The sequence below is a fragment of the Mustelus asterias genome, chromosome 27, assembly GCF_964213995.1.
Source record: "Mustelus asterias chromosome 27, sMusAst1.hap1.1, whole genome shotgun sequence".
In the NCBI taxonomy this organism is placed as follows: Eukaryota; Metazoa; Chordata; class Chondrichthyes; order Carcharhiniformes; family Triakidae; genus Mustelus; species Mustelus asterias.
Window position 1 is genome coordinate 36,693,178 of NC_135827.1, and position 139,386 is coordinate 36,832,563.

The window sequence follows — 139,386 nt, forward strand, 5'->3', positions numbered from 1 at the left end:
TACCTTCTGGATCTTCCTTCCCACATTCAGTATATCCTCTGGTACTAACCTCTGGGCTTCAGTTACCTGCTAAACCTGTCCCTGTACTTGCAGTAACTCTTTGATGCTTCATTCTGATTCCACCCTACCTACTATCACTTTATACCAGAATGAATGACCTTAACTCTCAACTCTGTCTATTGTCTCCTTTCCATTCTACTAAGATATATGTATCCTTGGGTTACAGGAAGATATAGACGAGATGGTCAAATGGGCGGATAAGTGACAGATGGAATTTAACCCTGAAAAGTGTGAGGTGATACACTTTGGAAGGAGTAATTTGACAAGTATACTGTGAAAGGTCTGACACTAGGAAGTTCCGAAGAACAAAGGGACCTTGATGTGTTTGTCCATAGATCTCTGAAAGTGGAAAGTCAGGTTAATAGGGTGGTGAAAAAGGCATATGGCACACTCGCCATTATCAATCGGGGTATAGATTACAAAAGCAGAGAGGTCATGTTGGAGTTGTATAGAACTTTGGTGAGGCCACAGCTGGAGTATTGTGTGCAGTTCTGGTCGCCACATTATAGGAAGGATGTGAACGCACTGGAGTGGGTGCAGAGGAGATTCACCAGGATGCTGCCTGGGATGGAACATTTAAGTTATAAAGAGAGGTTGGATAGGCTTGGGTTGTTTTCTCTGGGGCAGAGAAGACTGAGGGGTGATCTGATTGAGGTGTTTAAGATTATGAGGGGCATGGACAGGATGGATAGGGAACTGTTCCCCTTCGTTGAAGGGTCAGTTACAAGTGAACACAAGTTAAACGTGGGAGGTTTAGGGGGGATTTGAGGAAAAACCTTTTTAGCCAGAGGGTGGTGACAGTCTGGAATGCACTGCCTGGGAGAGTGGTGGACGTGGGCTGCCCCACATCCTTTAAGAAGTACCAGGATGAGTATTTGCTATGCCATAACATTCAAAGCTATGGACCAAGTGCTGGCAAGTAGGATGAGGTGGGCAGGTCAGGGTCTTTCATGCGTCGGTGCAGACTCGATGGGCCGAAGGGCCTTTTCTGCACTGTAGTATTCTGTGATTCTTATATTACTACATAACCAGGCCTATGAAACTTGAGTTTTCTTATGTCCATTTGCTTGCAGTTTTGGTGCTGCTCTGGACCCAAGCCAATCACCTTTATTCCATGTATTTTCCTTTTCCTTCCTCTTATTTACTTCTTTTCAATAGGCTCCTCTCTGCTGTCATCACGTTTCCTTCCATTCCTTTCCTTACAGATACTGTGCCCTGCCAAATTCCTGCCCTAATCCATCAGCATTTTGACACCCTCCAGTCACTTTGCCAGACTCGAGACTTTCTCAGATATGCCAACAGATGCAGCCATGCCCTCATTTAGCAGATTTCCTGACAAGGGAACTAACATCTCAGTGTCTAACCTGTCAATCTGCTTCAGGGGCTGGTCCAAAGATCTGCGGGTTAGGTTGATTGGCCATGCTAAAATTGCCCCTTAGTGTCCTGGGATGCGTAGATTAGAGGGATTAGCGGGTAAAATATGTAGGGATATGGGGGTAGGGCCTGGGTGGGATTGTGGTCGGTGCAGACTCGATGGGCCGAATGGCCTCTTTCTGTACTGTAGGGTTTCTATGATTTCTATGATTTTCTGGCCCTGTTGTGGTGGGAATCTGCCACAGGAGGTTTGGAGGTCCAGCCTAAAGTCCATTGACTTTTGGTGGGACTGGACGATCCCGGTGGTGAGCAGAGCTGGAAATCCTGCCCAGAATCTTGTATGTTTCCATGTCATCACCTCTCATTCTTCCAAACTCCAGAGAACGCAGGTCCAATTCACTCAAGTCTCTCATCACAGGATAACCCTATCATCCAGCTGACCACTGAGACCATCCAATCAGCTGCCTCCACTATTTCCCTCCCTTTCTCTAACCCACTGGGTCAAACTTGCTCTGAGCTTCCCAACTGCCATAGCCTTGCACTCACATTTCTCTAGTCTCTATACTATCTCCCTTCATGACCTCTTTGAATCCATCTTAATCAATGATATCCACCTTCGCTCCCTTGACCCCTTTCCCACTAACTTTTTGGCCACTTCTCTTTCCCATGTTCGCTGATATTGTTAAAGATTCTCTCACCTCCGATGCCTCTCTCTTTCAAATATGTTATCATCATCCCTTTGTTGATTAGAGCTCATCTTGCTGAGGAGACCTTGTGCATCCTCCGAGCTGCTAAATGCTAAACTACATTGACAGAAGGCTTGGGCCAGTCTTCTGCCAACTCTGAGCTACAAAGGTGTTTGTTACAAGTTAGGAATTCCTACTGTATTAATTTTAATGTAAATGAGGGCTGGAATTTTCCAGTATCGTACGCTACTGCTGACAGCAAGAACGGAGAATTTGGCGCTCAACCAAATCTCCAACCATTGCAGTGGGACTGGAGAATCCCAGGCACGGATGAGGTCGGAGAATCCAACCCATGAAATTTTCTTTGTGAGTTGAGAGGGTTGATTAAGGAGACTATGCCTGGAAGACATAGATGATTTTCCATCCAGTACGTCATTTTAGGTAAAGGTGCATTCACAGAAAGTGTTGAATGCAGAATATTTGCAACCATCCAAGATCTTTACCGAAATTCCAAATCTTAAATGTTTAAATATTCCAACAATGTAGATTGTGTGCAGTAGTCTCGTTTTAGACAACTGCAGGGTTCATTGTAGGCCTCTTATATTCAATAACCATTAATTTCTGTAATATTTCAATCTGAACTTTTAAGAATAAATGAAATTGTTTGTCTGTTTTCGCTGCATTTTTCAAGTGGAAAATCATGTTGCTGGCTGGAACTATTCCTAGAATACTTCCTTGTCGATTTTTTATTGCCTCTCCCATGACTTTGTCTTGATTTGTACTTAAAAAAATTAAAGGGGAAAGAAAATCAGATCCCTATGTTTGCTTGATCCACCATTTTGTCTAGCAAAACGCCTGGAAGATAAAAGTCATTGCGCCTTCTGCCTACGTTATACACGCTATATCCTTGCCGCTGATTTCATTGCGATGCCTGGTCATTGTGTTGGGCTGAACCAGACTGTTTGCAGTTTGGGTACCTCGAGCCGAGTGCCTGACTCCACTTGCCCTCCAAAGATTGCTGCTTTCCACTCCACAACATCACCTGCCTCAGACTATCTACCTCTGAAAACCTCATTCATGGCTGCTATCTCCAGTCACTATTGCGATGCTCCCATGGTCTACTCTTGATACATTTCAATTCATTGAAAATTGTGCTGACGATTTACTATCTTTCACCAAGTCTCACTCAATCCACTACCTCTGTCCTTGATAATCTACATCGGCTCTCACTTCCCCCAACATCTCATCCTCACGTTTAAATTCCTCACAGACTTTCCATCCACCCCCATCCATAGAAACATAAAAAAATAGAAGCAGGAGTAGGTTATTTGGCACTTTGAATCTGTTCCATCATTCAATATCATCATGGCTGATCCTTTATCTCAATCCCATACACCTGCTCTCTCCCCTACCCCTTAATGCCTTCAGAGTCTAGAAAACGATCTACTTCCTTCTGAAATATATTCAGTAACTTGGCCTCCACAGCCTTCTGTGAAAGAGAATTCCATAGGTTCACCTGTGGAAGTGGAGACTTTTCTCCTCATCTCAGTCCTTCATGACCTACCCTGCATCCTGAGACTGTGACCCCTTGTTCAAGATCATCCCCCCCAAAATGAGGGGGACCATCATCCCTACGTGCAGTCTGTCCAGCTCTGTCAGTTTTATGTATTTCAATGAGATCTTTCTAATCTTCTGCCTAATAATCTCCCCTCTCTCAACTTTATGTTCCTGACTCAGACCTTGTAAATATTTTCTATTTTCCTCATTATTTATCAGCCATGCATCTAGCCACATTGATCCTCCATTCTGTAATTTCCTCCCTGAATACCTCCAGCTCTCCAGGTCACTTTCCTCCTTTGAGACACACCTTCAATCTAATTGTTTTAATAAATTTTTGGTTCCTCAATATCCCCTTTTTTAGTTCAGCATCCATTTTTATGATTGTGTCTCTGTGACATGTTCTGTGTTTTCTGTCTACGTTAAAGGGTGATGTAAATACAAATTGCTGGTGTCCTTTGCTAGGACCAACATTTTCAAACTTAAGACTTATCTGCCATTAAATAGTTGCTACCAAGAAAACCGCATACCAAACCTATTTAATCATCTTTCCTCCCCATGTACCCAATCAAATGTTTGCTTTTTCTGCCATTGCCTTTTGGCCTTATCATAACTCCGCTCCCTAACCACGGACTCGATCCCATTTGGGTGGCACGGTGGCACAGTGGTTAGCACTGCTGCCTCACAGCACCAGGGACCCGGGTTCGATTCCCAGCTTGGGTCACTGTCTGTGTGGAGTTTGCACATTCTCCCTGTGTCTGCATGGGTTTCCTCCGGGTGCTCCAGTTTCCAACCATGCTCTAAAGATGTGTGGGTTAGGTAGACTGGCCATGCTAAATTGCTTCTTAGTGTCAAGGGACTAGCTAAGGTAAGTACATGGGGTTATGGTGATAGGGACTGGCTCGGAGTGTGGTTGGTGCAGACTTGATGGGCTGAATGGCTTCCTTCTACACTGTAGAATTCTATGATTCTATCCCACTCTCCAGCAACTTTGTGAAGTTAAGCCAGACTTTTTCTAACCGTGCTGTTACATATGACCCCAAGGTGAGCATTCTACCATATATTCACACCATTACTAAGACAACAGATATTAAGCAGCATAAATTTACCACTCTCAGCTTATACGTTGCTGAAACCCTCATTCATTCCCCAATTCGCTACCCCAAAGTGTGGTGGATGCTGGGACAGTGAGTAAATTTAAGGAGTTAGATTTTTAATTGGTAATGGGTTGAAGGGTTATGGGGAGAAGGCAGGAAGATGGGGATGAGGAGCATATCAGCCATAGCCGAATGGCGGAGCAGACTCGATGGGCCAAATGGCCTAATTCCGCTCCTATATCTTATGAACTTATGCCTTTGTTCCCTCCAGTTTGACTATTCTGTTGTACCTCTGGCCATCCTCCCTAGTTTTACCCTCTGGCCACCTGAGGTCATTCAAAATCCTTCTGCCTAACCTGCACCAAGTTCTTGCTCCCTCATCTCCCTGTACTTGCTGACCTACATTACCTCCCAGTTAAGCAGCAGTTAATTTTTAAATTCTCATCCTTGTTTTCAAATCCTACCCTGTCCTCGCCCCTCACTTTCAGTAATTGCCTCCAGCCACATAACCCTCCCAGATCTCCACACTCCCCAACTCCAGCCTCTCGGACATTCTCAATTTTAATTGCTCCACATCTCGGCGATGTGGCCAATCCCCACATCGCCCAGACCCTAAGCTCGGAAGTTCCATCCTTCAATCTCTCTGCCTTCCGACCTCTTTTTCCTCCTTTAACATGCACCTTAAAGCCTAGGCTTGCGATCAAGATCTTTTGTCATCCGGTCTGATATCTTGTCACGTGGCCTGGTGTCAAACTTTGGTCAAAAACTGTAAAATGCCTTGGGACGTGTGATCACTTTAAGGTGCTATATGAATGCAAATTCATTAGGTCAGATTAAAACTAGCCAACCTAGGGGTGACTTATTTCAAACTATATCTCCGAGTTTTTATTATTTATTGGTTCTTTATTTTAACGAATCGTCCAAAGCAGAAAAGATTCTGATCTTACGTAGCTTCACTTGTATCAAATTTCAATGCACCACAACTCACTCATTTGAAATGTGAACAGCATAGCCGCTGAAATAAAGAAGCAAAATCTTATAAGATATAATTTTATGAATAAAATTACTTAAGTGGTTGCGTTTTTAAAAAAAATCGACATGCATTTTAAGAAATAAATCATGCCTTGTTTACCTGGAACGTCCTTCAATGCCTTGGAAATAACACTGGTTAGGTCCTTGATGATAATCCAAAAAAACTGTAGCAATATTTTCCCCGTGACACGTAGAATATGCATCTGTGAAATATTTTACCAACAAACTTGGTCACTAGCTTCTATAATTTGTCAGATTTTTTGCTGCACCGATGGTACTGAACTACTCACTGCAACACAACAAACCAGCGGCTGTGACAAGCTTTTGCAATGGCAGTAAAAATACCAAAATAAAAGTCCCACATGTCGATGCATTTGCAGCCACTGAAAATCGCAGTGAGAAGTGCCAACTGGCACGGGGCCAACTTGATTCGGAAAGCGATTGTGTAAAGGAGAGGGTTCCATTTCACGCCAATACTGGATCAGGAAGGACCTCAATCGCTAGAATGTGAACACACTTGAATTGACATGCCCCCAAGATTCTAGTTGAAAGGATAAATTAGTGACGAGTAACTCACCTCCTGACTCCCGAAAACCTGTCCACTATCTCTGACACTCCAAAGATGTGGAGTGATGATAATCCAAAAAAACTGTAGCAATATTTTCCCCGTGACACGTAGAATATGCATCTGTGAAATATTTTACCAACAAACTTGGTCACTAGCTTCTATAGTTTGTCAGATTTTTTGCTGCACCGATGGTACTGAACTACTCACTGCAACACAACAAACCAGCCACATTGTCTGTACCTTTAAGACCTGGCTGGCTTTAGAGATTCGCATTCTAATTAGTATTCTGTAACTTGATTTCTGTGTCTGTGCACTGTGCACTCCATCTGACGAAGGAGCAGTGCTCCGAAAGCTTATGGTATTTGCTACCAAATAAACCTGTTGGACTTTAACCTGGTGTTGTGAGACTTCTTACTCCAAAGATGTGCAGGTTAGGTGGATTGGCCATGCCAAATTGCCCCTTAGTGTCAGGAAGACTAGCTAGGGTAAATACATGGGGTTATGGGGATAGGGTCTGGGTGGGATTGTGGTCGGTGTAGACTCGATGGGCCGAATGGCCTCCTTCTGCACTGTAGGATTCTATGGCACAAGTCAGGAGTGTGATGGAAGATTCTCCACTTGTCTGGATGAATGCAGCTCCAACAACACTCAGGAAGCTCAACCACACGAAGTGGTGGAAAAGATCCTCTCGTGGCAGGGGTGTTGGGGAAGAAAGGTGGGGGAGGGATGTTATAGCCATGGGGATCGTCAACAGACTCCCTATGTACCTCACAAAATAAGAGCTCCCTTGTTAGGTGAGTGGAGGCTCCCACAATCAGGAAGAAGCAGTGGGGGTTTAAAACCAGCTGGCTCCACTCAGGCTGGCAATCATTCGCCTCTGTAGCCACTGAGCAGCACTTTAAACAAATAAAGGGTGATGGTGACAGAAGACTATCCTCAGTATTATAAATTACATTCAAATGTAACAAACTTCTTTCTATTTTTTAAGTCACAGGTTAGTGGGAGCCAACGGTGTTGTTGTTCGATGTTACATTTGTATCTGATGATGTTATTGTAATACAGTTGGCAAAATTAAGAGGAAAATGGGTGCCGTGTATATTCGTAAAGACTTTGAAATATTCTGGGTTATCGACCAGTGGGAATGGTGTCTCTTTAAAAGAAGCTCCAAATCCCAAAACGTGAGCCTCTCTGTTGTCAGCAACATGAAATAGTAGATGATGTATTTCTTAACTGCAAGATATCATATCTCGACTTGTGGTCTCCACAATGTGTTACTCGTTCTGGCAGTACGGACTCACAATATTTATAATCTTGCATTCAGAGAAGAAGCAATTATTCAAACAAGCATGTTTCTGTGTATTAGCTTCGGGTCCTTCGGGGGGTGTAAGTTTTTCGGGCAACTCAGGCCTTTTTTTATGAGCTGGGAAAAGGACTTGAACCCTAAAGAACTGTGAAAGTGGCCACACTTGGCTGTAGGACTTGACCAAAAATGTCCCAGGGAGCCCAGCCAGCCTGTGTGTGTGTGTGTGTGAAGGGGCCCAGTCCAAAAATTGCAAGCAGCCAGAAACCAGACAGACTGCTGATTAGGTTATCAGCAGCACAAAAGGACCTGACGACATCACCAGACTAGGCCGGCAGCAAGACAATGCACCTGGTCTGGACTCAATACAGGTGATAATGGCCTTGTCCCAGAGCGAGGAGAAGCCCATTTCCCTAATGGGAAAACAATTAAACGATCTCCGATGGAACAATACAGGACAGCAAGAGACCTATCACCTGGGATGGGACCATCTGGTCTCTATGGACTGTAAGATCGCAGCTGCAGATAACGAGCAAGCCTTTGTCTGTGGAACTGCCGGCTGGAAGGGGGGCGGAGTTGGCAGGAAAATAATTCAAGTTTACAATATAAAAGGATGGTCAGGCCGGCCATTTCTTGCTCTTTTCTCTTCGGACCAGCATGACAGCACTCCTCTCCTGTTTCCTGCCTCTCGTTCGTCTTCAGCACGCAGCCCGAAGCCCACTGAGCAATTTAAACTAGGATTGTGAGTATCCCCTGGTAATTCGCGAAGTTCCCGAGATCATCATAGTGGATGAGGCTTTGGGGAAAGGGGGGGGCTTTTGCATGTACCTTTCATAGTTTAAGACGTGGTAAACTTGTATAAAGTAAGAATTCCGTGGCGTCCGTTTAGTATTCCTTCCATAGTTATAGTCTTGTAGAGCATAAGGCATGGTGTGTTGTTTTCCTGGTGTTTGGTGACCTTTGACCTTGATGTTTTAATATACATATATATATATATATCTTTGACTTCCATTGGAGTCCGTTTTGATCTTTTCAATTTCTCACCAATGATCTCTGACTAAGTCACAATATAAATATTCCTTACCATAATTCCGGAGTCTAGAACTGAGGGTACCCTGGGCGCTTCGAAACCGCCCACTCAGGAAAGGCTGCCAGGTAGTGGATAGGCAGCAGATTCCTTTTCTCTCTCTTGGGAGCGCTACTCTAGTGAAGTAGACGCAAGGTGGCCATTGTTCCATCGGCAAGAGAGAGAATCACTCGGGCATTGGTGGGGTTTGTGGGTGACGGAGAACCAAACCTAAAATAAGCCCAGTGGAGTTAAAAAGAGGGATCCCGCTACAGGGGGGAGGGAGGACGACCCAAAAATGAATCTGAGCACAGGGCCCAACCAACTGTAAATCTGCCACTGTAGGCAGCGCACAATATCCATGCTGCTTTAAAAAAATTATTTATTCATTTTTATAGGATGTGGGCATCGCTGGCTGTGCCCAGCATTTATTGCCCATCCCTAACTATCCTCCATTTCAGAGGGCATTTGAGAGTCATTGCTGTGGCTCTGGAGTCACATGTAGGCCTGATCAGGTAAGGACGGCAGATTTCCTTCCCTAAAGGACAGTGGTGACCAGATGGATTTTTCTGACAATCGACAATGATTTCATGGTATTGTTAGACTTTTAATTCCAGATTTCAGGTCTCTGGGTTCTAGTCTAGTGACAATACCACTGTGCCACAGTCTCCCCTGCTTGCTGATTACAAATTGCTGTTGGGACATGAGATGGCTACAATGTCAGCAAATACTGCTGACATGAGTGCAGACAGTTGACTTTGAGGTTTGTTGAAAGGGGAAGTGGCCTGACCGAAGAAGTTATACTTAAGGCCACTCGCTCACTAGACACTACTCCAGTGTAATTACTGGTACCAATCAACCAGCCTAGAGCTGTTCAAGTCCATTGGAAGTATCAATGGAAATAGTGCTGGTCACCTCAGAAACTGTGGTCTCCACAGAAACGCTTTGCAGGAGCTCCAAAATGATAAAACAAACACCCTGCACAGGTTTGCATATGGGCAATTAGTCATTTTTTTAATACTGATGTTTCTTTGACTTTCTTATGTCTGGATTTGGTGTTAGCATTCATCTTTGGAATGAAACAAGAACAAGACCAATAAATTGGGATTGAAGGAAGACAATTTGATAGTGACTGGAAGATAGCTGATAAGGATTATGGAACTTGGTGAATTCGGAGTACGAGGGCTGATATATTTGAAATGCTCTTTGAAGAGCTTTGACTTCAAGAAGTCAGGCAAATGGGGCCTCTGGTGGTTGTTACAGCTGATCTCCTCTCTTTGATCTCTGTATGTACTTCTTGTTGTGCAGGTGGAGATAAGGGTTGGTAAAAAGTGCCATCCTAAAGGGATAGACATGGGGTTTTCCCAGATACTGCTCACAAAATCCTGCACAATAGCCTTCTTGTCTACACATAATGATATGGTGCTTCATGGCCTTTTGACTGGTATCAAGTGTCGGTACAAGCCCAAGATGGGGTGCAATGCCTTATTTTGTCAGCTTGGGTATTGTTTGTCTCTTGTGGGGACCATGAATTGGATTTTGAATTTGGTTTTTGGAGCAAGCAATGAATGGATTTGGGTTTGCCTGGTCCACTCTAAGCATTAGATTTGTGGATTTAAGGACGGAGTAAAGCATTTAAAATATATATATATATGGTGCTTCACTTCTGCTTTCAGGATCCAGTACATTTCACCAGATGGGAGGGAAATCTGCAAGCTTGGATGTTACAACAGCCCAATAAAAGTGTCAATCATCCACGTTAAAGAGAGCAGGCTTGCTCAAAACACAGCCCAATGCCTGCAGATAGCCCCGGGGAAAGTTTTCAAAATTCTGGATAGTGGAACCAGCAGCAAATGTGTGGGAGGAAAGGAAGAGAAACACTGTGAATGGTGACTGTGCTCCAGAAGAAGAGGCACTTGTGTGGAAGAGAGTGATTGAAGGAGAAAGAGTGTGTGCGGGAGAGAGTGAGAGATAGTGAGTGAGGGAGAAAGAGAGTGTGTGTGGGGGAGCGGGCAAGCGTGGAAAAGACAGAGAGAGAAAGAGAATGTGGGGAGAGGGAGAGTGAGTGAGAAAGTATGAGTGAGTGTGGGAGAGAGTGAAGGTGGAAAGGGTGAGAATGAGTGAGGTAAAGAGAATGAGTGAGTGTGGGAGACAGCGAGAGTGAGTGAATGTGGGACAGAGTTAGTGTGGGAGAGAGTGAGAGTGAATGCTTTCCCTGGATGCAGCTTTTTTAATAAATATAAGCTGATGAGAGCCAGCCAGCATGGGCTTATTAAAGGCAAGCTTTGTCTGACTAATCTAAATGAGTCTTCTGAGGGTGTCACTGATTAGGTAGTTATCGATGTGCACTTCCAAAACATATTCAATATAATTCCATCCAAGAGAATATTAACAAAAATAAGTGCATAAAAAATTGGAAGCAGCCTTTCGATTACAAAAATTGTTAAGGCTGTAGGGGAGAAGAAGGGGGATAATGTGTGTGTAATCTGAATAGCAGAATGTGACAAGTGGCATTCCCTAAGGATCTGTTCTAGAGTCTCAGCTTTTCACTATACTTAATGATTTAGATGAAGGATGAAAGAATTGTATATCTAAGTTTTGAGATGGTACTAAGTAATGAGGGGTAGTGAGTTGGGAGCAAGGAGTTACAAATGGGGCATGGATAAAACGAGTAGACGAAATTATGGCAAGTGAAGTTCAATGTAAAGTCATCCATTTTGGGCCAAGAAAGAGAAATTGGAGCATTTTCTAAATAAAGCAAAGCTAGAAGAGTACATACTTGGAAGTTTAAGTACCCAAATTATTAAAAGCTAGTAGACGCATAAAAACAATCAAAAAGGTTAATTGAATATTGGGATTTATCTCAGCATGCCATTGTGGATACATGTGAGCCACTTAAACAGTATCAATGCTAAGCAAATCAATCATCCAGCTGAAAGGAGCACAGCTATTGGAGGAAATACTATCAGAGAAAAACATATTTTTTGTTTCCTGGACATGTTACACATCTCTAGCTGCCCTAATAATGCTTGGACCCTCCATTTGGAGTTTTTACAACTGAATTTCCTGCCAGTTCACTTTAGGTGACACTAAATGTTACCACACAGAATGGATTCGTCATGTATAATAGTTTTCCAATAGTGTCGCCAATAACCACAAGTTGCTCATTAGGAATCCTGATGTAGCTTATTTAATTCTGATTAGCAAATAACAAAGGAGCATCAGACACTCTATGGCCATGTGATGTTAACACTCAGAGATGCATGATTTATTAAATGCATTTTAAATTCTGCATGTTTGTCAATAAAATGGCAAAAGAGCAAGGTATGCAGACCTTTTTATCATCATTATCAGTTCTTTACTTCCTTGATCATTATTAAAATAGTAGGTAACTAGATTGTAAAAAAAAGACTTCACCATTGAAATAGGAGCAACATTGCATGAAAAATAGCTGTCATCATTAAAAAATGATGTGGAGGGCCGGCGTTGGACTGGGGTAGGCACAGTAAGAAGTCTCACAACTCTAGGTTAAAGTCCAACAGGTTTATTTGGTATCACGAGCTTTCGGAGTGCTGCCCCTTCATCAGGTGAGTGGAGGATTGGGTTCACAAGCAGGGTATATATAGACACAGACTCAATTTACAAGATCATGGTTGGAATGTGAGTCTTAACAGGTAATCAAGACAGGAGTGTTTCCTTCCTGTTGGGGAATGCTTCAGCAGTCAAGGGCATTCAGCCTCTGATCTTCGGGTAAGCGTTCTCCAAGGCGGCCTTCAAGACACATGACAACGCAGAATCGCCGAGCAGAAACTAATAGCCAAGTTCCACACACATGAGGACGGCCTCAACCGGGAACTTGGGTTCACTATCACACTATCTGTAACCCCCACGATTTGCCTGGGCTTGCAAAATCTCACCAACTGTCCTGGCTTGAGATAATTCACACTTCTTTAACTGTACTTAACCCTCTCTCCACTCGCATTGCCTGCACCTGAAAAGACTTGATTACCTGTTAAGACTCACATTCCAACCAATATCTTATAAATTGAGTCTGTGTCTATATATGCCCACTCCGATAGCTCATGCTACCAAATAAACTTGTTGGACTTTAACCTGGTGTTGTGAGACTTCTTACCATCATTAAAAAAGGCTTCTATGCATTAAGCATCTTTCACAACTTCTTGACAGAGTATTTTTGCAGTTTATTCATTGTTGTAATGTAGAAAACATTGCAACTAATTTAGATACACCAAGCTTCCACAAACAGCAATGTAAAGATAATCCATTTTAGTAAGGATGGTCAGAGCACAGGAAGAACTCTTGTTCAACATAGTACAAATGTTCAAAATACATCTATCTGAGGAGGTCTAAAGTCCCATTTGAAGTACAACAACCTCAGTATTGCTTTGAACACAAGAATTAGGAGCAGGAGCAGATTATTCAGGCCTTTGAGCCTGCTACGCTACTCGATAAAGCATGGTTGATCCATTTGTGCCCTCAACTCCATTTCCTGCATGTCCTCCATTAAACTTGACTCTGTTGTCAATCAAAAATCTCTCCAACTCAGCCACGAACATATTCATTGACCCAGCAATTGACTCCACCAATCTCTTTGGAATTCCAGACTAATAACCCTCTGTGAGACAAAAATTCTTCTATCTCTGTCTTAAATAACAGACCCCTAATTTTTAATGTGTTCCTGGTGGGGACAGTAAACTATGTCCTTTAGTTCTAGACTCTCCCACAAGGAGAAAAATCAGGTGAGATTCTCCCAAAAAAATTCTAAGTGTCGAATTCGTGTAAAAACTGGAGTAAATTCTGCTGGTTTTCTTCAGCGGGAATTTCAAAATGAATCTCCCACACTCAGTGCGTTACAGAGCGCAATATCATTAAAAATGCAGGGTTGGTGCCTATTCCTGTTGGAGAGGCCAGCAGCATAGCACTGAGCGGGCCGGGCCACTGTGCATGCAACAATCTGTCAGGGCCGAGATCGGCGCATGTGCAGTAGCCCTGTATTGTTAGTCACCTGATCGCTGGCCAGCTCTGCAACCTTGCAGCGCTGCCCCTCCGATCCCCCCCCCCGGTCTGATTGCTGGCCTCCCCCACGTGTCCAGGCCAGCCTCAACACAACCCCCAAACCGGCAGCCCCGACCCCCACCCCAACTCACCTTCCCCCCACCGGCGTCCAGCGTCGATCACTGGCCTCCCTCCCTCTGTCACCACTGAGTGCAGAGTGGCAGAGGACCCCTCCCCACCAATCTTCCCACCCCCCAGAGGCCACACCCCTATTACACCCCATCTCTCTGGCCCCATCCAGTTGGCACTGCCCGATGGGCAGGGCCAGAGGGCCAGGATGGCACTGCCAAGCTGGCAATGCCCAGGGGACATCCCCTCACCCCCCCAACCCTCTGGGGGGGGCCTTGATGGCCCCCTTCACTCCAGCGGAGTCGGGCCGCCAGCTCTCTGCAAGTGGGGAGCTATTGTAAACCCCGCTGGAGTGAACTACTCCTTGCGGGGTTGGGGGAGACTCTGGCAGGCCAGGAGGCTTCAGTCCCGGGCCCACTAATTAAATATAAATCTTCATTTTAATAATTTATTCAGCTCTGCGCCAATTTCTGGTGAGGAGCTGATGGCGCCAGAAATCTGGATGCCGGAGATTCACGAAGACCATGGCGCCCAGCGGGAAGCCTGCTAAACGGCCTCTACTTGCTGGGAGAATCATCCCCGTCCTTTCAGCATCCACTCTGTCAAGCCCCTCATGATCTTACATATTTCAATAGGATCACCTCCTATTCTTCTAAACTCAACCTTTTCTCAAAAGATAAACCCTTCATCCCAGGAGTTAGTCATGTGAACTGTCCCTAAACTGTTTCAAGTGGAATGTTAAATATTCATCTTTGATGCCGAATAAACCTTGTTAGTTTGCGTTCTAAATTACAGATTGTCCCTTTTGCCAACAAGGTTACGCCCAGACAAGAATTTTCCTATTCTGCAGTTTAGTATAAAATCCAAATCCCAACATAATAGAGGGAAGCCCAAATGATTAGCGTCTCCAACGAGTAATGAAAATTATTTCAACAAGAAGTATTAATTCTTCCATTGCGCTTGTATTGAATACTATTGAAGTTGAATAAGAGTAGGTAAATGTATTTTATTTAAAATTACATTAACTGTACATCTATTTTCTAAACAGAATGAAACGAAGGCTAGTGAAATTCTGGTTATTCTCTCATGGGAAAGACCATTCTCAAACTTGTCATTCTCACGCAAGAAACAATACTTTTCACTGAATGCCAGTAAATGTGATAATAATAAATCAAATTATGAATCATAGAACGGAATTCTCCAGTCTTGCATGCCCCACTGCCAGCGAGAATGGAGAATTTGGGGTGCAGCCAAAGCAACGAGACCAGAGAATCCCAGCTGCAAGCAAGGGCAGAGAATTCCAGCCATAGTTTCTCTTTTCTGAACAAACTGCATTATAGTCACTAAACCTGAGGGAAACACCTTTACTTCCATGTCACTTAACAATCTTATAACCTTAAAACAGTATATAAACACAAAATGATAAGTGAAAGAATGAAACATTATCAAATAAAATCTAAACACTGCTTCAGTTACTTCTTAAATCTCTCCAAAACTATAGAATTCTCTTGTTGTCAAAATGTAATCATTCTGTATGAAGGGCGTTAGCAATCATGGTAAGCTTATGTCTGAGACCTTCTTTCTTCTGTTTCAGATATCTTTCCATGGCCCTAGCTTCTTCCAGGATTGTGTTAAGTTGTTGCACATGTTTGGCATTCACCGCTGTTCTCTGACTTATATAAGCAGTAAGAAAGATTCCATTAGACTATAAACAATGTCAAATTGTGGCATGTTTAAATTAATTGAAAATATACCTTAAAGTTTCTGTATAAGCAGACAGTAGAATGTTAACTACTTCATTGACATCTGTTGAAAAATACAAGAGGTGAAATTGACAACAGAACTTTCAAAATATAACCGGATAATTATCAATAAGTCAGTATTTGACTATCCTAAAGTTTCTTAATAGTGGAATCACATTTCCTTATAAAAATGTATATTTTATATCCTGTGCAATATTTATGACTTGATTCAATCATGTAACTAATTCGAGAATAGACATTGAACTACTGGGCAGTAAATATGAATGTAAATATGAATATTGCTGAAAAATTATGCAAGCTAGTTGTTTTGGATAAATTAACCTCTGACTGATTTCTCCACAATGCATTTTTCAATATGCTTGACACATTTTCACACAGATATTAATTCCTTTGAATATCTAGTTATAGGAACACAATTTAAAATGTTTCCCTTTGATCAACCAGGGCAGATCAACTGGAGCATAATAAATCAGACCAAGATGTACATGTAAATAAATAAAACATTTCAGCAAATCAGACAAGGGTGCACACAAAAAGAGTGAGTTATTTGCTTTGAAGAAGCAGCTGAGTTCAATAAGTCAGCAGAGTGTGAAATTAAACTATAGGTGGAACCGTGAGCTCAGACTCTCCGTGCACGAGAATGGCGATGCACTCAAAATCCAGAGAGTTTTGAAAAGCATGATTCACGCTGGCGAGATGACGTTTTGCAATTTTGCAGCAGACCCTCTGGTGGAGTGATGCGGAACGTTCCACGGAATGTCGGCAACATTTTAGTACATTAGCATCTCACTATAGAGCACTCAGTCAGACATTGAGCCCACACCAAATATTCTGCAGGTGCCAGTTTGGCATCATATCAGCACCATTAACAACAGCTCTACGTAAATGTCAACCTGGCACCTTCACCTCTGAGGGAGATATCAGAGGTGAGCGCTCAGGCAGCCATTTCCCCTCAGCCCATCCAACATTTAATAGGCACCATGGAGAACATTGGGGGACACAGATAAGTGCAGCTCGGGACCGGGGGTCTCTTGTCATGGTGGAGGGTGGGGGCTGGGTGGATCAGAAGCCATGCTAAAATGGAGGCTCAGCGGTATTTACCCAGGTGGTTTATAGGGGAATTAATGTGGGGATTTGGCTGTTGTGGCAAAGGGGATGTTGGGAGGGAGAGCAGATATTAACTCAGAGAATGGGGAGACTTGGGTGGAAGTCACAGTGGCATTCAGGAATGAGGGTCAGGGTTGTGGCAGAATTCCTCATAGCTCTCTGTGATGTTCTCACTCTTTCAGTGCATGATTCCGGGTCCGGATGGAATGCATCCCAGGGTATTGAAAGAAATGTCAGAGGTAATAGTGGATGCGTTAGTGATTATTTATCAAAACTCGTTGCGTTCTGGGGTAGTGCCGGTTGATTGGAAAACGGCTAATGTTACGCCGCTGTTTAAAAAAGGAAGGAGACAAAAGGCGGGTAACTATAGGCCGGTCAGCTTAACGTCTGTAGTAGGGAAAATGCTGGAATCCATTATTAAAGAGGAGATAGCAGGGCATCTGGATAGAAATGGTTCGATCAATCAGACGCAGCATGGATTCATGAGGGGAAAGTCGTGCTTGACGAACATGTTGGATTTTTATGAAGATGTGACTAGGGCGGTTGATGGAGGAGAACCGGTGGATGCGGTGTTTTTGGATTTCCAAAAGGCGTTTGATAAGGTGCCCCATAAAAGGCTGCTGAAGAAGATTAGGGCACACGGAGTTGGGGGTAGTGTGTTAAAGTGGATTGGGGACTGGCTATCCGACAGGAAGCAAAGAGTCGGAATAAATGGGTGTTTTTCCGGTTGGAGGAAGGTAACTAGTGGCGTGCCGCAGGGATCGGTACTCGGGCCGCAACTGTTTACCATTTATATAGATGATCTGGAGGAGGGGACGGAGTGTAGGGTAACGAAGTTTGCAGACGACACAAAGATAAGTGGAAAAGTGAATCGTGTGGAGGACGGAGAAGATCTGCAGAGAGATTTGGACAGGCTGAGTGAGTGGGCGAGGATATGGCAAATGGAGTATAACGTTGAGAAATGCGAGGTTATACACTTTGGAGGAAATAATAACAAATGGGATTACTATCTCAATGGAAACAAATTAAAACATGCTACCGTGCAAAGGGACCTGGGGGTCCTTGTGCATGAGACGCAAAAGCCCAGTCTGCAGGTACAACAGGTGATCAAGAAGGCAAATGGGATGTTGGCCTATATTGCGAGGGGGATAGAATATAAAAGCAGGGATGTCTTGATGCACCTGTACAGGGCATTGGTGAGGCCGCAGCTGGAATACTGTGTGCAGTATTGGTCCCCTTATATGAGGAAGGATATATTGGCATTGGAGGGAGTGCAGAGAAGGTTCACCAGGTTGATACCGGAGATGAGGGGTTTGGATTATGAGGAGAGGCTGAGGAGATTGGGTTTGTACTCGTTGGAGTTTAGAAGGATGAGGGGGGATCTTATGGAGACTTATAAGATAATGCGGGGGCTGGATAGGGTGGAGGCGGAGAGATTCTTTCCACTTAGTAAGGAAGTTAAAACTAGAGGACACAGCCTCAAAATAAAGGGGGGTCGGTTTAAGACAGAGTTGAGGAGGAACTTCTTCTCCCAGAGGGTGGGGAATCTCTGGAATTCTCTGCCCACTGAGGTGGTGGAGGCTACCTCGCTGAATATGTTTAAAGCGCGGATGGATGGATTCCTGATCGGTAAGGGAATTAAGGGTTATGGGGATCAGGCGGGTAAGTGGTACTGATCCACGTCAGATCAGCCATGATCTTATTGAATGGCGGGGCAGGCTCGAGGGGCTAGATGGCCTACTCCTGCTCCTATTTCTTATGTTCTTATGATTCAGGAGAATCATGGAGCAGGTGGAGTTGGCCTATCTGCTAATCACGACTGACCAGCAGCGGAGACAAAGATGTGCATAGGACCAGAGGCCTGCAGCTGTCCAGGGAACAGGAGCACAGAATCAAACTCGGAGACAATACTAGCCTGGGATCTTCTGGTGAAGGTGCTCATACCTTCAGATGTCCAAACCGCAGTGCCAGAGAAGGCTGCATTTGTCCCAGGGGACAATGGATCTCCTCTGCCACATACTGCACAAACTGGCACCCCATGGAGCTGGAGGACACCCAATGCCTCTGGCCTTTAAAGTCACAGCCGCACTAAACTTTCTTGCCAGTGGCTCCTTCAAGGACAGTGTAGGGGACAGCTAGGGAATCTCCCAGTTTGCCATTCACAAATGCATCAGGGAGATCACAGATGCTCTGTATGCAAGGGCAGAGATGTTTATAAACTTTGACCAGGATTGGGTGAGTCAGGATGTCAGGGTCATGGGCTTTGCCCTTATTGCAGGGATGTTACAGGTGCAACGTATCACTGAAAGCACCCACATTGCTCTTAGGTCACTATCGCAACAGATGGTGCCATTCATGAACTGCAAGGGGTTCAACTCCCTCAACATGCAATTCGTCTGCAACCACACAAAGTGCATCATGCAGGTGTGTGCTACTATGTCTGAGGTCTGATGCTGAGGCCAGTAATAGGCCATGAGGTCAGTGACAGTAAACTAACTGGAACAGTTTATCAACACATCTTTCTCCTAGCACAGTCACCATAAGACTGGCTAGATGAGTTTTACCCAGGGTGGAGCTCAAGTCCCGACCCAATCTCTTAAAGGGCATGCCCCAACATACATAGCACTCCTCCCCTCTTTCTTCAAAAACCCTCAAATAACATATATACATTTTTAGTACAATTCTATAAATACACAATTCAACTATATACAAAAACATGAACATGAACTGTGAACAGCAATATCCATTAAAAAGTCTACATAGGTATAATCAATCTATCTGGAGGGCGCTGGTTTCTGGATGACTGTCTCGTTGCCACCTGGCTCCACTCAGGTGTTCTTCCCCACATTTCTGGAAGTTCTTGATCTTCCTTTCTAACCTGGTTACCGGCATCAGCAGCTTCTGTCGATGTTTCCTTTCTGGTTAGAACTCCCTCAGTTTCAGGAGCACAAGACTCAGTCGGTTCCTCAGACTCCTCTTAGAACAATTCTGTGTCAGGGAGAACTTCCCTGCTTTGATGTGGAGCAGCCACCAGCTGAACTGTGTGGCTTCTCCAGACCCAATCATCCTGGGTCTGAACAGTGTATGACACTGGCCTCGTCTGGGCCACCATTGTTGCAGGAAGTCCATTTTCTCCCACCATACAGATCTTCACGAACATGGTTTCTCCCTTCTTGGTTCTCCGTTACCTCCTCTGATCGCATCAGACCAAAAGTAGTCCTCAATCTGCAGCCAAACATAAATGATGTCGGAGAAACTTGGGTTGTTGCATGAGCTGTGTTGCATTATGCTTAAGAATTGACTTATTAGCCTTCCAAGGGACTCTTTCCTTTGGGAAACCTTCAGTGCCTGTTTTAAATCTGGACAAACCAGATTTCGGGTGGCCATTTGTGACAGGGTGGTATGGAGCCAACTTCACCTGCCAAACTCCTTGGTGATCGAGGTAGTCCACAAATTCCTTCACCACAAACTGTTGTCCATTATCGCTCACTATTTGATCAGGTCTTCTAAAATGAGTTGCTCTATAGTCCCTTTGCAAACACTGACTTCATAATTGCTACTTCTGGCCAATTTGAGTGGGCATTGACTATCACCAATAGCATTTTTATCTTCACTGGACCGGTGAAGTCTACATGGATTCTTTGCCATGGAGCTTCAGGCCATTCCCATGGGTGGAGGGGCAACAACGACGGTGCTTTCTACACTAGCGCACAGGATTCAAAGCATCTACCTTCTCTTTGATCTGGGAGTCAATGCCTGCCAGCAAAAATAGCTCCTGGCAATCTCTTTCAAAGGCACCACAAAGGCACCTTGGTGCACTTGATCTAGCACCTTCCTACGTAATGTGGGAGGAATGATCACTCTCATTCTCCACAAAAGACATTCGTTCGTTACGGACAACACTCACCTCCTTGTCAGGTAAGGACACAAATCACGCTGATTGCTATGAATAGTCTTCCATCGTAAGACTAAATCCATTACTTGACTTAAGACTGGGTCATTCCTTGTAGCATTTCAAACCTGCACCACTGATAAAAGTACTTTATCATTTAGGTGAAAATACATAATTTTCAAATGCCAAATCAGGAACATCCATTCCTCCAGGAAGAGGCAGCCTTGAAAGTGCATCAGAGTTACCATGCAGTTCAGATTCTCTATAACGTATGCTGTAGGAGCGTATTGCCAAAAGTAGTGCCCATTGATGTAACCATGATGCTGCCATAGATGGTATTCCTGTGTATGCCCAAAGATGGTGTTCAGTGGCACAAAATGCCAGCTGTATAGAAAATGGGAGAATTTCTTCACCTCAAATACAATACTTAACTTCTGCTTCTTGACCTGGGCGTTTCTTTCCTCTGTTTTTGTCAAGGGCCTTGACCAAATAGGAATGGGCCTTTCTTCGCCATTGGACAATATGTGTGACAATACAGTGCCAACCCATAAAGTAGGCATCGCAGGCTAATTGCAATAGCAACTTCGAATCTAAGTGTACCAACACTTCCGACCTTTGTTTTACCTCCCGGCAAGCATCTTCATACCCCTGGGTCTATCCCTATGGTTGACCTTTACCCAGCAGATGGTGTAAAGGTTTCAGTACGGTAGCCAAATCTGGCACAATTTTGCCATAATCATTTATCAATCCCAGGAATGATCGTAACTGCAATACATTCTCTGGTCTGGGAGCTTTCATGATGGCTTCCATTTTCTTGGGTACATTGTGCAGTCCCTTACTATCAATCAAATCTTTAAAGTATTTGCATTTCTTTCTTTGCTTGTAGGCCATGTTCCTGCAACCTTCTGAGGCTCTGCTCAAGGTTCTTCAAATGCTTTTCCTCAGTGGAGCCCATCACCAAAATATCATCCAGATAATATTAGATCCCCAAGTAACTCACTTAGAATTCGGTCCATTGCTCTTTGGAAAAGGGCTGGTGCCAACGTAATACCGAAAGGGAAACGCAGCATGGTTGCACAGTGGTTTGCAATGCTGCCTCACAGCGCCAGTAACCCAGGTTCAATTCTGGCCTCGGGTGACTATGTGTGTGAAGTTTGCACATTCTCCCAGTGTCTGCATGGGTTTCCTCCCACACTCCAAAGATGTGCGGATTAGGTTGACTGGCCTTGCTAATTTGCCCCTTAGTGTCAGGGGGATTAGCAGGGTAACTACATGGGTGGGATTGTTGTCAGTGCAGGCTCAATGGGCTGAATGGCCTCCTTCTGCATTGTAGGGATTCTATGATTATGGAAAAGCCCCCGATGAGTTCTATCGTCAGAGGTGGTTGGGACTCTTCTGCACAGCCACAAATAGTGAAATGGATTCACTTTCCAATTGCATTCCCTTATAAAATCGGAACAGTTCCGCTATTGTAAGTGGCTTCAGGCATAATGATTCCTTAGTGCTTCGCACAGCTCTGCTATGGGATGCTTTGCGGATTTCTCAGGTTGTATGAGGCTTCTTAACATCACAAACGTTTTACTCCCTACAGTAGTTAAGAAAACTGCTACTGCTAGTTCATCCTCTACCTTATTTCGCTTTAAATAAGAGTCAAAATACTCCATGCATAGTGTCTAGCTCTCCATATCTTTGTTTTTCACATTGCCCCAAACTGGCCTGCCATTTTCTGGTTCCTTTCGCGGGAGTTTTTCCTGCCTTCGCATTCTGTAGCCACTTTTCACACACTTTGCCACTCTTCGCATGCTTCCTGCCGCCACTCCCTCGCCGACTGTGCTTCCCTCATCTTTCTGTCAATTGCATCTTTGCCATTGATGTGATTGTCCCTCACGACCGCTTCCCTCCTGATAGTCTTGGTTCTCCCGATGGAGAGATTCCTCTCCTATACTCCACCTGTAGCCCGTTTCCCTTTATGACCACTGCCTTCAGCCTTCCCGGCAAGTATCTCTGCAGCGCCGAATACAGTCCAAGTGCCTTCGCGCAGCTGCCCTTCTCAATGCCTAGGCCTGCTCCCTGGAGTCTACCCCAGTATCTCGGTGATTCTTGCCATTTTCAGAGTATAGGACAATGAGGTCAACCTTCCTCCCTCTCCCAAAAATCAATGGTGACATGCAGCCCGTGGGCCGTGACTCCACCCCGGCACCAGTTATTATGTTTGAAGTCTGATATTAAGAGTAATAATAGTTGGAACTGGCATTCTGCCAAATTTTTGTAAGGTTCCAGCCCACATTATGTCATTCAAAAATGATAAATATTCATGCTTCATTGTACTACAAACCCTCATAGCCACCTCTGGAGATTTCATTCTGAGACATTTATTACTTGATGCCTTTGTAGAGTTCCTAGAAAGTCCACCATTCATTTTTTAAAACTGAGCTGTAACCAATTTTAAAGGATGTATTTTTGTCGACAATGGATTATTTACTGAATTCTTTTTAACTAGTCACAGATATAAAATTGATTACTGCTTGATGTCAACCTGATGTTCATCCCTCAAACACATACATGGCTGAAGATGGGTTTAAAATGCACAGTTTGATTACCGTCATTTTGGAAAGAGCACTGTATCATAGATCAATTGAAGTGTTTGGCACAAATCACCAGGTTAAGCCATTCTATTCAACTTAGACATCTTAGGCAATTCAGATCTTGGAGATTATATTAAAACAGTGAGCTGAATTTTCCATGGAGACAGTTGTGGTGGTTCACACACAAGCTGAAATGTCGGGGCTGAGCCAGCCTCCATCGGCTCATAAGCCACAACCAGATATAATGGTGGCCAGGCAGTTAACAACCAGGTCGTAATTTTTATACCCACATGGGAAGATGTGCCAGCAGTGCTACTGAAAACGGTGACTAAATTGCTGGAGCTTCATTCAGTTCCTGACAAAGAACAGTAATGAGGATCTGGTAATGAGTTAAGTGGAGCAGCCTTGCTGCTGCCAGTCAGACAAGCTGCAGCAAAGAAGTAGGTGATGGGAGATGGGGTGCTGTGGTTGTCGGGCTAGGAGGCAATTGGGAGGCCTGGATAGAGAGTTTAAGCAAGGCACTTAATTTGTTTGGGACATGTTAGGTACACCTTCCCAATCCAGAGTCCAGCTGCCAGAGTACCAGGCAGCCTCATCGTATGATACAGACATCCCCACCACTGGTTAAAAACCATTAGCTGAAGGAGGAGAGCCTGAAGTGGCCAATTAATTGACATAGGAAGGCTGTTGTGGCTTAGATCAGCAGCATTTTGCAAAATGGCTCCCTTTGCCACATTTATTACAGCGTTTACCAAATGCCAAACATGCTGTCCTTTTGCAAGGTTAATGGCCACTGCAGGGAAGGATGTGCCTGTACCGCAAAAACTTCTGTTTCTCATGTTAACGTCTTGCTGCTTTTTTCAGACTGCTGGTTAGCAGGCAGATGCTGATGGTTGATTGCAATGTTAAATCTTTCTCTCAAAGCAGCTGCTTGCTGACAAGATCACTGTGGATCTCAGAGACTACACGATCCCTGACTAACTCATCGGTAAGGGTACCAAATGCACGTGTTTACTAAACATTTTAAGATTCCAGACATGACTGTATTGATTCATCAAATCTTTGGTTTGTAGTGTTAAACATGTGCTTGTGGAGTATTATGCTCTTCACTGGCAAGCAAATGTTCTTAAACTTTAACAATGACTTGGGATCCACTTTCTGGTCTTCCATTTGAAAGACAAAGATTCAAACTTTTCAACAATCTTGGGCCTGCTAGATTTAATAAGGTGCTTGTGTCTTTTTGATTTGTCCGACACCACAGTAGATGCTTTACTTTTCAAACTTGGCCCAATTGTCTGCAATGTTTTCACTGAACACAAACAGGTTAACGTGACAAAGTCCTTGTGCCATACTGTCAACTCCTGACACCATGCAGAAGTGTTGGGTTCCAAACACTGGCGACCAAGGAATTATAACAATAATAGTTTATTAAGTACCATGAGCAGCTCTTACATGCTTCCATTTTGCCTGTGCTTTGGGGAGAATTCCCACACTTCTGACATGTGATCCTTTAAGTAGCTGTATCATCCCATGACCAGTCTACATCACCAACCTTTGGTTAAATTCTTCAATTAAAGCTTGCTCCCCATAGCTCTATTCCTGTTATGCGCCTGGTTTTCTGCTCCTCTAATTTTCCTTAACTGGGGCCTGCCTGGGTCCCTCTTTCCCTTTATGGACCTGTGCCTCTGTCCCCTGCCTGGGAAACTAATTTGCAATGACATCTGCTCACCTGACCTGAGGATTTGTGCTTTTTTATTATATACACTGGGTCCAAAAAAACATTAAAATGCTGATCTGCACATTTGCAGAAATTCTGAAGCCCATTGGGAGTTGAAATTCTCGACCACTGAGCTCAACAAGTGTGGTGAACCATCGTTGGTTCCCACTGGATAGTGCTGAGCCAGGGGCTGGCCAGGACTACAAGGATGTACATATGTTACTGTTGGATTGTGCTATTGTTGCTGTTGGGTTAGGGTGGGGTTGTTACACCTTTGTATGATAGTGTTGTGGCACATCCCAGTCGGGCTCCGCCTCCTGGGAGAGGTATAAGAGTCCCTGCTCTGGCCGGGACCCCTTCAGTCTGGGATAGTGTACATAAGTTCTGATAGCTTCATTAATAGTAAATAAAAGCCTTCATTTACTGAGCTTCGAGCCTCGTGTCTAAATTGATGTGCATCAACAAGGTAAGTATGGTCTTCGTAAAATGGTAATATCGTACCCAAGGTAACACAAAATTCCAAAATTGGCATTTAGAAGCTGTAAAATCATTTCAGAAACTGTTGTCCCAGGTTCAGAGATTTGCAACTTCCACTTCTCAATCAAATGTGACATATGCAAGTTACCTTATCTTTTTTACTCTTGCATCTCTATGACCATTCCAATAATCTGTAAGCACTTTGAACAATGCAGCAGTGAAGACATATTTGTGCTAAATTCTGCTCAGGCTTAAAAAAAAACCCTGCCCCTGAAGTTGAATCACTTCATTTTTTCAGGATACGCATGAAGAGAAACATGAGTTAGTCCAGTCACATCCAAAAAGAGATAGCATCAATAGGATTTATTTTGAAATAATTCAGTAAATATTTACAAAGATTGCTTTATTACCTTGCAGGACTTTTTCCACTGATCCTGGGTTAGAAGCAAACTCTCCTCCATCTGAAGCAGAAACCAAGGGCACATGTCTTTTGGTTTGAACAGGCGCTTCACAATATTCATTCTATGATACATAAGATGCAAAGACAAAGAACAGGATTGTACTCTTGAACTCTGCATCAGACATCACTTTGACTCAACAATGCAAACAAAACTGACTTTTTTTGTAAACATGTAATTTTGCAGCAGTTGACTCGATAGTACTGCTTAATGTGGAAATTTATCAGTTTGAAAGAACGTGAGTAGAATTGGGCTACTGGTTGTGAAAGACAATTCAAAGTGCTTGGGAATACTTTGATGTTTAAATTTATGTTTTTGGGTGAAGAAGAGGTATGCATGCAAAGAACAATAATTAGGGGTGCGCACCAAGCCATAGGTTCCCCACTTAAGTAGTCAAAAGAACACTGAAGCTTTAGTTAGTTTCTTACAATTTCCATTTGTTCATTCAAAATATCTAGTGAAGGATGCAGTAGCCTGGCTGAAAGACCAAATAAACAAGGCAGATAAAGTAGAATAACATCAGTATCTCCAGCTCTTGATCTGGTGCATCCATTCGTTAGTAATAAAGTCAGAGTGCACTCCAATTTGTGAAAGTGCGCCACAACTGACAGAGGAAGGGTTTACCTGGGCCACACAGTGAATCTGTTTAAATCTTTGAAATAATAATTTTTCCCCATGTTTAATGACAGGCTGCTAAAATCTAAACAGCATTCAGAGAGCTTTCCTTTTTAGAACCTATAACTCCAGGAGTCAGCTGTAAAGGAACAGTGTTTTATTGCACAAAATAAAATAAAACCACAAGCCTGTGATGAACACAAACAGGTCCCAACCAGGACAAATGCAATAATAGGCCTGCTTTATATAAGGCTCCATTTGGTCAGTTAATTACCAACCCCAGGGAGCTCATATTCAATGAGTCCTACAGGGAGATCAATCAGTGATTCTCCACGCAAGTCCTGGGGTTATCACAGAACCCTAACCATCTGGAATCTCTCTCTTAGATTCCATATACCATGGAACCTAATAACAACAGAATTTGAATTGCGTTCCAGCTTCAATGGCCAAGGAAAAAGAGGATCCTGGATAGGCAAATCCATCAACTAAGCTAGTTAACAAATGGAACATAATATTACCTCATTTCCTGGATAAGAGCCACCAGGACTCTTAACAACTGAAAGTTGAACTACCTGAAGGTTCTTTAGCCCTCAGTTTAAAAACAGGTTGTACTGGGAGCCCATTTTCCTTAGCAGGATCATTAAAAATAAGGCTATCTGATTGGATAGTTTCCCAATTTGGTAATCCTTTCTCTCATAGTCCTCTAGAGAGTATTATCTCATGTTCAAAAGATTACATCTCATTTCTGATGAATGAATGTGACCCCTTTAATCTCATTTTGATTTTATGTTTTAAGTTTCCTTTCTACGTTGTCCTTTGTTTCAGACGGTTCCCCTCCTTTTGGGAGCTGCCTATTTTAATTTGTCCCCTCGTTAATTTGATTTAGTTTATTTGGTTGGCTAAAAAGATTGGTACTGATGAATGAACAATGTAACTGATGATAGGTATCAAGAAAGATAATGTGTTGATATTAAGAAACAGTACTCACTGATAAAGTGTCTTAATAGGCAGTTCAAGGTACCACCAAAAGCTGCTGAGAGGACTAAGCTGATTGTTTGAATGATCCTCAAGCAGTCAGATACATAGTAGGTCAATTTTAAGGCTAATGGCCACTAATTAATTTGGTTTGCCAAACTTAGATTTCTCTTGAGAAATCAGTGATACAGGATCATCTGCCAGAGTTAGACATTCTGGGTTAACCAGTGGCAAGAATTGAAAACCAATGGACACAGATTCACATATATGCTCATGATGATACATGAAATATATTTAAAATGACTATCCAAGATTGAAAACTCTTACAAACATTTACCTCTCACTGTTAGCCTATTGACAACAACATTCAAACTCAAATTGGGAGTAACAAAACAACAGCAAAATAACAATGTGAAATGTGCAAAGAACAGATAACGAGCACATTACAACATCAGTGTCAAAAATCAGGTATTGCTCTTGTGATTTGCTCAAGTAGCATTTTGGGTTAGTGCTTGTACTAAGTAGAGCATGCCTGTCAGGAAGTAGAACATTAATACAGCAGAATAGCACGGAGGGGTCTAGCATAACACAGAGCTCAGAGTCCATCCTTTCCACAGTGGACCTTGCAGCCAGTTTCATGAAAGAACCACCAGACCCAGTGTCTGGTACCTAGTGTCTCTGCTGCTACTGTAACACAGGCAAAAGCCATCAAATGTGTCAAACCAGCCTCCCATCCATTGACTGTCTACACTTCCCGCTGCCTCAGCAAAGCAGCCAGCATAATTAAGGACCCCATGCACCCCGGACATTCTCTCTTCCATCTTCTTCCTTCGGGAAAAAGATACAAATGTCTGAAGTCACGTACCAACCGACTTCTTCCCTGCTGCTGTCAGACTTTTGAATGGACTTACCTTGCATTAAGTTGATCTTTCTCTACACCCTAGCTATGACTGTAACACTACATTCTGCACTCTCTCGTTTCCTTCTCTATGAACGGTATACTTTGTCTATATAGCGCGCAAAAAACAATACTTTTCACTGTATGTTAATATATGTGACAATAATAAATTAAATCAAATCAAATGTCCATTACTTTTGCCAAGGAATCACCTGAGATATCCAGGTTTTAGTTCTCAACAATATTTTACACAGTTTTACAAGTAAAAGAACTGTAAATTAGATTAAATACTGGAGCAGAGTATCTACCTGGAATTATCAATTGCCACAAAGCTGAACAGTAAAGAATTGAACTATGAATTTAAGCTATATGAATCTACTATACTGTGCAATATAGTATACTTTATAACCTGCTTTACTGCTTGTTGTCCACAAAAAGCAACACAAATCCAACCCAGTCAATTATTGCCCCATCACCTACATTTGCTCATCAGCTAAGTGATGGAAGATATCATCAACAGTGCACCGCTCTTGCTTTGCAACTTTTTAGTTGACTATTGGGCTTTCTCTTGAGTTTCACTTGAACTCCCTTCATTTAGTCAAGTGTCTCTTCAAATACACTCTTATATTTATCCAGAAGGTGCCATAGGTCTGTTTTGGCATCGACAAACTGTTGATAGCTCTCCAGTTAAGCTTTATCTTCTCCAACCATGATCTCCCAAATAGAGCTGAAAAGTTATAACAGACTACATGGAGAGCCAATTCCACTGTTTGTCAACTCAACTCTATGTTGACCATGATGTAACCTTTAAAGGCACAATCTTTTCCGTGACTGTCCTTAAAATCATATCAGCTGGTTTTAAAAGTAACTGTTTCATCTATTGTTGATAAGTAGTTTCAGGTATTAAAGATACAGCAGCACCACCATCAACCTCCATCCTACTAGGTAATCCACATAGCTTCAAAATCACCAGAATCTGTGATTCACCCTGTTGGAGCTCTTCACATTTCTGGATATTCTCTTCTTCACTGTCATAATTCTTTTCTTCCATGTTGTAAGTTATTTTTGAAGAATGCAACTAGTTCTTCTTGAAGGTAGCCAGATTCTTCCTCTGACTATTCTTCTCAGAGGAAGCTTCTAGCCCAATAAGCTTTTGCAATGTGACCCATTTTGCCACAATTCTTGCATTGACTATACTTGCTCCAGCATTCATTTGCTGAATGGCCCATTTTGGCACATCTGTGACATGCATTTTGCTAGTTGACTTATTATGGGCAGTTCCCAGCTTGTGGATCTTCATTGCTCCACCAAATTGTAAACCCTCGTTAGCAGTCAGTTCCATCGACGCTGCGATTTCTACTGCTGTCAAAGCAAGTTCAGTAAGCAATCTTCTTTGGATAGCCTCATTTCAGAGATTACAAACTAGAATCTTCTAATGATCTGCCAAACTCACAATGTTGTGCTTGCCTTTGTAAGGTTGCCTTAGCAATGCTTTCACCTTCCACTTGATTCCTTTGGTGCAACCTGAACCATTCCTCAATGATCAAGAGTTTTGGAGAGTAATGCTCTTCAAGGATCTTTGTTAAGTTATTGTAAATTTTGGTTCCTGGCTTTGCCAAGTTCCAGAGCAAATTAAAGGTTTTAGCTCCTATTGTACTGAGAAAAACTGGTATGAGCAACTCGTTTTCATATTTTTTCGCTTATACAAAATACTGAAAATACTCTGCCTCGGAACTCCACAATTTATTTTCTTCATTGAAAGTACCTATGGATCCTAATTGACCCACCATTTCTCTTGCAGGCATTGCGTATATACTTATTTACTCTCTTCCCAGTATTCCCGTTTTTAATCTGGAGACCATTGACTTGATATATATTTTCCTAAATGACCTCAAATCTTTTCAAATATGCCAGATACTGCCTGAAATCTCATCCTTCTTTGATTGGAAAAACCCTCTCATCTAAAATCACACAGAGAGCTTTTCTTACCCACAACCCATGAAGTAATACATTTCTAAAAAGATCAGAAATGTATATGTAATAGACTATTTATGTGTAGCTAAAGCAAAGATAATTGAAATCAATCTTTACATTTACTAGGTGGGTGTAAAATATTGGTTAACAAAACAGAGAGGAACACTTGGTCAGGAATATTTCATGCTAATTGCTGAACTTGCCCGATATTAATGGAACAGAAATCAGGCTGGCAATCCTCTTCACTCAATACTTCACACCCAGGAGGCGCAAATCTATCCTTTTAAGCAAAAGTTACATGGTATTGCATACCTCCATTTCTTTTCTACGCTTTATTCCTTTAGTCTCAACAATTTTGACTGGAACAGCTGACATCTGACTCTAGATACATGAAATAAAATCATATTAATTATTATAAAAAAGCAATATCTGATATTTGCATTTTAAATGGTCATAACTTGTTTTTTTCCCTTTCTGTGCAATGCAAATTATAGAGCAAGTGGACAAAATGGTAATTTTGCTTTGACCTCCGGTTGAGCTTCATGCAGTATCAAGTACATACTCACACCAACAACTTCAACTTTGTAGTATATATTTGTTAAATCATAATTCCCTTTTTGAAGAAGTGGTTTCCAACCAATGACCATTACCAATCCATTAAATGACCCAAATGAATAAATGGTACAGGCATTAGTGGAATTGTAATTGTGAGAACTGTTTTATGACTGGATGTGAAATTTCAAAGTTTTGCGGATAGGCAACACGTTTTTCCAGCAGAACTTGCTGACTATTAATCAGAAGTGGGGAGACTTGTTGACCTTTTCAGCCAATTCCTCAAGTTTGGATGACAAGCTAATATAAACATCCTACTGCGATTCCAGGTAAGTCTCAGGTAAGTGAAAAGTCCAGGTAAGATATTTATCACTTTATGGATGAAAAAGAATGGAGCATTTCATCATGTGAAGTGCTCAAATAGTGCATTTACAGATTGTACATACTAGGGTTTATGTGGATCGTTGATGCCATAAGGGTTCAATCTTTGAGGTCCTGGACACTTAAGAGACTTGTCAAAGATTCTGTACCCTCTCCAATTGGTCTTGTAGTAATTCAGCCACACACTGTTTTCCCATCACCAACATCCTTTATTGTGCACCAAGGGAAAAGGTGGCTCCGACGGCTTAGTCAGGTAATCTTCACCTCGGGTCACAGGCTTAAAGACTCCTGCGACTGCTTCTCATTGGGCAAGCCTCCACTTGCTCAATCAGGCAGTTTGTACTCCACGGCCCATAGGTAGATCTATTAATGATTACCTGTGGCCTTCATGGTCATCATGACCTCCCCACTTAGGCCTGCGTCTCTCCCAGCACCCCCATTTCGAAGAGGTCCTTTCCGTCACTTGCCGCTTGGCGGAGGTGCATCAGGCAGTATAAACCTTCTCTTCCGGAGGGTTGCAGGGTTGCAGGGTTACTGAAGCAGGTTCCTCCTCAGGTTGCACTTCAGCCCGGAGGCCCACTTCTTCAGCCTCCATCTCTGAATCCGTACCTTTGCTATCTCAGTGGGCCAACGCGAAGGCAGCTTCAAGCCGAGGGCTGGCACTGGCAACGGCTATCTCCACGGCCAGTGGCAGGGTGGCTCAGGCAAGGACTCCCTGGTTCTGAAATGGTCTAAGTGCTTCTTCATGGTTTTACCTTGAAACTTGACCTTGTTAGATACTGGTCAGAGGTACAGACCGGAGGTTCTGTGGTCGGGACAGAGACTCCTGCATGGTTTATTGCCTCCCAGGTGCCAAACTCAGCGATGTCTCTGATCGCGTGCACAGCGTTCTAAAGTGGGAAGGTGATCAGCCAGATGTCGTGGTACACGTCGGTACCAATGACGTGGGAAGGAAGAGTGAGGAGGTCCTAAAGAGTGAGTACAAAGAGCTTGGAAGGAAGTTAAAAAGCAGGACCCCGAGGGTAGTAATCTCAGGATTGCTACCTGAGCCACATGCCAGTGAGGGCAGGGGTAGGATGCTTGGGCGGATGAACACATGGCTGAGGAACTGGTGCAGGGGGCAGGGTTTCCAATTCTTGGATCATTGGGACCTCTTCTGGGGCAGGTGGGACCTGTACAAGAGAGATGGGTTACACCTAAACTACAAGGGGACCAATATACTTGCAGGGAGATTTGCTAGTGTTATTGGGGAGCGTTTAAACTAGATTTGTAGGGGGATGGGAACCAGAGTGCCAGAGCAGATAGTGGAGCAGGGGTAAAAAGACAGGTTAGTTCAAGCAAAATCACAAATGGAAGGGTAGAGTGTGGTGGAAATAATTTTTTGAGGTGTGTCTATTTCAATGCCAGGAGTATTGTTGGGAAGGCAGATGAGCTGAAGGCGTGGATAGACACATGGAAATATGACATTATAGCCATTAGTGAAACTTGGCTACAGGAGGGGCAGGACTGGCAGCTCAATGTTCCAGGGTTCCAATGTTTCAGGCGGGATAGAGGCAGAGGGATAAAAGGTGGGGGGGTGGCATTGTTGGTCAGGGAAAATGTTACAGCTGTACTCAGGCAGGATAGATTAGGGAGCTTGTCTACAGAGGCCCTACGGGTGGAGCTGAGAAACAGGAAAGGTAGGACCACATTAATGGGCTTGTATTATAGACCACCCAATAGTCAGCGAGAATTGGAGGAGCAAATCAGCGGAGAGATAGCTGACAACTGCAAGAAACACAAAGTTGTGATAGTAGGGGATTTTAATTTTCCACATATAGATTGGGACTCGCATACTGTTAAAGGTTTAGATGGGGTAGAGTTTGTAAAATGTGTTCAGGAGAATTTTCTACATCAGTATATAGAGGTGCCAACTAAAGAGGATGCGATATTGGATCTCCTATTAGGAAATTAGGGCAGGTGATGGATGTGAGTGTGAGGGAACACTTTGGATCCAGTGATCATAATGCCATTAGTTTCAACCTGATCGTGGATAAGGATAGATCTGGTCCTCGGGTTGAAGTTCTGAACTGGAAAAAGGCCAAATTTGATTAAATGAGAAGGGATCTGGGAAGTGTGGATTGGCACAGGCTGTTCTCTGGTAAGGATGTAAATGGAAAGTGGGAGGCCTTCAAAGGAGAAATTTTGAGAGTGCAGAGTTTGTATGTTCCTATCAGGATTAAAGGCAAAGTAAATAGGAATAAGGAACCTTGGTTCTCGAGGGAGATTGTAACACTGATTAAGAGGAAGAGAGAGTTGTATGAAATGTACAGGCAGCAAGGAACACATCAGATGCTCGAGGAGTATAAAAAGTGCAAGAAGCTACTTAAGAGGGAAATCAGGAGGGCTAAAAGAAGACATGAGGTTGCTTTGGCAGACAGAGTGAAGGAAAATCCAAAGAGCTTCTATAGGTATGTTAGGAGCAAAAGGATAGTGAGGGATAAAATTGGTCCTCTTGAAGACCAGAGTGGTAGACTGTGTATGGAACCAAAAGAGATGGGGGAGATACTAAATGGTTTTTTTGCATCCATATTTACTGAGGAAACGGGCATGGAGTCTACGGAAATAGGGCAAACTGGTAGGGAGGCCATGGAACCTTTACAGATTAAAGGGGAGGAGGTGCTCACTGTCTTGAGGCAAATCAGAGTGGATAAATCCCCAGGACTGGACAGGGTATTCCCATGGACCTTGAGGGAAGCTAGTGTTGAACTTGCAGGGGCCCTGTCAGACATATTTAAAATGTCAGTATTCACGGGGGAGGTGCCGGATGATTGGAGGGTGGCTCATGTTGTTCCATTGTTTAAAAAAGGTTCCAAAAGCAATCCGGGAAATTATCAGCCAGTAAGTTTGACGTCGGTGGTGGGCAAGTTATTGGAAGGTGTGATAAGGGATAAGATCTACAAATATTTGGATAGACAGGGACTTATTAGGGAGAGTCAACGTGGCTTTGTGCGTGGTAGGTCATGTTTGACCAATCTATTAGAGTTTTTCGAGGAGGTTACCAGGAAAGTGGATGAAGGGAAGGCGGTGGATGTTGTCTACCTGGATTTCAGCAAGGCCTTTGACAAGGTCCCTCATGGGAGGTTAGTTAGGAAGGTTCAGTCGCTAGGTATACATGGGGAGGTAGTAAATTGGATTAGACACTGGCCCAATGGAAGAAGCCAGAGAGTGGTTGTGGAGGATTGCTTCTCTGAGTGGAGGCCTGTGACTAGTGGTGTGCCGCAGGGATCGGTGTTGGGTCCATTGTTGTTTGTCATCTATATCAATGATCTGGATGATAATGTGGTAAATTGGATCAGCAAGTTTGCTGATGATACAAAGATTGGAGGTGTAGTGGACAGTGAGGAAGGTTTTCAAAGCTTGCAGAGGGATTTGGACCAACTAGAAAAATGGGCTGAAAAATGGCAAATGGAATTTAACGCAGACAAGTGTGAGATATTGCACTTTGGAAGGACAAACCAAAGAAGAACGTACAGGGTAAATGGTAGGACTCTGAAGAGTGCAGTTGAACAGAGGGATCTGGGAATACAGGTACAGAATTCCCTAAAAGTGACGTCACAGGTGGATAGGGTCGTAAAGAGTGCCTTTGGTACATTGGCCTTTATAAATCGGAGTATCGAATATAAAAGTTGGAGTGTTATGGTAAGGTTATATAAGGCATTGGTGAGGCCGAATTTGGAGTATTGTGTACAGTTTTGGTCACCTAGTTACAGGAAGGATGTAAATAAGATTGAAAGAGTGCAGAGAAGGTTCACAAGGATGTTGCCGGGACTTGAGAAGCTGAGTTACAGAGAGAGATTGAATAGGTTGGGACTTTATTCCCTGGAGCGTAGAAGATTGAGGGGAGATTTGATAGAGGTGTATAAGATTTTGATGGGTATAGATAGAGTGAATGCAAGCAGGCTTTTTCCGCTGAGGCTAGGGGAGAAAAAACCAGAGGGCATGGGTTAAGGGTGAAAGGAGAAAAGTTTAAAGGGAATATTAGGGGGGGCTTCTTCACGCAGAGAGTGGTGGGAGTGTGGAATGAGCTGCCGGATAAAGTGGTAAATGCTTTTAACATTTAAGAAAAACTTGGACGGGTTCATGAATGAGAGGGGTGTGGAGGGATATGGTCCAAGTGCAGGTCAGTGGGACTAGGCATAAAATGGTTCGGCACAGACAAGAAGGGCCAAAAGGCCTGTTTCTGAGCTGTAATTTTCTATGGTTCTATGGTCTATTTTCTCCATGATCCCAGGGGCCCATCTGGGACCATCCCCGAAGTTCCCTACATGAACCAGATCAGCCATTGCAAAAGTTCTTTTTGTCTTTGAAGAAGCAAAGTTTCTTGTTTGATTTTCCTGTTGGGACGCCACCTTCCCTGCCAAGTTTGGGAATAATAGGCTTCACCTAGTTCGAAGCCGACATCCCATCAACAGCTCTGCTGGAGCAATACCAATTGTGGTGTGCAGTGTCGTTCTACAATTGAACAGAAATCGTGCCAATTTAGTCTCCATTGATGCTGCCGGTTGTTTCTTCATATCATTTTTGAAGGTTTGAACCGCCCATTCTGCCAGTCCATTTGATGACAGATGATAAGGTGCAGTTCGGATGTGTCGATTACCATTGGAGAAGTTCTGGAAAGTGCTGCTAGTGAAGCTGTGCCATTATTGGAAACGAAGACTTTCGGTATTCTGAATGTACTGAAGCTTTGCCACAATTGCTCGACCGTAACCTGAGTAGTCGTGGATTTGATTTATTATTGTCACATGTATTGGTACACAGTGAAAAGTATTGTTTCTCGCACGCTATACAAAGCACACTGTTCGTAGAGTACATTGGGGAGAAGGAAAGGAGAGAGTGCAGAATATATGTTACAGTCATAGCTAGAGTGTAGACAAATATCAACTTAAAATAAGGTAGGTCCATTCAAAAGTCTGATGGCAGCAGGGAAGAAGCTGTTCTTGAGTTGGTTAGTGTGTGATTTCGGATTTTTGTATCTTTTTCCTGACAAAAGAAGGTGGAAGAGAGTATGTCCAGGGTGCATAGCTTTTGATTATGCTGGCTGCTTTTCCAAGAGAGTGGGAAGTATAGACAGTCAATGGGTTGGAGACTGGTTTGCGTGATGGACTGAGCTACGTTCACAATCATTTGTAGTTTCTTGTGGTCTTGGTCAGAGCAGGAGCCATAGCAAGCTGTGGTCCAGAAAGGATGCTTTCTATGGTGCATCTGTAAAAATTGGTGAGAGTTGTAGCAGACATGCCGAATTTCCTTAGCCTCCTGAGAAAGTAGGCGTTGGTGGGCTTTCTTAACTATAGCGTCAGCTTGGTGGGACCAGGACAGGTTGTTGATCTGGACACCTAGAAACTTGAAGCTCTTGATCATTTCCACTTCATCCCCATTGATGTAGGGATGGGAATTTCCTCCACTACGCTTCCTGCATTTGATGACTATCTCCTTCGTTTTACTGACATTGAGGGAGAGATTATTGTCGTTGCAGCATTTCACCAGATTCTCAATCTCTTTCCTGTACTCCAACTCATCATTGTTTGAGATCCAACCCACTACATTGGTGTCATCAGTAAACATGAAAATAGAGTTGGAGAGGAATTTGGCCACACAGTCATAAGTGTATAAGGAGTATAGTAAGGGGCTGAGGACACAGTCTTGCAGGGCAACAGCGTTGAGGATAATTATGGAAGAAGTGTCTTTGTCTATCTTTATTGATTGTGGTCTGTGGGTTAGGACGTTTAGGATCCAGTCGCAGAGGGAGAAGCCGAGCCCTAAGCCATAGAGTTTGGAGATGAGTTTTGAAGAAATAATGATGTTGAAGGCTGAGCTGTAGTCAGTAGGAGTCTGACATAAGAGCACATGCAAGTGCATATCCACCATGATTAAAAACATAGAATCATAAAGGAACCTGCAAGGTCCACATGTACATGCATCCATGGCCTACCAGGCCATTCCCATGGGTGTAAGGAGGCTGAGGGTGGGAGTTTTTGATTTTCCTGGCACAGGTCACATTGCTTTACCAAGTCTGTGATGCCAAAATCAAGACCGGGCCACAAGACGTAACTCCAGGCCACATCTTCATTTTTGATTCTCCCGGGTGGTCATTATGTGGTTCTATTAATATTGGACGTTGTCCTGCGGGACAGAACAATTACTCGGAACTCCCAAAGAATTATCTCATCCTCACGCTAAGTTCAGATTTCTTAAGGAAATAAGGTTTCGTTTCTTCGAAGGATCATCCTTGGAAGCCACCATGTATGATCACGAGTCTAATTTTGGATATGGTTGGGTCTTCCTGGGTCCAGGCTTTAATCTGCCTTGCTGACACTGGCAAGGTCTCCAAAAATTTCAGAGTCATCAAAGTTCAGTGTATTGGGCCCAGTCTTCCCCACAAGTGTCATGAGTCTCAAGTTTCCCAAAGGTTGGCATAATAGCTTTTTCTTACCGGAGAAATTATTGATGTTTGGAGGTTGTCTGGAGGGAAAGATGAAAGAAAAATAAACTTTTTTTCCTGCTCGTCGCCAATGTAGTAATTCAGCCACATGTCGATTTCCCATCACTAACACCCTTTATTGTACACCAAAGGAAAATGCAGTCAGGTAATCTTCCCCTTTGGGACCAGTCTGGATGAAGTTACAGGCTTAAGTACCCCCACTGGCTACTTCCCATTGGGCAAGCCTCCGCTCGCTCAATAAAGTAGCACGTACTCCACGAAGCCCATGGGTAGATCTATTAATGATTCTCCATGGCCTTTGTGGTCGTCATAACAGGTGACCTTCTTTGTAAAAGTGCACAAACTAATTGATTCAGTATTATGGGAAAAGCCAAAGATATCTACTCTTAAAGTTGTTGGTTGAATGCTATTTATTATCTGCAACAGCTGCCTATTCCTCATGAAAGTCTGATCAGACGGAATTGTTTTGCACAGAGACGGAACAAAACAAGGAAATAATCAATAAAATATGTTCAGGACAGAAATGTCACCAGCTAAAAGTATATTGAATTTCATCCAAAGCTGCTACTGCGTGTTGAACAGTGATACAACCAACTTATTTTGACAAAGTACCCAGAGAGTCGCCGGAAGACATGAAGTTCAGCATGGAATTTTAATTTAATAGATATTCCATTTTTATTTAACACATGACTGCATATAGCTCTGCCTCATTATTACTGCAAATCAAGCATGTAGTGTGGAGCTTCACATAACTGGAGTTTAAATAGCTGAAATAAAAATCTCATGATTGTCTGAGGATATGGAGACAGTGGCTGGAATTTTACTGTGCTGCCTGTCACAGGAATCGGAGCGGGCGAGAGGCAGACCATGGAAAGGTCCGCTGACCTCGGGCGGGAATTTACAGTTTCAGGATGAACTAGGCCGTAAAATCCCACCCATTAGGTTTTTCCAATTACTTTCATCATCAGCAGCAGATAGAACTCACAATACCTCAGAACTCAATGGCACCTTCACAGAGATATGCCTCAAAATCTTCATAAAAACATGAATGAAAATGGATTGTGAGCCAAAGAAAGTGGTATGAGGACTAACCAAAAGCTTAAAGAAAGGGGTTTGGTTTGGAGGGAAGGTTATTAAAAGGAGGGGGATGACGAGGTGGTTCAAACACCTGGAGCTTAGAGAGATCAAAGCACAGCCGCCAAATCATGTGGAAAAGATCAGGGTGTTGCACAGGAGAATAGACCTAGAAGTCACAGTTCAGAGTTCTGATGGTGGGTCATTAACGTGAAATATAAACTCTTCTTCCCCTCTCCACAGATGCTGCCAAACCTGCTGAATGTTTCCTGCCTTTATTTTGGAATGCCTGGAGAGGGTGGCGGCTGTAAGAGATTGCAGAGATCATCAAATTATTGAATGATTACAGCGCAAGAGAGGCCATTCAGCCCATCTGCAAAAGCAACCTGTCTAGTCGCAGCCCATAAATATAGCCCTGCCAACCATTTCTCTTCAGACAGTTACACAATTTAGTGAGCGATCAAGCCAGGGGAGAGTTTAAACATAAGGATTAAAGTTTTACATTTGAGATATTGAAGGACCAAAATGGCTCAAGAAGCAATCCAAACCGACATCCATGTCCTCTTGTCCAGTTGTGCAGTGGACAAAACATTGTCACCTTTATACCTACCATCCAAAGGACTGCAAGACCCTCTTTCTCCCTGTATATATTCCTTTTTTTTGGTTTCAGTTTTTAAAGGGACCCATTAAAAATTAACAATCAACGAAGCAACCCTATTTTCCCAGCTTGCCGCCAGCTTGAAGAGCCTCGACAGTTGGCGCCAAAAGCGCGAACAACCGCGCAAGCTCAGCAGCAGCAGCGCATGCGCCCGCTCCGCCTGGCCGCGCGGGAATTCAAACCTAACCGTAACCGCGCGCGCAAGGGCAGGGCAACCCGCATGCGCAGCGATAATACCCGCATGCGCAGCGCTAAAATCCGCCCCGCACAAACCACCACCCTGCCCCGCCCGGCTAACCCCGCCCGTCCACCTACAATCCCCGCCCCTCCACCTGCAAACCCCGCCCCTCCACCTGCAAACCCCACCCCTCCACCTGCAAACCCTGCCCCTCCACCTGCAAACTCCGCCCCTCCACCTGCAAACCCCACCCCTCCACCTGCAAACCCTGCCCCTCCACCTGCAAACTCCGCCCCTCCACCTGCAAACCCCACCCCTCCACTTGCCAACCCCGCCCCTCCACCTGCAAACTCCGCCCCTCCACCTGCAAACCCCACCCCTCCACCTGCAAACCCCACCCCTCCACCTGCAAACCCTGCCCCTCCACCTGCAAACTCCGCCCCTCCACCTGCAAACCCCACCCCTCCACCTGCAAACTCCACCCCTCCACCTGCAAACCCCACCCCTCCACTTGCCAACCCCGCCCCTCCACCTGCAAACTCCGCCCCTCCACCTGCAAACCCCACCCCTCCACCTGCAAACCACGCCCCTCCACCTGCCAACCCTGCCCCCACCTGCAAACCCCGCCCCTCCACCTGCAAACCCCGCCCCTCCACCTGCAAATCCCGCCCCTCCACCTGCAAATCCCGCCCCTCCACCTGCAAACCCCGCCCCTCCACCTGCAAACCCCACCCCTCCACCTGCAAATCCCGCCCCTCCACCTGCAAATCCCACCCCTCCACCTGCAAATCCCGCCCCTCCACCTGCAAACCCTGCCCCTCCACCTGCAAACCCCACCCCTCCACCTGCCAACCCCGCCCCTCCACCTGCCAACCCCGCCCCTCCACCTGCCAACCCTGCCCCTCCACCTGCCAACCCCGCCCCTCCACCTGCCAACCACGGTCCTACTCCTCTGCAGGACTCCTGTTTCTGGAATGGGTGCCATCTTGCAATGGCACTTATCGGTTTGAACTAATATTAACTAGATTCATCTGCATGGCTTTTGCGTCTTATTTTGCTCTTTATATATGGAATCGTAGAATCCCTACCGTGCAGAGGGAGGCCAAGGCACAATGGTTAGCACTGCTGCCTCCACAGCGCCAGGAACCCCGATTTGATTCCTGTCTGTGCAGAGTTTGCACATTCTCCCCGTGTCTGCGTGGGTTTCCTCAGGGTGCTCCGGTTTCCTCCCACAGTCTGAAAAACGTGTTGGTTAGGTGCATTGGCCATGCTAAATTCTCCCTCAGTAACTAGGGGATTTTCACAGTAACTTCATTGCAGTGTTAATGTAAGCCTACTTCTGACACTAATAAATAAACTTTAAACATTCAGCACATCGAGTCTGCAACGACAACAATCCCACCTAGGCCCTATCCCCATAGCCCTATTTAATTACTTGCATATCTTTATATATATGTATATATATATATATACTTATATCATCTTCCTGATTCACCTCAAGTATTAGTATAATGTTCTTTCTATATCTTACATAATGTGATTTAATTAAGATGTTGATATATTTCTCTTTCTACACCATTTGTGTTTGAAAAGTGTTAGCATTGGAATCCTAACTCACAGACCACAATCATTAAGGATAGGCAATAACACCTCCTCCACGATCATCCTCAACACCGGTGGCCCACAAGGCTGTGTTCTTAGCCCCCTACTATACTTATATACCTATGACTGTGGCCAAATTCCCCTCCAATTCCATTTTCAAGTTTGCTGACGACACCACCCTAGTGGGTCGGATCTCAAATAATGATGAGACAGAGTACAGGAATGAGAGAGACAATCTGGTGAACTGATGCGGCAACAATAATCTCTCCCTCAATGTCAACAAAACGAAGGAGATTGTCACTGACTTCAGGAAGTGTAAAGGAGAACATGCCCCTGTCTACATCAACGGGGACGAAGTAGAAAGGGTCGAGAGCTTCAGGTTTTTAGGTGTCCAGATCACCAACAACCTGTCCTGGTCCCTCCATGCCCACACTATAGTTAAGAAAGCCTACCAATGCCTCTACTTTCTCAGAAGACTAAGGAAATTTGGCATGTCAGCTACGACTCTCACCATCTTTTACAGATGTCCGTAGAAAGCATTCTTTCTGGTTGTATCACAGCTTGGTATGGCTCCTGTTCTGCCCAAGACCGCAAGGAACTACAAAAAATTGTCAATGTAGCCCAATCCATCACGCAAACCAGCCTCCCATCCACTGACTCTGTCTACACTTCCCGCTGCCTCGGCAAAGCAGCCAGCATAATTAAGGACCCCACACACCTGAGACATTCTCTCTTCCACCTTCTTCCTTCAGGAAAAAGATACAAAAGTCTGAGGTCACGTACCAACCGACTCAAGAACAGCTTCTTCTCTGATGCTGTCAGACTTTTGAATGGGCTTACCTTGCATTAAGTTGATCTTTCTCTACACCCTAGCTATGACTGTAACACTACATTCTGCACTCTCGTTTCCTTCTCGATGAATGGTATGTTCTTTCTGTACAGCACGCAAGAAACAATACTTTTCACTGTATGTTAATACGTGTGACAATAACAAATCAAATCAAAATCTATATTTTCACTTCATCGAATCCCTATAGTGCAGAAGGAGGCCCATGAAGTCTGCACTGACCACAATCCAACCCAGGCCCTATTCCTGTAACCCCACACATTTACCCTGCTAATCCCCCTGACACTAGGGTCAATTTAGTATGGCCAATCCACCTAACTCGCACATCAACACTTGAAAAGTGCTGGTGTGGTTCCCTCTGGGGATGGCTGCAGCTCACCATCAGCTTATCAAGTGCAACTGAAGATGGCAATGAATGCTGGCCTAGCCAATGACGCCCCCATCCTGTAAATTAATTTTTAAAAACCCTGGACTAGTTGACAGGCGGGAGGGATGGTGGGCTGCAGTCTGTAACATTAGGTGACGTCATGAGCAACCACTTCCAATGCCTACCCACTCACCCTGTGCAATTTTACCAACAGCGGGATGGTATTGGTAAGTCCGCCCACCCGTAGGTCAATTGAGGCCTTAAGTGACAAATTAATAGCCACTTAGGGGCCTCCTCTTGCCATTACTGGGATTTAACCCCACAGCAGGAAAGGTCCATATCATGTATGCAGCCCGACATGTTTCATTGTTCAGGCTAGTGGCCAGTCAAGTGGTGCGGTGGGGAAGGGAGATACCTCCTTTAATGTCCCATGTGCTCATTGGTAGTGCCCACCCCAAGGTCTTTCCATGCCCATTTTTTTCCCATCCAACTCCACCCCCTGAGGCTGCCCACCAGAACCTGTTGAGACCCCAGACTTACCTTAAAGTCCTGGCTCCATCACACCGGATCTTCATCGTGACTGGATGCTGTCCCAACAGTGGCCACCATTCCCAGTGGCATTGGTGTGACCAGAGAGCTACCAGACAACTCTCGAAGATAGGTGTAGCAGTCCTGGCTCAAGCCAACTGATGGCCTGTCGGCTATTAAATAGCTGCAGAGTGAGATGGCCAAATGAAGGCAAGTGTGTCTCCATCAATTATGCCAATAAATTTTGACTCTATGTGTTATATAACACTTCTGAAGTGTTGTTGTGCTGTACACAGCATCTACAACAAGCAAAGATGTGATTGAATTTATTTGTTGATGTGTAATCACATTGCATCTGTTATCAAACATTTCATTTGTTCTTGGAGGTTAAAGCACTCAAGTGCATATCCAACTGCTTTTTTGTAAAATGCAGATGTTTCTTCCTCTCTTTCAGGCATAGAGTTGCAGACCTCTCACTTCTGGGTGAAATGATTTCTCCAACTCCCCTCCAATACTTCTACCAATTACTTTAAATCTATCACCACTGCTTATTGACTTCTCCTGAGGAAATTAGGTCTGTTCTATCCACTCTGACTAGGCCACCATAATTTACCACACTTCAATAACATTTCATCTCAACCTCCTCTGTTCCAAAGAACACACACTAAGAAGTCTCACAACACCAGGTTAAAGTCCAACAGGTTTATTTGGTAGCAAAAGCCACTAGCTTTCGGAGTGCTGCTCCTTCGTCAGGTAAGTCACTGGGTAAACTGGGGTTGTTCTCCCTGGAAAGACGGAGGATGAGGGGAGACTTAATAGAGGTGTATAAAATTATGAAAGGCATAGATAGGGTGAACGGTGGGAAGCTTTTCCCCAGGTCGGTGGTGACGTTCACGAGGGGTCATAGGTTCAAGGTGAAGGGGGGGAGGTTTAACACAGATATCAGAAGGACATATTTTACACAGAGGGTGGTGGGGGCCTGGAATGCGCTGCCAAGCAAGGTGGTGGAGGCGGACACACTGGGAACGTTTAAGACTTATCTAGATAGCCATATGAACGGAGTGGGAATGGAGGGATACAAAAGAATGGTCCAGTTTGGACCAGGGAGCGGCATGGGCTTGGAGGGCCGAAGGGCCTGTTCCTGTGCTGTATTGTTCTTTGTTCTTGTTCTTGTTCTTACTGTGTTTACCCCAGTCCAACACTGGCATCTTCACATCATGACTACCAAAGAACACAACCACAGCTTACACAATCTTCCCTCACAGCAGGACTTACCCAAGCCTGGCAACAGCTTGTAAATCTTCTCTGCACTGTCTCTCTCTCATGTGATCACATCCTTCCTGTAAAGTGGAGACCAGTACTGTACAGTGCTTTAACTCGTGTTTTATAAAGTTCTAGAACAATCCGCCTGCTCTTAAACTCTATGCCTCAGCCTCCCATCTATTGACTCTGTCTACACTTCCCGCTGCCTCGGCAAAGCAGTCAGCATAATTAAGGACCCCAAGCACCCCGGACATTCTCTCTTCCACCTTCTTCCGTCGGGAAAAAGATACAAAAGTCTGAGGCCACGTACCAACCGACTCAAGAACAGCTTCTTCTCTGCTGCTGTCAGACTTTTGAATGGACCTACCTTGCATTGAGTTGATCTTTCTCTACACCCTAGCTATGACTGTAACGCTATATTCTGCACTCTCTTGTTTCCTTCTCTATGAACAGTATGCTTTGTCTGTATAGCATGCAAGAAACAATACTTTTCACTGTATGTTAATACATGTGACAATAATAAATCAAATCAAATAATGTTAGCGTAGAACTTCCAAGCGGCAATTACAGTTGGATTGTCACTGCACTCCCTATCGTTTACCTAAGGTTGGGAGCTGCACATTTCTCACTTGAACAGGAAAGTTGGCTTTTAATTCTCATATCCTGGGCCTGGTAAGAAATATAATAGCCAGCAGCTCCAGGGTTCTTCCAGTGCAATGCAGCAGAGTGGGGGAAAAGTGAAGCCACACACCCTTTTTGCGACACTAACAGCCAACATAAAAGATAGAAGCAGGAGGAGGCCATTTGGCCCTTCGAGCCTGCTTTGCCATTCATCACAATCATGGCTGATGGTCCAACTCAATAGCCTAATCCTGCTTTCTCCCCATAACCTTTGATCCCATTCGCCCCAATAAAGCAGGTTAGTTCAAAGGACCAGCCACTTTGACTGGTGAGAAGGCAAGTGGATAGTGTGGGTTAGGGGTTCAGGGGTAATGGGGGTCGAGTAGCCGGGGGAGGGGGGAAAGGATTTGATGGTTGAGGGTGGGGTGGAGTTGGGAGTTGAGAGGAGATTACGGAGTCTGGACAGGAGGGAGTCGGGGGATGGGGTACTTGGGGCGAAGTGGGGGAAGGAGGGAAGTGCATCTCCAATCCCCACCGGAGTTCAAAAGTTCCAGGCCGAAAAATATAAAAGTATTCCTTATGCCTTCCTAATCACCTCAGCTACCTATGCTGCTATATTGAGGGATCTGTGGACAAGCACTCCAATACTTCTCAGGAATTGACTACAAAAGCAGGGAGGTCATATTGAGTTGTATAGAACTTCGGTGAGGCCACAGCTGGAACACTGTGTGCAGTTCTGGTCGCCACATTATAGGAAGGATGTGATTGCACTGGAGGGGGTGCAGAGGAGATTCACCAGGATGCTGCCTGGGATGGAGCATTTAAGTTATGAAGAGAGGTTGGGTAGACTTGGGTTGTTTTTGTTGGAGCAGAGAAGACTGAGGGGTGACCTGGTCGAGGTGTTCAAGATTATGAGGGACATGGACAGAGTGGATAAGGAGTAGCTAACTGTTCCCCTTGGTTGAAGGGTCAGTCACGAGGGGACATAGGCTCAAGGTGAGGGGCAGGAGGTTTAGGGGGGATATGAGGAAAAACCTTTTTACTCAGATGATGACGGTCTGGAATGCACTGCCTGGGAGGGTGGTAGAAGCGGGCTGTCTCACGTCCTTTAAAAAGTATCTGGATGAGCACTTGGCACATCATAACATTCAGGGCTATGGGCCAAGTTCTGGTAGATAGGATTAGGTGGAAGTTCAGGTGTTCCTAATGTGTCGGTGTGGACTTGATGGGCTGAAGGGCCTCTTCTGTACTGCATAATTCTATGATCATTCTGTATTCCCTTGCTTTGTTCCATTACCTCATACATCAGAAACTTCAGCAAACTACTTGACAGCATCACAGCCAAAGCTCAATCCTATTTTGTTTAAGTGTGGAATTTGCTTGTCACGAACTCAGGATCATTGAAGGCAATTCTGAGGCCAATGTTGTTGACCTGAATAATCTCTGCTGACTCAACACAGAATGGGGTTGAAGCTGGGATCCACTCTGTTGTATATTTCACTACCTGACTGGCAATACAATTGGGATGAACAAGCATGCACATTTCCTATGTCTTTCATATCTTCCATTTGCAATGGGACGTTAAAAAAATACAGGATCAATAAATTTCATGTGTATTTAGGACCAATAATTCAGCATACAATATCCAGGAATTTGTGTATCAGAATTTAAAATGATGGTATTTCAGATTTGAATACAAAGACATAATAGCTTTTTTGATATGTAAAAATTTTCAATTTATTTCTTTCATGTAATTCCAAAATACATTAAAATCCATCATAAAAAAACACATTGATCAATGAGCACCTCAACATAGTCGTACCAGATGTAATGATTCATTAGAGAACGTGTACGTAAATTAAAAATGTGCAACTCACTCTTTCTCACGTCATTAAGACCATATAGGAGGGCAACATGCACATAATATCACAGCATTATCAATGTATTATAAAAACTGTTTTATAAACGTGAAAATCCAGGATTCAGTGGGGGTAGATTTTGACACTTGGACAATCAAGCAATCATTTACATGGCGAAGGGACACAGAGTGAATTTGCCACATAAACTCAACAGGAAAGCTACCAGGTGTCAGAATACCTTGCGATGCAGCTTCATTCATTGAAGCCTGAAAATCAGACAGGAGCTGCTAGCAGCTAAGCCAGTTGCTTAGGGGCCAGTTTGGGGGTTGGAGATTGGCTAGAATCATGATCGAGGAGGATGGGAGTCCCGGGTGACAGCAGCCCTGGATTTTATTTTTGAGCCCTGTAGCGGCAACAACTTCTGGAATAAAAACAGAAAATGGTGCAAAAACACAGCAGGTCTGACAGCATCTGCGGAGAGAGAACAGAGCCAACATGTCGGGCGGAATTTTACCGCACGTCCGCCCGAGTCTCGTACGATCCCGCCCGAGGCCAACGGAGAATGCCGTTCTCCAAGCCTCACCTGCCCCCGGAATCGGTGCGGGCGTGCCGGTAAAATTCCAGCCATCGAGTCTGGCTGACCCTTCGTCAGAGCAGCTCTGAAGTACCTTGTTCCTCCATAGGGCGAAGTGTAATAGTTGTGGTGGGAAAACCTGACACTCAAATCAGTGCAAGGGCATGAAGTTAGGGTAATTTCCCACTAAACATGTTCGAGTTGGATCAGGTAAGGATGGCAGATTTCCTTCCCTAAAGGTCATTAGTGAACCAAATAGGTTTTTACAACAATTGTTTCAGGGTCAACATTTGACTTTTAATTCCAGATTTTTATAGAACTCAAATTTCACCATTTGCAGTCATGGAATTTGAACCTGAGTCTCTAGAGGATTACTCCAGGTTTCTGGATTACTAGTCCAGTGACCGGACCAGTACACCACCGTTTTCCCTGGGAGCTCTACAGAGTTCCTTGACAACCCCAGTATTTCTGCATCAGATTTATGCTTTGCAGACACAAGAAAAAAACATAAATTAACTTGTAAAATGCACATTATATCTAACTTCCTATTACTGTAGGCAATGGTTTACTTATAGAAGCTGTTATGGTATGCTGTGATTCAATACTAAAGACATTTTCAACTGATTTCTTTAGCGACAAGTACGAATTTATACTGGACATAAGAACATATGAAATAGGACTAGGTCATACATCCCTCAGACATGCTCCTTCATTCATTAAGATCATGCCTGATCTTTTACTTCAACTTTACTTTTGCCCCCATCTCAAGATGCTCGATGTTCTAAAAGCTATCAAGCTCAGCTTTGAATAGACTCAACGACTGAACATTCACAGCCCTGTGGGATATAAAATTCCAAACATTCAGGTTGGCACAGTGGGTTAGTACTGCTGCCTCACTGCACTAGAGACCTGGGTTCGATTCCTGGCTTGGGTCACTGTCTGTGTAGAGTTTGCACATTCTCCCCGTGTCTGTGTGGGTTTCCTCCGGGTGCTTCGGTTTTCTCCCACAGTCCAAAGATATGCAGGTTATGTGGATTGGCCATGCTAAATTGCCCCTTAGTGTCAGGGAGACGAGCTGGGGTAAATGTATGGTGATAGGGCCTGGGTGGGATTGTGGTTGGTGCAGACTCGATGGGCCAAATGGCCTCGATCTGCAGTGTAGAATGCTTCAATCATCTTCGTGAAGAATTTTCTTCTTCATCTCAGTTTTATATAGCCAATGGAATACTACAACCAGTTCGAGACTCGCCAGCGAATGGAAACAACCTATCAGCATTTATCCTGACAAGTCCTCTTCAACAATCCTTGTTTTGCTAATGATTTTAAACTGAATTTATTCGTCATTATGTTATCAAATTTGAGACCTGCCACATGACTAACTGCAGTCACTATCTTTGTATTTGGCATTTAGGATGAGCAGATAATACTCAACTCTGTTTTAGCATTAAAATAAATGGGTAGCGCCACTATAAATCATTCATATCTGATGTGTTCAGGATGAATGGAGTGCTGACACTTATGAAAGAATGACAGTAAGTTCAAAGGGTGTACTATCACATACAGAATGTATACTGAAGACAGTAAGTGGCAGCAGCTAACTTCAAAGTCGCTTTTAAAAGGTGATTTTACAGTGCTGATATAGAACATAGAACATAGAACATTACAGCGCAGAACAGGCCCTTCGGCCCACGATGTTGCACCGACCAGTTAAAAAAAAAAACTGTGACCCTCCAACCTAAACCAATTTCTTTTCGTCCATGAACCTATCTACGGATCTCTTAAACGCCCCCAAACTAGGCGCATTTACTACTGATGCTGGCAGGGCATTCCAATCCCTCACCACCCTCTGGGTAAAGAACCTACCCCTGACATCGGTTCTATAACTACCCCCCCTCAATTTAAAGCCATGCCCCCTCGTGCTGGATTTCTCCATCAGAGGAAAAAGGCTATCACTATCCACCCTATCTAAACCTCTAATCATCTTATATGTTTCAATAAGATCCCCTCTTAGCCGCCGCCTTTCCAGCGAAAACAATCCCAAATCCCTCAGCCTCTCCTCATAGGATCTCCCCTCCATACCAGGCAACATCCTGGTAAACCTCCTCTGCACCCTCTCCAAAGCCTCCACATCCTTCCTGTAATGTGGGGACCAGAACTGCACACAGTACTCCAAGTGCGGCCGCACCAGAGTTGTGTACAGTTGCAACATAACGCTACGACTCCTAAATTCAATCCCCCTACCAATAAACGCCAAGACACCATATGCCTTCTTAACAACCTTATCTACTTGATTCCCAACTTTCAGGGATCTATGCACACATACACCTAGATCCCTCTGCTCCTCCACACTATTCAAAGTCCTCCCGTTAGCCCTATACTCAACACATCTGTTATTCCTACCAAAGTGAATTACCTCACACTTCTCCGCATTAAACTCCATCCGCCACCTCTCGGCCCAACTTTGCAACCTGTCTAAGTCTTCCTGCAAACTACGACACCCTTCCTCACTGTCTACCACACCACCGACTTTGGTGTCATCAGCAAATTTGCTAATCCACCCAACTATACCCTCATCCAGATCATTAATAAATATTACAAACAGCAGTGGCCCCAAAACAGATCCCTGAGGTACACCACTTGTAACCGCACTCCATGATGAATATTTACTATCAACCACCACCCTCTGTTTCCTATCCGCTAGCCAATTCCTGATCCAATTTCCTAGATCACCCCCAATCCCATACATCTGCATTTTCTGCAGAAGCCTACCATGGTGAACCTTATCAAACGCCTTACTAAAATCCATATATACCACGTCCACTGCCTTGCCCCCATCCACCTCCTTGGTCACTTTCTCAAAAAACTCAATAAGGTTAGTAAGGCACGACCTACCTGCCACAAAACCATGCTGACTATCACCTATCAATTCATTACTCTCCAAATAACTATAAATCCTATCCCTTATAATTTTTTCCAACATCTTGCCGACAACAGAAGTGAGACTCACCGGTCTATAATTCCCGGGGAAGTCTCTGTTCCCCTTCTTAAACAATGGGACAACATTCGCTAACCTCCAATCTTCTGGTACTATACCAGAGGCCAACGACGACCTGAAGATCAGAGCCAGAGGCTCTGCAATCACTTCTCTTGCCTCCCAGAGAATCCTTGGATAAATCCCATCCGGACCAGGGGATTGATCTATTTTCAGACCCTCCAGAATATCCTGCACATCCTCCTTATCAACTGTAATACTGTCTATTCTACTCCCTTGCAACCCAGTGTCCTCCTCAGCTATATTCATGTCCCCTTGCGTGAACACCGAAGAGAAATATTGGTTCAATGCTTCACCAATCTCCTCCGGTTCCACACATAACTTCCCTCTGCCATCTATAACTGGCCCTAAACTTGCCCTAACCAACCTTCTGTTCTTGACATACCTATAGAACGCCTTAGGATTCTCTTTAACCCTATCCGCCAAAGTCTTCTCATGTCCCCTTTTAGCCCTTCTAAGCTCGCTCTTCAACTCCCTCTTAGCCAATCTAAAGCTTTCTAGTGCACTACCCGAGTGCTCACGTCTCATCCGAACATAAGCCTCCTTTTTCTTTTTAACCAACAAAGAAACTTTTTTGGTGCACCACGGTTCCCTAGCCCTACCAATTCCTCCTTGCCTGACAGGGACATACCTATCACAGACTCGCAGTAGCTGCTCCTTGAAAAAACTCCACATGTCGGACGTTCCCAGTCCCTGTAATCTCCTAGTCCAACCTATGTTTCCTAATTCTCTCCTAATAGCCTCATAATTACCCTTCCCCCAGCTAAAACCACTGGCCCGAGGTTCATGCCTATCCCTTTCCATCACTAAGGTGAACGTAACCGAATTGTGGTCACTATCACCAAAATGCACACCAACTTCCAAGTCTAGCACCTGGTCTGGCTCATTTCCCAGCACCAGATCCAATATAGCCTCACCTCTAGTTGGCCTGTCTACATACTGAGTCAAAAAACCTTCCTGCACGCTTTGAACAAAAACTGACCCCTCTAACGAGCTAGAGCTATAACAATTCCAGTCAATATTAGTCAAGTTAAAATCCCCCATAACAATTGCCCGATTACTTTCACTCCTAAGCAGGATTGACTCCGCAATCCTTTCCTCAACCTCTCTAGAACTTTTAGGAGGTCTATAAAAGACTCCCAACAGGGTGACCTCTCCTCTCCTATTTCTAATCTCCGCCCATACTACCTCAACAGATAAGTCCTCATCAAACCTCCTCTCTGACACTGTGATACAATCTCTGACCAATAATGCTACCCCTCCCCCTCTTCTACCTCCTTCCCTACTTCGACTAAAACATTTGAACCCCGGGACCTGCAGCATCCATTCCTGCCCCTGCTCTATCCATGTCTCTGAAATAGCCACAACATCGAAGTCCCAGGTACTGATCCACGCTGCAAGTTCACCCACTTTATTGCGAATACTCCTGGCATTGAAGTATACACATTTCAAACCCTGCTCCACCCCACCTCTGCAATGCCGTGCATTGCAGTCCCCATCCATGCATCCCTCACTTTCAGCCCCACTACTCAGGATCCCTCAGGATATGACAAGGGCATTGGTACCTTCTCTGACCAGAGTCTGACCAGAGTCAGCATTGAGGATGATGTGTGCCAAGAAGTTGTCACTGACATTACCAGTTTTTAAAAATATAATTGCAGTGGATATCATCTAAAGTGTATCAGATTATGACCTTGTAACTTGCTTTTATGTTTCACTTATTGTCTGTATGACCAAGTGGTATATTTGAAATTTGAGACAGACTAATATAATGTACCGAATAAATTCATCGGACTGCTGGATTGACATAGGACTTTATGAAATTGGAGAATTGTATACTGGTTACAATCAGAGCTCCAATGATTTTATCATGGAATATGTTTGTGGCATCTTTCCATTGCCTGAACATTACTCCACACCATCATCAAGCAACTAATTCATTGCAAGGTTAAATATTTTCCAGAAAACTAAACTAATAGCATTTAATGAATTGTCCCCATTGTAGTAATTTTCTTCAGTTTTCTAATTCAAGCCTAAGGGAATCACTTACTGTTCATTTAAACTTGTTGCTCTTTACAATTAATGCGATCATAACATTTTCATCAGTCATTTAGTGACTAAAATTCAAGGCCCATATGGAATAACATCACAGATAACAAAGCCAGCTTCCTGGAAAGCTTTCTTTAACTCGATCTAGAAAGAAATTGGAAACCCATGTCAGCAACATAACAAATCCAATTTAAGCAGACTAAGTGAAGCGGAGTATTAGTGAACTGAGACGGCTGGGAGTTTGTGGAAAAACCAGCATAGTCAATGGGTTATGCTGATGTGAACTACTGAAATGCCTGCTAATCGCATAGGCATTTAGCTGTTGCCCTAAATGTGCGATTCATGCTCGCTTCCAAATTATTCTCAAAACAAAAAGACACTCAGTTCATTTATTTTCCAACTCCTAACTCCAACAACTGACCCACATCAATGCCCAGAGAATTATTTCCAACATACCAGGTTGTCAGGATCGAGACAGAGACCAATCACTGCTCCTCCACTGCCAGGAAGCTTTACTGCGGAACCAAACTGCCAAAAGTAACAGATACAGAGATCACAGTGGAGATTTTCCCCCTCAGTAATTACTGGACTACACATCAAATTTCAATAGAATCGCACTCAAAACCCAATTCAACAGGGAATAATTAACAGTTAATGAAATCAAAGGTGGATTTTGCACCTTAAAATTTTAGTCAGGGATTTGATTGGCTTAGAATCAATTTTGAAAAGGATGTTTTCTATTTCACTTGCTTTTAAACATCCCAAAATAGTCCATTATCATCCACTAAATCACCAGAAAGCACTCTGAAAGCCTAAACAACAGCAACTTGTGTGATTGTTGCACGTATAAGGCAGCTCTTCCACCTTTAATTATTCAGCCACATTTTAAAATCCATCGCCTTCAGTTTTCCTCACAGCATCATTTTTGAAATTTTAAAAGATCGTTGACCAAAATGACAACTATGTGACAACAATTAGTCCTTTCACTTCAACTTACTGTAAAATAATTGTGACTATGGCTGGAATTTTACCGCCTCTACCCGATTCTGGGACGGGCAAGGCTCGCAGAACGGCATTTTCTGTTGGCCTCGAGCTGAATCTTACGAGCCTCGGGCGGGCGAGGCGGTAAAATTCCGGCAAGTATCACTGGTTACTATGCAGCCGATTCTCTGTATTGTTTAATTGTTTGCAAAACTGCAATTCATGTACAACTATGATATACAAAAGAACAGGCAAAATACAGATTTAATTAGCCCGAAAATAAGTTATTTTGAAGAATACCTTTCTGCCAAGTTGCACCATCCTCAAATTTCCTTGGCCCAAACAAGCATCTGTGTATATCGACCTTCACCAACACAAAACATTCATACAGATATTTTGGAAATTAAAGTATCATTTAATCCCATAAAATTATAATTTTTCCTGATCAAAATTAAAAATGGAACTAATATTTCCTCCTTCAAATATTAATTATTTTATATCCTTTGCCTCTACGCTGAGCCAAGCAAGTTGCCCATTAGCTCCTGTCAGTGATAGCATATAAATAGGTTCTAGATGTGTGTGTGTTGTCCAGGAATGATCTTCATTACAGTTTTCCCTTCAAATCTGTGGGCAGATCATCTTATGTTCATTCTGCAGTTGCCGCAAATGGCACAGCAGATCAGAAACTTGTTCTGGTGAGTAAATCATCATGTCATACTTTACAGGATTTCAACACATTGCACCCATCTCTTTCTTTTTCTTTATTCTTTAATGGGATGGGGCATCACTGGCAAAGCCTGCTTTTGCTGCCCATCCCTAACTGAACTGGACATTTCAGAGGGCAGTTAAGAGTCAACCGCATTACTGAGAGTCAGGAGTCACGTGTATTTTTCCTTATCTCTGGGTTTTTTAATCATGGAGGATTTGCCCGAAAAACTTACAGATGCCCCTTCGATACGTCCAGACTCGCTCGGACCGTATCGACATAAATGTTTGAGGGGCAACACTTCTCCTCCTTCGTGACTGTAAGCACCCCCTACTAACCCGCGAAGCTCTGTGTCCCGAAGAGTCCCCTTAATCTGAGCTACACCCCTTTTATATACAGCAGCACAGAGAAAGGTGACATAGGTAGGTACATTACAACAATCCCTTGCAATATGCGGGGCGGCACGGTAGCACAGTGGTTAGCACTGCTGCCTCACAGCTCCAGGGTCCCGGGTTCGATTCCCAGCTTGGTCACTGTCTGTGTGGAGTTTGCACATTCTCCTCGTGTCTGCGTGGGTTTCCTCCGGGTGCTCCGGTTTCCTCCCACAGTCCAAAGATGTGCGGGTTAGGTTGATTGGCCAGGTTAAAAATTGCCCCTTAGAGTCCTGAGATGCGTAGGTTAGAGGGATTAGTGGGTAAATATGTGGGGGTTGGGCCTGGGTGGGATTGTGGTCGGTGCAGACTCGATGGGCCGAACGGCCTCCTTCTGCACTGTAGGGTTTCTATGATTCTATGTATGCCAGACCGCGTAAGGACATTAGGGAACCAGATGGGTCTTTACAACAATCAATGACAGTTTCATTACTGAGACAAGCTTTCAATTCCAGATGTATTCACTGAATTTAAACCCATGCTCCCAGAGCAATAGCCTGGACCTCTGGATTGCAAGTCCAGTGTCAGGACCAATATACCTCCATCTCCCCCTGAATGGTATTGCAGTGCTTAAACTAAGAGATGCTCTTTGTGTATGTTTATTAAACCGTGCTATTTAATATGAAATATACCATGTGATTCATAGAAATCCTACAGTACAGAAAGAGGCCATGTGGCCCATCGAGTATGCACCGACCACAATCCCACCCAGGCCCTACCCCCATATCTCTACATATTTACCCACTAACCCCTCTAACCTACGCATCCCAGGACACTAAGGGGCAATTTTAGCATGGCCAATCAACGTAACCTGCACATCTTTGGACTGTGGGAGGAAACCGGAGCACCCAGAGGAAACCCACGCAGACATGAGGAGAATGTGCAAACTCCACACAGACAGTGACCCAAGCCGGGAATCGAACCCGGGTCCCTGGAGCTGTGAAGCAGCAGTGCTAACCACTGTGCTACTGTGCACTATGGAAACAGCAACATTTTAAAAAACATGCAATAGACAGCAGAATCCATTTAATATGAAAGTAGCATTGTAACCTGAGGTAATTTAACCTAACTCACCAAGCAGGACTCACCTTGTTCAATATTGCTCTCCACTCACTTCAATGTGTAGGACCAGCACTGCACCTATCCCACCAGTTTCCTGACAAATGGTTGTTCTGCTCTTTAGAAAGTGAGTTGAAGCCAGCAAAACAATATCAGTTATGGGCGGTACGGTGGCACAGTGATTAGCACTGCTCCTTCACAGTGCCAGGCATGATTCCTATCTTGGGTCACTGTCTGTGTGGAGTCTGCACGTTATCCCAGTGTCTGCGTGGGTTTCCTCCGGGTGCTCCGGTTTCCTCCCACAGACCAAAAGACGTGCTGATTGGGTGCATTGGCCATGCTAAATTTCCCTCAGTGTGCCCGAACAGGCGCTGGAGTGTGGCGACTCGAAGATTTTCACAGTAACTTCATTGCAGTGTTAATGTTAGCCTACTTGTGACACTAATAAATAAACTTAAAAACTTAAAATTAAAACTTTAAACCCTCTCTTTCAAAGCCAGATAGAGACATTAGAAGATCTTACCTTCGTAGCTCAAAATTTTTGTTCATCAGCTCAGAAAGTTCATGCCAGTTCCTGGACTCCATGGCTACCCTATGCAAAGAAGAAAACATCCTTTAACTTGAGAGCAGCTTGTCTTTTCTGTGGGCATCAGTCTGGAAAGATGCTTTCATTGAATAATAAATCTTCTGGAGCTCTTGTTTTGAGCTCATTATCGGAAACAATCTGTTTGAACTAAAGAAGTTGTATTTTGCCAACATTCTGCAGTCTTCCCCACCCTTATATCCCTTCCTGTACATTCTGATCCCCCTTCCCAGTCTATTGTGCATCTCTCTCTACTCTGAAATCAAATGACCGATGCCACCCAACTGATCTTCCGTGGATTTCTTCTAGCACTTCCCCCACTGATTATCACGAGCTTTTCCAAACTCCACTCCCAAAAAGTCACATTTTAATATATTTTTTCAAACAATACTTTCCATCAGCTGTTTTCATTAAGAATTCAGTTCAGGTTTTCCAACTATCCTTTCAAAAAAGGCATCCATTCCACTTTTTTGATCAGGAATCCAGCACCAAGTTTTTCACATCTCCTTTCAGGCTTCTTTTGTCTTAAGTGCCTTTACACAAACTCCGAGATCCAGCCACCTAATTCCACAATTATTTCAAATAATGTCTTATAAACTATGGTAAGTTTTCACAAACCTTAGCACTAATGCAGATACATTTCTGGCCTTTCATGAGCCAACTTATTTTCAGCTATATCTTTGGATTTACTGAACAGTAGCTTGTTCTTGTTCCAATTTCCTCTATTCCTTTAACTTCAGACTTCTTGGAAAAGTCTCTTCATTTCTCTAGTTTCCTTACCTAGCTCTCCTTCAAGTGCCCTGGCACTGGCTTTCTCAACCATTACTCCACTTGTATGGCTTTTCTTTTAGCAGAGCTGAGAGATATGTTCCCTCTATAGCTGCCTGTACTCAACTGTTATGCAATCAGTTAATAATACTCAAATAGCCTTCCTACCCTAAAGGTGCCTCTGGTTACCAAGCAAATACTTAATACTTTTCCCAGTTTGTTCACTTTTCATGATGTAACCCTCTCCAAGCAGCACAGAAGTACAGTTTGTCTGCAGCATCTGTAAGGAGAGAAAAAAGAGCTGGTGTTTCGAGTCCAGATCAGCTGAACTCGAAATGTCAGCTCTTTTTTCTCTCCTTACAGATGCTGCCAGACCTGCTGAGATATTCCAGCATTTTCTCTTTTGGTTTCAGATTTTGTTTTTATTTAGAAGTACAGTTTGAACTGACTAAACTCCCACACATACAAACACCTTTGTCCAGCATGAATCTAACTAGAGTTTTACCCCTCTAACACAGAAGCACTAAATTGAACCCACTTAAATCCATAAATTATTTCTAATATTTAACAATACAAATATAAATCCCTTAAAAATATCTCTTTCTCCTGACAAGCAGTAAGGTGGGAAAAGTTAGTGGACAGATCTTATTTTCTACATTGAAGGCAGTATATTAATTCAAACTGTTGTTATTGTAATATCTTGGAGAAACATGTGTGGACTTTGGTTGTAACCCAGCTCCCAACATCTTATCCATGTGTTGGAGCTATGACTCTAACACTACATTCTGCACTCTCTCGTTTCCTTCTCTATGAACAATATATTTTGTCTGTATAGCGTGCAAGAGACAATACTTTTCACTGTATGTTAATACATGTGACAATAATAAATCAACTCAAATATAGTATAAATACGACTGACAAACCCCACTGCTGACAGATCTCTCTCTCTGCTGTTCCAGAATATTTCATTATATGGGAAAAGGATGTTCTGCATAAACTGCACACCTTTTATAACCTCATCACAGTGTTCAAATTATTGAATGTATCAACTTTGCAATACATGTCTCAAAATTTAAAAAAGATAGTACCATCAAACTAAAATACTCTCGAAGTATCATGCACACAGCAAAAGCACCGCACGGCCAATTTAGCATTAATTTTGCCAACACCAGAGGGTTGAAAAGTTTAATTGGAAATTGTTTGTTGCCACCCCCCTCTCCATTTATAGTTCACGGAGGAAATTTCTACCCAACAGCATTTAAGTTAACCAATAGACATTACTGCGTAGAATCTCCATACATAATTGCTAAAATTATGCAACTCTTCTCAAAGGTTCTTTACTTAGCCAGATCAGTGAGTTCCGCAAAGGTTTTCATTGCTGCCACAACATCAGAATCACCTGGAAATTAAAAAGAACTTACGGTAAATGAGAATTCATCAGCAAAAAAAAAAGTTAAAAATAGCACCAATGGTGAAATTGGTCCAAACTATGGAAGAGAACAAAATGTTCGGACACGGCTCGATGCTCCCCATTGCCCTCAGAATGGCCATCTGGGGTTAGTTCTGAGAAAAGGACAAGGGAGGCCAAATCCTCCTCTTTACAGGAGAGTAGGTAAATGAAAGAGCAAAGAGTCTTGGAATAGACCATGAGCACCTTAACAGCCCCAGTTATAGAGAATTGAAACTCTAATGTCGAAATGAATTTAAACAGCAGAATGGGGTTTCCTGGGAACTTTCACCAACTTTCACCAAACTCAGGGAGAATCCCTGAGAAAACCAGCCCTTTAGATACAGGGTAGCACGGTGGCACAGTGGTTAGCATCCTGCCTCACAGCGCCAGGGATCTGGGTTCAATTCCCGGCTTGGGTCAATGTCTGTGTGGAGTTTGCATGTTCTCACCATGTCTGTGTGGGCTTCCTCCGGGTGCTCCAGTTTCCTCCCACAGTCCAAAGATGTGCGGGTCAGGTGGATTGGCCATGCTAAATTGACCCTTAGTGTCAGGGGGACTAGCTAGGGTTAATTCATGGGGTTATGGGGATCGGGCATGAGTGGGATTGTGGTAGGTGCAGACTCGATGGGCCGAATGACCTCCTTCTGCACTGTAGGATTCTATGAGTTTCTATGACTTTATGTACTAAAGCTATTAAAGAGGATAGGTCAAAAAGATTCTCAAACGGGTGTGGATTCACTACAAGGACTCAAAAAGGGAGAAAAATATGGTAGCAAACATCTCTGTATATAAAGGGTAGGTGATTCATTAGCAGTTGTCTCACCCAGGCAACAAGGGCTTCTGGAGCTCCCCTTGAGGTGTTAAATTACTTTTCCAGAGTTCCTTTTTCCTAAGTTATTCCAATGTTTCTTCCCCCACCCCCTCCCCCTCCCCTTTCCTCCATTATTACAGCGACTTCAAAAGTAATGCATTAGCTATAAAGTACTTTGGGATGGCATGAAAAATGCTACATAAATGCAAGTCTTTCTTGCCAGTGGATTGCATGGGCTGAGAGGTTGAGGTGATGGTTTGTGGGAGCCAAGCCATGCCAGGACAAAATGTGCTTGACGTATCAGCACTAACCTTTCCCTGTTCTCTCTCATTTGTTTGTGCACAAGGACATCCTAATCATTCTTGGATGGACACATTTAAAGTTCTTCTCTTACAGTCCATTGCAGAAGCACAAGGTCTATCTTTGCTGGAACACCCTTTCAATGAAATCAAATAGCTTTAGGCATCTCTCAAACCATGCAATCTGTAATTGGAACAAACACTGAACATCTGAGGTGTAGCATTAGCACCTGCACATCGTAACATAGCTGTTTCCATAAGTAAATATAAGCTGGAACTACGCACCCAGCCTGATATCACATTCACTTGTGCATTTACAGGTGGAATTCTTTTTTATTTTATTCGTTCACGGGCTGTGGATGTAATTGGCAAATAACATTTGTTGCCCATCCCCAAATACCCTTGAACTGAGTGGCTTCCTTGGCCATTTCAGAGGAGCAGTTAAGGGTCACCAAATTGCTTTGGGTCTGGAGTCACATGTAGGCCAGATCAGATAAGGACAGCAGATTCCCTTCCCTAAAGGACATTAGTGAACCAGATGGGGTTTTTATGACAATCGATGGTAATTTCATGGCCACCATTACTAATACCATTCGAGACTATTTTTTATTCATTGAATTTAAATTCCACCTGCATTAACCTGGCCCTATGGATGACTGGCCCAGAGACAATACCATTATTAAAGTCATGCTGTATGTTATGGTGCTTGTGCCCAACAAAGCAAATAAAAACAGTAATTTTTTTGTCAGCATTGGTCTCGACTAACCAGTGAGCCATCTCTGTCTCACGTTGCTGTGTATTTTTCCAGAGTCACTTGGATCCCCCATATAAGCAAGCCAGAAGTGTGGTGCACAGTTTATATCCATGGTAATATAGCTTCCTAAAATCAAAGAGAAAATAAAATGTATTAAGCACAGGAATGAGTACACTACCTCATCAAACCAGTGATATCCACCACTAGAAAACTAAAACAGCACCTGCATGGTAATAGTATCACTTTCAATTTCCTCTCTATCACTCCTGGCATGGACTTGTAGCATAATTCATTCATCACTGCTGGATGCAAAAACATTATGGCGACTATTTTATTGAAGCATAGAAGATAGGGGCAAGAGGAGGCCATTCGGCCCTTCGCCATTCATCACGATCATGGCTGGTTGTCCAACTCAATAGCCTAATCCTTCTTTCTCCCCTTATCCTTTGATCCCATTCATCCCAAGTGCTATATCCAACCACCTCTTGAATACATTCAATGTTTTGGCATCAACTACTTCCTGTGGTAATGAAGGACCACTCTTTGGATGAAGAAATGTCTCCTCATCTCCATCCTACGTGGTCTACCCTGTATCCTCAGGCTGTGAACCCCACCATCGAGAACATCCTCTCTGCATCTACCCTGTTAGATTTGTTAGAATTTTATAAGTCTCTGTGAGATCCCCCCTTTCATCTGAACTCCGGCTAAAACAATCCTAACTTAGTCAATCTCTCTCCATCCCTGGAATCAGCCTGGAAAACCTTCGCTGCACTCCCTTGAGAGCAAGAACATCCTTCGTCAGTAAAGCAGACCAAAACTGCACACAATATTCTAGGTGTGGCCTCACCAAGGCCCTGTATAATTGCAACAACACATCCCTGCTCCTGTACTCGAAACCTCTCGCAATGAAGGCCAACATACCATTTGCTTTCTTTACCGCCTGCTGCATCTACATGCTTACCTTCAGCGATTGGTGCACAAAGACATCCAGGTCCCACTGCACACTCCCCTCTCCCAGTTTACAGCCATTCAGGGAGTAATCTGCCTTCTTGTTTTTGCTTCCAAAGTGAATAACCTCACATTTATCCAAGTTATACTGCATCTGCAATTAATTAGCCCACTCACCCAACCTGTCTAGATCATGCTGAAGGATCGCTGCATCCTTGTCACAGTTCACCCTCCCACCCAACTTGGTATCATCTGCAAACTCTGAGATGTTACATTTGTTCCCTCATCCAAATCATTAATATATATTGTGAATAGCTGCTACAACATGGACATCTGCGATTCTAGACAAAAGTCTCAATGCCATTTTCTCAAAGGCAACTAAGGATGGGCAATAAATGCTAGCCTTATCATTGACACTGTTTCCCAAAAATGAAGCAAAGAAATAATGAATTTATCTTAACGATTAATAAACTGGAGACTTTAAAGAAGAATGTGATCCCTTTTACTGTGACTGGGCTATTTTGCCATTGAGTTCAACAATTGCTGCTGGATAAAAGAAGGAATAGTGACACATTAGGAAAGGTTATTGTAGGTGGTGCCATACTGTGATGGGGGCTGTGTTGTGACAATGGAATTTATGATAGTGACCTGGTATACTTCCTTTGAAGTTCTTGCTGTTTTTGCATGCACATCTGTTGCATTATCTTGCAACACAGAAACAAGCCATTTGGCCCAATGAGTCCGTACCGATGTTTATGTTGTACACAAGCCTTTTCTCACACTTCTTCAATTCATCTATGCTATTCACCTCAACTACTTCTTGTGGTAGCAAGTTCCACATTCTACTCACTATTGCATCCTCTTCATGGATCTGATATCCCACCTCAAGCCTGTCTGAATCTGTCTCTTCCTCTGGAATATTAACTGTCAGCCATTCTATGAAGAAAAACTGTTTACTACACGACAGGTAATTATAATTCCGGTAACATTGCTAGGAGATATAGAGCACACCAAGCACGCCTTGACCTATCCAGGCTTATGGAATGGCCTTTCAACATAACTGCAACTTGATCAAATTCCAGTTCTGATGTGTGAATCATTTCAGCATTTACTAGTTACTAATTGGCGATTGCTAGATGTTTTGCTAGCCATGATATTGAGGGAAATGGAGACAGGGCCAGTGGATGGAGTTACAGTACATATTTCATGATCTCATTGAATGTTATGACAGACTCAAGGGGCTGAATGGCCTACTCGTGTTCCTGTGGCACTCCTTTGCAATAGCAATACTCTCAACTTTTGGGAAAAACATGTATATTCTGGCTCCAAATTGTCACCCTGACAATTGTCCATGACTTGAAAAAGATACTACAAGGTGGAAGCATCATGGCAGTTCCTAGCATGCTTTGTATTAACATGCAGCATAGTTCCTTTAGAGTTCCTTTCTATTCACATAGCATTAGTTGTTGACAAATGAGGCATGTATAGCTTACAGGTAGTTTGGTCGAGATTTACAAAAATAAGGACACTAATATTTATGAATAGTTTTGTCAAGACTTGGGGTCAAGCCTACAAGCTATGTAAGAAATAAGGACATGAGCAAGTTGCCGACTCATACAGTGGACACTGATTCACTCTATTTCTTCAAGCAAGAGCGTTTTCTATCTGGGATGCAGATCATTTTGTATAAGAGATGAGTTTCCTGTAATGCTTTGCATAAAAGGGTAGTGGAGGCTTATTAATTTCTAACTGGATGAGATTTTGGGGTTTTTTGTGCATATCCCAGGATATTACTTGCGTCTGGATGGGGTAGGAAAGCGTCTGCATTGTCATGGAATAATACTGTGCAGAAGGAGGCCATTCAGTCCATCAGGTCTGGATTAGCTCAAAGACAATCTGAACACCACACTTTATAAAGGGCATAAGTCCCAGTTGAATCCCTCTCCAGCCATCCTGCATTTTTCTCTCATTCAAGTATTTATCCAGCTTCCCTTTGAGGATTACCATTAAAACCGAATCCACCATGCTGCCAGGCAGTGCAATCCAAATCCTAATTACTGTACTAATGATTATTCTTTTGTTCTCTCACCTGAAATCTGTGTCAACTGGTATCAACCCTTCAGTCCTCTGGAAAGAGTTTCTCTTTATTTACTCTATCTAAACCGTTCAGGATTTAAAACTTTTCTTAAATCTCCTCCTAACTTTCTTTGCTCTAATTAAAGCAATCCCAAATTCTCCAGTCTATGTTTGTAACTATAATCCCTCAGGCCTGGAACCACCTAGGTCGACACGGTGGCACAGTGGTTAGTACTGCTGCTTCACAGCGCCAGGGACCTGGCTTGGGTCACTGTCTGTGTAGAGTTTGCATGTTCTCCCCATGTCTGCATGGGTTTTCTCCGGGTGCTCTGGTTTCCTTGCACAGTCTTAACAGGCGCCGGACTGCAGCAACTCGGGGAATTTCACAGTAACTTCATTGCAGTGTTAATGTAAGCCTTACTTACGACTAATGAATAAACTTTACTTCCCTTGACTTATTTTTTATTCGTTAATTGGATGTGGGCATCCTAACTGCCCTTGAGTCGAGTGGCTTGTTAGGCCACTTCAGTGGGCAATTAAGAGTCAACCACATTGCTGTGGCTCTGGAGTCACATATAGGCCAGACCAGGTAAGGATGGCAGATTTCCTTCCCTAAAGGACATTAGGGAACCAGATGGGTTTTTCCGACAATCATTTCAGGGTCATCAGTAGATTCTTAATTCCAGATTTTTAAAATTGAATTCACGGGCGGCACGGTAGCACAATGGTTAGCACTGCTGCTTCACAGCTCCAGGGACCTGGGTTCGAATCCCGGCTCGGGTCACTGTCTGTGTGGAGTTTGCACATTCTCCCTGTGTCTGCGTGGGTTTCCTCCGGGTGCTCCGGTTTCCTCCCATAGTCCAAAGATGTGCGGGCTAGGTTGATTGGCCATTCTAAATTGCCCCTTAGTGTCCCGGGATGCATAGGTTAGAGGGATTAGTGGGTAGATATGGGGATAGGGTCTGGGTGGGATTGTGGCTGGTGCAGACTCGATGGGCCGAATGGCCTCTTTCTGCACTGTAGGAGTCTATGATTCTATCTATGATTCTATGATTCTATGAAATTCCACCATCTGCTGTGGCGAGATTCGAACCTGGGATCCCCAGAACATTCGCTGAGTATCTGAATGACTAATCCAGCAACAATGCCACTGCACCACTGCCTCCCCTAAATCTCTTCCCTGCCCTCCCAATTTTTTTGTGTCCTTCTTAAAGTGTGGTGTTCAGGATTGGATACAGTACCCCAGATACAGCCAAACGTCTTTTAAAATATAGGTTTAGCATAACTTCCAGGCTTCTTTAATCAATTTACATTGTCCATATGCTTCATTCACTGTTTTGTTAACCACCTATAAAGATTTGTGCACACACATACTAGGTCTCTCTGTTCTTGTGCCCCTTTTAAACTTGTACCCTTTAGGTCATCAGTATAAAAGGCATTATTTAAATGCAAGTTTTTCTTTCCTTTTTTTTGTATTGTCTCTCCTCATTCTTCCTACCAAAGGGTATCGCCTCATATTTCTCTGAGTTAAGTTACAAACTAATTTGGAATTAGGTGTCAGCCATTGCTCAGTAGGTAACACTCTTGCCTCTGAGTCAAAAGCTCCAAGACTTGAGCAAACAAACACTCCATGTTTGGAGGTGCTGCACTGTTGCAGGTGCCATCTTTCAGATAAACGTTAAACCAACTTTTACCTGTACAGAGGAGATCCCATGAGGTTTATTTTGGAGAAGAGCAGGGGAGTTATCCCCACTATCCTGACCAATATTTATCTCTTAATCAAAATCCTAATTACATTTTAGCTGGTTAATAACATATTGCCGTTTGGGGGAACTTGCTACATGCAAATTGGCTGCCATGTTGCCGACATTACAACAGCAACTGCACTTCAAAAGTACTTCACTGATCCTAAGCCACTTTGAAATGTTCTGTGGTTGTGAAAGGTGCCATTCAAAAGCAAGTGCTTTTGTATTCTTCTGACCAAAATGCATCACTTCACACTGCTCTGCATTGAATTTAATCTACCATGTTTCTGCCCATTCCTCTAGCCTGTCTTATGTCCTCCTGAAATCTGTATTATCTTCCTCGCTGCTTACTTTTGTGCTCATTTTTAACTCTATGGGACAGGTAGGATGGGCCAGTAAATCTTTTTCATATGTGGGTATGTATCTGATTCGCCTGAAAAGAACCTTGCGACTCTATATAAATTTAACATGCTCACTGATTTTTCTGGGATCTCTGCCCGATTTGACTAATTTTGCAGTCCTGGTAAATCGGACATTAGTCATTTCCTGATGCACGCAGGCATGGCAAACAAAATGGTTGAAATCTCTAATGGGTTCCTAGAATGACTCCGACATAAGAACACAAAGATTTGTGACTTTTTCAACAAGTGTGACTGTGGTGCTCGCTCTTGTGCAAGTCTGGAGTTTCAGTTGTAGCAATCAGCACATGTCCTCCAGGCTGACTCACAAAATGAGACTGAATTTACCAATTTTTTGTGCACCCTAACTCCCTGATGATGAATGACGAGCAGTCAGAGAATGACTCATGGCAGCGATAAATCTAAAGAAAAAGATTAGAAACTGATTGCAGGGAAGCGATGGAGGAGATACAAAAATATATAAAGCTTCTTCGCGTAAGATGAGAACTAGGGGATGAGGTGCTATAATATGATCATCAGTAATAAATAGGGAATTCAGGAGAATTCTCCTTACCTACAGAATGGTTAAAATGTGGGACTTGTGACCAAAGAGAGTAGTTCAGGTGAATATAGTTTTCAAGGGGACGTCCCATTGACAAGGAGGGAGAAAGGAATAAGATATACTGATGGAGTTTGAAGAAGAGAGGTGGGAGATGCAAATACTACTATGGATCTTTTGGGCTGAATGGTCTGTTTCTGTGCTGTATGTACTTTGTAGTACTTAGCAGTGAAACACACTCGCATTGCCAAACATAGTGTTTTATCAATGGTAAACCAAAGATGATTGTAGTCTCGAGGGGTGATTTTACACATTCTCTGAAGACGCATGAATTCAATCTATCCATTCTCAAAAGGTTCCCTTACCATAACCCTGTTTCTCCATCAGTTGCTTGCTGAAATCCATGTAAACAAGTCCCTCATAAACCTAAATTAAGAAAGAAGTTTCACATTTGAACAATGTGACAAAATATTTTTCAGTAATACCTTCAATCTGACCCTGTGTTGACAACAAAATATTACTTCAGCCAAAGTGAATGTTATCAATGCACAGCCATTTTGTACATAGCAAGATCCCACAATCAGCAGCAAGATAAATGACCAATAAGTCTGTTTTTTGTGTATTTTTTTACCCCTCACAGGATGTGGCCATTATTGGCAAATCCAACATTTATTGCCCAGCATTAATGATCCTTTTAGAAGGTGGCGGTGAATTGCCTCCTTGGCAAATGAATAACTGGCTAGGCCATTTCAGAGGACATTTCCAAACCCACAACCTAGAAGGACAAGGGCAGCAGATGCATGGGAACACCACCATCTGAAAATTTCCCTATAAGTACACACCATCCTGACTTGGAACTATAGCACCGTGCCTTCACTGTCAATGGGTCAAACTCCCACCCTAACAGCACAGTGAGTGTACCTACACCACATGGACTGCGGTGGTTGAAGGTGATTGCTCACCACCACCTTCTCAAGGGCAACCAGGGATAGGCAATAGAAAATGCTGGCCAGTGATGCCAACATTTTGCATCAGAATAAAAAAGGAAGAGTCGACCACATTGGTTTGGATCTAGATTCACATATAGGCCAGATCAGGTAAAGACAACAGATTTCCTTCCCTAAACAGCACTAATGAACCAGATGGGTTTTATGCCAATCCAGTAGTTAGAGTAGGTCACCATTAACTGATACTAGCTAGGTGTTAATTGAGGGGAGGATGTCAGCTAGGGTAGGTGTTAATTGAGTGAAGGATGTCAGCTCGGGCATAGGGAGAACACCCATGACTTTCAATAGTGCTACAGAATCTTTAATATTTTCAGAACAGGTGGGCTTGGTCACAATTTAACATTTTCATCCATGGATCTTTGAAAAGACAGCACTCTCTCCGTGCTGCACTGAGTCCCAGCATAGATTATGTTCCCAAATCCCAGAATGGAGGGGGACAAACTACCTCTTCTGTTTGAAGAATAGATGGACATACCAATTTCAAAATCAGGCTGATGGAACATCTGATTTGTGCCAATTTAATGGTCCATCTAATTTTGTGGTGAGTTATTTTTCTGGTCGTCAGATGTTTATATTAAAAATACCATTAAACTAAAATTAAAGAGTAATGATATACTTTAGACGTGTTCAGAATTTCCTGGTATTAGACAGGATTTAGAACTTTGTTCTTAGCCAGGTACAGCATTGCCTATCGCCCACACATTCTACCCCACGACCTTCTGACTCAGAGTTCAGTGCTTCCAATCAAATTAAACTGACACCTCTTGTTTCATTCAAATTTCATTCGCTTCAATCCATTAGATTTCTAATATTTGAACTGTACCTGGACCACTCGATCCTGAAGTCCTGCTGTAATCATTAACTCTTCAGTCTCTACATTCAGAATAAAGTTTGCCCGAAGTGGCTTTGGTAAATCCTGTCAGAGAAACTAAATTAGTTCAAAAGATTGGAAGAAAGGATTCGTTCCGTGAAGACAACATGTGCTTTGTTCCATGCCATATAAATTAAATGTGAAGGGACATTATGGAACAGTAGGTTAGTGCCCAAGATACAAATCCAACCTAGGATAATGGGATAGAAGATCTCTGAGGGTGAAACAGAAATGTTTAGGTTCACGTGAGTATTAGCTGCTTGGTTGAGATACAAAAGGGTGATTGGTGCCGACGGAACTAAAGGGTAAATTTTCAACATGCGAGCTATCAGCATACAAGGAAACATGTGTCACTACCCATAACTTCCCAAATCCCAGAATGGAGGGGGACAAACTACCTCTTCTGTTTGAAGAATAGATGGACATACCAATTTCAAAATCAGGATGATGGAACATCTGATTTGTGCCAATTTAATGGTCCATCTAACTTTGCGGTGAATTATTTTTCTGGTCGTCAGGGTGTTCTATTTTTTTTAATTCTTTTGTGGGACATGGGCATCGCTGGCTGGCCAGCATTTATTGCCCATCTCTTGTTCCTGAGGGCAGATGAGAGTTAATCACATTGCTGTGGCTCTGGAGTCATACAGTAAGGTTTATTTATTTATTAGTCACAGTTGGCTTACATTGACACTGCAATGAAGTTATTGTGAAAATCCACTAGTCGCCTGTTCGGGTACACTAAGGAGCAATTTAGCATGGCCTAACCTGCACATCTTTGGACTGTGGAAGCACCTGGAGGAAACCCACGCAGACACGGGGAGAGCGCGCAAACTCCACACACTCCACACCAAGCCGGGAATTGAACCCGGGTCCGTGGCACTATGAGACAGCAGTGCTAACCACTGTGCCAGACCAGATAAGGGTGGCAAATTCCCTCCCCTAAAGGACATTAGTGAACCAGATTGGTTTTTCCGACAATCGACAATGGTTTCACGGTCATCAGTAGATTCTTAATTCCAGAACTATTTTACTGAATTCAAATTCCACCCACCATCTGCTGTGGCAGGATTTGAACCCATGTCCCCAGAACATTAGCTGAGTTTCTGGATTAATATTCCAGCAATAATACCACTAGGCCATCACCTCCCCGGGTGAAAATTTGTTGGGATGCGTGCACGATTGCTTGATATTTACTCTCAGTGGCCACTGGCTTGGCATGGCAATTGTGGAGGTGGGCAATTTGTTCTCATACTCATAGAAACAGGAGCAAGGCCATTCAGCTCCTCCAACTAGATCATGGTCAATTTGCATCTTAGCTCCTCACCTCTGTAACTCATTGCCTAACCAAAATCTATCAATCCCAGTTTTAAAATTTGCAATTATTCCATCAAAGAGTTGGTGTTCTCGTGGGAGATGGAGAAGAGAGAAAATTGACAAGAGGAAGAAAAGCTCCACAAAATTATTCTAATTGCCCTTCTGTGATGGTTCTGTGAAATTATTAAAAAAGATAAAAGGTCAGCACATAATTACTCACATCATCAATTAAATCATAGAACTTCATCAAGCACTTCACTGTGGCTGAGACAATAGCACTGTAAAAAGAACAAAATCATGTAGAAGTGAGACTGTCACAACTCTACGAACATCGTCAGAACATGGGAATTTTGCAACAGGTATGAACTGCACATAATATTTTAAAGTTAAAGTTTATTTATTAGTGTCACATTAATACTGCAATGAAGTTACTGTGAAAATCCCCTTGTTGCCACACTCCGGCACCTGTTCAGGTACACTGAGGGAGAATTTAGCACGGCCAATGCACCTAATAGAACGTCTTTCGGACTGTGGGAGGAAACCGGAGCACCTGGAGGAAACCCACGTAGACACGGGGAGAATGTGCAGACTCCGCACAGACAGTGACCCAAGCCGGGAATCAAACCCGGGTCCCTGGAGCTGTGAGACAGCAGTGCTAACCACTGTGCCGCCACCATTAAAAAATCTAGGTGAAGGCACATAAGACCCATATTATAGGAGGGCACAAAGTTAGAAAGGGTAGCAGAGAAGATAAGCTAGATGACACAAAACCTGACCGTACATTGTAGAAGGACAAAGAGATAATGGATTCCTGAGTGTTAAGGTGCTGGGAAAATTCAGTGAAGTCCTGTAGATGGTACAATGGATCTTAATTTCAAGACAGTGAGAAAAGAGATAAGGAAAATAACAACTTGCATTTCAATAGTGCCTTTCACAACCTCAGGACATTCCAAATTGTTTCACAACCAATTATGTACTTTCAAAGTGTTGCAACGTAGGGAGCACAGCAGCAAACAGCTTCTTCCCTGCTGCTGTCAGATTTTTGAATGGACCTACCTTGCATTCAGTTAGTCTTTCTCTACATCCTAGCTATGACTGTAACACTACATTCTGCACTCTCTCGTTTCCTTCTCTATGAACGGTATGCTTTGTCTGTATAGCACACAAGAAACAATGCTCTTCACTGTATGTTAATACATGTGACAATAATAAATCAAATCAAATGTGTGCACACAGCATAATGTGACTTCATTTTTTAACCTTTCAAATTTTACCATTACGCTTCACAAGCAGCAATGTGATAAAGGCTGTTTCAGAGGTTTTGGTTGAGGAATAAATAGCGGCTAAGACAGCGAGAAAAACTTTCCTGCGATTCTTCAAAATCTGGGATCTTTCAGTTCGGTTTAATGTCTCATCCAAAAGATGCTACCTCTGACAATGGAGGGCTCCCTTAGCTGTGGAATGTCTACCTAGAATTTATGCTCAATTCTCTGGAGTGGGAGTTCAACCCTCAATTTTCCTTCTGAGAAGTGTAGTGCTGCTCACTAAGCGATGGTAGATGCAGACTACATGATGTGTGCTGTGTAAACACAAACTCCAATCCACTTTCCCAACTCCCGCTGGCTCATAAAAGAAGAAACCAGGCTGAGTCAAGTTGTTTATGGGAAAAAGGGGAATGTTAGGGTTAGGGTTAAATCAGAACAGACTTGAAAAGAGAGGATCATACGGCTAGACAGGTATAAGGCAGTACTGATAGCAACTTACAAGCAGAGGCTCGCGGCTACACTGCTCAGAGATATTTACCTGACACAGAAGAAGAAGTCAAATAAGAGTTTGAATTTTTAGATTAAAGTTCAGTTAATTATGATCTATTTCACCAGGGAGATAAGAAGAAAGTGAAAATTAAGTGCCAGAAAAGAGAGTTTCATCTGTCTAGCTCAAGTACTCCACAGGTAACAGCTGCTTCTCAAATAAGTTCCAATATTTTTGACTTCGAAGAACCTTTGAGATTGGACTCATAATCTGTCACGGTCAAGATGAGTAGTGTAGGAAGTCTCACAACACCAAGTTAAAGTCCAACAGGTTTATTTGGGGTCACGAGCTTTCAGGGCGCTGCTCCTTCCTCAGGTGAGTTGACTCCATTCACCTGATGAAGGAGCTGCGCTCCGAAAGCTCGTGATTCCAAATAAACACATTGGACTTTAACCTCGTGTTGTGAGACTTCTTACTGTGCCCACCCCAGTCCAATACCGGCATCTCCACATCAAGATGAATAGTGACAGAACAGTGATGGACGGAATATGGTGACGGTCCCATCTTACCTAGCTTTTAATAAAAATGTACAGCTGTTCTATTACAAATCTCAGCATCTTGACAGAGCAACATGTAGACAAAACAAATACCAGAGACAACAGTGATCCACTGGAAATATCTGGCCGCTTCTAGCTAAAAAAGCCTCAGCACTGTTAATTACAATTCAACTAATTTGCATAAAGGTCAACACAGGATCATTCCATTTCTGCTTAATTTATAAGAATTGCTAAGTTGCTGGTTGTGGAATAGATGGCCACAGATGAATGTGGATGATATAACATACAAAGCCATGCACTGCCATTTCAAAAACAAAAGTACTTAAAATATTTAAACATTGTAAATCTTTTCCTATTTTCCAACTGTACTCCCTCATCACATTCACGGGTTTCTTGGTTGCAAAGGAATGTGATAGTTTGTCAATTATAGCCTTAAATAAATCTGACAGGATGTAAGTTTGAACAGTATTGGATGGAATTGTTCTGAAATTTCTCAAGTGACCTGGCTGATCCTTTCAAAATCTCCCATTGTGAGGACAACTGGCAAAATCCTCAACGGAACTAAATCTCGCATCTGGGTCTCTCCTGGAGGTCAAAATCTTTTGTTTTGTAGCAGTCAGGCACAATGCTAAATAATTGGAATCCTATCCGCTTCTCCAAATGTTAGCATCACATCTTCATTGACCTAGATTAGTGTGTCAAAGTTAAAATTGTTATTTTATCAATTCCCTCCATGGCTTTGTTGCATTTGCTTTCATCCATCCTTCAAATCCCTCTCATGCCTGCAAACTGTCTGAAAGAAGCTGGGGCTATTTTCAAGTTTATTTATTAGTGTCACATGTAGGCTTACATTAACACTACAATGAAGCTACTGTGAAAATCCCCTAGTCGCCACACATACAACGCTTGAGAGACCTAGATAGAGTGGACGGGGGGAGGATGTCTCCACTAGTGGGAGAGACTAGAACTCAAGGGCACAACCTCAAAGTGAAGGGATGCTCTTTTAAAACTAAGATGAGGAGGAATTTCTTCAGCCAGAGGGTGGTGAATCAGTGGAAGCCATTGCCACAGAGGGCTGTGGAGGCCAGGTCACTGAGTGTCTTTAAGACAGAGATAGCTAGGTTCTTGATCAGTAAGGGGATCAAGGGTTATGGGGAGAAGGCAAGAGAATGGGGATGAGAATCATATCAGCCATGATAGAATGGCAGAGCAGACGCGATGGGCCGAATGGCCTAATTCTGCTCCTATATCTTATGGTCTTCTGGATTTATGGGTACACTGAGGAAGAATTTAGCATGGCCAATGCGCCCAACCAGCACATCTTTCAGACTGCGGGAGGAAACTGGAGCACCTGGAGGAGAGGAGACTGAGAGGTGACTTTATAGAGGTCTTTAAAATTACGAAGAAGATTGTTGGAGTAGAAATAAAGGTGCTTCCACCTGTGGGGAGTCCACAACCATGGAGCATAAACATAAGATAGTAACTAATATGTCCAGCAAGGAATTCAAGAGAAACCTCTTTACTCTGAGAACAGTTAGAAATGTGGAACTCGCTACCATAGGGAGTAGGTAAAGTGACTAACTAAAAATTCATTTTAAGGGAAATTGGATAATCACATGAGGGAGAGAGGAATGGAAGGATATGCTGTCAGTATCAGATGAAGTAGGATAGAAGGAAGCTAGAGTGGAGCACAAACACCAGCTTTGGACCGAATGGCCTGATTCTGTGCTATAATTTCTGCGTAATTCTATACATATATGCAAGAAATTATATTCTACAAATTCAAAATGGAAAATATAGGGGAGAGAGCATAGCTCGAGAAGAAAGTGCCAACAAGCAGAGAAATCAGTTCTATCATTAATCTGGGATCACTATAAAGCACCCAGCTATTAGTATCATAGTAACAGTGCCACTCCAGCCATTCCAGCAGCAATATTACTCTCAGAGGATCCAACAGTCGCACAGTCTGCGAGCTAAGAAGTTTACATAAATGAACTGAGGGGAATAATTCTTGACTAACGCCTTCTATCTAAGGACTTAGACAATACAGTTTTTATTGAAATATATAAGTCAATACATTTGCTCAAAAACTTAACACCAACCTGCTTCCAGCAAGGCCCTGCGGAAAGACAGTCACAGAGAAAATTAGATAATGTGTGTCTCAAAACTACACTGAAAATATTCCCAAAAGGATTCCCCTTCCCAACAGTTCAGCTGGAGTGATAATTTGAGTCACAGAGATCGTGATCATCAGTTTGAGCCTCGTTTTCTTTCTGTAACATCCACTTCTTCCTGCTCATATCCAGCCACCCTATACTCATGTCTTTCACCCTCATCATAGCTCCCGTACCACAAACATCCTACTTCATCTGAGGCCAGAACATTATGTGATTTCAAGAAGAAATTAGATATAGCTCTTGGGGCTAAAGGGAGCAAGGGATATAGGGGGGAAATGGGGATCGGGATATTGAATTTGATGATCAGCCATGATCAAAATGAATGGCGGAGCAGGTTTGAGGGGCCGAATGGCCTACTCTTGCTTCTAGTTTCTATGAAACATTAAGACATCTCACCTTATCAGCATATCCTTTTGTTACATATTTACCATTCAGTACCATTGAATGTAGTGCCCTTGGACTTCACACTCCTCTATTAGACCAAATCATAGTTTCTTGAAGTGCCATTGTTTCAAAACAAGCATGAAATATTAGAATAATAAAAGCAGAAAGTGTTGGAAAAGTTTAGCAGGGCTGGCTCATCTGTGAAGAAAGAGTTAATGTTTTGAGTCCAATATGACTCTTCTTTCGTTGAGTTCAGAAGAAGTCATATTGGACTTGAAACAATAACAGTGTTTCTCTCTCCATAGATACTGCCAGGCCAGCTAACTTTTTCCAATGCCTTACATTTTTATTTCAGATATCCGTCATCCATGTAATTTTGTTTTTTTTTCCTCATTCATGGGACATGGGCGTCGCTGGCTAGGCCCGCATTTATTGCCCATCCCTAGCTGCCCTTAAGAAGGTGAGCTGCCTTCTTGAATTGCTGCAGTCCACGTGCTGTGGGTTGACTCACAATGTCGTTAGGAAGGGAATTCCAGGATTTTGACCCAGCGACTGCGAAGGAACAGCGATATATTTCCAAGTCAGGAGGTGAGTGGTTTGGAGGGGAGCTTGCATGTTTTGTTCCCATGTATCTGCTGCCCTTGTCCTTCTAGATGGAGGTGGTCGTGGGTTTGGAGGATGCTGTCTAAGGATCTTTCGTGAATTGCTGCAGTGCATCTTGTAGATAGTACACACTGCTGTTACTGAGCGTCGGTGGTGGAGGGATTGAATGTTTGTAGATGTGGTGTCAATCAAGTGGGTTGCTTTGTCCTGGATGGTGTCAAACTTCTTGAGTGTTGTTGGAGCTGCACCCATCCAGGCAAGTGGGGAGTATTCCATCACACTCCTGACTTGTGCCTTGTGGATGGTGGACAGGCTTTGGGGAGTTAGGAGGTGAGTTACTCGTTGCAGTATTCCTAGCCTCAGATCCGCTCTTGTAGCCACATTAAAAAAATTAAGTGCATTTAAACATTAGTGTACACGAATCTCTTCAGAAATATACTCACCACCTGCCGTGGTATATTAGTGTCATATTTCAGAGTGAAGTTCCGTTTGGCCAAGGCGATTCTAGAAAATTGGAACACAAAGTTCATCGATAGATTTAATTGAACTGCAGGAAAAAAAAGTGTTATTCTTTAAAATCATCAGAGTTCTATTTTTTAAAACAATAAGCACGATTTGACTTGGAAAGAACTTGCCACCTTGTATCATCTTTTATAATCTCAGGATGTCCCAAAGTGTCAATGAAGGGCTGCAGTGAAAAGTCTGGGAACTACAGGCCACTGAGCCTCACATCTGTGGTGGGTAAGTTGTTGGAAGGTATTTTGAGAGACAGGGTCTACAGGCATTTAGAGATGAAAGGACTGAGTAGGGAGTCAGCATGGCTTCATGAGTGGAAAATCATGTCTCACAAATTTGATTGAGTTTTTTGAAGAGGTAGCCAAGAAGGTAGATGAGGGCAGTGCAGTTGATGTTGTCTACCTGGACTTTAGCAAGGCCTTTGACAAGGTACCGCATGGTAGATTTTTGCATAAGGTTAAATCTCACAAGATCCAGGGTGAGGTAGCTAAATGGATACAAAATTGGCTTAATGACAGAAGCCAGAGGGTGGTTGTAGAGGGATGTTTTTCAAACTGGAGGCCTGTGATCAGCGGTGTGCCTCAGGGATCAGTGCTGGGTCCACTGTTATTTGTCATTTATATTAATGATTTGGATGAGAATATAGGAGGCATGGTTAGTCAGTTTGCAGGTGACACCAAGATTGGTGGCATAGTGGACAGTAAAGAAGGTTATCTTGGATTGCAACGGGATCTTGATCAATTGGGTCAGTGGGCTGACAAATGGCAGATGGAGTTTAATTTAGATTGAACCAGGGCAAGCCTTACTCAGTTAATGGTAGGGCGTTGGGGAGAGTTACAGAGCAAAGAGATCTAGGGGTACAGGTTCATAGCTCCTTGAAAGTGGAGTCACAGGTGGACAGAGTGCATGCTTGGTTTCATTGGTCAGAATATTGAAGTTGTACAAGACATTGGTAAGGCTACACTTGGAATACTGTGTACAGTTCTGGTCACCCTATTATAGAAAGGATATTATTAAACTAGAAAGAGTGCAGAAAAGATTTACGAGGATGCTACCGGGACTTGATGGTTTGAGTTATAAGGAGAGGCTGGATAGACTGGGACTTTTTTCTCTGGAGTGTAGAAGGCTGATGGGTGATCTTATCGAGGTCTATAAAATAATGAGTGGCACAGATCAGCTAGATAGTCAATATCTTTTCCCAAAGGTAGGGGAGTCTAAAACTAGAGGGCATAGGTTTAAGGTGAGAGGGGAGAGATACAAAAGTGTCCTGAGGGGCAATTTTTTCACACAGAGGGTGGTGAGTGTCTGGAACAAGCTGCCAGAGGTAGTAGTAGAGGCGGGTACAATTTTATCTTTTAAAAAGCATTTAGACAGTTACATGGGTAAGATGGGTATCGAGGGATATGGAACAAATGCGGGCAATTGGGACTAGCTTAGGGGTTTAAAAAAAAGGGCGGCATGGACAAGTTGGGCCGAAGGGCCTGTTTCCATGCTGTAAACCTCTATGACTCTATGAAGTACAGTTGAAATGTAGGCTGGAATGGTATGGCCAGTCACACCGGAGGGATTTTCCCATCCCGCTGCAGTGAATGAAACTTTGGCTGGGCGCCAAATTCTCCGAGTGTGGCGTGAACAGCTGTTAAGATCGCATCCTGTCACAGTGTAGGAAATGTAGCAGCCAATTTACAGACAACAAGGTCTAACAGACCAGATAACCTCATTTTGCGATGTTGGCTGAGGAATAAATATTGGTCTGGACACAGGGGAGAACACCCCTGCTGTACCACTCCATCTGACGAAGGAGCATTGCTCCGAAAGCTTATGGTATTTGCTACCAAATAAACCTGTTGGACTTTAACCTGGTGTTGTGAGACTTCTTACCGTTCCTCAAAATAGCAGCCCTGGGGTATTTTACGTTCACCAAAGAGGGCAAACCTGGTTTAAAATCTCATTATTATGAAATGCATTGTTGCCAATCCATTGCCTAAGCTGGTGAATTCAAAGAATCTAGAACTTTTCTTACCCTTGTTCAGAGCAATATTGGTAGAATTTCTTACAGGTTGCTTGCAGTAACCTCAGGCCACCCAGGTACCTGCAAAAAGACCTCAATTTAGCACTTTCACATACACACATGTTTCTCCCACCATTCAACGCTTCAGCCTATTCCAGAGTGCCACCCTATTCCAATTCAAACCCATTCTCTGAAATACTCAGGGAAATCCCGATGGAGTCAGCATCTCACGATACAATAATGTTGAACGGTGGCGTAGTGATTGTATTATTGTAAAAGTCCCACAGATTTGCCAATCCCCATAAGGGAGTGGTTTATATCTGCTCTACCTACTTAAGTCCAGCTTTTAGTGACTGGCTTTTCAATAGCCTCTCCAATGGCCTAACAAGCTACTCAGTTGTAGAGGCAATCACTGCTTCTCAGGCCGAGCAATGATGGGCAATAAATGCAGCCCTGCCACTGTTACTTGAATTGAATACAGAGTAACGCTGGTTTGACATGCTTAATGTCACCATTCACTAAAATCAGGCTTGGTAGTGATTCTCTCTACTGTTGAATAGCCGCTGTCTAATCTCACATATGAAGAGTGGCCAAAATGGACAAAGTTCCAGACATCTGCTGAACATCAGTCCAACAAGAAGAAAGCTAAACTCATGATTCAAGCTCATAGTAATTGGGATTTTGAAAAACATTCAAAATATCATCTAGCACTCCCACTCATCAAACATTGCTCCTGTCTGGAATTTTAGTGTACAGGAGGATTGGACAAATCTACAATGTTGCCTTCCTCCACAGTCAATTAATCAGATATCCCATGCACACTCAGTCTTCCAAATGGAGACTGGGACAAGTTGAACAACATGACTAAAAGCCTACATGTTATTCACTACGGATTACCACTGCCTTAGGAACATAAACCCAGTACAAATCATCAACCATCCAAGGGGGGAAAGAAATAACTATTTTAATCAGCCTCAATCTTAAGTAAAGTGTATTTTTGTTTTTTTTCAAGCAGGGACAGGTCATGTTCAAATTATCAAAGAATGAAGTAAATTTGAGGCTTCCATAGAGACATTACAATCATTGGATAAAATGGAGATAATTTGATAATTCTCCTGTCAACACTGCTGTAAATAAGTGGGATTATTTCTCTCACATAATTTGCGTCATGCAACTATCGTAAGACCATAAGATGTAGGAACAGAATTAGGCCTTTTGGCTCATTGAGTCTGCTCCGCCATTCAATCATGGCTGATTCTCAACCCCATTCTCCACCTTTTCCCCATAACCTTTGATCCCCTTACCAATCAAGAATCTATCCATCTCTGTCTTAAAGACACTCAATGACCTGGCCTCCACAGCCTTCTGTGGCACTGAATTCCACAGATTCATCACCCTCTGGCTGAAGACATTCCTCCTCATTTCGGTTCGAAAGGATCGTCCCTTTACTCTGAGGCTGTGCCTTTGGATCCTAGTCTCTCCCACTAATGGAAACATCTTCCCCATGTCCACTCTATCCAGGCCTTTCAGTATTCTGTAAGCTTCAATGAGATCATATCCTCCACTCACCGCACTTTGCTGGAGAAACTATCCTGCTTTAAGTAGGAGACTTTGCTGTGGTCTTGGTCATGGCTTCAGTTTGCTGTAGTTCATGCAGACTCTGTATCAATAGACTGTATTTTGCTGTGGACTGTTTGCTCTGATTCCTGCCCTTCCACCGACACACTGTCTGACACAGCAGTGTCAATATTTTTAACGGACACTAAATGTGTCTGCTGATAAATTAGCAATCTGTATCATAAAAATCATAGAATCATAACGGCAAAGAGGAGACTATTTGACAATTTGTGCCTGTGGCTGCTCTTTAAAACAGCTTTGCAATTAGTCCCATTCCCCCACTCTTTTCTCATAACCCTGAAAAATGTATCCCCTCGAAGTGTTTATCCAATTCCCTTTCGCAAGTTAGTGAATCTCCTTCCACCAGCCTTTCACGCAGTGTATTTCAGAACAGAATTCGCTGTGTTGAAAAAGAATTCTGTTTGGCAAAAGAACTGGGGAAGGGTAGATAAACTTATACATCCGTACGCTGAAATATAAATGCTACTTTATAACCTGCTGGTGAAATGATGAAATAATTGACTGCACTGAAATGTGTTTATAATCGTTAAAGTTACAAACCCTTCCTTCCGACTGATCCCATGTAAATCTTGCAAGCTACCAAACTCTGTGGGATCGTTGAGAGGATGGGGTATCAGCATCTGAGGAAGTTAAAAGTGGAAAGCAACATTAGAATTAGAAAACACTTTGGGGGAAACTTGCAGTTGGCTGAGCTTTCAGAAGACCACCTGACTTTCTTTAGCTATAGTTTTAATCATAGAATCCCTACAGTGCAGAAGGAGGCCATTCGGCCCATCGAGTCTGCACCGACCACAATCCCACCCAGGCCCTATTCCTGTAACCCCACATATTTACCCAGCTAATTCCCCCCCCGATACTAAGGGAAGTTTAGCATGGCCAATCAACCTAACCTGCACATCTTTGGACTGTCGGAGGAAACCGGAGCACTCAGAGGAAACCCACGCAGACACGGGGAGAATGTACAAACTCCACACAGACAGTGACTCAAGGCTGGAATTGAACCTGGGTCCCTGGTGCTGTGAGCAGTCAGCAGTGCTAACCATTGTGCCACCATGCCAAAGAAATCTATCCATGGGCATAATCAACCCTCTTGCAATCTTACTGAAGTGACCATCATTTATGGGCGGCACAGCGGCACAGTGGTTAGCACTGCTGCCTCACAGCACCAGGGATCCGGGTTCGATTCTCCGCTTGAGTCACTGTCTGTGCGGAGTCTGCCCGTTCTCCCTGTGTCTGCGTGGGTTTCCTCCGGGTGCTCCGGTTTCTTCCCACAATCCAAAAATGTGTGGATTAGGTGGATTAGCCATGTTAAATTGCCCCTTAGTGTCAGGGGGACTAGCTAGGATAAATACATGGGGTGATGGGGATAGGGCCTGGGTGGGATTGTGGTTGGTGCAGACTCGATGGGCTGAATGGCCTCCTTCTGCACTGTAGGATTCTATGATTCTATGTGTGAGTCCAGATTGAGATTGATCTCAAGTGGGCTATTTGACTGTGAAAGCAGTCAGAACCGAGGTCTACCCACCATATGTTATGTACATATATATATATATATATATATATATATATAAAATACATATATAGGTATACACTTTGCAGCAACAGAATACTTTTTAAAAAATGTATACTTTCATGGTATTTGGGTGTCACCGGAAGGCCAGTGTTTGTTGCACATCACTTATTGCCCATGAACTGAGTGGCTTGCTCAGCCACTTCAGTCGCTATAAGTCAACCACATTGCTGTGGATATGGAGTCACAGGTAGGCCAGACCACTTTAGGATGGCAGATTTCCATCCCTGAAGGATGTAAGTGAACCATTGGGTTTTTAAAACAATTAATGATAGTTTCATGGTCACCATCACTGAGACTAGCTTTCAATTCTGGATTTATTCCTTAATTTAAATTCCACCAGCTGCCACGGTGGGTTTTGTACCCATGCCCCCAGTGCCTCTGGATTACTGGTCCAGTGATATTACCACTGCACCACTGTCTCTCCATAAACAGTATTTGTACAAGATGTGGAGATGCCGGCATTGGACTGGGGTAGGCACAGTAAGAAGTCTCACAACACCAGGTTAAAGTCCAACAGGTTTATTTGGTAGCACGAGCTTTCAGAGTGCTGCTCCTTCATCAAGTGAGTGAATCTGTGATTCACTCACCTGATGAAGGAGCAGTGCTCCAAATGCTCGTGATACCAAATATACCTGTTGGACTTTAACCCGGTGGTGTGAGACTTCTTACATTATTTATACAACACCTCTCACAACCTTTGAACACTCCAAATTACTCTATAGGCAATTTTTGAAGTGTAGTCAACTGTTGTTGACTTAACAAATGATTGCAGTCCACTGGATAGCAATCATGAATGGCATCTCGATTGATTTTGTCCCTCCCTACCCCCAAGTTCCTCCTCTGTCACTTCAGTTTTATGCATAAGGTGTAAAAAGTTAAAAGTGAAGATATTACACAACATCTATACAAATCCGTTTGTCCAGTTTTGGCCACCAGGGGAAGACACAAAAAATCCCCCAGCCATGAGAGGAAAAATGGTAGATTATTTTAGCAGAATTGAGGAGATTAAGAGATGATCTTGAGGAGGTGTTCAAAATGATGAGGGGCTTTGATAAGGCAAGCAAGTTGGTAATTAAAGGGCATAATTTTAAAATAATTATTAAAAGGTTAAATTGAGAGGTTGTGAAAATTGTACATTAATTTCTCATTTGACTTCCGCCCTGTTCTTTTAGGTGTCTTTTTTTAAGCAAAGGTTGTTTGGATGCAGAATACCCTCCCTGAAACACAGGTAGAAGCAGATTCTATCATAACTGCTGAAAATGAAATAAATAAATATTGAAGAAGAAGCATCGAATGAGGTTTGGGGAGAGGTAGCAGGAGGAGAGAAAGGAGTGAACAGCTCCTGAGGAGCTAGTGCAAAATGAAGGGCTGAATGGCTCCTTTATTAGATGATCAGTTCATTGTAACATCCCGCAAGGCCAGTTACCGCAGCAGATAAAGCTTGCTTCCTGTCCTCACACAAATTACATTACAAACCTGTTGGCTTCATTGCAACACACTGTTAGTACTCCAAGCACTCACAATGTACACTCAGACCGGAATTTTCTGGGTGGGATCCGTCACGAGTGGCAACGGAAAATTTGGAGAGGTAGCTTGAAGTCCACTGACTTTCAGCAGGACCGTAAAATCCCGACCATGAGTGGGACCGGAAAATTGGGCCCATTTTTTGTTTCCAAATTCAAACTGTAAAAGGGGAGAACATTTTTACATCGCAATTTCAAAGCCTAAAGTTTTTTTTTGTTATTTATTAGTGTCACAAGTTGGCTTACATTAACACTGCAATGAAGTCACTGTGAAAATCCCCGAGTCGCCACACTCCGGCGCCTGTTGGGGTACACTGAGGGAGAATTTAGCATGGCCAATGCACCCTAACCAGTCTTTCGGAGGAAACCAGAGCACCCGAAGGAAACCCACGCAGACATGGAGAGAACGTGCAGACTCTGCATAGACAGTGACCCAAGCCCAGAATTGAACCTGGGTCCCTGGTGCTGTGAGGCAGCAGTGCAAACCACTGTGCCACCGTGCAAGTTTTGAATGCAACAGAAGGGTGCCCATATTAATGTCATTAAATCTAATGGCTTAACACTGCAAAATACATAAAATGGTGCTGGAGCTATCTCTTGAGGCCTCACCACTGGCTGTTATGTTTTGCTGTTGCCACATTCTTTTGAGGTACAATTAACAGCAAGATTAATTTCATTGCAAATGGATTAGAGCACCCACCCTCGGTGTGCGTACTCTGTACTCGTTACTTTGCTCAATCACGCATCGATTTCACTTACAACTTCCTTGCTTCCGCATATTGTCACATCAGCCCAGAAGTTAGATATCGTCATGGCAATGGTTTTCCCATGGAAGCCATCCGAAGGATTTCCCATAATTCCTATCCTAAAAAAACAAGTCAGCATCAGTGCAACAGCTCATCACAGTTCACACAGGTCTCCGATATCAAACACAGACAGGAAAACCCATTCCTGAAGGTAAGGCTCTTAACTCCAGCAGACCATTCTGGGACAAACCAAGAAGCTGGTCCGGTGCCTGATGACACTGAGATTTATTTTCTTCTCATTTCGCTGAATTTACAAAACACTATTGAATTGTGTGAACTGCTCTGAGGTCTTTTATGGTTGGATGGCAGGTCTGTCATATGAGGAGAGACTAAGTCAGTTAGGATTATATTCACTGGAGTTTAGCAGAGTGAGAGGGGATCTCAAAGAAACTTATAAAATTCTCACAGGGTTAGACAGGGTAGATTCAGAAAGAATGTTCCCAATGGTGGGGGAGTCCAGAACTAGGGGTCATAGTTTGAGGATAAGGGGTAAACCTTTTAGAACTGAGGTGAGGAGAAATTTCTTCGCCCAGAGGGTGGTGAATGTGTGGAATTCGCTACCACAGAAAGTAGTTGAGGCCAAAACGTTGTCTGATTTCAAGAATAAATTAAATATAGCTCTTGGGGCTAAAGGGATCAAGGGATATGGGGGGAAGGGGGGGATCAGGACATTGAATTCGATGATCAGCCATGATCAAAATGAATGGCAGAGCAGGCTCGAAGGGTCGAATAGCCTCCTTCTGCTTCTAGTTTCTATCCTTTGCAAAATGAAATGATTTCGTTGAAACTAATGATGCATTTATCTAATCTTCCATGACCACTGGACGTCCCAAAGTACTCCCGTTTTATAGAAAAAAGTTGTGCACAGCAAGGTCAAAATTCACTGAGATAAATAAAGGGGAAGATGTGAATTTTTTAAAACACCTTTCATGACCACAGGACATTCTTAAGGGTTTTCCAATTAATTAAGTGCTTTTTGAAAGATAGTTAATTTTATCATGAGGGAAAAGCACACTCCCACAAACAACAATATGATGATGACCAGTTAATCAGTTTTTCAGTGATGTTAGTTGAGGAATAAATATTGTCCAGAATACCATGCAGAACCCCACTGGTCTTATTCAAAGTGGTGCCAGGAGATCTCTTACATCCACTTGAGATCAGAGAGGGCTCCTGCTTCTGCTACCTAAAAGCACAAGGGCGGAAGTCAAATGAGAACATCACCCACTAGTTCCCCTCCAAGTCACTCACCATCCTGACTTGGAACTATATTGCCACACCTTCACTGTCACTGGATCAAAATCCTGGAAATCCCTCCCTAAACAACATTGTGGATGTAATGGATGGACATCAGCAGTTCAAAAAGGCAGCGCAGCACCATCCTCTCAAGGACAATTAGGGACAGGTAATAAATGCTGCCTTTAATAGGGACACATATCTCCTGAATTAATTTTTTTAAGAAACCGCTGGCATCGTAGCGCTTCCTCGGTACTGCACTGAAGTTTCATAGAATCCCTACAATCATCGAATCCCTACAGTGCAGAAGGAAGCCATTCGGCCCATCAAGTCAGCACCGACCGCTATCCCACCCAGGCCCTATTCCCGTAACCCCACATATTTACCCTGCTAATCACCCTGTGAGGTGATTCATTTTGGTAGGACAAATTTAAATGTGGATTACAGGGTCAAAGGTAGGATTCTGAAGACTGTGAAGGAACAGAGAGATCTTGGGGTCCTTATCCACAGATCTCTGAAGGTTGCCACTCAAGTGGATAGAGCTGTGAAGAAGGCATATAGTGTGTTAGCTTTTATTCAGTAAGAAGTTTAACAACACCAGGTTAAAGTCCAACAGGTTTATTTGGTAGCAAAAGCCACACAAGCTTTCGAGGCTCTGAGCCCCTTCTTCAGGTGAGTGGGAATTCTGTTCACAAACAGAACTTATAAGACACAGACTCAATTTACATGAATAATGGTTGGAATGCGAATACTTACAACTAATCCAGTCTTTAAGAAACAAAACAATGGGAGTGGAGAGAGCATCAAGACAGGCTAAAAAGATGTGTATTGTCTCCAGACAAGACAGCCAGTGAAACTCTGCAGGTCCACGCAACTGTGGGAGTTACAAATAGTGTGACATAAATTCTGATTCTAGGATCGCATGATAAAGACTCAGGAGGAAAAAAGCAGAAATATTTATGTGAAATAGTGTGACATAAACCCAATATCCCGGTTGAGGCCGTCCTTGTGTGTGCGGAACCTGGCTATCAGTTTCTGCTCCGCGACTCTGCGCTGTCGTGTGTCGCGAAGGCCGCCTTGGAGAACGCTTACCCGAATATCAGAGGCCGAATGCCCGTGACCGCTGAAGTGCTCCCCAACAGGAAGAGAACAGTCTTGCCTGGTGATGTCCCGAGGCATGGTACATTGGGGAAACTATGCAGACGCTGCGACAACGGATGAATGAACACCGCTCGACAATCACCAGGCAAGACTGTTCTCTTCCTGTTGGGGAGCACTTCAGCGGTCACGGGCATTCGGCCTCTGATATTCGGGTAAGCGTTCTCCAAGGCGGCCTTCGCGACACACGACAGCGCAGAGTCGCGGAGCAGAAACTGATAGCCAGGTTCCGCACACACAAGGACGGCCTCAACCGGGATATTGGGTTTATGTCACACTATTTCACATAAATATTTCTGCTTTTTTCCTCCTGAGTCTTTATCATGCGATCCTAGAATCAGAATTTATGTCACACTATTTGTAACTCCCACAGTTGCGTGGACCTGCAGAGTTTCACTGGCTGTCTTGTCTGGAGACAATACACATCTTTTTAGCCTGTCTTGATGCTCTCTCCACTCCCATTGTTTTGTTTCTTAAAGACTGGATTAGTTGTAAGTATTCGCATTCCAACCATTATTCATGTAAATTGAGTCTGTGTCTTATAAGTTCTGTTTGTGAACAGAATTCCCACTCACCTGAAGAAGGGGCTCAGAGCCTCGAAAGCTTGTGTGGCTTTTGCTACCAAATAAACCTGTTGGACTTTAACCTGGTGTTGTTAAACTTCTTACTGTGTTTACCCCAGTCCAACGCCGGCATCTCCACATCATTAGCTTTTATTAACAGGGGGTTGGAGTTTAAGAGCCATGGGGTTTTGCTGCAACTGTACAGGACCTTGGTGAGACCACATTTGGAATATTGTGTGCAGTTCTGGTCACCTCACTATAAAAAGGATGTGGAAGTGCTGGAAAGAGTGCAATGGAGATTTACCAGGATGCTTCCTGGTTTGGAGAGTAGGTCTTATGAGGAAAGGTTGAGGGAGCTAGGGCTGTTTTCTCTGGAGCGGAGGAGGTTGAGGGGAGACTTAATAGAGGTTTATAAAATGATGAAGGGGATAGGTAGAGTGAACGTTCAAAGACTATTTCCTTGGGTGGATGGAGCTATTACAAGGGGGCATAACTATAGGGTTCGTGGTGGGAGATATAGGAAGGATATCAGAGGTAGGTTCTTTACGCAGAGAGTGGTTGGGGTGTGGAATGGACTGCCTGCAGTGATAGTGGAGTCAGACACTTTAGGAACATTTAAGCGGTAATTGGATAGGCACATGGAGCACACCAGGATGATAGGGAGTGGGATAGCTTGATCTTGGTTTCAGATAAAGCTCGGCACAACATCGTGGGCCGAAGGGCCTGTTCTGTGCTGTACTGTTCTATGTTCTAATCCCCCTGACATTCGGGTAAATTTTGAATGACCAATCAACCTAACCTGCACATCTTTGGATGGTGGAAGGAAACTGGAGCACCCAGAGGAAACCCACGCAGACACGGGGAGAATGTGCAACCTCCACACAGACAGTGGCCCGAGGCTGGAATCGAACCCAGGTTCCTGGTGCTGTGAGGCAGCAGTGCTAACCACTGTGCCACCATGCTGCCCCAGTCTAGTTTCATTGTGGGTTAACTGCTCAAACAAGTTTAAGTGCACTAATACCCAGAATGGGACTTGAACTCACAATCTTTATGGGCGGCATGGTGGTTAGCACTGCTGCCTCACAGCGCCAGAGACCCGGGTTTGATTCCCGGCTTGAGTCACTGTCTGTGTGGAGTCTGCACGTTCTCCCCGTGTCTGCATGGGTTTCCTCCGGGTGCTCCGGTTTCCTCCCACAGTCTGAAAGACGTGCTGGTTAGGTGCATTGACCCGAAAAGGCGTCGGAGTGTGGCGACTAGGGGATTTCCACAGTAACTTCATTGCAGTGTTAATGTAAGCCTACTTGTGACTAATAAACTTTACTTTAAACAAGGCAAGGTTGACTCTTCCCCATAACCATCTAAGGATTACAGGAAATGATTTACGTAGTTGAGGAAACAGGATTTTAGCCACCTTCAGAGAAAATGTCTATAATCAGGCATCAAGTTCTGTTTTATGTGGTAAATTTACAAATTCACCAAGATCGCTGGACATATATTTACCAAGGATTTTCTACAATAGCTGTAGAATATCTCAGTGATGTTACAAGTCATTTCTCCTGTAACATGCAAGTCAGTACAAATCATTGATTGGCTATGCTAAATTGTCCCTAAATGTCAGGGGGATTAGCAGGGTAAATAAGTGGGTTATGGGGATAGGGCTTGGGTGGGATTGTGATTGGTGCAGACTCGATGGGCCAAATGGCTTCTTTCTGCACTGTAGGGATTCCATGATCACCGCAGCAGAACACCAGCGAAGGAGACAGGTAAATAAATAAAGACGTGTCTCAAAATGTCTTTAGCAGGGAGTTTTAACATCATTTGAAACTCTCAGACACTGTCCAGTAATCCTTCTCTCTGACTTATTGATTACACTTTTGTCAGGTTATTTCCCTCCTCTCCAGCTTTCAGAGTTAGTCATTCGTTACCAATTTAAAGGAAGATAGTTCCATGAAGGATGGTTTAAAAAGAATCTCATGAACTCTCGACAATCAATCTGTTTTCAGTGGTACTGCTGGTCGACAAAGGAAGATTCTCCAGGTCCTCACTCTTTTTTGAATAGTCCTGTGGAATCCTTAACATCCAACTCACTCCCCTAGTTCAGGATTACCTACTTAACAACACCGGGGGAGTATCTTGCCACACAGACCACAGCGGTTCCATAAAACCGGTCCACTGCCACCTTCTGAAATGATTGTTAATTTAAAAAAGCAATCTTTTAGGCATCATAACATTGTAGTCCGTTACAGCGGTGTATCAGCAATGCTAAACGCAACATTACCTCGCGTAGGATCGACAGGTGATTGATGTGGCAGTAGAACCATGTTGCTTTGAAGAGCAGTGTGCCAGCCACTTCTTGTATTCCGAGAGATCCTATTAACAAAAAAAAAGGGTCAGAAGGACAGCAAAAGAAGCCCTTAAATGGAAAAGCTGCACTCGCACCTCACACAATTCACCCCACAATCACAAAACATGAGTGGACATTCCGCTTGGTAAACCCAGTTTCCACAATGAGATATTCAAATGAGATGTATTCAAGCAGAAACTTTATAGACACATGAAGGAGAAAGGACTAGAAATATAGCTGATGGGGTGAGATGAAGAGGAGTGGTAGGGAGCTTTCTTCTTTACGTCTGAGGATCGTGGGATTATATTCATTGGAGTTTAGGAGGTTGAGGGGAGATCTGATAGAAACCTACAAGATAATGAACGGCTTAGATAGGATGGACGTAGGGAAGTTGTTTCCATTAACAGGGGAGACTAGGACGCGGGGGCACAGCCTTAGAATAAAAGGGAGTCACTTTAGAACAGAGATGAGGAGAAATTTCTTCAGCCAGAGAGTGGTGGGTCTGTGGAATTCATTGCCACAGAGGGCTGTGGAGGCCGAGACGTTGAGCGTCTTCAAGACAGAAATTGATAAATTCTTGATTTCTCGAGGAATTAAGGGCTATGGGGAGAGAGCGGGTAAATGGAGTTGAAATCAACCATGATTGAATGGTGGAGTGGACTCGATGGGCCGAATGGCCTTACTTCCGCTCCTATGTCTTATGGTCTTATGGTCTTTATTCATTTTATGGGATGTGAGCGTTGCTGGCTGGGTCAGCATTTATTGCCCATCCCTAACTGCCCTCCATTCCAGAGGGCATTTGAGAATCAACCACATTATTGTGGGTCTGGAGTCACATGTAGGCCAGACCAGGTAAGGACGGCAGATTTCCTTCCCTAAAGGACATTAGTGAACCAGATGGGTTTTTAACGACAATCGACAATGGTTTCATGGTCATCATTGGACTTTTAATTTCAGATTTTTATTGAACTCAAATTTCACCATCTGCCGTGGTGAGATTTGAACCCGGGTCCCTGGATCTTGCCCTGGGTCTCTGGATTACGAGTCCAGTGACAATACCACTGTGCCACTGGCTCCCCAATGGACAAAAGCACCTGAATTGACCAGTTGGACTGCACGACGTACTTCTGTGCTGTAAATCCTACGTAAACCTAACAGCTTAAAGAAGACGAGGGATAGAGAAGCAGAGAGGTTCAGAGAAAGAATTCTACAATCCTCAGAGGATTTAAGCTGGAGGAGGTTATGAAGATAGAGAGGGGAAAGACCATAGTGAGGTTTGAGCTCAAGGATTACCTGCTGATGGGATAAATGCATAGGCTTACACAGGGTGAATGACAACAGTTCAGAACTCTCATCCCCTCTTGTTCCATATCATTCAACACATCTAGATCCCAAATTGCTCCGTTCTCTGCTTGCTCTCCTCTCAACCTTCCACTTCCACTTTATTTCCATAATTAAGGTTGGAAAACATGTGGGGGTGTGAGAGTGAATGAGTGCCTGATCATATTACACCATGGCATAACACACTGCCAACAATCCATGGTTTAATTATGAATCCCAAGGCAAAATTGATTATCTACTCTTACCACTTGCCCAATGAGCTGGAATCCAGTTGGCAGCTTCATTCCAAACACTGTGATTCTAGCCTTGTTGATGAGCCATTCCTGAAATAAATGACCAAAGGAAATAATGAGGTTGCAAACGTCGCTGTATCAAAGGTCACACTAGTTTAATATAATAGGGAAAGAGCCTTTTTGTGGTTTGAACCATAGTTATTGCAGCCCATCCAACTTCCTTGTGAAACTATTCATCGCCTCTGCTTCCACCACCCTCAGAGGCAGCAAGTCCCAGATGGTAGGTACATCAGGAAGCTTTAAAATAATGGCATAAGTAGGCCCAAAATATGGGTTTTTGTCTTTTCTGCAATTTAATGAAGCTTGTTCCTTTGCATGAACTGCAATGTTAGGACTAAGCAACTCCAGAACAGAGTACATGTGTTCAATTCGGCAAGTGCCAGGCCAGCCTGGCTCAGTGATGCTGCTCTGAATCAGAAGGTTGTGAGCTCAAGTCCCATTTCAGAAATATGAAAATTGATTGGAAAACGGCTAATGTTACGCCGCTGTTTAAAAAAGGAAGGAGACAAAAGGCGGGTAACTATAGGCCGGTCAGCTTAACGTCTGTAGTAGGGAAAATGCTGGAATCCATTATTAAAGAGAAGATAGCAGGGCATCTGGATAGAAATGGTTCGATCAATCAGACGCAGCATGGATTCATGAGGGGAAAGTCGTGCTTGACGAACATGTTGGATTTTTATGAAGATGTGACTAGGGCGGTTGATGGAGGAGAACCGGTGGATGCGGTGTTTTTGGATTTCCAAAAGGCGTTTGATAAGGTGCCCCATAAAAGGCTGCTGAAGAAGATTAGGGCACACGGAGTTGGGGGTAGTGTGTTAAAGTGCATTAGGGACTGGCTATCCGACAGGAAGCAATGAGTCGGAATAAATGGGTGTTTTTCCGGTTGGAGGAAGGTAACTAGTGGCGTGCCGCAGGGATCGGTACTCGGGCCGCAACTATTTACCATTTATATAGATGATCTGGAGGAGGGGACAGAGTGTAGGGTAACGAAGTTTGCAGACGGCACAAAGATAAGTGGAAAAGTGAATCATGTGGAGGACGGAGAAGATCTGCAGAGAGATTTGGACAGGCTGAGTGAGTGGGCGAGGATATGGCAAATGGAGTATAACGTTGATAAATGCGAGGTTATACACTTTGGAGGAAATAATAACAAATGGGATTACTATCTCAATGGAAACAAATTAAAACATGCTACCGTGCAAAGGGACCTGGGGGTCCTTGTGCATGAGGCGCAAAAGCCCAGTCTGCAGGTACAACAGGTGATCAAGAAGGCAAATGGGATGTTGGCCTATATCGCGAGGGGGATAGAATATAAAAGCAGGGATGTCTTGATGCACCTGTACAGGGCATTGGTGAGGCCGCAGCTGGAATACTGTGTGCAGTATTGGTCCCCTTATATGAGGAAGGATATATTGGCATTGGAGGGAATGCAGAGAAGGTTCACCAGGTTGATACCGGAGATGAGGGGTTTGGATTATGAGGAGAGGCTGAGGAGATTGGGTTTGTACTCGTTGGAGTTTAGAAGGATGAGGGGGGATCTTATGAAGACTTATAAGATAATGCGGGGACTGGATAGGGTGGAGGCGGAGAGATTCTTTCCACTTAGTAAGGAAGTTAAAACTAGAGGACACAGCCTCAAAATAAAGGGGGGTCGGTTTAAGACAGAGTTGAGGAGGAACTTCTTCTCCCAGAGGGTGGTGAATCTCTGGAATTCTCTGCCCACTGAGGTGGTGGAGGCTACCTCGCTGAATATGTTTAAAGCGCGGATGGATGGATTCCTGATCGGTAAGGGAATTAAGGGTTATGGGGATCAGGCGGGTAAGTGGTACTGATCCACGTCAGATCAGCCATGATCTTATTGAATGGCGGGGCAGGCTCGAGGGGCTAGATGGCCTACTCCTGCTCCTATTTCTTATGTTCTTATGAGCATAAAATCCAGGCTGACACTCCGGGTGGGATTTTCCGGCCGTGCTTGCCCTAAGACCAAAAATGTGCAGGTTTGGTTGATTGGCCGTGCTAAATTGCTCCTTAGTGTTAGGGGGATGTCAGGGGAATTAGTAGGGTAAATATGTTGTGTTACGGGGATAGGGCCTGGGTGGGATTGTTGTTGGTCAGGTTCGATGGGCTGAATGGCCTCCTTCTGCACCTGTAGGGATTAAAAGTATTAAAAAAGACTTGAAAATCCCGTCCCAAGTCAATGGACCTTTACATGGTCCTGTCCCACCCGCTACGATTCCTGTGACGTGTGGGATGGGAAAATTCCACCCTCCAAGTGGAGTGCTGAGTAAGTGCTGCACTGTTGAGATGTTAAATCGTGGCTCCATTTACCCTCTCAGATGGATGTAAAAGGTCTAAGGGCACGATTTGAAAGAAGAGCAGGGAGGTTCTCCCCAGTGACCTTGCTAATATTTATCCCTAAACTAGGAAACAGATTGGCTGGTCACTGTGGTGAACCATCGTTGGTTCCCACTAGATAGTACTGAGCCAGGGTCTGGCCAGTACTACAAGTATGTATATATGTTGCTGTTGGGGTTAGGGATGGGTTGTTACACCTTGTATTATAGTTATTGTGGTATATCCCAGTCGGGCTCCGCCTCCTGGGAGAGGTATAAAGGTCTCTGCTCTATCTGGGACCCCTCAGTCTGGGATCGTGTATATAATTAGTAGCTGCCTTGTTACAGCAAATAAAAGTCTTTATTTCCTGAGCATCAAGCCTCGTGTGTGATAACGCGCATCAATTTTATTTGCTGGAAATAAACTCTCGTCGGAAAAAAGAGTATGGAGCAGATACTGAAGCCTGAACGCCTTACACTAGATCCACGTGCGGCGGGCGCCTCTAACACCTTCGACCACTGGTTGAAATGTTTTGAGGACTACCTGGCAGCCTCCGCAGCGGTCACCACAGATGATGACAGACTCCGGGTCCTCCATGCGAGGGTAAGCGACACCGTCTACCTCGCGATCCGTGCGGCCACCGACTACACGAAGGCCCTCGAGCTTCTTAAGAAGCGTTATATTAAACCGCCCAACGAAATACACGCTCGTTACCTCTTAGCCACTCGACGACGGCAGTCCGGCGAAACGATGGAGGAATACGCGAACGAGCTCTTACAGCTAGCCGGGGGCTGTAACTGCAAAGCAGTGTCGGCAGAGCAGAATATGAACGACCTCGCTCGAGATGCGTTTGTGGCGGGAGTCGGATCATCTTACATCCGACTCAAATTACTGGAGAAAGGTAATCTTGACCTCACCCAGGCAATAGAACGAGCGGAGATGCTGGAAACGGCCTCCAAAAGCCTAGTATTGTATCCTGAAGACCACGTGGAGACAACGTGACAGGAGCAGTCGCCAATCCCTCCTCGTCCCTCGGGTTCGAAATGCTGCGTGATGGCGTGCTCACATTCGGGCCAGACGACGGCAGCAGCTCCGGGCAGCCTGCAGTGTTACTTCTGTGGGGGAGTGAAGCATACTCGGCAACGGTGTCCCGCTAAAGCTGTGTTGTGCTCCGCCTGCGGTAAGAAGAGGCACTATTCGAAAGTGTGCCGCTCTAAATCTGCTTCTCGGAACAGCAGTGCGGCCTGCGATTCCTCAGCGCCCGGTTCTTCGTCGTCGACATCGTCGAGGGTTTCGTCCACGTGCGAGGCCAGGACGATGCCATTACGGTCGATGGAGTCGGAGATGTGTGACCACCAGGGGTCGCTGAGTTTGGCGCCATCACCCACGTGCGACCTATGGGAGCGGCCATGTTGGTCGGCACCGACCGCGAACGACCAGCAGGGGTCATCCTCGTCAATCCCAGCTGCCTGCAGTGGCGCTCATGAACCAACGGTGGCGTCGATCATCCTGGACCAGGCCAAGCCTCATAGACTTGACAAGTCTATGATGGACATTCAGGTAAACGACCACTTGATTTATTGTCTGTTTGACAGCGGGAGCACTGAGAGTTTTATCCACCCAGATGCTGTGAAGCGGTGTGGACTCCGGATTCAACCTGTCAAACAGACAATTTCTATGGCATCGAGGTCCCGGTCTGTCACCGTGCTAGGGAGTTGCGTGGTAACTTTAATGGTGCAAGGCACAGTTTACGAGCATTTCAAGCTCCTAGTGTTGCCGCACCTTTGCGCGCCAATACTTCTCGGACTAAACTTCATGGTCCACTTGAGGAGTGTAACCCTACAGTACGGTGGGCCACTCCCTTCGCTTTCAGTGGGAGAACAGCAACAGCCTCCAAATTGCCCAACGCGCCCCGCCTGTAGCCTCTCGATGCTGAAGATCACCACACCCTCCTTGTTCCAGAATCTTGTGCCAGGCTGCAAGCCCATTGCGACTAAGAGTAGGCGTTACAGCGCTGAGGATTGGATCTTCATTCGATCTGATGTTCAGCGGCTCCTCAAGGAAAGGATCATACAACCTAGCGCTAGTCCGTGGAGAGCGCAGGTCGTGGTGGTCAAGAGTGGGAACAAACCCCGGATGGTCATTGACTATAGTCAGACCATTAATAGATACACGCAGCTGGATGCGTATCCCCTCCCGCGCATATCTGACATGGTCAATCAGATTGCGCAGTACCGGGTGTTCTCCACCATAGACCTCAAGTCTGCCTACCACCAACTCCCCATTCGCCCAGAGGACCGACAATACACGGCTTTTGAGGCGGATGGTCGCTTGTATCACTTTCTCAGGGTTCCCTTTGGTGTCACCAATGGGGTCTCGGTCTTCCAGCGTGCTATGGACTGAATGGTGGACCAGAACGGGCTGCGGGCTATCTTCCCGTACCTGGATAACGTCACCATCTGCAGCCATGACCAGCAGGACCACGACACAAATCTCCTGAATTTCCTACGCACTGCATCTCGCCTGAACCTGACCTACAACAGGGAGAAGTGTGTGTTTCGTACGCGCCGTTTAGCCATCCTCGGATACGTGGTGGAAAACGGGGTCATTGGCCCTGATCCAGACCGTATGCGTCCCCTCTTTGAACTTCCCCTGCCCACTAGTGCAAAAGCACTGAGAAGATGCTTAGGCTTCTTCTCTTACTATGCACAGTGGGTTCTCAATTACGCGGACAAAGCCCGTCCGCTCATCAAGTCCACTTCTTTTCCCCCAACGCCAGAGGCCCGATTGGCCTTTTATAAACTAAAAGCCAACATCGTGAAAGCTCCGATGCACGCTGTTGATGAGTCCATCCCCTTTCAGGTGGAGAGCGATGCATCTGATTTCGCCCTGGCCGCCACACTTAACTAGGCGGGCAGGCCCGTCGCCTTTTTTTCCCGCACCCTCCAAGGCCCCGAAATTCGGCATTCAGCGGTGGAAAAGGAGGCCCAGGCCATTGTGGAGGCCGTCAGGCACTGGCGCCATTACTTGGCGGGAAAACGGTTCACCCTGGTCATGGACCAGCGGTCCGTGGCGTTCATGTTTAATAACACGCTGAGGGGCAAGATCAAGAACGACAAGATCTTGCGGTGGAGAATTGAACTCTCCACCTATAACTATGACATCATGTATCGTCCAGGGAAACTCAATGAGCCCTCGGATGCCCTCTCGCGTGGAACATGCGCCAGTATACAGGAGGACCGTTTGCAGGCTCTCCATAATGACCTATGCCATCTTGGGGTCACTCGGCTCTACCACTTTATAAAAGCCCGCAACCTGCCCTACTCGGTGGAGGATGTCAGGTCCATAACAACAAGCTGTCGGGTATGCGCGGAATGCAAACCGCACTTTTACTGACCTGACCGGGCACAATTAGTCAAGGCCACTCGTCCCTTCGAGAGACTGAGTGTCGATTTTAAGGGCCCCCTTCCCTCAACAGATCGGAATGTGTACTTCCTCAACATCATTGACGAGTACTCGAGATTCCCTTTTGTTATTCCCTGCTCTGATACATCCGCTGCCACGGTTATCAAGGCATTCCGTGATCTTTTTACCCTGTTCGGGTACCCCACCTACATTCACAGCGACAGGGGCTCGTCGTTCATGAGCGATGACTTGAGGCAATACCTGCTCTCATACGGGATTGCCTCTAGTAGAACCACGAGCTACAACCCTAGGGGTAACGGACAGGTGGAACGTGAGAATGCTACAGTCTGGAAGGCTGTCTTACTGGCGTTGAAGTCAAAAAGCCTTCCAGTCTCCCGTTGGCAAGAGGTGCTCCCTGATGCGCTCCATTCCATACGCTCACTCCTGTGTACGGCAACCAACGCTACTCCCCATGAGAGGATGTTTTCATTCCCTCGGAAGTCTTCCTCTGGGACCTCATTACCGTCTTGGTTGACGTACTCAGGACCTGTCCTCCTGCGGCGACATGTAAGGGCCCGCAAGTCCGACCCATTGGTTGAACAGGTCCATCTCCTCCACGCCAACCCTCAGTATGCCTATGTGGCATACCCTGACGGGCGAGAGGATCCGAGACCTGGCGCCAGCAGGGGACGTAGGAACCCCTGTCGCTCCCATACCCCCTGTTACAAACCCCATAACTCTTGTTTCCCCTCCGGACACGGCGCGGGCAGCATCGGGACCATTGCTTAACCATTTTACTCCCGTGTACAGCTTGCCTGAGTCCAGAGAATGGTCGCCACTTCAGGGCGTGTCGGAACTCCATGGATTACCATCACCTCAGGGTCAACCGGCCCGTGAGTCTATGGAGGAACAGTTGGACATCGCCTTGGGGAGAACGCCACTGCAAGTGCCTACTCCGGTGTCATCGCCGGTATTCAGGAGGTCACAACGACGGTGCGGTCCCCCTGACCATCTGAACTTATAGACTGATGACAAATTATTCTGTTTTTTTTGTACCCTGCCGGCCTTTGTCTTCAAAGGAGGGGTGAATGTGGTGAACCATCGTTGGTTCCCACTAGATAGTACTGAGCCAGGGTCTGGCCAGTACTACAAGTATGTATATATGTTGCTGTTGGGGTTAGGGATGGGTTGTTCTACTTGTTGCTGTTGGGGTTAGGGTTGGGTTGTTACACCTTGTATTATAGTTATTGTGGTATATCCCAGTCGGGCTCCGCCTCCTGGGAGAGGTATAAAGGTCTCTGCTCTGTCTGGGACCCCTCAGTCTGGGATCGTGTATATAATTAGTAGCTGCCTTGTTACAGCAAATAAAAGACTTTATTTCCTGAGCATCAAGCCTCGTGTGTGATAACGCGCATCAGTCACTATCACATTGCTGTTTGTGGGATCTTGCTGTGTGAAAATCGACATTTCCTACGACAGTATTTGGCTGTAAAGCACTTGGGGATGTCCTGGGATCACTAAACGTGGTATAGAATTGTCTCTGCCTATCCTCTCCTCCCTTAAAATTAGAACAGCTTTTCACCAATAGCTGAAATGATGAGACTGAGTTCACACTGTAAATGCAAAATCGTTTTATATAAACTAAATGAAAGCATGATTATCACCGCACACACAACTGATCAGTGTTGGGGAAAAGTTTACTTACCTCATCCAGTTGGCAAAATCAGAAAGTAATTCCTCCTGATCTCTATCCTCCTCCAGCCCAACAAGCCTCCAATACCTCTGCACTCCTCCAATTCTGGCCTTATGTACAACCCCAATTTTAATTACTTTCCCATTGGCGGCCATGCCCGAAAACTGCCTAGGTCCTAAGCTCTGGGCTTCCCTAAACCTTGTTGCCTCCTCGTCCTTTAAGAAACTCTTTAAAAACTATCCTCTTTAAAAACTCTGCTACAAGTCTGAGCGAGTACGCCACGACAGTAAGTGACTTCATTAGTAAGTGTGTAGAAGACTGTGTGCCAAAGAAGCAAATCCGTGTGTTCCCCAACCGGAAACCATGGATGAACAGGGATATCCACTGCTTGCTGAAGTCCGGGTCTGAGGCGTTCAAGTCGGGCGACACTGACCTATACAAGAAAGCCAGATACGATCTAAGGAGATCCATCAAAGATGCCAAAAGACAGTCCCGGACCAAGCTAGAGTTCCAGGCTAGCCACACTGACCCCCCGCCGACTGTGGCAAGGTCTGCAAGACATAACAGGCTACAAGATGAAGGCATGTAAAATCGCCGGCTCCAACGCACCCCTCCCTGATGAGCTCAATGCAGTCTACGCCCGTTTTGAGCAAGAGATCAGTGAGAACATGCCCTTCACCCTGGAAGCCCTGGATGAACCTGTATCTGGAGTCACCATTGCAGGTGTCAGAGCAGCTTTCTTGAAGGTCAACCCACGGAAAGCAAGTGGCCCGGATGGGGTACCCGGACGTGCACTCAGATCCTGCGCAGATCAGCTGCCGGCGGTATTCACAGACATCTTCAACCTCTCTTTACAACAATCTGAGGTCCGTACCTGCTTCAAAAAGACAACCATCATCCCAGTACCTAAGAAAAACCAAGCAGCGTGCCTTAATGACTATCGGCCGGTTGCTCTGACATCCATCATTGTGAAGTGCTTCGAAAGGTTAGTCATGGCACGAATCAATTCCAGCCTCCTGGACTACCTGGATTCACTGGATTTGCCGCAACAGGTCCACAGCAGACGCCATCTTCCTGGCCCTGCACTCAACCTGGAACACCTAGATAACAAGGACACCTATGTCAGACTCCTATTTATTGACTACAGCTCAGCCTTCAACACTATTATTCTCATGAAATTCATCTCCAAACTCCTGGGCCTGGGCCTCGGCACCTCCCTCTGCGACTGGATCCTGAACTTCCAAACTCACAGACTACAATCAGTAAGGATAGGCAACAACACCTTTGCCACAAACATCCTCAACACCGGTGCCCCACAAGGCTGTGTTCTCAGCCCCCTACTGTACTCCTTATACACCTATGACTGTGTGGCCAAATTCTCCTCCAATTCGATTTTCAAGTTTGCTGATGACACCACCGTAGTGGGTTGGATCTCAAACAATGAAGAGATAGAGTACAGGAATGAGATAGAGAATCTGGTGAACTGGTGCGGCAACAATAATCTCTCCCTCAATGTCAACAAAGTGAAGGAAATTGTCATCGACTTCAGGAAGCGTAAAGGAGAACATGCCCCTGTCTATATCAATAGGGATGAAGTAGAAAGGGTCGAGAGCTTCAAGTTTTTAGGTGTCCAGATCACCAACAACCTGTTCTGGTCCCCCCATGCCGACACTATAGTTAAGAAAGCCCACCAACGCCTCTACTTTCTCAGAAGACTAAGGAAATTTGGCATGTCAGGTACGACTCTCACCAGATGCACCATAGAAAGCATTCTTTCTAGTTGTATCATAGCTTGGTATGGCTCCTGCTCTGCCCAAGACCGCAGGGAACTACAAACGGTCGTGAACGAAGCCTAATCCACCACGCAAACCAGTCTCCCATCCATTGACTCTGTCTACACTTCCCACTGCCTCGGCAAAGCAGCCAGCATAATTAAGCACCCTGGACATCCTCTCTTCCACCTTCTTCCTTCGGGAAAAAGATACAAAAGTCTGAGGTCACGTACCAACCGACTCAAGAACAGCTTCTTCCCTGCTGCTGTCAGACTTTTGAATGGACCTAACTTATATTAAGATGATCTTTCTCTACACCCTAGCTATGAATGTAACACTACATTCTGCACTCTCTCGTTTCCTTCTCTATGAATGGCATGTTTTGTCTGTATAGCACGCAAGAAACAATACTTTTCACTGTATGCTAATACATGTGGCAATAATAAATCAAATCAAATCAAATCAAAATCAAATTTATGGTCACATGCCCCACAACTCTGTATGGTTTGGTGTCAAATCTTGCTTGGTAAAGCTCCAGTGAAGTGCCTTGGGACATTTTGATACATTCTAGGTGATATAAAAATACAAGTTGTTGTTGTCATAGAGGTGGAAAATGAGCAGCCAGAGGGTGGGATTCTCCGGCCCCCCAGCCGCCCGTTTCCTGGAGGCAGGAGGCGGTGTTGCTGTTTGCGGGCGGTGGGATTCTCTACTCCTGCCGCTGTCAATGGGATTTCCCATTAAAGGGTGCTGCAGGTGGGGCAGAAAATCCCGCTAACATAAATAGCCGGAGAATCCCACCGAAAGAAACCAGCATTGGAGAAATTCGGCACTATTCAGAATACTTGACAACGCAGAGAAAAATGACTGTGTCACTTTATCAGTTATAACACTCAAGTGAAGATTCACGTCATAACAAGTCTTTAAAATGTTGGAAGTGTTTTGTTGGATAGATGTGAAGAAGATGCTTCCACTTCTTCATTAATATAAAGCTGTCACTAATGAATCCAGTAGGGAAGTCAGAGAAACTTCTTTACCTGGAGAGCAGTTAGAATGCGGAACATGTTACTTATGGTGAAGAGCTTGGAAGCATTTGAGAGGAAAATAGATAAGTAGATGAGGGAGAAAGGAATAGAACGATACGGTGGTAGGTGAGATGAAGAGGAAAGAACTATTCACTTATCCTCCATTGGGGCACTGAGTATAAAAATTGGCAGGTCATGCTGCAGCTGCACAGAATCTTAGTTAGGCCTCATTTAGAAAACAATTCTGGTCACCACACTACTAGAAGGATGTGGAGGCTTTGGAGAGGGTACAGAAGAGGTTTACCAGAATGTTGCCTGGTCTGGAGGGCATTAGCTATGAGGAGAGGTTGAATAAACTTGGTTTGTTCTCGCTGGAACAACGGAGGTTGAGGGGTGACCTGATAGGAGGTTTATAGGTTTATGAGTGGCATGGACAGAGTAGATAGTCAGATGCTCTTTCCTAGGGTAGAAAAGTCAAGTACTAGGGGACATAGGTTTAAGGTGCGTGGGGAAAAGTTTAGAGGAGATGTGCGAGGCAAGTTGTTTACACAGAGGGTGGTGAATGTCTGGAACGCGCTGCCTGGGGAGGTGGTGGGAGCGGGTACAATAGCGGCATTTAAGGGGCAGCTAGACGAATACATGGATAGGATGGGAATGGAAGGATGCGGACTCTGTAAGTGCATGCGGTTTTAGTTTAGGCAGACATCACGATCGGCTCAGGCTTGGAGGGCCGAAGGAGCTGTTCCTGTGCTGTATTGTTCTTTGTATTCAGAGCTACACCAAAATGACAAAACTTGGCAACAGTTCCACTCAATTTTAAAAGAGATTTTCTCACCATGTACTTCCCAAGTCCTCGATCCTCCACCAGTGGATAACGCTTCAAATACTCCCCCAGAGTCGGCAGCGTCTTGCTTTGGAAACAATAAAAGACGACACTCGCAAGCCTCGATTCTGTGACATCTGCGGAGGGCTTCTCATAAAACTTGATGATTCTGAAAGAAAACAATCTTAAGTATCTGCTGCTTCTCGGAATACAGCATGCACAGATAGAGCGCGGTACAGTGGTTATCACTGCTGCCTCACAGCGCCAGGGACCCGGGTTCGATTTCGGCCTCGGGTGACTATCTGTGTGGAGTTTGCACGTTCTCCACATGTCTGTGTGGGTTCCCTCCGGGTGCCCCGTTTACTCCCACAATCCAAAGATGTGCAGGTTACACGGATTGGCCATGCTAAATTGCCCCTTAGTGTCCAAAGATGTGTAGGTTAGGGGGATTAGTGTGGTAAATGTGTGGGGTTATGGGGGCAGGGCAGCGGGTGGACCTGGGTAAGATGCTCTGTCAAAGAGTCGGTGCAGACCTGATGGGCTGAGTGGCCTCCTTCTGCACTGTTGGGATTCTGTGATTCGATGATGAGATCAGTATAAATAAACCTGGGGGGGACCGACTGGAGATTTCAAGCAACAAAGGAAAATATTTTATCGATTCATCAGCGAATCCGATGCAAAGTTTTAGGTCTTTAAAGTTCTGTATCAAATTCAGAAGGTCTCAGATCGAGGACGGAATGGAATCACGATGATTTCTGATGTTTGCTTTGGCAATGATCAGAACATTTCTGAGAAATCTCAGTCCAGAGGAGGCCATTTGCCCATTGTTTCCATGCTGATGCCAACTCTGCATGGAAGCAGACAATTCTGAGTTCTACATTCTTTCTCTGCATCTGCATTGTGTCCATTTTTGGCAACATCTTTTAAGAAGAACGCAATGGGCTTAGAGAGGCTGCAGAGGGGATTCGCTAAGAATGGCACAAAGGATACAGGACTTGAACACATCCAAAACTCTTCCAACCCCAACCAAGTGGGGCGGCACGGTGGCATAGTGGTTAGCACTGCTGCCTCCCAGCGCCAGGAACCCGGGTTCAATTCTGACCTTGGGTGGCTGTCTATGTGGAGTTTGCACATTTTTCCTGTGACTGCGTGTGTTTCCTCCCACAGTCCAAAGATGTGTAAATTAGCTGGATTAGCCATGGTCAATGCATGGGGTTATGAGGATAGGGTGAAGGGAAGGCTCTGGATGGAATGCTCTTTCAGAGAGTTGGTGCAGACTTGATGAGCAGAATGGCCTCATTCTGCAGTGTATGAATTCTATGATTCTAAGTCCCATTCACCTATAACCCCAGTGCTCACTAATCTCCATTGGCTTCCAGTCCAACAATGCACAAATTTTAAAATTTCTTCTTTGTTTTCAAATCTCTCCTCTATTTTTAGGTCCAGACCCACAACCTTCCAAGAACTCTGCACTCCTCCATTTCTGACATCTTGCTCATCCCCAATTTTAACCTCTCCACGAATAGCGGCTATACCTTCGGCTGTACTGGTCCTAAACTCATGAATTGCCTCACTAAGCCTTTCTATATTACTTTTCTCATTTAAGATGTTCTTCAAAGCCTATCTCTTTGACCAAGCACTTGGTCACCTGTCCTCATACTCATTACCTGGCTCAGTGTTAAATTTTATTTATGAACACTTCTGAAGTATATGGGGATGTTTTACTATTTTGAAGGTGCTATATAAGTACAACTTGTTGGAGAAGCTGGATTGTTCTCTTCAGAGGAGAGAAGGTTAAGGGGAGATCATTCTAAGTTTTGTGGCCAAGTCTCTGGGGTAGGCTTCAGTGGCAGAAGGGTCAGTAGCCAGAGAACACAGATTTCAAGTAATTGATTAAAGAACAAGGGGTGGATGGGGAAAGGAAATTCAATAAATAATTGAAGGGGAAAACTTTGCAGGGAAATGGAAAGCCTTTTCAAAATGCTGGCATAGTTATGATGGACCGAGTGGCCTTTTCAGTACTATATCAATGTATGATTCTGTCCATGGGTGGCACGACATATGAAAGAAAACTGTCTAGCTCAGAGAATGACCTTTTCCATTCATGAACCTACCTGTGTGTAGAGGGGCAGACCTCGACGATTCCCCGGGATTCAGTTTTTCCTCCTTCTTCCATTTCATAGTAAATGGCCAGTTCACCCTTCTGTCAACCAACATAAAAAGTTGTGATAATGTAAGCCTTTTAGAAGCACCTTCCAGAAGTTATTAGGATTTGACACGAATCAGTCAGTTGGTGGCACTCTGGCCTGTCATAAAGCTGTGTGTTCAAGCCTACCCCAGAGACCTGGCCACAAATTTTAGAATGACCCACCAGTGCTTCACTGTCAGAAGTTCCATCTTCCAGATAAGAAGTTAAACTCAAGATCTGCCTTATTTGATGGATATAAAGATTCCCTGGTGTCTTGGCCAACGTTTATCCCTGAACCAACATCCATTACTAAAACGGGCGGAGGGTTTGGCCATTATCACAGTGCTGTATGTGGGAGATTGTTGTGTACATGTTGGGGACCATGTTTCAGTGACTTCAGTTCAGGAAGTTTGATTTGATTTGGTTTATTATTGTCACATGTATTAGTATACAGTGAAAAGTATTGTTTCCTGCGGGCTTTTCAGACAAAACATACTGTCCATAGAGAAGGAAACCAGAGAGTGCAGAATGTAGTGTTACAGTTATAGCTAGGGTGTAGAGAAAGATCAACTTAATGCGAGGTAGGTCCACTCAAATGTCTGATGACAGCTGGGAAGAAGCTGTTCATGAGTTGGTTGGTACGTGACCTGAGGCTTTTGTATCTTTTTCCCAGTGGAAGAAGGTGGAAGAGAAAATGTCCGGGGTACGTGGGGTCCTTGATTATGCTGGCTGCTTTTCTGGGGCAGCGAGAAGTGTAGACAGAGTCAATGGATGGGAGGCTAGTTTGCGTGATGGATTGGGCTCCATTCACGACCTTTTGTAGTTTCTTGTGGTCTTGAGCAGAGCAGGAGCCATATCAAGCTGTAAAACAGCCAGAAAGAATACTTTCTATGGTACATGTGTAAAAATTGGTGAGCGTTGTAGTCGACATGCCAAATTTCCTTAGTCTTCTGAGAAAGTAGAGGTGTGGTGGGCTTTCTTAACTGTAGTGTCGGCATGGGAGGACCAGGACAGGTTGTTGGTGATCTGGACATCTAAAAACTTGAAGCTCTCAACCCGTTCTACTTCATCCCTGTTGATGAAAATATTCCTTTGGCTGTAAAGGACTTTGTGAGTCCATGAGGTCGTGGAAGATACCATAACATTGCACTTTCTTTCTTCTCACTCTTTTAGTTCAATAAAAAAACACATTTTGCTAAGTAGCTGTGTACTTTCTGACATGTCCCTCACTAGAGAGTACAGTGGACTATTGATGCATTTTTTTTATTCGTTCATTGAATGTGGGCATCACTGGCTGGGCCAGCACTATTGCCCATTCCTGAGGGCATTTAAGAATCAACCACATTGCTGTGGCTTTGGAGTCACATGTCAGCCAGACCAGGTAAGGATGGCAGATTTCCTTCCCTAAAGGACATTAGTGAACCAGATGGGTTTTTCCAACAATCAGTGATGGTTTCATGGTCATCAGTAGATTCTTAATTCCAGATATTTTTTACTGAATTCAAATTCCACCATCTGCTTGGCAGGATTTGACCCAGGTCTCCAGAGCATTACCCTGGATCTGTGGATGACTAGTCCAGTGACAATACCACTACGCCACCGCCTCCCCTGGCACCCTGTTTGCCGGGGGAGTGGAGGCAGGTGATAGGATAGATAGATAGATAATAAACTTACAGGATACTGCGAGGCCTAGATAGAGTGGACGTGGAGAGGATGTTTCCACTGGTAGGAAAAACTAGAACCAGAGGGCAAATCTCAGACTAAAGGATGATCCTTTAAAACAGAGATGAGGAATTTCTTCAGCCAGAGAGTGGTGAATCTGTGGAACTTTTTGCCGCAGAAGGCTGTGGAGGCCAGGTCATTGAGTGTCTTTAAGACAGAGATAGATAGGTTCTTGATTAATAAGGGGATCAGGGATTATGGGGAAAAGGCAGGAGAATGGGGATGAGAAAAATATCAGCCATGAGTGAATGGTGGAGCAGACTCGATGGGCCGAGTGGCCTAATTCTGCTCCTATGTCTTATGGTTTTATAGCCTCACTGGATCTCAGCTGGGCGATGGGAATATTAAGCTAACTTGGACTTTGGACTTGTTGGGAGAGTAAGTTTTCAAAGAGGAACTGTTATTAACTTCTTCCCCCTTTCCTCATTGCCATACTCTTCCCTTGCTTAGGGGAAACGGGATCCTGATCTTATGTGGGGCTAAGCATTGGGTAGGATTCTCCTATACTGAAATAAATATATTGAAGTATATTTATTCACTCTCCAAACAGGCAGACTTTCCCCAACCCCAATAACTGGAACCACAACTTTTCTCAAGTCGTCCCTCTCTTCCTCTGCCCCACCAACCCCATAAAACACGATATAAATACTGTTGGTGTTGTATATAATTTTACAAGCTGAGCAATGAGAAAGCAAACAGAAGTGTAGAAATAGCCTCAGGCTGAGGAACAGTAAAAAGCAAAGGGCGTGACTAACATAAAAGTTGATGAGAAGTTACATTGTCAAGACTCGGGCACACAGCATACAGCCTCAGGAAAGAAGTTTTAACTATCAGGATTAATATCACATTCTGCTTATGTTCACTTTGAATAATACATCTGTCAAACCTGCCTTCTTTATAATAAGAGTTTTGATATATTATCATCTTGAAATTTGATGCCACCAAGAATTTTTTTAAGGTGAAATATACATTGATTTTTCACAAAACTGTTGGATAATTATGTATTTCTTGATGAGGTAGGCCTGGTCAGTGTCGGAGGAAGAGTGCATGGAATGTAGATAGCCCAAAAAATCTGACCTAGTATCAATGCCGTGGTTCCCTAAACTCTACCGTGTAGCTATGAAATTTAGTCAACTCACAGATCATTTGCAATGCTTCCCCATCCTTCACGCCATTGAGAACTGTTTCTGTGCTGTAAACATTTCTGCAATTCTATCTGAAGATCACCTCGGATATTGCACTAGGCCGTCAAGTGATTTGATTTACTCCACATGAGCAATATCACAGTCTAAGAGCAAAACGCTCCCATAAGTGCGGTGATGGCACAAGCCAGAAAGGTGGGATCTCGTGCCATATTCTACGCTTGGAACCTCATTAATTTTGCACAGGTGAGTTCCCCTCCACCTCTCCTGGCCAGTTGGCAGCTCAGTCGCCTACTCATCCTCAGCTGATGGCATTGAAGGTCCCCGTGTCATATTTAAACACCTGTCCAGTGCATCCATATCACTCCCTCCAGCCGCCCTGTCTTCACCAGGCTATGCAGGATGCCAGCAACCGAGAGGGAAAAGACTATCAGCCTCAAAAGGAAGGTCTGTTCCTCGATTCAACCACCCTCCCTCCAAGCCAATAGCCTGTGAGGCATCTGTGCCCCAATTGGATCTCTACCCACCGCAGCACGGTGGCACAGTGGTTAGCACTGCTGCCTCACAGCGCCAGGGACCCGGGTTCGATTCCCGGCTTGGGTCACTGTCTGTGCGGAGTCTGCACATTCTCCCCATGTCTGCGTGGGTTTCCTCCGGGTGCTCCGGTTTCCTCCCACAGTCCAAAGATGTGCGGGTTAGGTTGATTGGCCATGCTAAATTGCCCCTACTGTCAGGGGGATTAGCAGGGTAAATATGTGGGGTTACAGGAATGGGGTGGGATTGTGGTCGGTGCAGACTCGATGGGCCAAATGGCCTCCTTCTGCACTGTAGGGATTCTATGATTGGGAGTCTTCTTCCATCTCTTTCAAGTAAATGATGTGGTAACCCTTTGACCCCCTTGTTTGGGAGTTTTTCATGCAGGTTTGTCGGGTTCCAGCTTCCCTCCCCTCGGTCTTCCCTCTGCTTTCAATTGTTCATCTTCTTCGCCCACCTCCTTGCCCCTCTGCCTGCCATTGTGAGCCCTTGACCTTCCCACATTCCTCTCCTTTCACAGCCCTCCTTCCACAATGCCACCCCCTTTTGTCTTCAGCAGGCCGATGGCAGTGTTGCACTTACTGTCTGTTGCTAGCTGAAGACTACACTTTAGCAATCGGGTTTGACACTGGCAAGATCGGAAGGCCTGGCAGGACACCGGCTGGCAGCTGTTTTAATGAGCATTCAAGATATGCAAATGAATGCAAATGGCATTCGCGCCACCAACTGGCAGGAAGATCAACCTGCCATTAACCTGCTACTGGGAGAATTGCTTGTGGGTTTCCAACACTGTGGCTCCTGCTAGATTCTCCACTCCCGCCTGTCACCAAACCCGCTGTGGGCATGATGGGAGAATTCCATCCTCAGTTTACATCTCTTATTCCCAGTGTTCTTTATGCTAAAAGCCAAGAGGCTTTAACTTAAACCCACAGTAGGCCAATTAAACAGAATGAAGGAACAAGTATCTGGTGGTCCTGACTGACCTTAAACTTAAAGAACTTGAGAACTTCGGCAATATCAAAATTTGGATCCTCACACAGCATATCCCCAGCGACCTGGAAGCACAAGAAGGCTGTGGTGAAACAGGGTCATAGAACATTAGAAACTACAAGCAGGAGTAGGCCATTCGGCCCTTCGAGCCTGCTCCGCCGTTCATCTTGATCATGGCTGATCAGCGAATTCAATATCCTGATCCCCCTCCTTCCTCCCATATCACCAGGACATCAACAAATGGCCAGCAATGAAGCAACACATACCACCATGACGTCATCAGTGAACCTCTTACTCCTGACCACCAACTCCAAGTCAGCGACTGCACCCAGTTGGGTTTGGCTGGTCGTCGAGCCATCGTTTATAATGTTTTCCACTGGAAAATCATTAGCAGTTGCCCATCGCTCGTAGTATTTGTACCTACGTGTGGAAGGTTAACAGTTAATTCCAAACTAGCTCAACAATGCCCAAAGCACCTCCATCGCATATGCAGCATACCACACAAGACCAAGCTGACGTTTTTAAGTTAAGATTTTAAAAAGTCATACATTTCTACAGCACTTTTCATGACTTCGGGACATCCCAAAGTGCTTCAAAGCTAACAAAGTGTAGTCATTGTTCAAATGTAGAGAAAGTGGCAGCCAATTTGTGGACAACAAGCTCCCACAAACTGGAATGTGATAATGGCCAGATAGTCTCGTTTTGGTGATTTGCTTGTTTGAGGCAAAACATTGGCCAGGGCACTGAGGCCAATTTCCCTGCTCACCTAATTAATGCATGAGATCCTTTACATCCACCTCTGACTCTCACTCAAGTTGTAGTTTTTTTTTTACACTGCAATGAAGTTACTGTGAAAATCCCCTAGTCGCCACACTCCGGCGCCTGTTCGGGTACACTGAGGGAGAATTTAGCATGGCCAATGCACCTAACTAGGACGTCCTTTGGATTGTGCCAGGAAACCAGAGTATCCGGAGGAAACCCATGCAGACACGGGGAGAACGTGCAGGCTCCGCACAGACAGTGACCCATGCCGAACCCGGGTCCCTGGTGTTCTGAAGCAGCAGTGTTAACCACTGTGCCACCGTGCCACATAGCTTTTCGCTCTTTCCTTGGTGGAAGGATTCAGATGTACCTCCGTGGTCATAAACATCTTTATAATTAGCCAATAGGATTGTTAGTCCTGCACTCCACCTGTCTGTCCAGTTCTTAGCATCTTTTCACTGGCACTGCACTCGCTTGCAAACCGTTCATTACGAAGGTGTTGCAATTCTGAAGGAAGATTGTTGACTTGAAACATCGAGTGTTTCTCTCTAAAGATGCTGAATGAACTGCTGAGTGTTTTCAGCATTTTCTGTTTTTATGTCAAATTTCCAGTATTAACTGTACATCTCTTCAGTTTTATTGACTATATGCTGCTTTGCTACCAGCCTCAATAATAAATCTACTTACTTGTCCGCATTCGTGACGAGATAGACTTCATTGAAGAGTTGCCTCCTGCAAACAATGCAGAAAATATGATATAAATCAAAGCAATTTCATACAGGGAGAAAGGGAGACAGTTAGAAAGATAGAAGGAAGTGAAAGGTTGAGGGAAGCGCAGGAGAGAATGGAGCTTAACAGATTTGGGATTTTTCTCTTAACTCTACTCCTACACCCTCTATACTCTTCGCCCACTTGATCCCAGCTACCTATGCATGTCATGTGCCTCCTTCTTCTTCTTGACCATGGCCTCAATATCCCAAGTCATCCAGGGTTCCCTACTTCAACCAGCCTTGCCCTTCACCTTAAAAGGAACGTGCTCACCCTGAACCGTGGTTAACACACTTTTGAAAGCCTCCCACTTACCAGACGTCCCTTTGCCTGCCAACAGACTCCCTCAATCAACTTTTAAAATTTCCTGGCTAAGACCATCAAAATTGGCCTTGCTCCAATTTAGAATTTTAACTTTTGAGCCAGACGTGTCATTCTCCATAGCTATCTTAAAACTAATACAATTATGGTCACTGGTCCCAAAGTGATCCCTCACTAACACTTCTGTCACTTGCCCTTCCTTATTTCCTAAGAGGAAGTCAAGTTTTGCCCCCTCTCTAGTTGAGCCATCCACATATTGAATGAGAAATTCCTCCTGAATACACTCAATAAATTTCTCTCCATCCAACCCTCTAAGGCTATGGCTGTCCCAGTCAATATTGGGAAAGTTAAAGTCCCCTACTAGTACCATCCTATTTTTCTTGCAGCTATCTGTAATCTCCTTACATATTTGCTTCTCAATTTCCCACTGACAATTTGAGGCCTGTAGTACGATCCTATCAAAGTGATCTCTCCCTTCTTATTTTTCAGTTCTACCCATATAAACTCAGTGGGTGAACCTCGGATATATCCCCTCTCAATACTGTCGTGATGTTCTCCCTAATCAAAAACGTAACTCCCCCTCCTCTCTTACCTCCTGTTCTATTTTTCCTACAGCATCAGTACCCTGGAGCATTGAACTGCCAGTCTTGCCCCTCCCTTAGCCATGTTTCAGAAATAGCTATAATATTCCAGTCCCACGTACCCATCTATGCCCTGAGATCATCTGCCTTGCCTGTCAGCCCTCATGCATTGAAATAAATGCAGTTTAACCTAGACTTCACTTGCTTTCTGCGGTTCTTTCTCTGACCATCTATCCGGTCATGTTTTGTACACTCTCCCTGTGTTTTATTTCTCTTAGCCTTATCGGACCCATTCACTGAGTTCTCCACAGTCTCTGTACTGTGGCCCTTTTTGATTTTTGACTTTGGTTTCTCTGCCTCACACTTTTCCCCTTCCTGCTTTTTGTTTTTGCCCCCACCTTACACCCCTCTGACTTCTTGCATTCGTTCCCATCCCCCTGCCACATTAGTTTAAACCCTTCCCAACAGCACTAACAAACATTCCCCCAGGACATTTGTTCCAGTCCTGCCCAGGTGCAGACCATCCAATTTGTACTGGTCCCACCTGCCCCAGAACCGGTTCTAATGTCCCAGGAATTTGAATCCCTGCCTCTTGCACCATCCCTCAAGCCACGTATTCATCTTAGCTATCCTGACATTCCTATTCTAGCACGTGACACTGGTTGCAATCCTGAGATTACTACCTTTGAGGTCCTACTTTTTAGTTTATCTCCTAACTCCCTAAATTCAGCTTGTAGGACCTCATCCCATTTTTTTACCTATATCGTTGGTGCCTTTTTGCACCATGACAGCTGGCTGTTCACCCTCCCTCTCCAGAATGTCCTGCAACCGCTCTGAAACATCCTTGACCCTTGCACCAGGGAGGCAACATAGTGTCCTGGAGTCTCGCTTTCATCCGCAGAAATGCCTGTTTACTCCCCTTACAATTGAGTCCCCGATCACTATAGCTCTATCACTCTTTTTCCTGCCCTCCTGTGCCATGGTGCCATGAACCTGGCTGCTGCCACCTTCCCCTGGTGAGCCATCTCCCCCAACAGTATCCAAAACGGTATATCTGTTTTGGAGGGAGATGACCACAGGTGACCCCTGCATTGCCTTCCTACTCTTCCTCTGTCTGCTGGTCACCCATTCCCTATATCCCTCAGTAATTTTTATCTGCGGAGTAATTGTTACCTCTTCTCTTCATTGGGCAGGACTCCCCTTCTCACCACCCCCTCCTTTCTAATCTTCTACATTACTACTCCTGGTCCAAATATCTTAATCAGATAAGATTCAAATTTAAAAAAGTTATATAAAGAAGCAACTCCTACAAGCTAGTGCAGGAACAAATAGCAACAGCCCAATCTTTCTCTACACCCTAGCTATGACTGTAATGCTACATTCTGCATCCTCTCCTTTCCCTCTCTATGAACGGTATGCTTTGTCTGTATAACACACAAGAAACAATACTTTTCACTGTATACTAATACATGTGACAATAATAAATCAAATCAAATCACTCACACGTTCACAACTTTCCACCAGAAGTCCAGAATCTTCTTCCCACCAAGTCCCGGCAACAGAGCCTTTGGGATCCCGACTAAGTGGTTGTAAAGGCCTGTGGCTTCATTCTGTAAATAAATTATTGAGGTAACAAACTGAGGCACATGATACTTGTTCACTGTTAACACAGGGTCAAATAACAGATTAGTACTTGCATTTATATGGCACCTGTCATGATTCCAAATGTCCTAAACTGCCTTTTTGAAGCATAGTCACCATTGTATGAAATCAGTTTGTGCACAGCAAGCTCCCATCAGATAATGGCCAGAATTTTACTGTCCTGCCTGCCATGGGAATCGGAGCAGGCAAGGGATGGACCATGGAAAGGTCCGTTGACCTTGGGTGGAAATTTACAGTTTCAGGACGAGTGCGGCTGTTAAGTCCCGCCCAATGGCGGGATAATGTGTTAGACAGCAGGAAAACTCCATTGCTCTACTTCAAAAGAATGCCATGGGATTTTTTGTGTCCACCCATGAGGCAGATAAGGGGCGGGATTTTCCACTCTTGTCCGTGGCCAGCCCGCTGCAAGTGAGAACGGAGAATTTAGTGTTCCAGCCAAAACTCCATTCACTTCCAGCAACACCGCAGAATCCCAGCCATGAAGGAGGACGGAGATTTTCGGCAAGAGTTTCAAGTTTAACATCTCATCTGAAGAAAACATCTCCAACTATTCAGCTTTCCTTCAGTACTGTACTGGAATCTCGGTTTGTTCCCAAGTCTCTGCACTGGGATTAGAACCTCTATCTTTATAGCTCTTCAGTCAGAAGGCTACCCGCTGAGCCCTGGTTGAATATTTTGGGCATGATGTGGAGATGCCGGCGTTGGACTGGGGTAAACACAGTAAGAAGTTTAACAACACCAGGTTAAAGTCCAACAGGTTTATTTGGTAGCAAAAGCCACACAAGCTTTCGGAGCTGCAAGCCCCTTCTTCAGGTGAGTGGGAATTCCCACTCACCTGAAGAAGGGGCTTGCAGCTCCGAAAGCTTGTGTGAATATTTTGGGAACAGAAAATGACTGTTTGATCTAAATAGGTTCATACCAGTTTTATAGATCAACTTTATATATCCAGTGTCTCACTAAATCACTCAATTCTTTCAATTTGCCACTCGGCTCCCAGTATGCTGTCAGATCCATTGGCAGTCCATAGTAACTCAATGCACAAACTCTATTTTTTATTTATTCATTCGTGGGACATGGGCATCACTGGCTAGCCAGAATTTATTGCTCATCCCTAGTTATGATGTGAAGATGTCGGCATTGGACTGGGTTGGGCACAGTAAGAAGTCTCACAACACCAAGTTAAAGTCCAACAGGTTTATTTGGTATCATGAGCTTTCGGAGCGCTGCTCCTTCATCAGGTGAGTGGAGTGGAGAGCACTCCATCCACCTGATGAAGGAGCAGCGCTCTGAAAGCTCATGATATCAAATAAACCTGTTGGACTTTAACCTGGTGTTGTGAGACTTCATACCATCCCTAGTTGCCCTTGAGAAGGTGATGGTGAGCTGCCTTCTTGAATCACTGCAGTCCACGTGCTGTGGGTTGACCCACAATGCCGTTAGGGAGGGAATTCCAGGATTTTGACCCAGCAACTGTGAATAAACGGCGATATATTTCCAAGTCAGGATGGTGAGTGGCTTGGAGGGAAAGTTACAGGTGGTGGTGTTCCCATGTATCTGCTGCCCTTGTCCTTCTAGATGGAAGTGGCCGTGGGTTTGGAAGGTGCTGTCTAAGGATCTTTGGTGAATTGCTGCAGTGCATCTTGTAGATAGTACACACTGCTGGTACTGAGCATCGGTGGTGGAGGGAGTAGATTGCCCTTCTGATGGAAATCTTCCACCTAGCCTAGTACACAAGAACTCTGTTAGCATTGAAAACATCAATGTTTCTGCTGAATCTTGTTCAAAATTTAAAACTGTGCTTTCTCTGGACTGATACTGATGGGGTTTTCTTTGGAGCAGAGGAGGCTGAAGGGAGATTTAACAGTGCAAATATATGAGGAGTCTAATCAAAGTGATGACCAGAAAGCATAGATTACCGTCTACACTCCCCACTGCCTCAGAAAAGCAGCCAGCAAAATCAAGGACCCCATGCACCCCGGCCATACTCTCTTCCACTTTCTTCCATCGGGAAAAATATACAAAAGACTGAGATCATGTATCAACCGACTCAAGAACAACTTCTTCCCTGCTGCCGTCGGACTTTTCAATGGACTTACCATATATTAAGTTGATCTTTCTCTACACCCTAGCTATGACTGTAACACTATATTCTGCACCCGCTCCTTGCCTTCTCCCAATGTACTCTATGTACGGTAAGCTTTGTATGTATAGCGCGCAAGAAACAATACTTTTCACTGAATCTCAATACACGTGACAATAATTAAATCAAAATTGGGAGAAGGGTAGGTCTTATGAGGAAAGGTTGCGGGAGCTAGGGCTGTTCTCTCTGGAGCGGAGGAGGCTGAGGGGAGACTTAATAGAGGTTTATAAAATGATGAAGGGGATAGATAGAGTGAACGTTCAAAGACTATTTCCTCGGATGGATGGAGCTATTACAAGGGGGCATAACTATAGGGTTCGTGGTGGGAGATACAGGAAGGATATCAGAGGTAGGTTCTTTACGCAGAGAGTGGTTGGAGTGTGGAATGGACTGCCTGCAGTGATAGTGGAGTCAGACACTTTAGGAACATTTAAGCGGTTATTGGATAGGCACATGGAGCACACCAGGATGATAGGGAGTGGGATAGCTTGATCTTGGTTTCAGATAAAGCTCGGCACAACATCGTGGGCCGAAGGGCCTGTTCTGTGCTGTACTGTTCTATGTTCTATGTAGAAGGATTAGAGGGGAGCCATTTTTCACCAGATGGTATTGGGTTTCTGGAATTCACGACCTGAAAGGATTGTAGAGGGGGGTATCCTGCATTTACACTGACCATAATCAGGCAATGGATCAATACCTGGAAAGTGGGAGTCAACTGAATCACCCTTTCAGCTATCACAGACACAAAGGACCGAATGGCCTCTTTCTGTGACATGTGTTTTCTACATTTCTATGATAGACCTTGTGTACACTGCCAGCACTTCAAGATTTCCAGGATTTGCAAAGTTTTATTTTTTAATTTTAATTTTTCTAAATTTGCAGCTTGCGGCCCTGGTATTAGAATCATTCATAGGATCCCTACAATGCAGAAGGAGGCCATTCGACCCATCGGGTCTGCACCGACCACAATTCCACCCAGGCCCTATTCCTGTAACCCCACATATTTACCCAGCTAATCCCCCTCAGACCTCATTCACTTCTGTCAGGGTTTCCTTTTTGATTATGCTTCTATAAAGCATTTTGAAAATGCATATTTTTTGTCACTGTCACCGAACTAATTCCTTTCATAATCTTCAAAACTTTAATTATTCAGGTAAGATATACATTTGAACTCACGTGTGTAATAATGCTGAGTTTCCAAATGAGAAATGGAAGTGTGATTGGATAGTGACAGTGTACTCACACACTAACACTACTTGAAATCCAGGATCTACTGACTCCCTGTTAGTCTTCGAAATCGCCACCAAGCATCTCCTTCAGGCCTCTCAACATTCTACTTTCCTCTGCCACGCAGAATTGTTTCTGCATCATTGTAAGAATTGCTCACGTTTGACAGTCCATCCCTTTGACCTGTCATTCACAGTATACCAGATTGATGTAACCAAACAAAGAAATACTACAGAGGCTAGAAATACGAAATAAAATCAGAAAATACAGGGAAACACTCAGCAGTCCAAACTTCATCTGCAGAGACAGAGATAGCACAGTAAGAAATATCACACCAGGTTAAAGTCCAACAGGTTTACTTGGTAACACGAGCTTTCGGGGCACTGCTCCTTCATCAGGTGAGTGAGTGACTCACCCGATGAAGGAGCGACGCTCCGAAAGCTCGTGATACCAAGTGAACCTGTTGGACTTTAACCTGGTGTTGTGAGACTTCTTACTGTGCCCACCCCAGTCCAACGCCGGCATCTCCACATCGAGACAGAGCGAGACAGAGAGCAGAATTGAAACATTTCAGGTCGATGGCCTGTCATGAAGCATTAATTCTCTTTCTCTGCCCAGAGATTCTCCCTGACCAGCTAAGCGTTTGCAGTTTTTATTTGTGATTGAGCTAATGCTGTCTACAGCAGGAACACAACTTTTCTAATGTGTTCCTGATTTAGCTCAGCATCTCTCACTGTGGTGGAGCCACAGATGGACTGTTTTGTGGATGTACCCACAGGATTTTTGGTCAGCAGCTGTACTGGTATTCCGTGGCACGGGCACCCCCACTTGGTTTCATGGAGCAGTATTCCCTGGTGTTCCATTTAACAAACATTCCTATTTTTTCATTCCTTGCCATTAGCAATTTTATATGCGTAATCCACACTAAGTTATATCTGCTCTCCACTGATAGAGACAGCTTGTGTTGTTCCTCGTTGTGGGAAAACTGCTACAAATCAAGGAGGACAGAAGAGGCAAAATGTTACTTCACAGGGGAAGGTGCAACATTGGAGCAGTTAAAATAATGTAGCCATAAGCTCTTGAAAATCCACTTCCCTCCTTTACTTTCTCAGGCATAGACTCATCATAGAATCAACAGTGCAGGAGGCCATTTGGCCCATAGAGACTGCATCGACAATGATCCTATCCAGGTCCTATCCCAGAACCTCATATAAGCAAAGATAGAATCAGAAAGTAAAGGGAGTGAAAAATAAATGGAAGCGGGACGTTTTTACAGCGCGCAGAGGAAGACTGCATTGGACAACTTACCCTTTACCAGTCTGAGAACCATCAAATCCAAAAGTTTTGTTAAAATCTTTAAAGAATGACATTTGCTTTGAGTGGCACAGTGGTTAGCACTGCTGCCCCACAGCTCCAGGGACCTGGGTTCGATTCCCGACTCGGGTCACTGTCTGTGTTGAGTTTGCACATTCTCCCCGTGTCTGCGTGGGTTTCCTCCGGTGCTCCGGTTTCTTCCTACAGTCCAAAGATGTGCAGGTTAGGTGCTTTGGCCATGCTCAATTGCCTGTTAGTGTCCTGGGATGCGTAGGTTAGAGGGATTAGTGGGGTAAATATGTAGGGTTACGGGGATAGGGTCTGGGTGGGATTGTTGTTGGTGCAGACTCGAATGGCCTCCTTCTGCACTGTAGGGTTTCTATGAATTCTATGATCCCTTTAGTCCCAAGAGCTATATCCCATTTCTTCTTGAAATCACACAACGTTTTGGCCTCAACTGCTTTCTGTAGTAGTGAATTGCACAGATCCTTGAACAAAGGAAAGTGGTTTGGACATCAAGGGGTGTGGAGTGGGCGAGTGGAGTGGGCAGAGCATTGAATGGACATGAGTTTTGAGCGGGCAGGCTCTCAGCCGTGGTATTGAGTGGGTATGATACCGTAGGCGAGGGGCACTGCAAGGCTGGGGTACTGCATGGGCATGTGGCATTGAGTGGGTTGGCCTCAGAGTAACGGACACTTGGGTGAGGTGTTGAGTGGTCAAGGCACTGTATAGTTGAGGGACCCGGTGGGTGAGGTATGGAGTGATTGTCCTCTGATATCTGCACCATAATTTAATCTGTTGGAATGAAGGAAGTTAAATGACAACAGAGACCCTCAGAGTAGAGGCAGTGAGCATGTCACATCCCATATGATCAGTTCACAGTTTGCAGCATGCATCAGCCTTTCAGCTTATTTTTGCTTATGCTTGCAAACTCTTTCCACTTTCCATTCCTGGGAATAATAGTTTATTTCGGACCATTATAACAGACAAGTATCTCATAGAATCATAGAATCCCTACAGTGCAGAAGGAGGCCATTCGGCCCATCGAGTCTGCACCGACCACAATCCCACCCAGGCCCTACCCCCACATATTTACCCGCTAATCCCTCTAACCTACGCATCTTAGGATTCTAAGGGGCAATTTTTAACCTGGCCAATCAACCTAACCCGCACATCTTTGGACTGTGGGAGGAAACCGGAGCATCTGGAGGAAACCCACGCAGACACGAGGAGAAGGTGCAAACTCCACACAGACAGTGACTCGAGCCGGGAATCGAACCCAGGTCCCTGGAGCTGTGAAGCAGCAGTGCTAACCACTGTGCTACCGTGCCGCCCAATCAATCTCCACTCAATCGACTGTGTGAAAGGGCAGATCTTGCAAGGTTATTCTTTACAACATCATCAAACCAAGCAATTATTTTCAAAAGCAATGATACGCTATAATGATGCTTTTCCTAATGCCAGCATTTTAAAATCATAACAGACACAGCCTGTTATTGTAAGAAAAAAATAATAAATATCTTAAATTTGAAAAGTTACAAAGTTGGTTTTGAGGAGTATTTATTGTTTAAAGTTTATTTATTAGTGTCACAAGTAGGTTTACATCAACAGTGCAATTAAGTCACTGTGAAAATCCCCTCGACACCACACTCTGGTACACTGAGGGAGAATTTAGCATGGCCAATGCACCTAACCAGCAGTTTCAGACTGTGGGAGGAAACCGGAGCACCTGGAGGAAACCCACGCAGACACAGAGAGAACGTGCAGACTCCACACAGACAGTGACCCAAGCCGGGAATCGAACCGGGTCCCTGGCGCTGTGAGGCAGCAGTGCTAACCGCAGTGCCACTGTGCCCCCTTTTCCTTACACTTTTGGATAGGATTGGATGGGATAATCAGCTGAGTCTGATAACTAGTTTGGAATTAATCCTGGGGCAGGTGGAGATTATTACCTGTGAGGCTAAGTTTGATTGAATACTGTAACCAGGGCAGCAGCATGATGCACCTCGTGTGAGACTGCCACAGTGGGTGCAGTAACTACTACACTTAATCTGGAGATCTTGCGGCGAGTGGGTGTCATCCTTGCCTCTGATCTGGAAGCTCTGGGTTCGTGTCCCATCCCATGACTCGATGGTCAAGGAAGGTATATGGATAATGTTTCTGACAAGTTGCATATCAACCTGTAAGACTGCTCCATCACAAGCCAGTAGCTGGCGGTAAGAGTGGGAGAGACTCCTAGCCAGCCATGCTTGTTGAAGAGTGGTGCCCCTCAAGCTAGAAGCTTCTGGTGACCTGATCCAGGGAAAAACTAGCTACGGAAACAAATGAAAGTCTTCTTTGTACACCACTCAGTGCAGGAAGAGAAACAACTACAACTACACTTTACAACGTGATGAAAGAAACAGACCTGGAACACTCTGTGGATGGGATTCTCCGGCCGCACACTCCCCAAGACTGGAAATTCCCGCCCGAGCTCAACGGACCTTTGAATGGTCCACCAAATTTTCGGTCTCGACCACTATTATTCCCATGGCAGGTGAGATGGGAGAATTTCAGCCTATGTTACCACATCACATGGATAGTTTCCAGATCAAGAGTCTACAGACACAATGACCAAAGGACCATGGCGGGTGTACAGAAAATAACAAGAGGTCACTGCAGTCTCCATATTTATCTCTGCCCTTCATCACATTACTATGCTTCTATATTTGTTAACTGGGGCATGCTATTTCTATTGCAATGACAAAACTCTACTCCTTAGAATATTTTTTCGATACTGTATTTAAAATAGGGCAGTCATAAGTTCATAAGATGTAGGAGCAGAATTAGGACATTTGGCCCATCGAGTCCGCTCCGCCATTCGATCATGGCTGATATGCTCCTCCTAAAAAGTTAAAGATAAAAAAGTTTATTTATTCGTCACAAGTAAGGCTTACATTAACACTGCAATGAAGTTACTGTGAAATTCCCCTAGTCGCCACACTCCGGCGCCTGTTCGGGTCAATGCACCCTAACCAGGGCATCTTTCAGAATGTGGGAGGAAACCGGAGCACCCGGAGGAAAGCCGCACAGACACGAGGAGAATGTGCAAACTCCACACAGACAGTGACCCAAGCCGGGAATCGAACCCAGGTCCTTGGCGCTGTGAAGCAGCAATGCTAACCACTGTGCTACTGCTCCACCCTCATCCCCATTTTCCTGCCTTCTCCCCATAACCCTTCAACCCATTACCAATTAAAAATCTGTCTAACTCCTCCTTAAATTCACTCACTGTCCCAGCATCCACTGCACTTTGGGGTAGCAAATTCCACAGATTCACAACCCTTTTGGGAGAAGTAGTTTCTCCTCAACTCTGTTTTAAATTTGCTGCCCCTTATCCTAAGACTATGACCTCTCGTCCTAGAATGCCCCACAAGAGGAAGCATCCGCTCCATGTCTACTTTATCCATACCGTTTATCATCTTGTATACCTCAATTCGATCTCCCCTCATTCTTCTAAATTCCAGAGAGTATCGGCCTAAACTGTTCAATCTCTCTTCATACAACAAATCCCTGGTAATTTTAATGTTTTGGGGGCTTCTAGGAATGTGTCAATAGTTGCAGAAGGTTCCTTATATGGAAAACATTTACATAGGCAATAACAACTTGCATTTACATAGGGGCTTTTGTGCAGTTAAATGTCCTGAGGCTTTGACAAAAGCATAATCAGATCAAATTGATACTGATCCAAAGTAGCTATTAGGACAGAGCATGGTGAAAGATGTGGGATTCAAGGAGTAATGGAAAAAGGGAGGGAGAAAAGCAGAGAGGTTTAGGAACTGATGTTAGAGCTTAGAGCCTTATTAGCTGAATGAAATACCGAAGGAAAGGGTGCTATATTAATACAAGGTGGTTGTTGTTGTGAAGAAATAGCCTGTTGAGATATGAATAATGGGTAAGATCCAGGAGGGTGAGGCAATGGGATTAATTTTGGGTTGCTCTACACGACAACGTGCCTTTTTCTTAGCTTGTCCCTGGAAATGTGGGTGTCGCTGGCTAGGCCAGCCGTTATTGCCCATCCCTAATTGCCCTCACGATTGGTGACCTGGCTTCTTGAAGCAGTCCGTCTGGTGTAGGTACACCACAGTGCTGTTAGGAAGGGAGTTCCAGAATTTTGACCCAGTGACTGCAAAGGAGTGGCAATATATTTCCAAGTCAGGATGGTGAGTGGGAGAGGGGAACTTCCAGGTGGTGGTATTCCCTGGCATCTGCTGCGCTTGTCCTTCTAGGTGATCAAGGTGGTGGCTTAGGAAGAAGCCTTGGTGTATTATTACACTTCAGTTTAAGTTTATTTATTAGTGTCACAAGTAGGCTTACATTAACACTGCAATGAAGTTACTGCGAAAATCCCCTGGTCGTCACACTCCAGCGTCTGTTCGGGTACAGTGGGAGAATTTAGCACGGCCAATGCACCTAACCAGCACGTCTTTCGGACTTTCAAATGTCTTTGAGAGCTTGAGTGGTGAAAGGTGCTATATAAATGCTAAGTTATTTTTTAAGCAATGAATTACCTGGGCTATAACCCGCTGTGACATGTGGGTGTCACTGAACCTTGCCCTGTGTGGCACGGAGGGTATGCTCTGTTATGAAGCAATTGACAATGAGGATTTATGAGCTTGTGTTTGGACATTTCGCAGCTCCAGCTATGATCCCGCCCCGTGTTGCCTTTGGACTTGGTTACAAGAACTCTGGAGTTAGAGCAAGCCATACACGTACTGCTGCTAAATGTTCCCGAATGCTCCAGCGCCGTGGCGAGTGAAATCGAGCCATTTTTTTCAGCAGAATTGTACCTCAATCACCAACGTTTGATGCCACTTGCCAGCGACAGTAAGGCCGAAGTAGAGGCATGTTCAAAGCCTAGAATGTGCAGTGCCATTGGCTCCTATACCCTGATCCGGAAAGAGGCCAGTTACCCCCATGAACCCTGAATGAGACAAAGATGCGGAGGGAGCTCTGGGTGCGTTCAGAAATAAATGCAAATGTTGGTAAATTCACCTTGATCTCGCTCTCCAGCAGTGTCCCGTGCCCAGCGACTAGCAGCACACAGATCATTGGGGCGACCCCACTACCCGCCTGGGCAGCAAGTCAATGGAATCAACCCCAGCAAAAACTTGCAGCAATTCCAAGTTCGCTTTTTAAAGACACTGCCAATGTTTCAAAGCGTCGCTACTCATTGCTCAGCGTCCTTACATCACAGCTTACAGGCGGAGTTACACTGAGAGAGCAGGCTCTTTCAGTCACCTCTCTCCGAAAGCACCATGACTTGTTCTCTGTGTCCCCTTGCTAAAGCGCCTGTGGAATCTAAACTGTAGGACTGCCAGTAGCTCCTTGTTAACTGCCTGCTTTCCCCCTCTCTCCAATTATTCAAAGATGTGTAGGTTAGGTGGGATCGGCCATGCTAAATTGTTCCTTAGTGTCCCAAGATGTGCAGGTTAGGTGGATTAGCCATGCTGAATTGTTCCTTAGTGTCTCGAGATGTGCGGGTTAGGTGGATTGGCCATGCTAAATTGTCCCTTAGTGTCCCAAGGTGTGTAAATTAGAGGGATTTGCAGTGTTAATATGTGGAGTTACAGGGATAGGGCCTGGGTGGGATGCTCTGTCAGAGAGCCGGTGCAGACTCGATGGGCCAAATGGCCTCCTTCTGCACTGTAGGGATTCTATAATATTCCTGCGCAAGTGGGAAAGTCAATCAGGAGAAAATGAACACAGTTTACATTTCACTTCTTATGATACCAATCCGAACAAGCCCAGAAAATCCAAACACTACACTTGGCAAGCTTGGGCTTTTCTTTCTCCTTTGAGTGAGAGAAGATTTGATCGTTGTGTTCAAAATCATGAAATGTTTGAAAGGATAAATAAAGAAACACTGTATCCAGTGACAGAAAGATCTGTCGCCAGAGGAGACAGATTTATAGTGATTAACAAGAGAGCCAGAGCCAACGTGTGGAAACATTTTGTTTTGTTAATGCGCTGCCTAAAAGGGCAGTGAAAACAGATTTAAACATAACTTTTAAAAGAAAATCGGATAAATACATGAAACGAAAAAAATACAAGGCTATTGGAAAAAAGCAACAGAGTGGGATGAATTGGATAGCTCTACCGACACAGGCTTTTTATTTTATTATTTATTAGTGTCACAAGTAGACTTTCATTAACACTGCAATGAACTTACTGTGAAAATCCCCTAGTCGCCACACTCCGGCGCCTGTTTGGGTACACTGAGGGGGAATTCAGCATAGCCAATGCACTTAACCAGCACGTCTTTTGGACTGTAGGAGGAAACCGGAGCACCTGGAGGAAACCCACACAGACATGGGGAGAACATGCAGACTCCGCACAGACAGTCACCCAAGTCAGGAATCAAATCCGGGCCCCTGGCGCTGTGAGGCAGCAGTGCCAACCACTGTGCCACCGTGCTGCTTGATGGGCTGAATGACCTCATTCTGTGATGCATCATCCTATGATTCTATGCAGAACTCTGATGAATAATTATAGGGAGGATGTGATTGCACTACAAAGGGTGCAGGCAAAATTCACCCTGATGTTGCCTGGGCTGGAGCACTTCAGCTATAAAGAGAGGCCGGCTCCACCTTATTTGAGAGAATAATGCAATGTACAAGTAGGAGTGTTTTCTTATCCACTAAACCTGCAATGTGTTCAATTAGTGCATGTGGTGTAACAGCATCATACTGTTTCCAGTCCTTCTTTGGTCTTATCCCTTGTAACCTTCACCAGCCCCACACCCACCGAGATCTCTGCATTCCTCTCGAGCATACCTGATTTTAATCACTTCACCATTGACAGTCATGCCTTCAGCTAGCAAGGCCTTAGGCTCTGGAATTCACTTATGAAAGCTTTCCATTTCACTTCTCTTTCCTTCTTAAAGACACATCTCGCACCCACCTCAATTTGATTTGATAATACTTGTGTGGAGCACCGTGGAACATTTCACCATGGTTAAAGCATGATGTAACTTCACCTTGGAGACAGTTCAGAGGAGGTTCACCAGATTGATTCTGGGGATGAAAGGTTTGACATATGAGGAGAGATTAAACAGTTTAGGCTTATACCCACTGGCGTTTAGAAGGATGAGAGGGGATCTGATCAAGGTATATAAAAGGGATTGATAAAGTAAATATAGACCAAATGTTCCCTCTTGTGGGGAAATCTCAAACAAGAGATCACAGGTAAAGGTTGAGAAGCAGTAGGTTTAAAACTGAGATGAGGAGGAACTAGCAGAGGGTGGTGAATTTGTGCAACTCACTGCTCCATAGCACGGTGGAGTCTGAATCATTGAATGGTTTCAATAAGGAAATAGATATATTTCTAATAAAAAATGGGTTCATAGGGATATGGGGGACAGGTGGGGAGATGGATTGGAGATGAGGGAAAGATCAGCCATGATCTGAATGAATGGCGGAACAGGTATGTAGGGCTGAATTGCCGACTTCTGCTCCTAATTCCTCTGTTCCTCTTATTGTTTAATTTCTAGGATTGCAATCCCTTTCATTCCCAGGGTTATTGTCATTCTAAATCTTTTATAAAAAATGTCAATTAGGATGACAGTTGTCAACATCAGTAAGAGTTAATAAGTGCCTCTTTTTAAAAGCACAATGTTGTGTCCAGCTGGTGTCAACTATTCACTCCATCCCTGTGGCCAAGGAAAGGCTCGGCATACCAGCGGCCATTGAATGTTCACTCTCCAGGTATAACTGGGCACCAACATGCAGAAGAGAGAAGAGGCTGGTGGATCATAGCTGTTAATATAATTCCCTTTTAAACCCCATGGTTACTGCACTTTAAACCCCAGGGTTGAGGAGTCCATAAGCAGAGGATATCAATTTAGGTTAAGGGATAGGAGGTCTAGAGGAGAATTCAAAAGGAAATGCAGAAATGATCTGGAACTTAGAGTGGTAGAAGCAGAAACCCTCAACATTTAAAAATACTTGGATAATCACTTGAAATGCTATGACCTCCAAGGCTACAGACCAAGAGGATTAGATTGGATGGCTATTTGCTGACCAACAAAGACTGAATGGGCCAAATGACCTCCTTCTGAGCTGTGGACCTCTACGTCTCTTTTGTTGCTGCTCCTGTATATCCAAGGTATTCATGATGTGGAGATGCCGGCGTTGGACTGGGGTAAACACAGTAAGAGTTTTAACAACACCAGGTTAAAGTCCAACAGGTTTATTTGGTAGCAAATACAATTAGCTTTCGGAGCGCTGCTCCTTCGTCAGCTGGAGTGGAAATCTGCTCTCAAACAGGGCACAGAGACACAAATCTGTGCCCTGTTTGAGAGCAGATTTCCACTCCAGCTGACAAAGGAGCAGCGCTCCGAAAGCTAATGGTATTTGCTACCAAATAAATCTGTTGGCCTTTAACCTGGTGTTGTTAAAACTCTTACTGTATCCAAGGTATACCATCTTTTTAAATCCTGGGGTTACTGCCCCTATAAATTGTGGAGTTACTGCTCCTTTAAATCTGAAAGTTACTGCTCCTTTAAATCTCTGGGTTACTGTCATAGAATCATAAAATCCCGATAGTGCAGAAGAGGCTATTTGGCCCATCGAGTCTGCACCGGTCCTCTGACAGAGCATCTTACCCAGGTTCTCTTCCCCCACCCGTAACCCTGCACATTTCCCAGGGTCAATCCACCTAACTTGCACAGCTTTGGACTGTGGGAGGAAACCTTTTAAATTTCTGGGTTACTGGTCCTTTAAATTCTGCGGCTACTGCCTCTTTAAAAAGCATCTCCAGGTCACTGTCCCTTTAAATCTCTGGGGTGCCTGTGCCTTTAAATCTCCGGGGTGCCTGTGCCTTTAAGAGTGAACAGCCGATGGTGATGAGAGGGCTCAGACCACTCGACAACCAATGGCCGCCCGCGGGGTGATTTGTCGCGGCGGCTCGAGTCCCCGCCCACCGAGCTCGGGATTGGCCACTGGAGATAAGCCCGCCCCTCTCCAACCCCCTTCTTCCCATTGGTTGAAGCTGACTGGCCAGGCGTGAAGGACAGGCCGTCTGACCAATCCGGAGTGGGGTGAGATCAGAGCGCGGGTTGCGATTGGCCCAGATGGTTGTCAGTCGGCGCTAGAGGGGGGTAGGGGGGGCTGGCCGGTTCCTTAGCAACGCCGGAGGGGGATGGCCGCGAGGCTGCGGCGCGCGTCGGAAAAAGCCGGCTGTTCAAATTGGTGCGGAGCCTCGGCTGAGGTAGGGGAGAGGAGGACGGTCCTGTCGCTTGGTACCTGATGACTGAGGGGAGGGGGGAGCCGGAGTGCGGCACCTGATTTGATTTATTATTGTCAGATATTTTGAGGATAAGGAGGTAAATCGTTTAGAACTGATGTGGAGATGCCGGTGTTGGGACTGGGGTGACACACAGCGGGTTAGCACCGCTGCTGCCTCGCAGTGCCAGGGACCCTCCCGGGGTTCGATTCCTGGCTTCGGGTCACTGCCTGCGTGGAGTCTGCACCTTCTCCCCGTGTCTGCGTGGGTTTCCTCCGGGGGGGGGGGGGGGGTGCTCCAGTTTCCCTCCCACAGTCCCAAAGATGCGTGGATTAGGTGGATTGGCCGTGCTAAAATTGCCCCTTCGTGTCCTGAGATGTGTAGGTTAGAGGGATTAGCGGGTAAATATGTAGGGATATGGGGGTAGGGCAGACTCGATGGGCCGAATGGCCTCTTTCTGCACTGTAGGGTTTCTGTGATCTGTGAGTTACTGGGAGATGCCAGTGTTGGACTGGGGTGTACAAGATGAGAGAGGTCACACCAGGTTATAGTCCAACAGATTTATTTGAAATCACAAGCTTTTGGAACAGTGCTGCTCCAAGGAACAGAGGGAAGAAGAAGGAGCAGCGCTCGGAAAGCTTGTGATTTCAAATAAACCGGTTTGATTATAACCTGGTGTTGTGTGACCCCTCATCTTTCAGAACTGAAGTGAGGAGAAATTTCTTCACCCAAAGGGCGGTGTGAATCTGTGGAATTCGTGACCACAGAAAGTAGTTGAGGCCTAAAGGTTGAGTGATTTCAAGAAGAAATTAGATATAGCTCTTGGGGCTAAAGGGATCAAGGGGAGGGGGAGGGGAGGGGGAGGGGATCAGGATGTTGAATTTGATGATCAAAATAAATGGCGGAGCAGGCTTGAGGGGCCGAATGGTCTACCCCTGCTTCTGGTTTCTATGTATTGGTATACAGTGAAAAGTATTGTTTCTTGCGCTCGATACAAAGCATACCGATCACGGAGTACGTAGGGGAGAAGAAAAGCAGAGGGTGCAGAATATAGTGTTGCAGTCATAGCTTGGGTGTAGAGAAAGATCAACTTAATATATGGTAGGTCCATTCAAAAGCCTGATAGCAGTAGGGAAGAAGCTGTTCTTGAATCGGTTGGTACATGATCTCAGACTCTTGTATCTTTTTCCTGACGGAAGAAGGTGGAAGAGAGAATGTCCGGGGTGCGTAGGGTCCTTAATTATGCTGACTGCTTTTCTGATCAAACCCCAGGCAGCTGGGTTGCAACGATCCCCAGTCTGGAATCTGCCTGACAGGGGTGGTGGGAGCTGTTTCTATAACTTGGGTAAATACTTGGAGGAGGAAAAGAGTTGCTGTGTGTGGTGAGAGTCAAAGTGAGGGGGGGGTACAGAGGGCGGTAGGTGTCTGGAATGTGCTGCCAGGGGTGGTGGAGGCAGATATGATAGGGACTGTTAGATAAGCACTTGAATAAGTGGCAGATGGAATACAATGTGGAAAAGTGTGAGGTTATGCACTTTGGAAGGAGGAATGGAGGCATAGACTATTTTCTAAATGGGGAAATACTTAGGAAATCAGAAGCACAAAGGGACTTGGGAGTCCTTGTTCAAGGTTCTCTTAAGGTTAATGTGCAGGTTCAGTTGGCAGTTAGGAAAGCAAATGCAATGTTAGCATTCATGTCAAGAGGGCTAGAATACAAGAGCAGGGATGTACTTCTGAGGCTGTTTAAGACTCTGGTCAGACCCCATTTGGAGCATTGTGAGCAGTTTTGGGTGCCGTATCTAAGGAAGGATGTGCTGGCCTTGGAAAGGGTCCAGAGAAGGTTCACAAGAATGATCCCTAGAATGAAGAGCTTGTCGTATGAGGAACAGTTGAGGACTCTGGATCTGTACTCGTTGGAGTTTAGAAGGATGAGGGGGGATCTTATTGATACTGGATTACAGGATACTGCGAGGCCTGGATAGAGTGGACGTGGAGAGGATGTTTCCACTAGTAGGAAAAACTAGAACCAGAGGGCAAATCTCAGACTAAAGGGATGATCCTTTAAAACAGAGATGAGGAGGAATTTCTTCAGCCAGAGAGTGGTGAATCTGTGGAACTCTTTGCCGTAGAAGGCTGTTGAGGCCAAGTCATTGAGTGTCTTTAAGACAGAGATAGATAGGTTCTTGATTAATAAGGGGATCGGGGTTATGGGGGAAAGGCAGGAGAATGGGGATGAGAAAAATATCAGCCATGATTGAATGGCGGAGCAGACTCGATGGGCCGAGTGGCCTAATTCTGCTCCTACATCTTTATGGTCTTTTAAGTTTATTTATTAGTGTCATAAGTAAGCTTACATTAACACTGCAAAATCTCCTAGTCGCCACACTCCGGTTCCTGTTTGGGTACACTGAGGGAGAATTTAGCATGGTCAATGCACCTAACCAGCACTTCTTTTGGACTGTGAGAAAAAACCGGAGCACCCGGAGGAAACCCATGCAGACACGGGGAGAACGTGCAGACTCCGACAGACAGTGACCCAAGCCGGGAATCAAACCCAGGTCCCTGGCGCTGTGAGGCAGCAATGCTAACCATGTGCAAGGAATAGAGGGCAGGCAGAAGGGATTAGCTTAATTTGGTGTCCTGTTTGGCAAAACATAGTGGGTTCCTGTGCTGTAGTGACCTGATTAGCATACCATTTATGCAGGGCACCAGGGAAAAATTGCTAACATTTGGAGAAGAGAGGGAGGCTAAGTCGATTGTTCTGTGAAATAGCTGGCTTTGACTTGATGGGCTGAATGGCCGCCTTCTGTGCTGTACTATTCCCTCATGGGTGATTATTTGACTGCTTGCACTTCTGCATTCTTCTTGCTGCCCTGGTTAGTATTTATCCCTCATTTGGCATTGCTGCAGCAGTCTCAGTGCTGTTTGTGGGATCTTGCTATGCACAAATTGACTGCTATTTGTTTTTTTAAACAAAAGCAACACGTGGCAAATTATTTGCATGTGAAATGCTTTGTGATATCCTCTGTGAAAGGTGTTATTGTAAATAATAGTTATCTGTCTCTGAGCCATACCCTCCTGTACCCCTGTGAACCTGAATGAACAATTTTTGGCTTTCCGGCTTGCTTCTCACATAAAATCCCAGCTATGTTATTGACAGGTGCAAGGAGCTTTTTAATAATGTTTAATCGTTATGTGAAGTGCATTATATTTGTACTGTGTAAGTCAATGAAGCAGTTAATATCGTACCCCAGTTACTAGATTGATTCTATAGTACATGTGTTGATCATATTTTGTGCCTGTATATTGCCAATGCACAGTTGACAGTCTTCTCTGTACTGACAGCTGTTTCCCCGGTTATCACTGCTGCCTCACAGCGCCGGGGATCCGGGTTCAATTCCAGCCTTGGGTGACTGTCTGTGTGAAGTTAACACATTCTCCCCGTGTCTGCGTGGGTTTCCTCCGGGTGCTTCGGTTTCCTCCCACTATCCAAAGGGTTAGGTTGATTGGCATGCTGAATTGCCCCTTAGCATCAGGGGGACTAGTCTGGTGGGTGCGTGGGGTTGCAGGGGTGGGGCCTGGGTTGGGTTGTTGTCGTGGGGCCTGGGTGGGGTTGTTGTCGGTGGGGGCTCAATCGGCCGAATGGCCTCCTTCTGCGCTGGAAGGATTCTATGATTCTATTCTATCAAAGGAGCCCCCGTAACTGGGTTAATGAATTTGAATTTTATTAGATTCCAAATAGAAAAAAATCGACTTGCATTTCTGTAGCCCCTTTCATGACCACCGACCATCTCAAAGTGCTTTATGGTCAATGGTGTACTTTTTGAAGTGTGGTCTCTGTTGTAAACACAACAGCCAATTTGCACACGGCAAACTCCCACAGACAGTGATGTGAATATGACCAGATAATTTGTCTTTTTGAGATGCTGACTGAGGGATAAATATTGGCCTAAGATGCCAGAGCTAAGTCCCCTGCACTTCTTTGACATAGCACCATGGGATCTTCTACACTAAACCCAGAGGGCTCCTTTTATCAGGATGACCCTGAATTGTAGGGAAGGTCACAGGCGGTACTTCTGAAAGGGACATTGCAGCATCGAGAACAATATTAGCTATAGACCTGGAGTATTAAACTTCAACCAAGTTACTGGGAGTATTAACATAGGTACAGACAACCTCCAACTGTCAGAATGGACATTGTTCACCTGTTTATGGTTCTGACTATGGGTAGTAAGAAGTCTCACAACACCAGGTTAAAGTCCAACAGGTTTATTTGGTAGCAAAAGCCACTAGCTTTCGGAGCGCTTGCTGCTCCTCCGTTATATATAAACTATGTCTATATATGCCCTGTTTGTGAAAGAAATCTTGCACTCACCTGATGAAGGGGCAGTGCTCCGAAAGCTCGTGCTACCAAATAAACCTGTTGGACTTTGACCTGGTGTTGTGAGATTACTCCAGTCCAACGCCGGCATCTCCACATCATTAGTAGGAGAGACTAGAGAGTGCACAGCCTCAGAGTAAAGGGACGGCCCTTTAGAACCAAGATGAGGAGAAATTTCTTCAGCCAGAGGGTGATGAATCTGTGGAATTCATTGCCACAGAAAGCTGTGGAGGTCATTGAGTGTATTTAAGACAGAGATAGATAGATTCTTGATTGGTAAGGGGACCAAAGATTATAGGGAAAAGGCAAATGAATAGAGTTGAGAAACATCTCAGCCATGATTGAATAGCAGAGCAGACTCAATGGGCTGAATGGCCTAACTCTGTTCCTATATCTTATGGTCTTGTGATCCTGAGTATTTGTTTTACCATTTTTGCGCATTATTGCTGATGGATCTCCGCTCTTTCCCTGGCTTTGAAACGAGGCAGGGCAAATACTCGTGATCAATCACTTAATAGATTGTTCTGAAATTATTTTCTGTTTGTTTTAAGGGAGCTGCAAAAGTGAATGGGCAGAAAACACTGTTCAAATATTGACCAGAGGAATCTCTCTGAATGTTTGTATGTTAATCAGCACACAGCACAGGTCAGTACGGTTAGAGTCACAATGAATGGAGACCTGAAAAATAATCACAGTGAATCGATTTATTAGGTGATGAACTTACAAATTCTCTTCTTTTGGTTCACAGTTTATGCCATGGATATCGTGCTGCATTACACAGACTACTACTTTTTCACACCATACGTGTACCCCAACTCCTGGTCAGAGGATGGTGCCCTCCGTCAGATAATCAGCCTTCTGGTTGTAACAAATCTGGGAGCTGCTGCTATCTACCTCCTCTTTGGAATGTTTAGCTATTATTTGATTTTTGACCACACACTGAAGGAACACCCACAGTATTTACCGGTAGGTGCTGTACCCCTGAACTTTGTATCCCTCTGTGAGTTTCTCGCTCTCTAGATTATTCCTAACAGAAGGAGCCTGTATTGGCTGCCTGGAAGAATTAGCCAATTAGTCCCACTCCTCCTGCTCTCTCCCCAAAGCACCGCAAATCTTTCTTTAATTATAAATCCAGATCATAGCACGATCAGTTTAAAAAGGGTAGAGACGGGAGGAGTCTTCAGTATCACTCCTGAGTCGACCTATTGCTTTGTTGGTTACTCAGTAGAGTGTGGAAGTCCAGCACAAAGTCAACTGTGCCAGCCCTGCCTTCTTCCATCTGCACCAACGTATCTTTGACAACTGGGATCTTTGGAAGTCAATAAGGCCATTATATTGACCACCCTCCTTGCGTTGAATCCTGGGAATCAAATGGGAGAACCACCCGACCAACGCTAGCGTCCTCCATGAAGCTGGATCTACCAGCATCAAAGTCCTGCTTCTGTGAAACCAAGTCCAATGGATGGGCCATTGCGTTCTCTTGGTGTTCTCTTCTCCCAGCTCTCCATAGGTCAATGCTCTCAGGATGGCCAAAGCAAGAGATATAAGGAAACACTCGAGGCTGCTCTCGGGGAGATAGTAACACCACTACTGGAGTGAGAAGACCGTAGACTCCACGGCATTGCTTCACCCGGTCAAGCTTCTTCGAGGCTCAGCAACTCGACATGAGGCAGAATGTTGGCGACAGGGGAAAGAGAGGGAAGCCAGCCCGGGGATGCGAATTCCACCCCCCCACACAACATGTCCCATCCCCACTGCGGAAGAACTTGTGGGTCCAGAATTAGGCTCCTGAGTCATCTGAAGACTTGCCAAGACTGATGGACATCACCCTTGATTATGAGGATCCGACAACAGTGATAATATTGTCCACTGTGCATCTTCCATATAGAGGAAATGGAGTAAGAATTCTTGAGACCAAAAAAAAGGAAAAATAGATTGAGTATAGGTTCCTAAATCATTTTGATAGCACTTTCATTGGGGCTAGTATTTTCCTGTAACGAAGTCACTGTTTTTGCCTCTCTGTAGTCTATACCTTATACCCTTCCTCTGTGGAACATCTTGCCATAAGAAGTCTCACAACACCAGGTTGAAGTCCAACAGGTTTATTTGGTAGCACAAGCCACAAGCTTTCGGAGCGCTGCCCTTTCAATAGGTGAGTGGGAGTTCTGGTCACAAACAGGGCATATAAAGACACAAACTCAATTTACAAAATAATGGTTGGAATGCGAGTCTTTATAGATAATCAAGTCTTAAAGATACAGACAATGTGAGTGGAGAGAGGGTTAAGCACAGGTTAAAGAGATGTGTATTGTCTCCAGCCGAGACAGTTAGTGAGATTTTGTAAGCCCAGGCAAGTCGTGGGGGTTACAGATAGTGTGACATGAACCCAAGATCCCGGTTGAGGCCATCCTCATGTGTGCGGAACTTGGCTATCAGTCTCTGCTCAGCGATTCTGCATTGTCGTGTGTCGTGAAGGCCGCCTTGGAGAACGCTTACCCAAAGATCAGAGGCCGAATGCCTGTGACCGCTGAAGTGTTCCCCAACAGGAAGAGAACAGTCTTGCCTGGTGATTGTCGAGTGGTGTTCATTCATCCTGGGCCTGCCCAGGATAAATTAATTTTGCCTGGGCTTGCAAAATCTCACTAACTGTCCTGGCTGGAGACAATACACATCTCTTTAACCTGCGCTTAATCCTCTCTCCCCTCACATTGTCTGTACCTTTAAGACTCGATTACCTGTAAAGGCTCGCATTCCGAACATTATTTTGTAAATTGAGTTTGTGTCTTCATATGCCCTGTTTGTGACCAGAACTCCCACTCACCTGATGAAGGAGCAGCGCTCCGAAAGCTAGTGGCTTGTGCTACCAAATAAACCTGTTGGACTTTAACCTGGTGTTGTGAGACTTCTTACTGTGTTTACCCCAGTCCAATGCCGGCATCTCCACATCATGAACATCTTGCCTACAGGAATCAGTTAGAATGAAATATCTTACTGATTTGAGGTGTAGATTTAGCAGCCTGTCACCCCAACCTCTCCCTCCTCACTTCCTCTCCTTGCTTGCACGATAGTTTTCAATGTGTGGGACTGTGTTTTGTGTTTACCATTTGAAATGGTAAAATCCTGTTCTTTGTGTCTCACTTTATTGATTAGATCCACCGCCTTACTATGTATTGTGCCTTGCTATTAATGAGGTTTCAGGTTGTACAGAGACTGGGGAGTTAAGGCTTTGTTTTATGGAGCTGGGAGGTTAACAAGTGATCTTCAAAGTAAATAGTGTGAAATAGTAATATCCTGCTGATTAAGGACAGAAATTTAGGGCAACCCCAACAGGAATTGAATGGGAGGTTAAAAAAGATTGATTCACAGAGGAAGGTGAGATTCATAGAAAGTTCACGGCACAGAAAGAGGCCACATGGCCCATCGTGTTCCAGATCCCCACAACCTTGTGATCAGATTGTTCCTCCTCTCCCCTCTTCTAATCTTTCTACCAATCGCTTTAAAGCTATGTCCCCTAGTCACCAAGCTCTCTGCTAATGTGGATAGGCCCTTCCCATCCACTGTATCCAGGTCCCTCACAATTTTGATTTGATTTATTATTGTCATATGTCTTAGCATACAGTGAAAAGTATTGTTTCTTGCGTTCTATACAGACAAAGCATACCGTTCATAGGGAAGGAAAGGAGAGAGTGCAGAATGTAGTGTTACAGTCAATGCTAGGGTGTAGAGAAAGATCAGCTTAGCGCGAGGTAGGTCCATTCAAAAGTCTAATGGCAGCAGGAAAGAAGCTGTTCTTGAGTCGGTTGGTATGTGACCTCAGACTTTGTATCTTTTTCCCGACGGAAGAAGGTGGAAGAGAGAATGTCTGGGGTGCGTGGGGTCCTTAATTATGCTGACTGCTTTTCCAAGACAGCGGGATGTGTAGACAGTCAATGGATGGGAGGGCTACATTCACGACCTTTTGTAGTTTCTTGCGGTCTTGGGCAGAGCAGGAGCCATACCAAGCTGTGATACAACCAGAAAGAATGCTTTCTATGGTGCATCTGTAAAAGTTGGTGAGAGTCGTAGCGGACATGCCAAATTTGTACATCTCAATCAGATCTCCCTCAGCTGCCTCTATTCCAAGGAGGACAAGCCCAGCCAATCTGATCTTTCCTCATTGCTGCAATTTTCCAGTCCTGGCAACATTCTCCAAAATCTCCCCTGTATCCTCTCTGATGCAATTACACCCTGTCTGTAATGAGGTGACTAGAACTGCACACAGTACTCAAGTTGTGGCCTAAGTGGCGTTTTATCTAGTTCCAGTATCGTTGTGCAAGTTCTCTGCCGCAAATCGTTGTTTGAGATTCTTTTAAAGGGAATTGGATATTTGCTGAAGGAGAGTAAAATGCTACAGGGATATGAGGTGTGGGCAGAAAATTATGATGCATCTAGGTGATGCTTGAGAAAGGAAATGGCACCAACTTGATGGGTTGAATGAGTCATTTCAGTGCTATGATTTTAAAAACAAAACATTTGAGTTGTGCAATAAAAGCAAAAAACCACGGATGCTGGAATCTGAAACAAAAACAGAAAATGCTGGAAAAATCCAGCAGGTCTGGAAGAGCCGGAGGTCCACGCTGAACCTGTAGGAAGAGAAAAGAGTTAATGTTTCGAGTCCATTTGACACCTTTTGTCAGAAGTTTGAATTGTGCACGTAGCTCCGTATTTTTGGAAGCTAAGGTAATTCAAGTAGTTTCTGTGCATATTTTTAAAACCAATCTTTTCCTCCTCCCAGAATCAAGTCCAGCGGGAGATACAATACGCTCTGAAGTCGATGCCTTGGATGAGCATTCCAACGGTGGCGTTGTTCTTTGCGGAGGTCCGAGGGTACAGTAAATTATATGACAATATCGATGATTCCCATTATGGTAAGCTATCATAGAAATCATAGAAACCCTACAGTGCAGAAGGAGGCCATTTGGCCCATCGAGTCTGCACAGACCACAATCCCACCCAGGCCCTACCCCCACATATTTACCCGCTAATCCCTCGAACCTGCGCATCTCAGGACTCTAAGGGGCAATTTTTAATCTGGCCAATCAACCTAACCCGCACATCTTTGGACTGTGGGAGGAAACCGGAGCACCCGGAGGAAACCCACGCAGACACGAGGAGAATGTGCAAACTCCACACAGACAGTGACCCAAGCCGGGAATCGAACCCAGGTCCCTGGAGCTGTGAAGCAGCAGTGCTAACCACTGTGCTACCGTGCCGCCCCAAAGCTTTAACACAAAAATCAATGCAGGGAAATAGGAATTGGATGGGAATTTGACACTGGGAAGTGAAGTTGATTGATGTTTCATTTAATCTTACATGACTGAAATGCTGCTGTGGGTAACGAGTTGGGGTCAGGCATCTTCTCGAAACCTGGAAGCTGTTGGGTGAATTGAGAACCAATCAAACTTGGTTTTTCTGGAAAAATCTCAGTTGAATGAAGCAAGTTTCAATCCCCATTTTTCTGTGTTGCTTACCCTAGTCTACTGCATAGTGGAGTCTACATTTGGTATCAGCTCTCCAGGCCCTGAACTCTGGGATTCCCTCCCCCAAGCTTTCCACCTGCATCTCTTCCCTGCTTTAAGACACTTCTTAAAAACTACCTCTTTCTCTGAACCTTGGGTCATTTGTCCTAATGTGGCTCGGAATCAAATTCTGGCTGATAGCACTCCTGTGAAAGGTCTTGGAGTGTTTTGCTATTTTAAAGGTGCAATATAAATGTAAGCTATTACTCTTTATGGAACACCTACCTGAGTTTAGAATGTACGTTGATCACTAAAGGGCAAAACAACATTAAAATGGCTTCGGGGAAGAACCGGAGGTCTATGCTGGAATTTGTAGAATCGTAGAGTCATAGTGGTTTCCAGCATGGAAACAGGCCCTTCAGCCCAACTTGTCCATGCCGCCCTTTTTTTTTTTAAACCCCTAAGCTAGTCCCAATTGCCCGTATTTAGCCCATGTCCCTCTATACCCATGTAACCATCTAAATGCTTTTTAAAAGACAAAATTGTACCCGCCTCTACTACTACCGCTGGCAGCTTGTTCCAGACACTCACCATCCTCTGTGAAAAAATTGCCCCTCTGGGCCCTTTTGTATCTCTCTCCTCTCACCTTAAACCCATGCCCTCTAGTTTTAGACTCCCCTACCTTTGGGAAAAGATATTGCCTATCTACCTTATCTATGCCCCTCATTATTTTATAGACCTCAGCCTTCTACGCTCCAGTAACACTCGTTCTGTCTCGTGCATGCCAGAAATGTGCAGGTTAAATTGATTTGGCTGTGCTAAATTTGTCCTTAGTGTCGCAAGATATATAGGTTAGGGGGATTAGCGGGGTAAATGCGTGGGGTTAAGGGGTAAACCCGGGGTAAGAGTCGGTGCAAACTTGATGGACCAAATGGCCTCGTTCTGCCCTTTAGGGATTCTATGATATGGAGGGAGTTGTTCCCACCCCCCCCCCCCCCAACTTTTGCCTGTGATATTTGTTCGCTGTGTTTGTAAGGAGACCTGGATAATGTGTGTGATTTATATCCGGAGTCTCCCACCCTAACCCTGGCCTTGCTGTTTTGATCAGGTTGGTTTGGAGTGGTCCTCAGTATGATCTCCTTCCTCTTCTTCACCGACATGTGTATCTACTGGATCCACCGGTTTCTTCACCACAAGCTCTTCTATAAGGTGAGGTATGCTCAATGTTGGATGGCAGGTTTTGGATCCACGAGGCAGCACATAACTAACTAGAGGAGATTTGAAAATAAGGGTCAGATTTAATGGTCACAATGAGATAAAGATTTCAATGTTGTATTGATCAAAGGGAGGTACTTGGACATAGTCATCTTTTATTTCAAAGGGAAAACGATAGCCGAGTGGTATTATCGCTAGACTATTAATCTAGAAACTCGGCTAATGTTCTGGGGACCCAGGTTTGAATCCCGCCACGGCAGATGGTGGAATTTGAATTCGATTTAACAAAAAAAAATCTGGAATTAAGAATCTACTGATGACCATGGAACCATTGCCGATTGTCGGAAAAACCCATCTAGTTCACTAATGTCCTTTAGAGAAGGAAATCTGCCGTCCGTAACTGGTCTGGCCTACATGTGACTCTAGAACAACAGCAATGTGGTTGACTCTCAACTGCGCTCCAAGGGCAACTAGGGATGGGCAATAAATGCTGGCCAGCCAGTGACGCCCATGTCCCACGAATTAATTTTTTAAAAAGCACAGAAGACCATTCGTCCCATTGTGCTGTTCTAGCTCTTTGAAAGATCACCCAATCAGTCCCACTTCCCTGCTCTTTCCTCTTTCCTGTTCACGTATTTATCCAATTTCCCTTTGCAGGTTCTACACTGCCTGAAGGGGTTTGTGTCAAGAACCTGTTAACTTTATTTCCACATCATAGGTTTAAAAAGAAAAGTTTGGATTTTCATCATTGCAGCTAACCCTGATTTAGATGCTGGAAGATGGATGGGATTGGCTAAACAATAAGTGGAAGATATATCCTACAAACTGCATGCCTTTTAGTTTCATGTGATCACTAACATGAAGATCTTTGTAACTTCTCCCAACAGCATTTACATAAGCCTCACCATACCTGGAAGATTGCAACCCCGTTTGCAAGTCATGCCTTTCATCCCGTGGATGGTTTCCTACAGAGTATCCCATATCATATCTATCCCTTCCTTTTCCCGCTACACAAGCTGGTCTACCTGGGCCTGTACATCTTTGTCAACATCTGGACTGTGTCCATTCACGACGGAAACTACCGAGTACCTAAGGTCCTCGAGGAGGTCATCAATGGGGCGGCGCATCACACCGACCACCACCTGTACTTTGACTATAACTACGGGCAGTACTTCACACTCTGGGACAGAATCGGGGGCTCCTACAAGTGCCCCTCGGCCTTCGAAGGCAAAGGACCACACGATTACCTGCGGAATCTGAAGGCCGAGGGAAAGCTATGTGGCAACTCTTCCTCCAATGGCCACGCGGCTGATAGAAAGGTCTGCAAGGAGGAGTGAGCCGCTCCTGTTCCCTGACTTTACCCGTGCTTTGTTCCGGTGACGCTCTCTCATCCTGCCAAGAACAAAATGAATGATACCTAACCCAGGCATCGCTCTGATTTACCGCATTTTTATCACTACAAATAAGACCAATTGGAAACGTGCAGCAATAAAAGACTAGTTGTAGCTTTGCGAGCGACGCGATTCCCCATTTCACTAGCTTTTTGCTGATTGGAATTACTTGTAAAATTTCTGCAGATGGCTACTTGTATGTAGCACAGGGGACCCGTGAATTCAGGCCAGCGTACAGCTGAAATAAATGCTTTCTTCTTGTCGTGCACGCCACTATCCAGGGTACAGGTGATTCTTGGCTGCTTTAATTGTGAGATATTTTAATACAGGAATAAATTGGTTGCTAAAGAATGTGGATTATTCTGATTTCCAGCAATTTAACTCCTACAGTTTCTACACTGTATAACCTTTATGGTTTTGGAATAAAATCATATTGTTTTTCGATGATGGGGAATCATAAGTTTCTACAATTGGTAAATATGAAATGAAATATTGTGAACTATTGCTAGGGTTTGGGTGTATAAAGTTATGTTTAAAGTTTGCTGCCTACTTTATATTGTATAATATTGTTTCTTTGATCATGTGTTAGTATATACAGTAAAATGTCATGCTGCTGTAATGAATCTGAGTTATTGTAATCATTTTATCTGTAATCTGGGAGGGGACTGGACCATGCTGTAGGGCTGGATTCCAATCCGGTGAAAGCTGTAAGAATGCTGTGTCAAATGAGGCAGAGATAGTCCAGCACCCGTGGGCCCACAGCACAAAACTGGCCTCAATTTGTCATTCGTTTGACAGTCCCACTTTAGTGAGACCATGTGGGGAGATTTGGATCTGTGAAACCAGACAGGTCAGTCTCGACACACCGCAACTGCCTTGGGCATGCAGGGTGGAATGTATTCTCATCTCTGGCAAACTGATCCACACAATTAAATCAGAGTCTTTACCTTACTAAGTATTATGCAGGTACTTTTAAGTCAATTTTTTGCCAAGTTTCCAAGTCAAGATACTAGAATCCGATCAGCGATGATGGTACATTGCATCCATCCATTTAAAAACTATTCTATTTTTAAAATCCCCAACTTTAAAAATCTCTTCTTTTAAAAACAAGATTCCCACCACACCCGGTTGAAAAAGGTTTTCCTCAAATCCCCTCTAAATCTCCTGCCCCTTACCTTAAATCTATGCTGAGAATCACAGCCCTCTGGGGTTGAGAACTCCAAAAATTCACAACCCTCTGATTGGAGAAAGTTCTCATTCAGTCCTCAATGGCCAACCCCAATCCTGAGACTCCACTTCCAATGTCTTGAGATTACTTCTCGTTCTTCTAAATTTGAATGGAGCACAGTGGTTAGCACTGATGCCTCAGTGCCAGGGATCCGGGTTTGATTCCAGCCTTGGGTGACTGTGTGGAGTTTGCACGTTCTCACCATGTCTGCGTGAATTTTCTCCAGATGCTCTGGTTTCCCCTCAGTCCAAAGATGTGCTGGTTAGGTCGATTGGCTATGCTGAATTGCTCCTTAGTGTCTGAAGATTTGTAGGTTAGGTGGATTGGCCATGGTAAGTGTGT

At 44.5% G+C, this 139,386-nt stretch overlaps 3 protein-coding genes across 7 annotated transcripts in view; 1 reads left to right on the top strand and 2 right to left on the bottom strand.

Annotated features, from left to right (window-relative positions):
- LOC144479947 (carotenoid-cleaving dioxygenase, mitochondrial-like) overlaps positions 1-6,126 on the bottom strand; it is a 52,542-nt gene extending 46,416 nt beyond the window's left edge. For 3 of the 4 annotated variants that reach the window (XR_013495588.1, XM_078199029.1, XM_078199030.1), the window contains exon 1: positions 5,907-6,126. Coding sequence is in view for 2 of the 4 variants with exons in the window: in XM_078199029.1 (XP_078055155.1) it covers positions 5,907-6,009 (103 nt within the window). In the remaining 2 variants the exon portion in view is untranslated. Of the gene's footprint in view, positions 1-5,454; positions 5,487-5,906 lie in introns of those variants that run through there. The other variant, XM_078199032.1, reaches the window with a different exon arrangement.
- A 45,807-nt stretch (positions 6,127-51,933) lies between these two features.
- gkup (glucuronokinase with putative uridyl pyrophosphorylase) lies at positions 51,934-121,208 on the bottom strand. The gene is made up of 23 exons (XM_078199199.1): positions 121,102-121,208; positions 111,228-111,334; positions 108,742-108,786; positions 107,559-107,712; positions 107,286-107,357; positions 102,831-102,919; positions 100,729-100,885; positions 89,620-89,697; positions 87,968-88,059; positions 82,686-82,791; positions 79,371-79,450; positions 77,205-77,273; positions 75,109-75,169; positions 73,604-73,620; positions 69,413-69,470; positions 67,831-67,923; positions 66,366-66,426; positions 60,287-60,400; positions 58,302-58,359; positions 56,133-56,201; positions 53,714-53,777; positions 52,889-52,960; positions 51,934-52,576 (listed from the first exon to the last, which is right to left on the bottom strand). The coding sequence occupies exons 1-23, from the start codon at positions 121,156-121,158 to the stop codon at positions 52,508-52,510; spliced, it is 1,842 nt and encodes a 613-aa protein (XP_078055325.1). The 5' UTR covers positions 121,159-121,208; the 3' UTR covers positions 51,934-52,507.
- A 4,006-nt stretch (positions 121,209-125,214) lies between these two features.
- On the top strand, positions 125,215-138,435 carry sc5d (sterol-C5-desaturase). Of its 2 annotated transcripts, none has more exons than XM_078199034.1 (6): positions 125,215-125,316; positions 130,264-130,357; positions 130,461-130,678; positions 134,487-134,619; positions 136,319-136,419; positions 137,313-138,435. In XM_078199034.1, the coding sequence occupies exons 3-6, from the start codon at positions 130,469-130,471 to the stop codon at positions 137,760-137,762; spliced, it is 894 nt and encodes a 297-aa protein (XP_078055160.1). In that variant the 5' UTR covers positions 125,215-125,316; positions 130,264-130,357; positions 130,461-130,468; the 3' UTR covers positions 137,763-138,435. The 2 variants fall into 2 exon arrangements, with proteins under 2 accessions (XP_078055160.1, XP_078055161.1); XM_078199035.1 differs by having other exon boundaries at positions 125,297-125,431.
- The last annotated feature ends 951 nt before the right edge of the window (positions 138,436-139,386 follow it).

Excerpts from the sequence above, each read along its gene's own strand:
- gkup (XM_078199199.1), bottom strand. The coding sequence starts at position 121,158 with ATGATCTGTGTGCTGCTAGTCGCTGGGCACGGGACACTGCTGGAGAGC. Across the intron at positions 77,274-79,370 it reads GGGATCAGTCGGAAGGAAGG|GTACCTGGGTGGCCTGAGGT; the intron begins GTTTGTAACTTT and ends GTCTTTTTGCAG. Across the intron at positions 58,360-60,286 it reads GAGACAGAGATGGCTCACTG|GTGATTCTGATGTTGTGGCA; the intron begins GTTAGTCGAGAC and ends TTTAATTTCCAG.
- sc5d (XM_078199034.1), top strand. The coding sequence starts at position 130,469 with ATGGATATCGTGCTGCATTACACAGACTACTACTTTTTCACACCATAC. Across the intron at positions 130,679-134,486 it reads AACACCCACAGTATTTACCG|AATCAAGTCCAGCGGGAGAT; the intron begins GTAGGTGCTGTA and ends TCCTCCTCCCAG. Across the intron at positions 136,420-137,312 it reads ACCACAAGCTCTTCTATAAG|CATTTACATAAGCCTCACCA; the intron begins GTGAGGTATGCT and ends TTCTCCCAACAG.